This window comes from Gymnoscopelus braueri (genome assembly GCF_963280865.1).
Source record: "Gymnoscopelus braueri genome assembly, chromosome: 19".
NCBI classification, from domain to species: Eukaryota; Metazoa; Chordata; class Actinopteri; order Myctophiformes; family Myctophidae; genus Gymnoscopelus; species Gymnoscopelus braueri.
The window spans coordinates 37,177,987-37,308,457 of NC_137621.1; the positions used below are offsets into that span (position 1 = coordinate 37,177,987).

The 130,471-nt window shown below is 41.3% G+C and overlaps 4 protein-coding genes across 13 annotated transcripts; 1 reads left to right on the forward strand and 3 right to left on the reverse strand.

Moving 5' to 3' along the window:
• Positions 1-5,146: 5,146 nt before the first annotated feature.
• On the reverse strand, positions 5,147-57,902 carry klc1a (kinesin light chain 1a). 5 transcript variants are annotated; one of them, XR_013932158.1, is made up of 17 exons: positions 57,435-57,902; positions 45,871-46,138; positions 43,819-44,049; positions 43,060-43,138; positions 35,414-35,642; positions 33,853-33,940; positions 32,530-32,631; positions 30,140-30,313; positions 27,689-27,788; positions 25,978-26,030; positions 25,056-25,123; positions 24,227-24,335; positions 21,838-22,002; positions 12,880-13,010; positions 10,258-10,324; positions 7,896-9,122; positions 5,147-7,862 (listed from the first exon to the last, which is right to left on the reverse strand). XR_013932158.1 is itself a non-coding variant. In XM_080414718.1 (16 exons), exons 2-16 carry the CDS (start codon positions 46,135-46,137, stop codon positions 9,057-9,059), a joined length of 1,902 nt encoding a protein of 633 aa, XP_080270844.1. In that variant the 5' UTR covers position 46,138; positions 57,435-57,902; the 3' UTR covers positions 5,147-9,056. The 5 variants fall into 5 exon arrangements, 4 of the variants coding, with proteins under 4 accessions (XP_080270844.1, XP_080270843.1, XP_080270845.1 ...); XM_080414718.1 differs by having other exon boundaries at positions 5,147-9,122; positions 21,865-22,002; XM_080414717.1 differs by having other exon boundaries at positions 5,147-9,122.
• Positions 57,903-58,891: 989 nt separating this feature from the next.
• coa8 (cytochrome c oxidase assembly factor 8) lies at positions 58,892-67,174 on the reverse strand. The gene is made up of 5 exons (XM_080414815.1): positions 66,845-67,174; positions 61,610-61,807; positions 60,121-60,184; positions 59,924-60,014; positions 58,892-59,039 (listed from the first exon to the last, which is right to left on the reverse strand). The coding sequence occupies exons 1-5, from the start codon at positions 66,974-66,976 to the stop codon at positions 58,919-58,921; spliced, it is 606 nt and encodes a 201-aa protein (XP_080270941.1). The 5' UTR covers positions 66,977-67,174; the 3' UTR covers positions 58,892-58,918.
• On the forward strand, positions 66,134-74,386 carry bag5 (BCL2 associated athanogene 5). Of its 3 annotated transcripts, XM_080414801.1 has the most exons (5): positions 67,646-67,883; positions 68,809-68,880; positions 72,242-72,929; positions 73,189-73,424; positions 73,621-74,386. In XM_080414801.1, the coding sequence occupies exons 2-5, from the start codon at positions 68,849-68,851 to the stop codon at positions 74,156-74,158; spliced, it is 1,494 nt and encodes a 497-aa protein (XP_080270927.1). In that variant the 5' UTR covers positions 67,646-67,883; positions 68,809-68,848; the 3' UTR covers positions 74,159-74,386. The 3 variants fall into 3 exon arrangements, with proteins under 3 accessions (XP_080270929.1, XP_080270927.1, XP_080270928.1); XM_080414803.1 differs by lacking the exons at positions 67,646-67,883; positions 68,809-68,880 and adding an exon at positions 66,134-66,184; XM_080414802.1 differs by lacking the exon at positions 68,809-68,880 and having other exon boundaries at positions 67,647-67,883.
• A 35,385-nt stretch (positions 74,387-109,771) lies between these two features.
• Positions 109,772-130,088, reverse strand: trmt61a (tRNA methyltransferase 61A). Of its 4 annotated transcripts, none has more exons than XM_080413818.1 (4): positions 130,045-130,088; positions 127,565-127,927; positions 121,309-121,575; positions 109,772-111,606 (listed from the first exon to the last, which is right to left on the reverse strand). In XM_080413818.1, exons 2-4 carry the CDS (start codon positions 127,893-127,895, stop codon positions 111,275-111,277), a joined length of 930 nt encoding a protein of 309 aa, XP_080269944.1. In that variant the 5' UTR covers positions 127,896-127,927; positions 130,045-130,088; the 3' UTR covers positions 109,772-111,274. The 4 variants fall into 4 exon arrangements, with proteins under 4 accessions (XP_080269944.1, XP_080269943.1, XP_080269945.1 ...); XM_080413817.1 differs by having other exon boundaries at positions 129,928-130,068; XM_080413819.1 differs by having other exon boundaries at positions 130,041-130,062.
• Positions 130,089-130,471: the final 383 nt, after the last annotated feature.

Here is a 130,471-nt window from a genome sequence, read left to right on the forward strand (position 1 = left end):
TTTTGCTGTGCTACTATAGTATATGCTGTATAATTACACACCCCATGAAGCCTTGAATTCAGATTCTTTAGTTTTTGTTGCATTCCTGAGCGGCCGAGCCAATCGTTTGTCTCAAAGAGTCTCCTGAGTCTCCTATTGACCGATGACCCGGTCATCAAATTATTGTCTAGGGCCGGGGCCGCAGCGTGGCGGTCCAGGCCCCCTATAGGCTGCAATGCCAGCCTGACAGCGTGGCGCGGGTTTGAGTCCCGATCCCGACAACCTAACTATGCTGCATGCAGTGGTGTAAAGTAACTAAGTACATTTACTCAAGTACTGTATTTAAGTACACTTTTGAGGATTTTTTACTTTACTGGAGTATTTCCAATTGTCTATACTTTTACTTCTACTCCACTACACCTCAGAGACAATTATTGTACTTTTACTCCACTACAATTATCTGAAAACTTTAGTTACTAGTTACTTTGCAGATATAAATCATTACATTATAAAACATGCATTAACCACTTTAGCCCTATTTTATACCAAAACTATTTGAAGTCTATTGTGTGATGCGTTGTGATCTACAAGCTCACAACGCATGCTATTTTCAAACATTTTAGTACTTTAAGTACATTTTGATAACCCTGGCGTCCATTTTGGGAATGTCTTTATTGGCAAAAGACAATTCAAGGGGGAAAAAGTAAAAAATAGCATATCTTTATGAGCTTGCAGATCACATATTTTAACTATTTTTGAAATAGGGTGAATGTGGTGAAGAAATACCGGTAAGCTGTGTTGCAGTCGTTACAAATAGTGGTCAGCAATTTCTATAGTAACGCTAAATAAAACACAACAAATGAAAATCTTATTTTAATTTGCTTTTATTTCTTTTTCAGCCAAGCAGTGCAATGTCCCATAAACATACAGAAACAAGTACAAAAATACTTGTTATGAATATGAAGTGCAAAAACATTTATAAAACTATAAAGATAGAACATTTGGCTTTATTTAATTAAATTAATTAAATAAAAAATTCAGTGTAGCAGACTGCATGACTTTAGTTTAGTTTAAAATGGCTCCTGACCATGTGGGTTCTCATATGGGATTGCAGTTACACAACTCTAATCAACTTACGGGACAACTGATGTTAGGGAGGAAATTGATTTATTTTGCCTGGCTGAGACAATTATAATAAGACTATGATCCTGGCTAAAAGAAAAAAGTCAGTGAGTGACCAGCAATTATAAAGTATCATGATACTTTACCTTATAACTAATGTGTTCTGATTGCATTATGAGTGCTTATGCTTGTTTATAGCTACAATTATAGTGCTACAAGAATATTACATTGCATTTATACTTGACCGTATAAGTCCTTATAGAATGCTTTATAATGTGACATGATTATTGTTATAAATAAATACTGATAAATATTATATAAAGCATTATATAGCATTTATCCAAAACCATTAAATGGGATTTTAGTAATAATTTGTGTAACCCCAGTCTCCAATACCATTAAATGGGATTTTGGGTCCGAGGTGACCAAGAGAACAGCCAATGGAGAAGCCTTACCATTAAATGGGGTTTTGGGAGTAATTTGTGCAACCCCCGTTGAGCGGGGTTGTAGAGATTGCAAAATTCCAACCCATAGAATGAGGAAATTTGGATGTAATTCCTTTCCATTGAATGGGGTGATTCATAGTAGATCGGGTGAAAACTCACGAAACAATCAATTAATATTGAAAATTACCTGTGGTGTTTGATCTGATAGCACCATTATTATTGTTCTTTGACCGGTTTTGCTACAGGGCCTTAAAAAAAAAGAGCTCACATTACTCAAACATTTCACAAGGTTCGGTAAAGTTTTAACTCAAGATTAAACATTACACTTATACACGATTATTCTATTGTTAAAGTATTCAAAAATGTATTTAAACTCTGCTTATTGGGTTACATAATTCTTGCCAAAGAAAAATACCTGACCCATTAATAAAACAGGGTCAAATATACATAAATTAGGATCACACCCTTAAATGTTTAGAAATAAAACAATGTCTTCATCTTGGTTCAACTACTAACAGTACATTACCATTAGCTGGATGCACAATTAAATTAACGCTGTTACCATGAAAGTTAGACACAGAGGCTGTGCTGCAGTCACAGACACAGACAGTACAGTTCAACTCACCAAGTACAGTTCAACTCACACTCTTCACTCAAAAAGAGACTAGATCAACAACAAATATCTTAAAAGTAAAATAATCTGTTCACATTCATTAAACTTGTTCCTTTTCTCTGTTTGTCAAACTATTTGTTTTGGCTTCCTTCTCCTGTTCCATCCTGAACATTTTGTTCTCTGAAGCATGTGATTAGCTGAAACACATCACCTGGGCTGGATTTGTCTTCATAGTGCAGTCTATTAATTGAGAAACCTCATTGGCCAATTGGTTTGATCAGAGCGCCTCACAGGCTCTTTAAGAGACACTACTAACACTACTTAGTGGATGAATGTGCGCATACATAATGTATATTGACCCATATATTATCTTACTCTTACACTAGCCTCGGGAACCCATGCTTTTTTTTTACTATACCACTGCCTAGATCAGTGGTTCTCAACCTTTTCAGGTTGCGACCCCCCAAAATAATCATATTTGATTTGATCTGGGGACCCCACACCCTGACAAGCACGTGGAATTGTAGGAGTTGAGGCGTTACATTATGTCTGACTCTGTACCACAGATAACTATTGTGAACAAACATTGCTGATCTGCAAGCTCACAGCGCCCGCGTTGCGAGGCGTTGTAGGCTTGTAGATCAGCTATTTTCACAACTTTATATTATTTGACAATTTGACCAATGTTTGACAAGTTTTTATAGTATAGTTTGTTGATTACTTTTGATGCAGTAATGGTCTTTTTTCTTTTCCTTCTTTTTTGTAGGTATTAAAAAGATCTTAAACGTCCTTACATTGTCACTTTACTGTCATCTGGGGCCCTACCAAAAACATGTGGGGACACCTTTAGGGGTCCCGATCCACAGGTTGAGAACCACTTGGCCTAGATTATGTGTAAAGCAACAGAAACATTTTTCAACAACCCAGTCAAGTACAACCCAGAGCCTTTGAGATTAGAACTCCTTCTTCTCAGCTGCTCAGGTGCAACTAGATGGTGCAACTGTCGTCCTTAGTTATTCTGTCCAATGATTCGGTCCCACTATATGGAAAGAAGTGGTGGAAAAAGTATTCAAATGTTTTACTTAAGTAAAAGTATCAATACTGCAATGTAGAAATACTCTTACAAGTTTAAAGGATCTACACCATGAATAAAAAAAAATTGATATTTAATATCATGGTGTATGTCCCTCAAACCTTTTTCAAAAGGTTTGAGCCTAAATCATCACTCAGATATACTCATCCCAAGTCAATTGTCTCTGGCTTATACAGCACTTTCAGCTGCAATACCAAAACGTCCTCTTGGGCAGGGGGGGGCTACTGAGCAATTCTGTCTGTTAATAAAAAAAAATATTTTAAAAAAATATAAAAAAAAAAAAAAAGGAAAAATTCTGCATAAAAAGAAGCATCTAAGAAAAATACAAAATCGAAAAAAAAACACTTTGAACATTTTTGAACAATTCCACCAAGTGTTTGAGGTGCCTGTTTCACCCACTTCCGGGGGGCGGAGCCAAAATCCGAGCCCGAAGTATTTGTTCGTAGACCCCCACTTAGGGGGGGTAGAAAAAGTTTCGGAGCGATTCGGGCACTTTTCATTTAACATTGGGTTTGCCATCAAAAATGTTTGTGACATCATAAACATTGCCATTCTGAGATCGCCTGTTCAGACACGCCCATTCTGGAAATCCATGAAATGAGAAGGAATGACTGAATTAAAAAAAAAAAATGGGGACCCCAAAAAATACAAAAAACCAAGAAAAAAGTGATTTTCATGGTGTAGACCCTTTAAGTCTGGAATTAAAAATGTACTCACAAAAGTATTGGTATCAAAATGTACTTAAAGTATCAAAAGTAAAAGTACTTCATCAGCGCCCATACCCTAGGTGGGGCTGGTGAAAGGGCCTCTCTGTGTGGAGTTTGCATGTTCTCCCCGTGTCTCCTAGCGGGTAGTTAATACCCTCACAAAAACATGTAGTAATCCTGGTCACTATACTGCCTCCCCCAGTCCCCTGGTCAGCCGGGGCGCCTGATGGAGGGGAAGGGAACTGGTTGGAATAACGTGTTCCTTCCACACGCTACGTCCAACCAGGCCAGGGAAACTCTCCCCTGTCAGGTGACAAGAAGCTCAGTTGGCTCTCATGCATTGAAGGAGGCATGAGCTCGGCCCTGGGCTCCCTAGTAGGCTGGTGGGGGGAGTGTAGTGCCCAGGATCACTTCGAAAATTGGCACCGGGTGAAAAAAAGGGTTACAAAATCAAATAAGTTATAAAAGTACTCATTATGCAGAAAGTTTTCAAATCTATGAAATGTATAAAAAAATCTTTTGAAAACAGATCTACAAGCTCACAATGCGCCGCATTATAAAGTATAACATTTGCCTCTGAGATGTAGTGAAGGAGAAGTAAAAGTACTGAAAATTTGAAATTCTCAACTAAAATTGTACTTAAGTACAGTACTTGAATAAATGTGTTTAGTTACTTTCCACCACTGCCCACATGTAGGCTACTATGGAAAGCCTGGTAACACAGGATATAGTAATGGTTTTCATCAAACTCACATTGACAACATGGACACTTCCCATGAAATAGCAAATGATGGCGTCTGTATTGGAAAATCCAAACCTATTGACCTTCCAGTTCTGATTTGCAGAGGAAGAACATGCAAAATAGCAGATAAACATCATAACTCCAATTAAATGTGTATGAACCATCTGAACCATATCAAAACCATCCTGGGTACTACTGACTGTACACCAGAGGGCACTAAATGTACATGACTCACTGTCACATACAGTACAGTAGTAGTAGCTTGTCCTAACACCACCCTAAGCTCGCCCTTGTGTGTACACTGCAGGGAATTCGATTTATCTCAAAGTTCAAATAACACTAAGGATTTTGCTGTGTAGGCTATGCTTGCCTATGCTTGCTTCCAGTCATCACTCATCAAACAAACAAAAAAACATGGGAACAATATTGATAGAGCACAGCATGTACTAACACAGTGAGCACTTTAATTCTTCAAATACATTTACACCATACAAACATTTTTGCTGGACAACTATCACTGCAGTTCGGGAGAGAGGGGGGGGGTATTTGGACGGCAGCCCCATTTTATCCATAACTGTTGTGAATAGACAATAACAAAATTTGACATTGCTTGTCTGCTTGCAACAGGCCTACCATTCACCTGGATATCTACTGGTGAAATACTGTTGGATTTGGTTCCACCTGCTGAAAACAAAGCACTGCAAACACTGCAGAGAAGAAAGTTTCTTCTCTCTAACATAATATGATTTGTTATTGTTGAATTATCTTTCGCTTCATGTACAGAAAAAGGGAACTGTAATTCATAGACAATGTGTGTTTCAATTTAACCATGTTTTGTCGGCAGTGGTGGTGGTATTTGTGCTACCAGTTGGGTAGGTAATGTGTTTCAGTTCAACATTTCCCAAAAAAAAAGTACATCTTGTAAACAAAACAAGAGGGAAAAAGAATCCCCTCACCACTAGCCCATGCCACCCACAGGCAGGGAGAAACAGCTCCATTTCACCAATTTAAACTGTATGAGCAGTGAAAGTGTTGCATTTACATGATTATAGAAATTCCATCTTCTCTCCAGCCCTATAGGATCAGGGAATAAAGTGTACTAAGATACAAATTCTGTCTGTGCTTCATCAATACATTTACATTCACTTCATAGTTATCACTCAAAAATAGCATATATGTTAAAACCAGATATCCAACAGGTTATCAAGACAATATTTCCAGTCGATTTTTTTCCTTCCTGTGATTAAGAATATCAGGCTGGTAATTAACCACATTAAGGACGCTAGGGTCCTTATTCTGAGGCCGACATTAGCAGAAGATAGCAGTTCTACAAGCTTGCAACATGTTGCGAGCTTGTAGATTGGCTATTTTTGGAAAGGATATTTAGTGACCTTAGACCCCTGGGGGACCTTGGTCAACAAAGTATATAGGGTTTAAGTGGTTTAAGTGGATGTCTGCAAAGTATCTCTTAGTAATCCAATGTTAGACTACCTTTATTTATGTGCCTCATTTCTAGGGTGAGAAATTAACACCAGCCACTGGCCACCTTCTGTTAGGTTTTTGACTTGTATTACCAAGTTTGCTTACAATTCAAAGTAGCCATCTTTTGGAGACACTACTGGTCTACTTGAAAATACAGTGGATGAAGTCAGCAAGGTGCTCACATGATTAAGAATGAGTGTTGTAACGGGAGGTTATTACAGGTGTATCGTAAGTTTAATAAAACATTGACCCGTTAGAAAGTGACTGGTGAATGTGGCCAGTGGACAAATCGTTAGTTTTCCATCCTATGCATTACTTTGTGGAGCATTAAGCCTGACTTATACTTCATCATATGACGGTGTATAAATTAAGCATTACAGTAAGACAAAAACGTGGAAAAATAGCAGGTTGACTAAAAGACTGATCAACAGTCAAATGAGATCTTTCAACATTCTCAACTTTGACCTATAATGACAAACAGTACAAATACACAGAGCATCTTATGAGCAGAGACATTGAAATCATCACTAAGAACATAACGGCTATGTACAGGGGACCGTATGCTAAGATTACATTTGCTTAAGTTTATCAAATTTACAACTTCAACTAATACATATTAAGGGTTTTTGCAACATAGGGTAATATCAGACAAAAGCTTATTGCACGCTGCATATAATTTGAACGTAAGCCCTTGCCAAAAAATATAACAAAACTGTCCATTCAACTACAACTGAGCTACGATTTCAAAATAAAACAATGCAGTTATTTGCATTAGTCATATCAGTTTTTGAGCAGCCAATATAAAAATTTAAGTAAATACAGAATTCTTTGAGCATTTCCAGTGCAAATCCCTCATGGATTGTTGTTCATGTTTCTTACAGTTGCCAGTGCCCTGATCTATGTGACTAGTGAGGGATGGGGTCCAATGGATTCTCATTCTCATTTCAACTGCTTCAGTGAAGCTGCTCGGGACCAACAGTAGAAGACTGTGGTTATAATGGGCAGCATCCTGATCCCACTTGCAATATGTATGTACTGTAATTGTACGAATGTACACTGTAAAACAGGGTTTTGCTGAGGAAGAGCATACTTGCTTGGCAAACCTTCATTAAATTAAAAACAAACAAAATACATTTTATGTGACACTACACCCAAAGCTAACAGGATGCTCTACTCAGTCAATCAACATTCCCACTAACTTCATTTAGTGGTGTTGCAGCTAGGTACTGTACTTAACCATCTATCACTGGCAGATATTTTGTCAGAAAATCAAGGGTTTCATTTTAAGAAGTTATATATCCATATCCAAACATCATTATCATCTTAGCGTCCAACATTTATGTACAGATTATGTCCTCTATAATATGTCTGTTGTGTAAGAGAGCTATCAACCTGTAAGATTCAATAGCACGTTTTACTTCAACGTCAAATGCCATGCTGAAAGAGTAAATATCATATATTATATTTCAAATGGTTGATATCTTGATTTGGAATTAAACTGGACAAATTAACCACAAATTAGGATGGCATGTACACAGGAAGGCTGGCATTAGTTCACCAGCTATTAGTTCAGTCAGCTTTGTACCAAGTATGATCAAATAAATATTTTCAGTTCTACAATGTTTCCCAAGATATTTCCTGGGATTGTGGAAACACCTGTCATCATTAAAACCAAATTCTAGTTTTAACCTAGGCAACATTTTGGTCTGACTGAAGGCATTCTCTGAGTCTAAGGCATTCATCAAAATTATGATAAACTTCACAAAGCATCATCTTATTTTGGTTAAAGCATGGAATCCCATTATAGACCTGAGTTTTAAATGTCTGTGGAAAATGGTCTTAAATAGTTCTCTGCTCTAAAAGTATTCATAATTGAAAGCATAGTGACTTTACTTATTAAAGTGTAGTCTTGTCATGCAATATACAACAAGTAAATGGCAAACAGCGTTGTATTTTTTTTGTCTTATGATTAAGGTAAACAGCAATTGATTGTAATAGCAGTTTTGTTGAATATATTCTGAGCTTTGCAGTCAGTGTCAAAGAAATTGCCTCACTGGCTAGAGCCATGGTGCCAATGCTGACAAAGTGGCAGTTGACTTCACATGTCAATGTAATGACTTTGCCACATTACTTCATAAGGATAAGTATATCTATATTTTTTAGGGAAACAGAACTACCTTTTCAAGGCCTTTGATGGCAAAATACAAAAGATCCTGGGAGCAGCGAAAGAAAAGCAAAACAACATAATTTAAAAACCCAAATGTAAACATCATACATCAAAACCTAGCTCTTCAATGAACACATGAGACAAATTCTGAACATAAAGGAAAGCAAGATAGGATAGGATGGAATTCTAACTCCCACCTACTTCATTCAAGTGACATAACGTCAGTCTAATCAACAAAGGTCAACATGGGCAAAGGTCTTATAACTGCACTTAAACACAATAGACTCACATGGCCTACAATATTACTCTCACATATACAGTGCATGCACATACGAAATACACTTATTCTACTCTCTTTTTTATATTATAAGCTCTCGTGTTCCACTTTAGAGTGATTTTAAAAAGTGAGGGATGGAGAAAACATAAAACGCCACAATAGAACACCCCCAATGAGAACCAGCAAAAAGTATGCCTTTTAAAAGTGCAATAAAATCAATATAAATCTCTACGTGCTGTACAGTGCGCAGTTGGTATTGAATGGTTTAGGTGTGGTTGTGTAGGTGAAGGGTGGTGAATTATTCACAAATATCAGCTTTGTACATGGTAGAGGAGACGACAGGATCAGAAGCCCGGACAGATGATGCCATTATCCTTGTCAACTAGCAGACGACCTCTCGGCCCTCCGCAGGTTTCAGGTCAAAACCTTCAATGCGCCAGGTCAGTATGACTGGCACTCAGGTCGCGACTCATTCTCAGACGATTATTTCGTTCCTGGAATAATATGAATGAGAAAATACAGTATAACCTTCAGAATTGTCAGTTCCTATGAATAGTATACTGTACAGGTAGGCTACATGAAAATAAACATACACCACAGAAAGAATGAAATATGGAAATCATTTGTGGGCAGGTGCAAAAGGTCCATAAATGACAGCTAATCACATCCACAAGACAGGGACAGACAGCAAATATAACACGATTAAAACAAAACTACACCATGTACACACAGCTTTATGCATTTAGTTATTGTATTCTGAATTCTGTCTCTAATGGTGGGTTTCCTCTAAGGAAAGAATATGCCCAAAACACTCATATGATTGTCCATAATTCCTTTGCATTTGAAATCCCTCATTCAACACTAGATATTACGGTGTTGATTAGTTCAAACAATGGAAAACACGTTAGTCTGTGAGCCACACTGAGTGATGTTATCACTTGTCATTAGTAAGGTTTTAAATGGCTGCTTGAACAACCCTAAACACCAGGACAAAAAGTAATGACTCCAAAGAAAGAAAAACAAAATAGAATGACAAAAGAAAGAAGTGAGAGGGGACATAGTATACAGATGGTATAAGACAGACTTGGGTCAAACAATTTTTTATACTTAAAACATTTTTTTTACTGCCTGTGAATGGAGATGGGTGGGGTTTACCAAAGTGCTAAATTGGGCTAACCCCATCAAATCAAATTAAAATACACTAAATCGTTTCTGATTGTCCTAACTCTCTAGTACTCTATGGCAAGCCCACACATCTTCCACCAACACATTTAGTGGCAATGATGAGCCTTCTAGCTATAAATTCAATCGGCTCTATTCATAACTGTATTCCTGGGTTTCCAGGAGGTGGCATATCATTTTCCCATAGATTCATTTGATTGGCTCAGCAACAGATTTGGAACAGAAGCACACATTAAAGTGTCATATTTGTTTCTGGTTCAAATTAGCTGCCAAGCCACTTAGACACACTGAACCGGATCCGGAAACGGGTATGCCACCTTCTGGAAACCTGGGACTACAGTCATGCACAGAGAGAGCCTATTGCGGAGCTATGGGTTCATGTGGTTAATTAACGTCTAATATTTGACCCAGGTCTTGTAAAGATATTCTGACAGTTGGACTCCTTACTTGGTATTGGTCCCCTGCAGCCTTGTCCGCCATGTTTAGAACCCCCAGTGACCTGGCCCGCTTCATGCTGCACCCAGAACAGTCACATGCAAGATGTCAGTAAGGACCAGGGTGAGGGGTGAGGGGGAAGGGGTCAGAGGTGATGGTTGAAGGGTCATGTGGTCCGAGGTGAAAGGTCATATGTGAGGGTTCACAGGTCAGGTATAAAGATGGGGTGTTTATGTTTTAGTTCAAGAGTGATAGAATGTGTGTTCGTTAATTACAGTAAATGAAATTCACATACACTGTGGGTTATTTTTGACCGCCACCAGGTAGCACCGTTATCTATGTAGAATAGTTAAACATGCTTGGTAACGATCCTTATATATATCCTGGTTGAATAGGAAACACTCACCCACCCATTGTAAGTGGTTCCCTTTTTGTATTTCCAAGCTCAGCCCAAACCTATTTTATCAGTATCTCCAATTGCTAGTGAGATACAGAATGGATTATAAACTGGTAAACAGAATAATAGTTTACCATAGTTTTGCACCCATTATGAGGCATAGGCTGGATTAATCGCAAACAAACTCATACCAGTAACTGAAACATCAACTTGGCAAAGCACACAAAAAGAATCCATCCCAACAAGTCATTTAATCATTCAGTATGATTTCTTAAAACAAGTCAAAACTTCAGGGGTGGTTGAATGAAAATCAAGTCTCTTGATTTCAATGCTGCTGTTGTAAGTTCTAGTTTGTTAAAATAGTATTCGTAGACAAGTATCAACATCTTCAGCTGAAGCAGATTGATCGACTTGTTTCAGAACAATAGGCAAGGATTTGTTAAACTAATGTGCTGAATAGAAAATGTTAATATCTGACTCCAGTGGCAGACTTTTCCCTTTCTGTTCTGGCTCATTGGGATGGATATTTTTTGACAGTACACTTTATCTTTAATGACATCAGCCTTCTCTGAGCCACAGAGCGGTCCCTTGTGAATGATGAAGAAGATAGAATGACATCATCATTGACATCATCTTAAAATAGCAACAGGGCGAGCAGCAGAGAAGAGGGTAATGAGTAAGCACACAGATGAGGCATGCAAGTGAACACGTTCACTTAAGAGTTTTATTCAGAAATAAAAGCTCCAACACAGCATAGTTTGAAATAAAAAAACAGTGGCCATGCAGACAATTCTTTTTTTCTCAAATAAAATTCACAAAGAAATAGAAAATAATAAAACTTGAAAGTTAAAAATAAACCTTATTCCAAAATCTAGTGAAATAAATAGCCGAAAGCCATAAAAGTAATAAATAGGCTTCACTATTAGTGGTTAAAACCAAACATAAAATAAAAGGTTCCACAGGCCAAAAAGCAGAAAGGCATTTCACAAGCAGACATTAGTAAAAAATGTTTCTGGTAACTGATGCATCTTCAACATATCACCAGCCACAGCATGTGTTTGTGAGTGAACATAAGTATTTGTGTATCACTGAGGTTTTCCATTGCATCTGTACCATCCTGTACCTGTACTTTGGTACACAATTAGCACCCTTTGGTTTTCTATTGGAATACTGAACAGGTTTGGTGGTTCTGTGGGTTCATAATTTGCCTGCACCTTATGAAACTGACCACGTCTCAAATATGTTAAGGACCCTTCACTCATAACACCTTTAATGACGCTTTCCCACTGCATGGTTCCGGCTCAACTTGACTCAACATGCCTTTTTTTATATACATTAGGCAAAAGTACCTGGTACTTTTTTGGAATCACAAGTTCCAAGCAAGCTGAGGAGATACCAAAAGGTGATATGAAAGTTCTGCAGAGCAGAGACAATCGTCAGTAGCTTGATTGTGTCACGATGTTGTACTCCCCGAAACTGCATGGAAGCTCCTGAATACTGTGAACTAACTTTTAAACTAGATGCAAATGTGAAGTGAATCAATATTGAGCAACTGCATGGCCTATTTCCCACCTAAAATGTTATCACAAACAGTTTTTTGTTTAACTGTACAGGTGAATTAGATAACGTTTCTAGACAGCATTGGCAGTTAACTTTAGCATTGTTTAGTACTGTCGTACGCAGAGGGTTGGATGTCCCTGTGAACCAACCGACTGACCGATCAATCAATCAATCGTCAACAAGATCAAATTGAGGTGAAATTCTTAATTAAGCAGGCTTATTAAAACTGTTGTAGTTTAAAATAAAGTAAAAAGTCTTAGCTACCAATGACCATCTGCAGTAGAAAAATAAGTTAGTCAAGTCCAGCCGGTTCTATGCAATGGAAAATTGCCAAAATACACTGCTACCCATCCCAACTTTGAGCCATTCAAAATGGGGGAGAAAAAAAAACTGTACCATGTTGTGCCAGTATGGGTACAGTTCTGTAGAATAATGCAATGGAAAACAGCCCATATACTGTATATGTGCCCGTTACAGATCCCTTGTTCATCTCATGTGCAAAACAGAGCTCCAGAGTAACACCACTTCACCACCAGCAAAGTAGAGCCATCCCTCTTTTTTGGGGGGGTTAGTACACCAACCACAGTGGGTAGGAGGAGAAGAAGAGGTACCCCTCACCCCCTTTTGGGCCTCCAGTGCATAGTATGAGTTCAGTCAGGTGTCTAGGGGATAGTTACCCAGGGTTCTTAGGCTCATTGTCTCGTGAGGAACCTCCCTTCAGCTTGCGGACCAGCTTCTCGCTACTGCGTCGGATGGAGGCGCGAAGTTTACTGAACGAACCACTCCTCTTCAGTGAGCCAGAGCCATCCTGATAGGGAGATGCCACAGGGTTATACTAACACACACACCTAAATACAGGATATAGGAACACGTGCTCAAATATACGTACACAAATAATTAATATACTCACACACCACATATACACCAATGTATACGCATACACCCTCAAATATACACAAATATTTATGTACTCACACAAACGCAAATACAGTGTACATATACATTCAAACACCACACATGCTCAAATATACACACAAATATACTCTTACACCCAAATACAGACAGACATTCTCCATACACTGAATAACATACAAAGGTGGTGTGTTAAGTATTATTGCCATTTGGGTTCAAATGAATTAAAAGATTGTTCATGAAAAGGTGGAGAACAGCTTAGGAGCATTTACACTTCAGATGAAATGATGACACCAACTTGCTTTTTTCATGGTAGAATGTGCATGTGCACGCACACCCACTCACTCACGCACATACACACAGTGCACAAACAGTCATAATGCATACACACACTCAAACGTGTAAAAAAGCCTTAACATATATAAACTCAAGAGTGCACATTCTCATATGCATGCATAATGCTAGAATGCACATATACGTTATTTGCACATTAAACTACCATGAATTTACATTAATATACTTCTAGAATAGTTCATATGAATGAGGTTTTTGCATTTGTACAAAAGAACACAATATTGAATTGCACCCATAATGCTGTCAAGGCTTAACAATAATAGTCTATTTTATATAATAAGTCTTCTATAAAATCAGGGCAATAGTAATGATCACAGATTCCATGTTGACCGGAAAGTTCCATCTAGTGGAAAGAACAGTGGTCATAATAATACTCAATTATATATGAAATTAAAACCACAGTTCAGACCAATGTGGTTCACAAAGAAATGTATGCTCTGAGCATACTCTATGTCACTGGTTCTTAAAGTGGGGACCAGGGACCCAAGGAAAATGTACAAATGGAACAAAATTAAAGAGTTAACACTATGGACTTTACAGTGTAGATTGGTCCCAGCGATTAAAAAGAAAAAGTATCAAATGGGGGTCTGCGGCTTAATGCATATTTAAATTTAAAAGTTTGAAAATCACTGGTTCCTGTAACAGCAGAATGTTCTGACAGAAGGTCTAGCCGTGCTTGTTTGCTATCCAAAATAGTTTATAAAGTTATAGTTTATAACTGCGGACGGCTTCATCATACAAGGTGGTGTTTATATCTGAGGTCATTCTTCATCTTCATGAAAGACAAAAAGATCCCAAATATTAAAACAATTCCGAGCTCATGGCAGATATTTAGAAAACAGTTTGTGAAGAAAAAAGGCCATAAAAAGTCAACTATCCCTGCTGTTAAAACTCATCGGTCCATATTATTAGTAGTGTAAATGTCTTTCATGGGTCATACTGCTATTTTATAAATATGGCATCGTAGAATTCTGAAGAATAGGAGAAAAACGTGTGACAATGTCAATCAACTACATCAATCTACAGCATAATTTATACTTCGCCATACTGCTGTGTCACTCACTGAAAATATTTAAAAAATGTTCACTTGAAAATCAGTTCTTTTCAGCGATTGACACATCCTATTATGAAGTACAAATTAGGCTTGCCCTTGAAGACCATCTCAACATGTTCAGTAGAGCCAGACTGATATACCGCTTTGACCATTATTTGACTTTTTCGACAACATCGATATCAGCAATTATGCGGCCGATGTGTCCACATTTTTAACTACTTTCAACCTGGAGTCCCCATTTTGGGCATGTAATTATAGGATGAACATTTTCACAGATTTTCAAAAATAGCTGTTCTACAAGTTCACAATGTGCCGTGAGCCTGTAGATGGGCTATTTTTGAATGGAGTACCAAATGGAGTTCTTTTTTGCATTCCCATAGGCAAATCTTAGATTGTGTCATATAAGAACTGTGTTCCAAAAATAAACAAACCACCCCAGCGATTTTATCAGGTATGTGACTGTGTCATTTATGATATTAAAAAAAAATTACTTAAAAAAATCTTAAATCTTTAAAAAAAAAAATCTTTGGATAAATTAGTACTTTTTCACAGTCAGTTGATGCTTCATATCCATATGAGTAAAATCGCTGGGGTGATTTGTTTATTTTTGAAACAGTTTGACTGATCTGCTTGCCTATGGGAATTCCAATAGTAAGAATAACTGAGGGATAGCGGCATTGATGTCAGACTTCAGTGCTTAAATAAAATAAATGTTACTTTAGGCATTTTATTTACTTGTTTGTTTAAAAGTTAAACGTTCTGAAATAGAAACTTTAATCGAATCAAATGTTTTCCAAATTAATTAGGAAATTTTACTTTTTGACAAAATATCAGTCAAAGCATGGGTAATCGATGGTCTAGGACTCTAAAATCGGCATCGGACCCAAAAATCGGGAATCGGTCTGGCTCTAATGTTCAGATAGGACATAAGGTAAGAACACAGAGAAAGAGAGAGGGAGCGACACATAAAGAGGACACAGGCTGGCATGTGGCTGAGCAAAGAGTTATGTTTTTATTAGAAGTTAAGAAAGACAAAACTGTTAGATGCACGCACACACACAGCACAGTACACATAGCCAATTAGTACGGAGCCATGAAGAGAGAAAGAGTAGAAGCCATTTAGATTCCCAACAGATATGCACAGGGCAAGGCTTATCGCTCCACGTATGACCTTTTCCTCAACATTACGTCTATATACATTCATATACAAGAGATGACCAGGCTCTATGCAGTGGAGTCAGTATTGGCCAGTATTGGCCAGTTGTCTCATTTCCATAGACTGTAGGTTTGTGTGAAACTGATAGACATAAATCAGGCTGCCAAATTATTACAATTTTTCTTCAGATTGTTAAAATATCATTAATAGAGATCCAAATAGACATATCATTTATTTGTCAAGGCTTAAAATGTAAAGGGTTAGATCATTGATGTTTGAGGACTGTAAATGAGAAGCCAATGTTTGCCATTGGTTCAGTTTAAGCAAAGCAAAATATTGTGTCCCTAAATTCAGCTCACAGATCCACATAGCCACAGTATACATACACTGTTTAAGTAGTCAGAAACATGATTCTGTTTATGAAATATTGCAACAGCTTAAGACATTGCAACAATCAACATTGATCAGTTTTTCTTAGTTTTTCTTAGTTTCTAAACTAAGACAACCCAACTGTGCTCATCATGCAGATGAGTAAGTTTATTTACAGAACGTTCCACACCTGCCCCCTCTCCTATGAGTCACCAATATCTCGCAATTGTTGTTAATATGTTTAATTAAACGCCACAGTATTGACTAAACAGGAGAGATAGATTCCACCCCAAGAATGTAGAGAAAGAGAAGGAGACAAAGCCATAAAGTGAGGAAGAATGTAGAAGGATAGTGTAGGAGAGGAAAATGTAAAGTCTGATTTATACTTGGTTGCACATCGTGTCTCGCAACGAAACTAGCTGATCTACAAGCTCGCAGCATGTCACGCTGCACCGTGCAATTAAGTATAAATCAGAAAGAAAACATTAAGCTTTGTTTTGAGACACGCACACATAAGCCACTTTCCCCTGGTCCCAGTACAGCTGATAAGAGGGCAGAGTATCACAGCATACATACATACAGTGTTTAAACAAACAAGAGAGACAGAAAGGGAGGACATGTTGAAAGAAAATAATTCAAGGGCAAAGTTGGAAAAGTCTGGATTCAGGACATACAAGCCAACCCCCCTAATTCCCAAAATACAGCAATACACATAACAGAGCAGAATACAGTGCTTAGAAACACTGGGAGCGAAGTAACAGGTATATTTGGTTGACACACAGACAGGTCCTCTCCCTTTCTCTCTGCGCCCCCACCCCCATTTACAGTACAGACAGTAGACTGGTGGTAGCTATAGTGGTAGTAACCGTAGTAGTAGTAGTAGTAGCAGTGGTTGCAGTAGTATGAGGCCTTGGTTAAGGAAGGAAGGTTCAACCCAGTGTTGCCTGGCACGTAGAATTCCACCAGAGTTTGAGGAGGTAGAGAGAGAAAGAAAGAGAGAGAGAAAGAAAGAGAGAGGTGGGGGGGGGGCAGTTGAGGACAGGGGCAAGGCGGCCAGGCGAGTCGTCCATCATGCAGAAGACTAGTTTTTATTTAGAACCACAACAAGGCATCTGGAGTTATGCCTGCTGGTCAGACAGACAGACAGACAGACAGACAGACAGACAGACAGACAGACAGACAGGGAGGGAAGGAGGGAGGAGGGAGAGAGAACAAAGGGAGGGAGAGAGAGAGAAAGAGTGAGAGAGAGAGAGAGAGAGAGAGAGAGAGAGAGAGAGAGAGAGAGAGAGAAAGAAAATAAGACAAATAGTTCAAAACAAAGATAAAGACAGACGGAAAGGAAGGAATAAAAAGACAGCCAGACACAGGTGTAGAAGGTGGAAGGGACAATTGAGGAAGAGGAGAAGAGGAGAAAGTTACAACACAGTAGGGAAGAGGGGAAGAAAAGAGAAGTGTGGTCAAAAGGCATTCAGGCGAACAGCAGCGAAGCCAATCTTTCCTGTTTCAGAGACAGTGTCTCTCCAACATCACAAACAGCTACAGCATCAATAATCAACACAATGGAATGAAGAGAATGGAGGCTCAGGGGGGTGACGTCAATGCAAACAGAGGCAGGGCTGCTGGGACCACGTGAAAAGAAAAGAAACTTAGCAACACTGCAGTAAAATCCAAATGATTACCCACACTGAACCTAGCATCCCTGATCTGGGGCAAACGTTCAGCAAAAGTAGCACATCTACAAGCTCACATGTCACAATGTGACGTGTTGTGAGCTTGTAGATCGGCTATTTTTGCTTTTTTTTTGTACAAGATATTCAGTGTAGAGGGAAAAAAGGCAGGAGGCCTAGTATAGAATGATGGGGGACTCCGGTCAACTAAGTCTATAGGGTTTAAGTGGTGAAGTTAAATTTACCCTCGGGATTGTATTGTGCATCCGTGTAGCGGACGTAGTCGATCATTTTCTTTAATCTCAAGGCACAAATGTTCTCCTTTTTTCAATGTCATATGGGATGTATTTACATTGAAGAACAAGCATTAAACAACACATGGTTTTAATGCCGGTTCATAAAAACCTCTCATTCGGATTAATTGAACAGATTTATTCTGTAATCCATCTAAAAACAGTTCAGTGATCTCAGAAAGAGACTCATAACAATAGTACTTCAATGTAGAGCCAACGGGCTCTGGTTGTCTCTTCTAGCCTACTTTGGTTCCTATAAAAATAATATTTGTTCTATTTCCTGTGTGAGGCCACCAGACAATTTCTACAGTCCAGTCGGCCTTGAGTCTCACTCAGTCAAGTTAGAAAGCTCCCAAAAACCCAAATCATACTGAACAGATGACAGGAAAACACAAACGGAGGCAGGAGAAGGTAAATCAGAAGAGTGGGATTTTAGTCCATAAACACCTCATAATGTGATCTGTACACATGCACTGAATGAAACATTAAAATGCATATGGATATGGTGTCTGGTTCCATGCCGTTTAGTGGTATCTGTGTATTTATTGTATCTTGTCTGCTTTAGCAGTGAAGCCGAAACCACATTCCAACTATGCTGATAATAAAGCTTCTATTCTAAAATGTAATGTTTCAGTCAGTCTGCAAAAATCATCTAAACAATGGACTCATGACTACACTTCACCACTAGGGGGTGTTTCTGGACAGGAGAAGGCCTCCATTGGAGAGACACTGTCTGTCTCTAAAGACCCATTGTTAGCACCGATACATCAACAACACAAACCATGTTCACGCACACGCACACGCACACGCACACACACAGGAGTCAAGGGAGGTTGCAGATAGTGATGGCTGGCTGCTGACAAGAAGCTACAGTACAAAAACATGCAAAGCAAAAGCTTGATTTATGCTTTGTTACGCTCCAGTGTCGCGCGCCGGAAACAGTAGATCTACAAGCAAATTGAATATGTTCAGAGCGTGAGACTGGTGCGTAAATAACTATAAAATCAGGCTAAAGACAAGTGTAGAGCAGCACAACATTGAGTCACTCATGTACATCAATCATGTGCCTCTCTGACAGCAACAAATGCATACAGGTCACACACACAGCAACATTCACATTGTACACACACGACATAACACATGGAAAAGGAGAGGCATAAATATACAGTTGAATGGACACAGAAATCACACAGGAATGAATGGGTGTCAGGAAGACACTGAAGGGGTACAGTACAGAGCCCATGTTGAGTCACAGAGAGGTGAAAGGACTGATGGCGACAGTCGGACGACTTGAGCATAATTTATACTTTAATGAATTTAAAATGTATGCGCAGATTTTCAAAAATCCATTTGTTTGCGACACGTCTTTCTGATATAAATCAGTTATTTTTGCTGAGAATGTATATTTGCTGTCAATCTACACTTCCATGTGAATTAAATTGAAACACCGTCTTTAATTTCCGCCTTTCAGAGTATCTCTATCAGATGTTTTTGTGATGATAGGCCCACTGGTGGGATGGAGTGGCTGCAGAGGAGTGTTTTCCTGCATAAATCTTCTGTTTTAGTGTGTGTAGATGTCTCTGTGTGGCCGCTCTGCCGGAGCACTATGACAAGCAGCCTCACAGGGAGGAGATGCTGATTGGTTGACCGGGGCTACTGCTATGGCTACTGTTGCTACGGGAGCAGGCCAGGTTCTGAATGGAAGCAGCCTTATGGAAAAAACTAAGTGAACAGCCTACAGAAACCTATATCTACACGTTCTGTTAGTGAAAGGAAGCAGAGGCTGCAAGGAAACGGTGTGCCAACTAAAGCTGCAAGATATTGATAGAAGTCATACAGCGATATTTCTGCTTAATCTTGTCATTATAATACACGTGAAGTTTGTGAACACAGCATTTCCTACATACAGTATTTATTCTTTGTGCTCAAAAGTGAAAAACAAACTAAATGTATACTGGATGTAGCTGAATGAGACAGAAGCCTCATAGAATTTGCCCATTTTTAAGAAAAGAACCAGTTTGGTTTGTGTAACCACAACACTTTTGTATAGGAAAAAGATTGCAGCCTCTTGTCAGTGTGATTAATTGTGTAGTCCTAGTGCCATTACGTTAGACATACTGCATGTGTCTTTGGCAGCCCAGTGCAGAGGGGAGGTTGGCTGTTGCTTATCAACCTGTGCTGTACGCCATGATGAGGCAGTACTGCAGTGAATATATATATACGTGAAAGTGTATGTGTATATATATGTGTATATATATATATATGTGTGTATATATATATATATATATATATATATATATATATATATATATATATATATATATATATATATATATATATATATACACACACACACACACACACACATACATACATACATACATACATACACAGAGTGCAAAGGGTTCAGTTGAAATGTTAGTAAAATATTGTCTGCTGCTAACAAAGCAGTATGCAAATGCCATACCCTGCAAGTGGTTCACAGATGTGAAACAGAATCAAGTGAATGCTTGCAGCTCAGCACGTTTGATGTTAATCAATGTCAACGAAAAGCGTCAATCAGTCTACGAGAAGCATTACACACGGCATTAAACACATACAAGCGTATGAAGATATGAGAATTATGACAGTCAATCAGCATTATGGATTGTATTGTAGTACAAGGAGATCTGTGATCATTTAAAAAGGTCTGGGATAGCAGTAATTCAGTCATTCAATTGACCAGAACATAAAGGGATGTACGTGTGGTATCCTCCTTGACAGAACTCACTGCTGTATGAACCTTTAATCAGCACATATTTAAGGCTTGAGTTAATGAAATACATTGGAAGAGAAGTTCTGATCTAAGCATGAGTTGACATTAGTCCTTTAAAAAAAGGGAATACTTATATTTTTATGGTTATATGAGTTGACCATAAAATGTCATTCTAATTTCCAAGTCATAGAGAAAGATATAAAAAGAGGCCCAGTGCTTGTGCTACAGTATGTAAGAATGAATGTATTGATATGGGATATCATGGCTCATGGCCATACAGACTTCACTGACTCCAGGGGCATGTAAATCAGAGATACATAGATACTCATAGGAGCAGGACAAAATGGGAAATAGCCTCCTCTCCAGCTTGAAAATTATTGTTTGCGAACCAAACTGAGCAAATCTTGTATTTGCCTTGATAAGCAAAGTAGTGTTATATATGTTTGTAAATGGTAAAAATGTATGACTGTAGTGCCAACACACCTTAAAGTCAAACTGGCAACAATACCAGTGAATGATCTGTCCTCCAAACATGCTACTGTCCTGTCTTGTGTATATATTACAGTCCAACATTGATTTTGGCATAAACCGTAAATACATAAATAGTGATTACAACATAGCCTAAATTGTTTATTATCCACATGTAGCTTCTGTCAAGGAGGATCCAGGGCATTCTTCTCCGCGATTTACAGTAATAACCACATTAACCCTGGCGTCCCCATTTTGGGCATGTCGTTATAGGTGGAAATAATCAAAAACAATAGCCTAGGCCATTATGCTTAGTCAGTGTTGCGTGGCAAAAATGGCTCATCTGCATGCTCGCAACGTGTTATGAGCTTGTAGATTGGCATTTTTCGCCTCGTTACAACGGCATACGATGAAGTATAGATCAGGCTTAAGTGGTGCAACCCACTCTCATATCTTGGATTCTTACGTTGACACAAACTGTGGACTGCTCCCTCAGTTTTATTTATATGACTATATCACTGACGTGTGCATCCTTTTTCCTCAAGTGCTGTGTAGAGCTGAATTCAAGTTATTGTATGTTATGAGGAGGGCTGTGTACTGTACTTACCCCGTTCCACTCCACGCTCATACTCACTTCCTCCCCTCCGTCCGGCCCGCTCTCGTACTTCACCGTGTCGGAGGAAGTCAGACTCTCGCGACTGCGCTGCTTCTCGCGCGCCTCCGGCTCGCTCAGGACCTCGGCCACGCGCTGCTTGTGTACGTTGTCCAGTCCCTGGTGTCATCACGGCGGGCGGTGCAGGGCATCACACACGTGCACATACAGGGACATGCACAGACACAGACACACACAGTATACAACAGATAGGAATAAGCACCAGTTCTGTTCAATACAAGAAAACAGGCCATCGGCCGCCTGCTGCTTGTGCACTGTGCCCAGACCCTAACACACACAAATACACACGCATACACAAACACATAGACAGACAATGTACAGTAGATCGCATTAAGTACCAATTAAAGTAACCTGAATTTTTTTTATAAGATAAGCCTTTATTAAATTCACTGTACATTTCAATGTACAGTGAAAGTATGAATAGATATGCATCTAGTCATACTATTCTAGTAGTAATTAGTAATAAAATACTGTTTCCACTGCGATCAAAAATGCAAAACCAGACTGACGATACACACACACACACACAAACACACACGTCAGGGCGGTTCAGGCACATGTACACAAGAAGTGTCCACAATAGTCTTAACTGTGTAAAATTGGTAGTTCTTCTTACAGGAAATATCTTAAAAGTGAGCTAGTAGGCTGCTGTTCTGACACGGAGACACACGCATGCAATTAAAAAATAAATGGGAGGCTTATTTGGCTTGGATTGTTTTAACATGATCCAAATAAGCAGCTTTCTTTTATAGAAGTGTTATCAGCATTGAAACAGAATATGTACCCAGGTCTCCAGAAATGAACGCTGAATTCACAGCCGTTATCCCCTATTTGTTGAATTCAATAAACATGGAGCTGTAATCAATACACTAGATAAATCAGGCTTGTACACTTGCTATAGGGGCGGCCATAGCTGAGTGGTTAGTGAGCCCGCCTAGGGAGCCAGAGGCCCTGGTTGCCCCAGGTACGATTCCAGGCCACGCCAGCTAATGTGTCGATGAAATGAAATTTGTCCTTGAGCAAGACTCTTAACCCCTAATTGCTCACAGGCCCTCATTGGAAACAAGCCCGCAAGGACTTTCATGAACGTCCTGTTAAAAGGAATTATCCTTATCCTTATCCTTGCTCACTACAGCATGTTGCTTGAACGCAAGAGAAGGTTGATCTGGTTATGTGAAGTAAAATGTATAATATAAATAAAGTATTCAAAAGAAAAATCAGTTTGTATATATTGTCTTTCCTCTTTGCACTGAATACGAGGTCCTGTTGTCTTTCCAAATATGATCTGCACAACCTAGTAGAAAGACAACGGCAAACTTAAAGCGCTCTTCACATCTATGAACCAGTGCAGAGATTTTAAACACTATTCATGAACTTGATTTACAAAAAAGGGAGTTAGACTGTAAGGGACAGACTGGCTCTGAGAGGAGGTCGTAGTAGTAGATACTAAAAATAAAACCCAAACTGTCTTTATGTCTTTAAAGCATAATAGCGGTCTATTTAATATTCACTAGCATTCCTCTTCTGAGAGTAACAGTCTGGAAAACAGGACCATTATACAGAACTGGTATAATGAAACCTGGAACAGTGATACTTCAAAACACGCATGCAAGAAAGAGCGAGCGCACACACTTTTCCTATGACCCTGTCTGAAGAATCAATTATTCAGGAAGGGAAAAGTACAGACAGGGGGCTGGACAGACGACTTTAAATTAAAGTGCAGCAGCCTGAGAATCTCATATTCACTTAATGTACCTGGAATGATACAGAGACCTGGAGACTCCAAAATGAGGTAATATAATAATATGAGAACCCCACAAAGAACATATATGCGCTCGTGTTCCAGTTCCAATTGGGTCTGCTCATTTATTTGTTTAATCACTTCCAATTTCACTATTTTATCCTGTATGAGTTCTCTCTACTGATTGGATGAAATTGGTATCCCGACCTGAAAATGTATACTCTATTTACTTAGGGGCTGTAGAGACAGGGAGACCCATGTTACTGAACCAACAATCTATAGCAACGAGTGCTATGGGAATATAGAGCTATTTAACACTTATTTAAACAAATAAATATCACTTAAAAATGACGGGTAAGCAGTTATAGTTGGGTCAGTTAGGTGGTACCTTGCAAACCAATATCATCTCAGTCATCTGACAAGTTAATTCAAATGGCATTCTCTATTAGACATACAGGTGCACAGTGAAAACAACCCTCGCTGTCCATCCTTTTCACTTCAACATGAACAAGCAGGCAACATACACCAAACCCTGACTAGGAATCCTGTGGTAAGACCAGTCAGTCTGCCCAGTGACCACACCTGTTTTCTGGAACGCATGGCAGCTTCCTCCAGTGTCTCCGCCGCTTCAAACTTGCCCTGCCGCCTATAGAGGGCGCCAAGGTTCTTCAGGGTGGTGGTTACAGTGGGGCTGGAGCAGCAGAGGACAAGTGCAGTCAATATAATGAAGGAATAGTAAAATGCTAACTCTCTCTGTGTGTGTGTGTGTGTGTGTGTGTGTGTGTGTGTGTGTGTGTGTGTGTGTGTGTGTGTGTGTGTGTGTGTGTGTGTGTGTGTGTGTGTGTGTGTGTGTGTGTGTGTGTGTGTGTGTGTGTGTGTGTGTGTGTGTGTGTGTGTTGTACAGATGGGTTGGCTGGATAAATGAATTAATACCTGAATACATTCAGTCACTTATCAATATTAGCTGATTGAACAGCCCTTTACAGAAATATACAACATATACAGGATATATACCCCATGACCAGGGGTGCTGGATCTTCATATTATGGAATGGAATCCCTGTGCTATCGATGAGGACATATAACAGGAGGACATTAAGGACCATCTATTACTTTATAAGTAGTCGTGTTTAAAAATATAATTGTCCTAAAAAGTAGGAATGGTGAAATAAACAAAATGTCACCAGTGATTTGCATCCAGGCCAGAGGAGAGCTATTTTAATACCATACCGAACATGGGAGAAGGAATAATCATATTGGATTAAATTAGGTTATTGCCTATTGCCACACTAGCAGAACCAGTGAAAATTGCTTTCTAATTGGCTTGAGGACATTTTAAACAAGATCAAACAACAAAACAACACGCTGTAATGCATGTAATAAATATTGTGTAATTAGATGAAGACGCTCACCTGTCTACTTTACAGGCCTTGTACCAGCCTCCATACTCTCCAAAAGGTGACCCATCCTTCTGTTTTCCCTGTTAGACAAACATAAGCAGCATCATTACAAACATGACTAATTCCGCTTTTTTGCCTTCCATTTACATTTCTTGTCAATCCTTCAACACTTTTGTAATTCTGCTGTGTTGTATCTAATGAGTTGAGCGACCAACCAAGTCAAATTCCTTGTTTGGTGCAAATGTACAAGACCAATAAAGAGCTTCTGATTGTGAAGAAATTAACAGCACTTAAATCCATACGAGGAACGTGGACGCAGTTCATACAATGACTCAGGCATAGGGAGAAGGCAAATGAGTCCATTTCAAACTGTGAGAAGTTTAATACCATCAAAGATAACATGAAAGGGCATTTAGTTGAGGGATTATAGCCGGGTCATGATTCCCTTTCCACAAGTCAAACTAACCCCATAAGCCTTTTAAAAACTGTGACCGTGAATGCACTGCTAACTAGGAGAGAAGGGTCCTCACTGCATCAGCACTAAGATGCTGATAATAAAAGTACTGATCTGCTAATCTAAGGCTTTAGAGAAGTTTAACACTTCTTTATATCAGTTAATACAGTGACTGCCGAGAATAATATATACACTTTATTTTCTCAGGATTACGACCTTGACCAGAATGACACAGGGACATTAAGTTGGCAGGTTTGCTTTAGAAGATCATAGCAGCCAAATGTTTGGATGGATCAATTGAACTGACTCGGTTTTGTAAAGTATTATGCAAATAAAGTTATGAAATCATCACTGGCGCCAAATAGTGCTAACTGCGAAGGTAGTTCAAGTTGAGCAAAGCACCTAATTCCACAGTCTCTGTACCCACCATCCTGCTCCACTATATTATAGTTTAATGGGCATTCATGTGCATGCATTCACCTTGCTCTGCTCCTCTCTCTCTTCAGCATGCATCCAGATTGGTTTGTTCTCATCTGAAAGAGAGAGAGACAGGGAGCGTGTTAGAGAGATACCAAGGGAGTTGGTTTGACACATTAACATGTACAGGCCAAATTGATAGTGAAAGACTGCTTCTTTTAATAACCACATTCTATTCAACAATATGCACATTTCATCATTATGTGCAAATTGTTGAATGAAATTACAGTACTACAGATTCATGATTTTATTTTTAGACAATAACATCCTCGCATTAGCGCCCCAAAATTCCCCTCCTTGCTCATAAAAATAAATAAATTATATTGCTCAGCCCTCTATACCAAAGATGTCAATTTGAGGTAAACATACAGTGTGAGTCAAGTCTGCTGGTACCGGAGAGTATCTGTAACAACTATCATGGAGGTTTGGATAAATCTTTGATTAACTAGCTCACTAGTTGTCAAAGAACTCACTGGCTCTCAAACTCTCTGGTTCTAGGGGGTCCCCGGCAAAATGAGGAACAGTTTAAACACTTTTATTTTTCAGCTCTTTAAAAATAGCCAATCTAAAAGCTCACAACATATCGCGCAGTACGACGGGTCGTGAGCTTGTAGAGCTGCTATTTTTAGAGAAATGTTGACAAATGTTTTCTTATGGGGGTCGCTGGCACAATATAATTTCAAATGGGGGTCCGCGGCCAAATACATATCAATTTGGGTGTCCTTGCCATGAAAATGATTGAGAATCACTGATCTAGCTAATGTAATTCAAATGGATCATATGAAGTACATGAGGCTTAGCCTGAGTTGAGAAGAGGATGAGTTTATTGCATTTAATGCATCACCCACCATTTATTTGACAAAATGATACCCAGTTCACTCTCCTAACCTGTCCTGATCTAACCCAGAGCAGAGGGAGTCTCTGCTGATCAAATGAACATTTTTCACAAGTCAGTAACTGCAAGAAGACAGTCAATGCCCAAGGCTAGAGGAGCCGGAGGAAATGCCAAGCTGTTGGTATTAGCAAATGTACGACAAATCTGGATATACCTAAACAGATCAAAGTGCTGAAGGTTGCATGTAGAGCATATTAATTGTGCAAAGCTAGCAAACAGGTCATCAACATAAAGGTCACGAAGGCTGGATAGGCCTGGTCTGCACCAGGTGGCAAATCTTGAATCAATCTTGGCTGGTTCAAAGAGCTCATTGTTACAAATTTATGCTAAAGGCAGAGAAGTTCAGCTGAACTGTTGTCAGATTTCCAAAGTGCAAATCTCATAATGATAGACTGCCAAAGGACTGACAGCTCAAAGCCCAAAAGGTCACTTTTGTTTATGAGACCATCTCCTCCTCTGCCGACTATGTGTGCAAACTGAAAACTTTGGGTATTTTGTCTGTATGTGTGTAGTCGCATTGTGTGTACGTGCAAGGGGGAATTTTATGTGGATGTATGTGAGAATGAGTATCTTGTCTGTGCTCTATGTGTGTGAGTGGGTATTTTGTGTGTGTGGAGCAGATGGTGCTAGGGGTTAAGAGAGGACCACTGAGGACAAGGACAGCCCACCCACTCAGTGTATGCATGTTTATATGTCTACTCACATTTATTCTGTGTGTGAGAGTGTGAGTGTGTGAGTGTGTGAGTGTGAGTGTGAGTGTGAGTGTGAGTGTGTGTGTGTGTGTGTGTGTGTGTGTGTGTGTGTGTGTGTGTCTCTTACCGTCTACAGAGCCAAACTCCCTCTCATGTGCACGGGTCAGTATCTCTTTGTACAAAGTCTCTGCCTGTTTGAACTTCCCTTGCTTCAGGTAACAGGACGCCTGGCAGAACAACACATCAGCATTAAGCCCTATTTAAAAATAAATTTGCCAATCTACAGGCTCACAACATATCGTGACATGCTGTGAGCTTGTAGCTGTTTCAACATTTTCACCTATAATAACATGCCCAAAATAGTGACATCAGGTTGAGAGCGAGGCAATTTATCAATTTACATTAATTTCAAGTACAGCATGGCTCCAATGTTGCCCTAAAGTACATGTATATATTATACACCTGCTTTAACTTTATTTTCAGACGGGTTACGTCATCAGCTACTTATGTTGTTGTTTACATAATTTATAGCTCTACACATTATTTTTTGAGCAAATTCTTATCCCACAATTTTGTAACCCTATTTTTTCACCCCTATGCCAATGCCTAAGATTGTAATCTCCCTCTGCCAGCCTGGGGAGAGCCCCGAACTGAGTTCATGCTTCCTTCAACTCATGAGGAGAGTTAGCTGACCGCTTCTTATCACCTGACAGGGGGGAGCTTCCCGGGTAGGACATAGCGCATGGAAGGAACACGTTATTCCAACCAGTTCCTTTCCCCTCCATCAGGCGCCCCAGCTGACCAGGGCGCGGGGGAGGCAGTATAGAGACCAGGAGTTCGACCGATAGATAGAACGTTGTATTGTACTCTGTTCTTTAATGACCTAGCAAATTTTATGTACTGGGCAGTGTCAGTGTGCAAAGTGCTTTATAATAATAGCCACTATTTATCTTCACAGGAAAATCCTCAGTGTTCATTTATCCATTTTTAACTCAGAGTTAAGTTAAGAGTGTGTGATTTTAGAGACACTTTAGTCTGCACCCATTCTATCCCATTTCAGTATAAAACGTGCCACCCACTGGCAACTGTAGCCACTTAAGCCACTTAAGTAAAGCCCTCATAAACATGAGAATGAAAAAACAAGTTTGCCATGTGGTGGGGAATGTTTAAGACTTGAGAGTCGAATAGAAGACAACATGGCAGATTTAAGCAGTACACCCATATCTATTCAAACTAAATGGACTCTGAGCTGAGTGTGACTCTCAGGATAAATAAGCCATCCCCACACACAGCATGGAGAAAGCCTGTGTCATGACAGCAATTCATGTCTGCTCTGGATTTTAACATCTTGCTCTCTCTCTCTACAATACATTTGTAATCTACTTGACTGTGTCGGAGGAACCCAAGCCACAGAGTTGGCTGGTAGTAACGTTGTGTTAAACTTAAGGCTTGCAGGCGTCTGTTTACTGTTTTTGGAGTCACTCAAGTATCTTTCTGCTGGGGCAGCTTGGAGGTGGGCAGCATCAGGAGGGCTCAGCTTGGGCTGGCAGCAGCATCAGGGGTTTCTGGCATAGAGGCACTGGAGTCATCAACCTGCTGAATCTGTGACTTTCTGCAAAATATTGCATGGTTTTCCAGGCAGTTGATGTAGCGTTTTCCCTGCACCATTAATCGTTCTTGCCCTTTGGCTCATCCAGAATGACACTGACCCATTTCCCGGTGGCAGAAAAAAGGTGCCACCCACGAAGGCCATGTGGTGCCACAAAAAAGAAAATGCAGAAGACCAGACTACCATACCTAACAAACAGACAGACTGCAAAACAGGGTTGTCATACCTAAAATTATAATACCCCTCCAACACCTCCCCAGAGTGACCAGCTAAACCCACACTCCCCTCCCTCTCAGAGACCGGAGGCCTCCACTTTAATGTAGGAAAAAGGAAAGATTTTTACAAGCCATAAGAGCAGATGGAATTGCTGTCATGACAAAGGCTTTCTCCAGAGTGTGTATGGGGATGGCTGTGTGAACGTCGAAGGTGCACAGTCACACCCTCCCAGCTCAGAGTCCATTTAGGTTGAACTCAGGCCAGGTGTGACTGCTTAAAATCACCCACACCACAAACACTGCTACTGTTAAATTACTGCATCACTACTATTATAGATTGTCCACTGTTCAGCTTCATTCAATGCATGATGTTATGCAAATAAAGTTATCACTGTTCTGTTTTAGCAGTATCGTCACCACTCACCAGTATTAGTATTAATAATAAAATTAACAATCAACGATTGTATTTTGTATTATAAAACTAAACTAAACAAAAAAAAGCACCACCACACCCTGATCCATATATACTATTTAACACCTTAAGCCTATTTTATACTTCGTGGAATGTGTCGCATGCCGAAAATAAAACCCCTCACAACGAGAGCTTGTAGATCCGCTACTTTCAAACATTTTCTGATTTCTATAATGGCATGGCTAAAATAGGGACGCTGGGTTTAAAGTGGTTTTAAATACTATTCTCTACCATATAACTTGCTTGTCCTACAGTGGATCTCTACATGTGCATCCTTCTCACCAGGTTGTTTTTGGTCTTGGCCACGTTGGGGTCGTCAGGGCCCAGTTTGGTCTGGTAGATCTCCAGAGCTCTCCTGTAGTAATATTCCACCTCCTCATACTTGCCCTGGTTCTGACACAGCAGGGCCAGGTTGTTCAGCTGCTTGGCTACATCAGGGTGGTCCTTCCCCAACACCTGGGATAGATAGACGGAAGGAAGGAAGAGTTATTAGAGTGGGAGGGTAACAGGGGGTTTAAAACAATATTGGCTACCAGTGTTAGTGGTAGAAGGGGTTGAAACAACACAGACATAAAAACAAAACGCACAACAGATGTTATGACACTGCTTAACAAACGGACAATTGAATGTAGAAAAAAGCTACTTTTAACTCTGACGGTTATTTCTTTGACTGTTATCTAGCTTTATCTTAGATATGCTATTTTGGGAAATTCTGAAAATATTAATTTGAAAAATATCACCTATTATTGCATAGGGATACCAAGTTGAAAGTGGTGAAGTTAAACCTTACAGCAACATATTCATCTCTGCACCAATCCCTACAGTAAACAACAGGTATTTTTAGCACAGACTGCCCAAGCGGATATTGAACCCCTGACACCATCAACGGGAAGGGTACCAAGTGCTACCCACTGACCTACACAGCATGACAGCTTTTGACCTGTGCCAGGGGTTTGGACTATTGACCTGCCTGATTAAATGACATCTCAATAAACAAACGCAGAAGCACAGGTCTGGTAATCTGTCATGTCTGACAGGTTGCTCTCACAGGAAAAGGGGGCATGCAGCAACAAGTTCCACTGAAAGGACTTTTAAGCCTGCCACTTTGTTGCTGCTTTATTGTTGCTAATGTGAACACAGCATTAGTGACACTCTCCCTCTTTCCTCTCCTTCCTCAGATCATTTCTGTAGTAGGGGAGTCTACTACAGAAGATAATCCGACAGCCCGGCTGTCAAATGCGGGAATAGATTTCCATATGCCCCACAGAAAGCCTCTGGAATTATATTGGTACTGATCTCGGTTTATTGATGGGAGAGATGCTCCAGAAGTCACAGCTGCTGAGCTACACATGAGCCTTTTTCTCTGACAAAACAAAAGATGAAAAGCATCTGCACACAGATGTTTTTTTGAGTGTTTGAGTGTTGTGCAGGATTGAATGTGATGAAACATGCATTAAGAACTGTACAGAGAAGTAAAGCAGCAGATTGCTGGCAGAGGATTTATGAATTCATTTAAAAAAGGTGCATCTTTAACCCATTAAGACCTGTGGCTGATTCTACAAATGCCCTCTAAATCAGTAGTTCTCAGACTTTCAAGATTTTTCAAAAATGTTCAAAAATAGCAGATATAATGTACAAGCTCGCAGCGTGCTGGTTTAATCCGGTTTTAATGGGTTAAGTTCAGCAGCATTTGGAATAAAAACTGGAAGATGACATGCCCTTAAACACCTTCCATTTCCCTTCTCCCCACAGTAAAATCCTCTGTGTTAAATGATGCATTGGAAAGTCAGAGAGTGTACAAATGTAACCAAATGGAATGGACCTGTAAGGGTCCATTTGATACTGAGGATTTTATTGTGCACCCCTATCTGGGGATCAACTCTGCACCTACAAGCTTAGAAATAAGAGCTTGCTATAAAAAGACCAAACTCTGGGGAGAAAAATCCTCCTGATTCAGCGACTGCGGGTCTACATCCCCCCAATCCCTCCTCGCCTGTCAGCAGAGAGCTTGGTGGCAAATCTCTCGGCTTATGCAAGAACAGTTATCATATGAATTTAAGGAGCATAAAGTAAGAAACCGCCTCAGCTAAACCAGAGTCCACATCTCATTCTCACAGGAGTGACAACAGGAAATAAGAGATAGAGGTGGGAATAAGCCCAAGAGTGACAAATAAAGGGAAAATAAAAAGAGACATTTCTCCAAATTCTAGGACTGCTGAGCAGAGCCTTTTATATGGACAAACTTAAAGGCAAGCCAAAATAATGAATCCTCCAAGGACTTAAAGTCCTCCAAAGTCAGACATCTTGGACAGTGATGGGAATGGGGTACTGGGGCCTGGGGACACAACTTGTCAAGTTATAACAATGGACATCAAAAACAAGTAATCAAGTAGTTTCCTTGGCTGTTGCTTGGTTCTGCTCTCCTGGGCTGTGCTGCACAGGCCTGGACAACGGAGGAACCAGGGAAATAATCTACTCTGTGCCCAGAACTATGGGTGCCCGGGTGGTCATCCTGTGACCCACCTGCAACATCGGGTTTGAATCTGGCTCAAAATATGTCATCTCTGACATATTTTGGCAGAGATGACAAATGACAGATGACTGTATTATCACCCAATAGACCAGAATTAAAATAATTTTCCAAAACTGTCAGGGAATATATTTTTTTTTACCTTCTCTCTGATCTCCAGAGCTCTCTTGCACAGTGGCTCTGCTTCCTTGTACTTCCCTCTCTTCCCATACAGTACAGCCAGGTTGTTCAGAGTGGCAGCCACCTGGAGCGCACGCGCACACACACACACACACACACACACACACACACACACACAAAATAGTGGCCAAAGTGGCACACATGCATACATACACAAATATACACAAACAAACAGACATGAACGAGAGTTAGTAATTGTGAAAGGCTTGTTCAAGCCTGGGAGGGCAGAGTGCAATCATAATCACCCATGTGTGCAATGTGTGTGCAGTGTGTGGGTTGTATGTGTGTGTGACCACAGAACCACATCACAGCTGCACAGTGCCACTGATCTGGTGAACGAGTAAAAGAGGAATCAGGAGTTGATTCTGTGTGTGCGTGTAGAAAAGATCATTTGATCCCAATCAGTGGGGGTGATACATATCCACCGCATCCAAGAGAGTGGGGGGCGAGAGGGGGACAGAGAGAGAGATAGAGATAGACAGAGAGACAGAGAGAGAGAGAAGGAGGATGGAAAGGGGGGGACAAGAGATTCAACATTTTCATAAACCATTTCAAACATCAAAGAAAGTGTGACTCATTACCCATCATGAATTGGTGGCATTGTGTCAAAGAAAGCAGGAATTCATGATCATAAAATCAAAGAGGGGGAAAGGAAAATCACTTCCTTGCAGAGAGAAAGGCCTGGTGATAGGATAGGAAGTGGGAGGGGAGGAGCCTAACCTCAGCTCCACCCAAAAGGAAGTGATGAGGGTCCAGGGGGCGGAGACACAGGCCTGTCAGAGTTAAAAGAGTTAAATAGACCATAAACTAATCATGTCCAACTATGTCCCTGCCAATCTGGACACCAGATGAAAGAACCCAGGGGTCCCCAGTATTTTTCGTACTAAGGACCCCTTTCATGTACCGTAGTAAATGATTTCATGGACCACCGAGTTGGGGGGATGGGGAGCAGAGGGGCTTGGGAGGGCGTGGTTGCGGGGCAGGGGGGCACCACGGTCGACGACGAAATAACCAAGAGAAGAACATAATATGTAGGCCTATTAAATAATATAGAATTTTATACTTGCTTAATGGGGATATATTTATACTGTCCTGTTTATCAGATATTAACCACTTAAACCCTATACTTTCCCCAGTGGTCTATGCTAAGCCCCCTCCTTTTTTTTCCCTCTACACGCAATCTCTTTGCCGAAAATAGCCAATTTATAAGCTTATATGTCAGAATAGGGACGCTAGGGTTCATGTGGTGAAGTTTCATGTAATATAGTACATAAGAAGTGCTTACTGCTGGATGGTCTCTTCCCAGTGTCTTTTCTCTGATGGCCAGAGCATCGTTCAGTAAGTTGGCCGCCTCCTTGTATTTGTTCTGGTCCCTGAGACACACAGACACACACAGATTGACATTCATTTGTCAGCCCCACAACACCTCATATACAGTACACTACACACGTTATCAAACACACCCCAGCATGGATATCTCTGCTGTCGGGCAGAAACCAGCCAACTCCAAAATGTTCATTTTTCAGGAAATGAAAAAAACTGGAGTTAGGAGGTTTTGTTCATCATTGATAAGAACAGCTGAATGGGCCTCCAAGCTTACAATGGGGGTGGAGCCTGGAGTCAGCAAAGCTAGCTTACTCCACCCCCCTTTGGTGGAGTTAGCTGGTTTAGCAGAAAGTTTGAGGTTCCAATGGAGTTAGCTGGTTTTGTCAGAAGCGCTTTTTAATACTTTTCATTGGTTCCATTTTTTTTACCAACACACAGACGTAAAGGGTCTTCAATACCACTGATTTATGGGAAAAAATGCAAAAGCGTCAAAATGGAATTAGCTGGTTTCTGCCCGACAGCAACGATATAATATGGACCAAAACTCTGAAAAGTTCATTTAAATTGATCAAAACATTCTAATTGTTGTTATATTGTTCTTTACAGTTAAAATCTTTCAAAACTTTAAAAAATATATATATAAAAATTTCCTAAGTACCTAAAATAGCAGATCTAAAAGCTCTCAACGCATCGCAATGCAACATGGGTGTGAGCTTGTAGGTCAGCTATTTTCGCTATTCATCGTATGACGATGTATATTCTATGTATATGCTTAAATGGATGATAGGCTAGGTGACAGTTTAAGTGTTTTTAAATTGTGACTGTGTGGAGAAGGGGAGGGTGGGGTAAGGCTTTGAGTGATGTTCACATATTATAATCCACTTTTAGACAAGTTACAGCCATAGCCAAACTTAACTTTAACTCTTTAACAACCAGAGTGTATACATTAAAAATCTCACCCACTGCCAGAGAGTTTGAGATTTTCTTAATTTTTCAAGTAGTCACAGAATATTTATCTCCAGTATGATCGATCCCCTGATGGTTGCTAATCACCGAGGGTTTCACTGTGTGGTTTCACAAATGTCAACGAGGTCATCGCGACCTCGTTGACATTTGTTGTCCGCCTTTGAAAATAGCATGTCTCGACCACAAATATATAGTAAAAAAAAAAAAGTACACAGGAGCCGAGATACAGCATTTTTAAGTAATAAGTTAACCAGGAAGTGAATGGAGCAGTAAATCTTCGGATGGCGTTATCTCTGGTTCTGTGTGAAAAAAAAGCCCTCAAAACTCGTCCAAACTAGTCGTTGGCAGGCTGAGCCATAGCAGAATTTGACGAATTAACTCGTCCATGGCAGGCAATGAGTTAAACATTACAAGGCAATACGGACACATTTCAGACAGGTAGAGTATTCTAGTCATGATGAATTTAAAATGTAAGAATATGTTAAAATGTTTTGCCCTGATTCCTCACAAATGGACAGCACCGACCACATCAACATGTAGAAAGGTGTACTCACCTGTAGACCAGGGCCAGGATATTCAACATAGTGGCCACATCTGGATGGTCATGTCCCGAAGTCTTCTCCAGGTCCTCCAGGGCCTGTTTACAGAGGGGCACGGCCACCTCGTAGCGGCCCTGGGACGCGTACTGGATCACCAGGTTGTGGAGGGTCCTGAGGCGGGCCGGGATCTCATAACCTCCCTGCTGAGCCATAGCAGCAGCAGCACTGCTGTGAGGCTGTTGGACTGTAGAGACAGAGAGAGATGGGCTTAACCACATGAAACCTAGCGTTCTTATTCTGGGAGGGAATGTTAGGCGGAAGAGATTTAGTGTAGAGCAGTGGTTCTCAAAGTTTTTAACTTCAAGGACCCCCATAACAAATTTGGTTCCATTCGTACACTCTCAGAGTTATAGACCTCTAAGTCCATTTGCAACTCTGAAAGAACATTTGCAACCCTATCCAGGAACCCTGAGGGTCCCTGGACCCCACTTTGAGAACCACTGGTGTAGAGGGGAGGGACAAAAGGAGGGGGCCAAGGATAGACCCCTGGGGTACCCCGGTCAATGAAGTATATAAGGTTGCTAAGTGATTAAGTGAATGATTCTCAACCTTTTGCATTTGAAGGATCCCCAGTTTTATATGCATTAGACCAGGGGTCTTCAACCTTTTCAGGCCAGGGACCCCCAAACTGATGGGGAGATGAAGCAGGGACCCCCTACCTCGTAGGGTAGGGGGGGCTACCACATATATTGTATATTTATGTATACAATTGTGTTTTATATTGCCTGCTCCTATAAGCACCTGACCCAGTAGGTGTGCAAAATAAAAAAATCTCTACAAAATATGTATAAACATACCATGTTATTGTGCATTGTGCCTCCATTTATCTGTTTGCTATGGATTCATGTTATGTTTAAAGACAATTTGACATTTTGGAAAAAAAAGAAAAAAAAAATTATATTGTTAAACAAACAACAATTTCGCGGACCCCCTGCAGTACCTCCACGGACCCCCTAGGGGTCGCGGACCCCCTGTTGAAGACCTCTGCATTAGACCATGGATCCGCATTGGATAAAATGTTTATCTCTGGGACCCCAATCTGCACAGCAAAGTCCTCAGTGCTAATTTAACTCGGTGCGTAAAAATGGAACCAGATGGATCCAGCTGGGGACCCTCTGATACCCGTCGGATCCCACGTTGAAAACCATTGGTTTAACTGATCACATACAACAGCAATGCACTTAATGTTTATCTTTTTTGCACATTTAATAGGTTTAAAATGTCTACACGATTTTACTTAGTATTACCTTACTTAATACCATGTATTATATTTGTTGGACAATGTTAGCAGTAAGCACAGTGAGGCGGAGTCTTTCACACAAACATTTCACTGCACATACTTGTATGAGCATGTGACAAATACAATCTATCTTCTATCTATGCAGGTTTACTGGCTTCTGTATAGAATGGGGTCAACATGACTAGAATTCTTTTCATGACTTGTTGTCTGTCTACGTCTGTCTGTCTTTCTGTCTATCTATCTGCAACTAAAGTATCTGTCTGAGTTGGTATCAGGTTTGGTGTCTGTACTACTGCATATGTTGCTGTCTGTCTGTCTGTGTATGTATGTGATGGTGTGCATGCCTCGTGTGTGTAGGGGTGCAACAGTTAATCAAGCGAATTAATTTCATTGATTAAAAACATTGTCCGTTTTAATAAAATAATAAATAAGAAAACAGATCTACAAGCTCAAAATGTGTCACATCTTGTAGATCGACTATTTTTACGCAACACCACTGTAAAAAGTGCTTCTCAATGATTTGATGAATTGGAATCTAAAAAAAGTAAAAAGTAAGTCTATAATTTCAGCCCTTTGTGTGTGTGTGTGTGTGTGTGTGTGTGTGTGTGTGTGTGTGTGTGTGTGTGTGTGTGTGTGTGTGTGTGTGTGTGTAAACCAGGCTATTGGGTTTCTTATTAAAGGACTGTGGTTCTATATTTACTCTGTGTGAGGTCCAGTGGGGTCTGTACCACAGGAGGAGTATTCCTCACTGACCACCCAACCCACCACACAGGAAGTGACACCAGGTGTTCAAAACCACACACCAGAATAGCCTGTCCCTACCTACGCTCATGGCCATAGACAGTGTTTCTTGGCACAGGGAACTGCAATAAAGCACTTTTCACATGTTTAAAATGGACAAAGAATAGACATTGTTCTTTTGGCAGTTGTTGTATATTTAGAATCATATGGGTGACATTTGTTTTGTTTATACTGTAGTATGGAAGGTTTACAATAAAGCCATACAGTAGAGTGTAGCTTGCAGCAACAAAGCATTTCAAATGTTCTGTCACTGTTCTACCTTGTTTTTATGGCCCCTGAAGGGCTCATCTCTAACCAAACATAGGGCTATGGTTTCTTTTACAGTATCTCAGTAAAAGCCAAGTTGCATTTCCATATCAAGGCTCAAATCTAGACAACACTGATTTGTTTCCCTAAAGACAACAATTAAAGGGTCCTTACACACCAGGAGCATCTTTTTGTGTGATTCATTTGGCTGTTTTTCTTCTTCCCAAACCGCTGTGTACATTCACATAGAAAGCGAATATTATAAGGTGATAAAGCAACACAATTGTTATTCGGAACGAGGCTGATTTTTCTACCAGTATGGATAAGGCGTCAACATTATGAATGATTTAATGCAAAATATTTGCTGATCCATTTTCATATTGTTTATTATGAAATAATATTGAATCAACTGTCTACAGGTTTTCTCAATCTACTCATCAATGAAGGTGACATTTCCCAATGCAAAGCTTTGATGGTTATTGGTTAAGCTTTATTAAGTGGAGGAGACTCTGGGATCCATTGTTAAGCCTGAATCATCATTAACCATTGATGACAGCACTCCTCAGATCTGTGTAGAGAGACTGAACACATCAGCAGGAGAGAGCTAATCCACTACAGCGCTAGTAAAGCATCCTTTACTCATACACACACATGAATGCACATTCCCATACAATCCTCAAACCCTCAGACTTGCATATACATGCAGCCTACATACTCGCACACAAACACACAGAGTCCCCATCCCAGTCACAAGACAAACTCAAACAGAAAGGAGGACGTACGTACGCACACCCACTCTCACACACAGAGGTATAGTTTGTATAGTTTCAATGTACAGATTTTTTTGGGTGGATATTATACTGTTTAGAGTGATGATAGGTTCTTGGTTTACCTACGATCCACGATGACTATTTCTATGCATTACCTCGTGTTTACCTTACTGTAAATCGCTTCGGATTAAGAGCGTCTGCTAAATGCCTTAATTGTAAATTGTAACTGCAGTAGAGAGGATTAAAGTGAGGGTGTGTTTGATTAGCCTGGTAAACCCTCCCTCCGGAAATCTCATTTCTATTTGATTCCAGGAGTGAGTCTGGCCTGATCGCCCATTCTGCAATATTGGCTGTGGGCTGGAGTTGGGCGGGAGTAATACCATTGACTGACAACCCCTTCAGCCAATGATCGTTTTTCCCCTTCAGCCAATCAGCAGTTCACCAGTCTAATGTGACGCAACGGGACTTTTGAGACGGCCATGCCCAAAATGGGTTGCCTTATTCGGATACATGGGTGTCACTGCCCGCCCCTACCGGTTCTCTAAAAAAAAAATTTAAATAGGCTCTGTCATGATTAATTGACCACATATATGAAGTTAAACAACTAAATTCTATCCAAACGATATCTTATAAGTAAATTCCGTGCCTCAAAATAGAAGTTAGAGAGCTTTTTGAAGTAAAAAAATAGCGGAGAATATAGCGGACAGAAAAGATGGCTGCCGTTCGTGTTTTGTCGGCTGCATTCAGGCTGCAGTCGGTGCCATTCGGGCTCACTCGAACTCGCCACCTGATTGGCCAACTGTCGCTGTCAATCACAGAACGATGTGCGACGACGCTGATAGGCTCGGTTAGTTGGTAATTCTACTAGAAACCCCCACAATGGGCAATCAGGCCAGACTCACTCCTGGAATCAAATAGAAATGAGATTTCCGGAGGGAGGGTTTACCAGGCTAGTGTTTGATGACACTCTCCTCTTTGTACTGTGTGGAGCATATCCTGTCTCAACTTACACTCTTCTCTTTTATCCCTCCCTCTCGTCCCCCTTTCCCCTGCTCTACTCTAATCTCTCTCTCCTCCCATCATCAAAAGTACACATGCAAACACACACACACACACACACACGAAGAGCTACAAGAAACCTAGAAATGTATGCGCAGATTGTACATGCGTGCACGCACACACAAAAGACTTGCTGCACAGTGCTTGAGTGCTAATCCACTTTTAAACTCAAAAGTTTCTCTTTTTTATATAATATACAGTATTACACAGCCTTGGTTGAGGTATTAGGTGTGGGTCTTATGGTGCTTAGTATTGTGTTACTCTTAACCCATTAAGACCTACAAATGCCTTCTAAATCAGGAGTTCTCACACTTTCGAGATTTTTCAAAAATGGCAGATGTACAAGCTTGCAGTGCAGCACAAAGTGAGCTTGTACATCTGCTATTTTTGAATAGCCAACGCAAAAATCTAAAATGACACAGATGCTTTCCCGGTTCTAATGGGTTAAATGAAATGTATTCAGTTATATTTACTGTAATCTTGACATGGGTAAGTGTCATCATTGAGTATAAATGTGGGTGTGCAAGGTTGTGTTTGTGTGCATGCAACACTGAGGGTCAGATTAACAGCCTTTTGTGCCTTGTTTCACACGCATTCTTCGCCTACGAACATGCATGTTAATTATCAAACAGGTGCACCAGTGGTGCAAATTGTGCTTCTCTCCGTTATGAATATACACATCTCTAAAGAGCAGGTGTAAAATGGCTCAGGTACACTTTAACTCATTGCCTGCCATGGACGAGTTAACTCGTCGAATTCTGCTATGGCTCAGCCTGCCAACGACGGGTTTGGATGAGTTTTGAAAAAAAAAAAACAGAACAGAGATAATGCGATCCGTAGATTTATTGCTCCATTCACTTCCTGGTTAATTTATTACTTAAAAATCCTGCATCTCGGTTCCTGTGTACTTTTTGTTTTGTGTGATGTTTTTTTTAGCCGAAACATGCTATTTTTAACGGCGCATAACAAGCTAATGGGAGGTCGTGATGACATTTTTTGCGGAAGCACAGTGAAACCCTCTGTGATTAGCAACCATCAGGGGATTGATCATACACTCTGGCAGTTAAAAAGTCAAAATATAATGGGGAGCATTCGCACAGATTAAAATATTCAGAATGAATATGTAGCCTATGAAAACAATTACATTTCTGACAACACTCAACTTGATTGTTGCAGAAGTGAGTTGTGAGTATAAGCACTAGCCAATTTAACGACGTACAGTACACCTCCACTACACCACTGGCTGTAGCCCAACTCATCCAACGTTTCTACAGAGGCACACTGTTTATTCTTTGTTTGCTCTATCAGTGCCCACTGGGCTGTGTTGTGGACATAAACACATGGCAATATTATTTAGGTTACTATATTTACATTGCAATTAATTTGTCACTTAGAAATTCCAATTATATTAAACAAATGGGCTATCAAATCAAATCATTAAAAAAAACAGTCCTCCTCAATGCCGCAGTCTCAGTGAAGAGATGGATGGAGGGACAGAGAGCCTCTTCCATCCATCCATCCATCAATCCTGGCCCCAGGATATTGCACAAAGCCACATGCGTTTTTAAAGGTACTTTCACCATTTTATGTTACTTACCATACTGTTTTTTTTTTATCGAGAAAAAAAAGTCAATAAAACTAAAAGTACATATTGTCTGAGCTTTTTTAGTTGGGAGCACCCATGCTACCAAGAATTAAAGTTCATTTTGAGCCCTCTCTCCCCCTGAGACATATTTTTAAATGGTAATGTCAACTTTCCAGTTGCATGCATTCCTGCATTCTCTCTCCATCTGCATGAGAAGAAAATACCAGACCAACCAGATGTACCACTCTGCGTGAGTGTGTGTATTAATATTTCCCTCTATTCTCTCTCTATTTATATATTTTAAATCCATTGTTCACAACTGTAATAATCTAGATGGAGTTAAAGTCTCCATACCAACTATACATTTGCTGCATAATAGTTTATTTTATAGTCTCATTATGCAGTATTGAGCTCCAGTGTAATAGCTCTTTCATTCTGATTTATTCCATCAGAAGTAAATCCTTTGCTACAGGCTTCCCAGCAGCAACATTCCACTTCCAGAGCTACATGCAAATGAACTCCGTTTCATCTGTATTCATGCAGGAGTGGGTCTCCACCACAGCAAACCACACCACCGCAATTCAGATAGCAGTATAAAACACTAAAAGTCAGAATGAATGTTCTATCATGAGAAAGATTCCAGTTACAATGGCTTCCTGTTGCGGTGTCCAGCAATTTGCCGAAAAAACAAAACCAAATTAGGATGACAGCTGATGTTGTGGCAGAAGTCACACCAAGCTACTACAGCCAGACATTAACCACCAGCCAGATCTGTCTACTGCCAAGTTCAACAGACCATCCAACATAAGAGACTTTTTCTTTGGGCTGATAAACCAATAAATGTGACTGGTATTTTGGAATCCACCAGCACCTCTACAGCTAGTGGATGAAAAAGTCTGACAACTTCCTGTGCTTTCCAGACCATTGCAACATACAGTAGGAACCACAAGGCGAACAGTGGATCTTTACAGTTTAACAGAGATTTGGGGGGTAGGGGGTGGGGGCTTTGCATTCGGCTCAGATCCAAATCAGGCCGTGACTAATGGTCCATTCCAGCCAATGGTTCTTTCAGCTGTCTGAGATACTAAGATATCAGGAGACCACCCCATTACACACTGGTAATGGGCTGAGCCCGGAAAATGGGAGTGAAAAGAGAGAGAATTAGGGCTGAAAATGGTACTCTGTTAGGTGTGTGTGTGAGTGTGAGTGTGAGAGAGTGGTGTGTGTGTGTGTGTGTGTGTGTGTGTGTGTGTGTGTGTGTGTGTGTGTGTGTGTGTGTGTGTGTGTGTGTGTGTGTGTGTGTGTGTGTGTGTGTGTGTGTGCACGTGCGTGTGCGTGTGTCAAATACAGAGAGAGAGGGATGGAGGGCAGAAAGACAAAGAGGTACACATAAAAACAAAGGCACAGACAGAGTGAAAGATTTATAGACAAGAGAAAGTTAGAGAGAGAAAGAGAGAGTGAGCAATTTGTACAGCCAAGAAGGAGAGCCAAGGAGTGGTGAAAACGGATGGTCACCGTATATTGTGTAATATATGGGACCGTCTGAGTCGTATATTATGGAATATATAGACCAACTCACTGGTAGTGCAGGTAGGTGCAGGGTCCACACTGAGATGTGCACAAGTTGAGAAAAATATAACTCACTTTGGAGAAGTACCTTATTCTATGCAAGTTGTATTTTTCAATTATTGTGTTTATATTTTATATTATATAAATTATATTTGATCCTGGAAATAGTTTTTCATAAATGTGTGTGATCTGCTCTGGCCTCTCAAAATAATTTGCTCCCACATATTACCAAAAATATGTTTTGCCCAATTTATAAATATTTTAAGCATATGAGATGAGTGTATTCTGCAGTATGGGACAGCGAGAGGAGAGGAGAGGAGAGGAGACTTACTGCCTGGGGCTTGGTCATCTGGGTCATCTGGGAACAGATCATCTAAAGTCTCTCTACTGGAGTCAGAGTCCTTCTCCTCCTGAGGAGAGATGTGGAGAGGAAGAGGCAGAGATTATAGTTTGACAATAATTGATGTATGAATGCTCAGTGTCTCTCAGAGGAGGACATGTCCTCATCATATATAAACTTGCGTGGGCATCTGTTCTTGTGTTTTATTATCTGATGGTATATCACACTGGTTCTCCCCAGGTTCCCTAGCAAAATGGTTGATAGTTAGAAACCAAATGGACCCTTAACAACATGAACCATAGCATCACTATTCTGGGGTGAACATTCAGCAAAAAATAGAAGATCGACTACTTCGGCGAAGAGATTTGGGGTAGAGCGAAATATTAGCTTACGTAGTATAGAAACCTGTGGCACCCGGTCAACTAAGTACATAGGGTTTAAGTGGTTAATGGTCTGTAACTCAGAGTGTACAAATGTACCAAGCGTTGAAATTAAAAAGGTTAACCACTTGAACCCCAGCAACCATATTCATTCTGGGGGAAACATTAGCCAAAGAGAAGAGATCTGGTGTAGATGGAAAAAAGTGGTCCAAGTACATAGCCAACTCAGGTCCAGTTTACTATGTCTAGAGGGTTTAAGTGATTAAGTGATTAAATATCACTTCATTTCAGTTAGGGCATGCACACACACACCCACCCATCCACACAAACACCCCCAGTACTCATGCTACATGGTGTGTGGTTAACTCACAGAGGGCGACAGGTCCTCGTCGTATTTCTTGAGCTGGTTCATGAACTCCAGGTGTTTCTTCTCCTCCTCCAGCTGGGCGACACTCTGCTCGCTCTTCTGCAGCTTCTGCTGGGTCCCTGCCAGCTCGTCTCTCAGCCACTGGTTCTCCTGACACAGCCTCCTCACCTGGGCACGGAGCTTCTGCTTCTCCGACTCCACCGAGCTCAGGTGGCCCGACAAAGCCATCATCACCTGGGGGGAAGGGCCACAGAATAGAACACCATGTTACAGGACAATCAGGTGTAAGGTTGAATGTCCTACACACTCTGAGTATAGGTTACTGCCGTCAGGTAGGAGGTACGGGACCCATGCGTTCAACTACAATAGGTACAAGTACTCCTTTGTCCCTATGTCAATTACACTCCTCAATGATGTCCTTGCGGTGGGCAGACGGCGGGGCAGAACGTTTTGAGATGTGCTAAGGTGTTGGTCTTATTGCGCAATATGCTGGATGAGGTGGTTATTATTATTTATTATTATTATGGAGGGTGATGACTAGGAAAAAACGGATTGTACATGTCACTGTGTGCTTATGTTTTGTTTTTGTCTTTGTCTTGTACTGTATGGTATTTGCTGCTGGTCTGTGTGTCCAAGACAAATTTCTCCCACGGGAGACAAAATAAAGTAACCTTGAACACATATCCTGTGTGTGTGTGTGTGTGTGTGTGTGTGTGCGTGCGTGCGTGCGTGCGTGCGTGCGTGCGTGCGTGCGTGCGTGCGTGCGTGCGTGCGTGAGAGAGAGAGTAGGAAGAAGAGCCATTGTTTCGTGTGTATAATGCTGGGCTCACAACTAAAGGATAATCGGGGTGATTTTGGCTCAGTTTGGAGGCCCCCCAAAACTATCGCGAGGGGCGTTCCCCATTCTAACCTGATCGGGAGCGATTATCTGGCAGGGATTATCTATCCTATAGTGTTCAAGTTTCAAAGATCTAATCTTAAGCCTTCCGATTTGCTCACAGATAATGGGAGCCGCCCCGGTACTTTTCAAATATGTTGACATTTATGTGGCTGCTGTCTGAGTGGGACGACAGGAGTGGCACGCGACCAACACTAACTACAAGGAGACAGACATTCCGAGAAATAGCGGACATTTGACACGGCGACCGGCCGACACCACCTGTGGTGCGTTGAACAGCTGAGGTGTGTCCATATGTAGCAAGAACATGACTGTGATAAGTCTTGTCCTCCCAGACATATCAGAAACATTTGTCCGTGGCCACCACAAGTTTCACCACAACGGGCTTGTTTGCATCCGATTCCGCATGTGATCTTTCTGATCTTTTTCCGGCAAGCCTGAGAATCTTAATAAATTCCTGTAGTGTGATGATGCATGTACCGTGCATGTTTAACATAATCTTATAAGATTATACTGTAGTGTGTTATGCAATCAAAGTTTAAAACTCCTGCAGATTGAGCCCAGATAGAGCAAGAACCTGCATATTTTCTACATGATTCTTCCCATGATTCATAAACATGAACCACTGAATTGAAAAATCACTTACATTTAACAGATTATTTATTTCTGTTATATTGGTCTATACTGTGGAAGAGAGAGAACAGAAAATCGAGGGTGGAGCGAGAGAGCAGAAAGTGAGGATGTTGTTCTGAGAGATGCATCTAAGTTGCTGCAGGGCCATTATTTTCCATTGCATTCACGTAACGCCCTTTTCAGTATTTGAACAAAATGACCAACAATAGTAGAGTAAATGAGCTACTGAGCCTTAAGGGTCGTTCACACTGTGGCTACAACAATAACAATAACTATATCGTTCACCATTGTATTTGTTATAGATGCGGTGTGGACTCTGCCTTACACGTGAATGTTTTTTTTGTAATATTATTTGTAAAGTTTCTCTCTATCATGAAATATGATGCAATATGATTCCTAGTCAACAGATTGTGTACACTTTGATACCCAATCTGAAACACACACACACACACACACACACACACACACACACACACACACACACAATTCACATCACTGAAGGTAAAAAACAGATCCACGGTCACCTGTGCCTCGCTCAGGCCGAGCTCCAGCATCTCCATGGACTTGCGGATCATGTGGGACTTCTCCTCCACCAGCACCCCCTCCTCGTCCTGTTTGAGGCATCGCAGCGTTCCCAGCAGGCCGTCCAGGATGGAGTGGTGCTCCTGCTTCAGGGCCTCCAGACCCTGGATCACCTGCTTGGTCCTGCAGATGATCTCATCCTGAGATAGCTTCTCTGTGGACTCCTCTTCCTCCTTCACGCACACCATGCTGGACATGTCCTCACGCATCCTGCAGAAGAACCAACACACAATCCCATGATTTCAAGTTGGTTAAAGGTTAAAATATTTACTGAAAATATTAACTGATAAAAGATTTTTTTTAAATGAACTGCAAACTCCTTAGTGTTAATGTAACTCACAGAGTGTACAAATGGACCCTTACAGGTCCATTTGGTTACCTTCTGTACACTCTCAGACAAATAGATTTTCTACACTCAAATGTCTTGTACGTATATGGCACTGTCTAAGGCAACTCAATGTTAATCCATCAACAGAGTACTGCCGACACAATACATGGACATATTACAGGACTCAATACAGGACATAAAATAGACCTGCTGTATGTGGCACACAAAACACTGTGTAGAACAAATTTGTTCTGGCAACAGAAACCTTATTGTATGCTAAACATCTGTATCAACTGCTATGCAACAACACTGCGTGGTTGAACATATGAATAGAATTCATAACCTACGTTTCCTCAGTTTTGTATGCACATGGAGAGTGCAAGGGAAGGGAGGTATGCTTCATAAACACATCCATCCATCACCAAGTCAATTTTAAATTCTGCAAGCCAATCTCGAACCATCCTATGTATTATTCATTTGTGCGTGTTTCTGGCCTTTTCTCAGTCTCTTGGCCACTACCACTGCAGACACCAATGTCAAATCTACTGGTGAACAAGCTTTTCCAACTCCCAGTGGGGGTTCAGCCCTCTTTTGATCAATATGCTGCACTGAGTGAGTGTGTGAGAGCATGAGAGAGCATGAGGGCATGAGCATTAAGTAAAGATTGCTGACTGAAGGACATTTGGTAGGCTTAAACACCAGCTAACACTCAGCCAAACACTGGTAATTTATTTGACTATGGATCAGAAACTTCTCCGTTCTGCTACTTTGTCAGTTAACCATGATCCGTCATTTGTATCAGGTCCTATTCTATTCTAAGAATGGCAAGCAGGGCCCGGACCGCTAGCCTTGCGGTCCGGGCAGCTAGGCTGCAATGCGGGTTCAAGTCCCGATCCCGACGACCTTTGCAGCTTCACTCCCCGTCTCTCTCTCCCCATTTCCTGTCAATCGACTATATACTATCAATAAAGGCAGAAAAAGACAAAAATAATCATGATAATAAAGCAGACTAAGCACTCCACCAGACACTTATTTGTTAATAATCCATCATATTGAGATCCTATTCTTTTTAAAAAGACAGAATACTCTATTCTAGCACATTAGTCTACTCTACCTGGTATTTTGTATGTAACCAACCATCATTTGAAGGAACTATTTTATTATAAAATAAAATGGTGTAAGTAGTACAAATTAGCTGCAGGCAGCCACTAGCGGCCTGTAGACAAGAAGGTTAATTTCATTCCTTGCTTATCAAAAAAACACAATTCCGCAGGCAGGAGTATTTAACCCATTTTAGGCCGGATGCAACATGTGCCTGTTAAGAGGCGAGTGAAAGAGACACCTTGATGTAACTGCACAGATATGTTCAAAGGAAAACCGCAGACTTTGAGACTGCAGCCTGACTGACAGCTTAATCACAAATCTGAGGTTAGTGGGCTGTGTGGGTTGTGAAGATAAGGTCAAAGACTGAAAGGAAATGCTAAAGTAATTGTATGTACATCCTACATGTGGTTTCTCACTGGTTTGGCTTGGGACAAAAAAAACATACGTTCTCTGTTAATACAATATACCTAATAATGTGCATTAAGTGCATTAGGTTTTATATTGTAAAACTATATTATTATTAAGAACATTGTGAAAGGACTATCAGATCAGTGTCTCCTGGTTGTGGTGGTTACACATACCACATACTGCAGGCACACATCTAGCAACAATGTCATGGGTCTGAATCCTGCCCATGACCTGTGCCACATCTCATCCCATTCCTAAAACTTCCCACCTTCTGATCTAGGTGGTATACAAGCTCAAATATCCTATATTTGTACAAGAACAAGCTTTGTTGGTGAAGCATGCGCAAGTCATTAGAACAAAACATACTTTAATTCTTTATGTCATTACAAATTGTCACCTCCACATCAGGTTCATGTCTGCACTTCCCTGACTGTTTCCAAACTGTAAATACGTATATGTATACACCTTCTCTCTCCGTTCTGGCTTTATTTACCTTGTAACCAATTAATTACACATGTAAAAGGATTAGGACTGAGCGGCTCAGCAGTATATGTAGCGAGCAGTCTAATAAATCCAGGAGAACTCATCAGACAAATTACACAGCACTTCCCTGAAGCCCAGTGATTTAAAGACCCACCACAGCATAAAGTAATTCTGAAAGTGAAAGTACAGGGTATCTGCAACAACTATGAATAAAAAAACTAAAGTTTGACTAGCGTTCCTTTGTGCATTAACGGTGACATCCAGGGTTCACATGTACTGTAGCGCTTTCCCTCATCTCCGCTGTACTTGTATCCAATAAAGCATAAATGCCTTTATATAAACCTCTTCCAAAATTTGTCCTTGAGGTTGCTATGAGACAAAGTTGTTGGGCAAACCCGCCTCTGCCCTCCCGTAAGACGAGTTGCTATGATACCAGGTGAGTGAAAACAAAGCATCATGTCTCGATTCGCCTTGGATTTCACATTTCAGTTCCAGCGTGGAGCTGTTGGGTTCAAGTTGCAATAACAATTGCAGAAGAATGCCCATTGTAGCAGAAGCAGAGGAAGAGCAAGCTTCGCTCATGTGACTCTGAAATCAGCCTCTGGCCGATCATGTGACAGCAGAGCAGAGATAGGCTAGATTGGGGAGAATGCAGGAAATAATCTCCATGTGCTGGAGAGGAATGAAAACAGCAGCTCTGGGATGAGACGCGGCCAAGTATCGTTGGGATGTTATTTGTATCATGGGAGGAAACTGACTTTGCCCAGTAGACAAATGTTTTAGTGTTCTGGATTCAAGAAGCTGACAAACTCACTAGCCGAAATGTTTCAATTTGACTGGTATTTGAGCTACTTTCCCACTGGTACCACAGATTTGTTTATTGCACTCAGAACTCATTCAACTGATTTTCAACAAAAACATAAAAACATTCCAAGGAAAACACCAGGGGAAGCATCAGGTAATCCAAAATAAGTTACGTGTTTGCTATGCTAATTTAATAACAAACAATTAAATAAAGCTCAGTAGCTCCATCATGTTTCTATATTCAGCTCTGAATCTAGCACAAGGCCCATTGGACTGTGAAGAATTTCCCCAACAGCCAAAAGCACACACACACAAAGCACAACATACAGTATAACACTGCTGTTGGTGTAAAAGAGAAATGAAAGTGACAACACAGGCCTTCTCATTTCTGCTGTGTTCTCCACTTGCAATGTATTATTTTTGTCTTTCAGACGACTCCCGGAAAATAAAGTCCTACAGATAAATGTGGAGGGGGAAGTATTTCTGATATTATCGTTTGAAATGTAAATAGATGGTTTGAAGTCCAGCCTTGGGGATGAAAATATTTTTCATACAAAGCAGAACCCCCAGGAGTTTAAGTTCATGTGGTTATGGGGATACAAAGAGGGTGTGTGTGTGTGTGTGTGTGTGTGTGTGTGTGTGTGTGTGTGTGTGTGTGTGTGTGTGTGTGTGTGTGTGTGTGTGTGTGTGTGTGTGTGTGTGTGTGTGTTCAATGTGCATATTTATGAACAAGTGCATCTCTGGGTGTTGTTTCTGGATGTCTCCCACATGTCGCTAAACAGTGGTTGGAGGCAAATGGTATGCTGCTTAAACTTCTTGCACCACTTCTTGCACTCATATACTGTATATACGGTATGTACAGCAGCGAGAGACATGCATGTAAAAACTGTGTGCTAATAGAGAAGCCTTTGAAACATTTAATAGTCACTCTCATATATCCTTGTTTAAACTTTTGATGTCTATTAGTTTTTAGCCTGAAGATCTGTCTTTAGATCTGAAACTAGAAGTTGTGGATTATGGGTCAGCTAAGTGCAATGATGCATATGGGATGAAGAGTGAAAAAAATTACAGCAAAAGAGGAATAGCAACTGCTTGCTCTGGGCTTCATGCTTGAGGACTAGATAGGTAATGGGTTAAATCAGTAAGTCAGTGATGTGTAAGAACATGGTCATAAACCATCTGCTGTGATTCAGAGCAGGTGACTGGGAAAGTCTAATATAATGAATGGGCTGATTCCAGCTACACTCCAAGTGAAATTCATCTGCTATATATTTTGTAATATTATAAAAAAGATCCCAGTGGCTGACACACACATAATCACCAGCACATACTGTATCAGATCTCTGGCTTCCTTTAAAACAGGCCTGAAAATCCACCTTTCAGGAGGCCAAAGGGGGAGGTAATTATCACTTCTCCTTAAAAAAGGTGCCCCCCCCCCTATTTACCCTCTTTTTTCTACTCTGTACGTATAGTGTTTTATATTTATGATTATATTGTATTTATGCTATGTTGATGAATTGAATATAGGACCTCAATGGAAACAACAAGTCCACTGGACTTTTTTGTGTGATCCTTTTAGACTAAGTTTATGATTGTACTCGTGCTGTATTTCTGTTTAACAAAATATTCAATCAATCCCTTAGTCTAAAGACTAAATCATCTTGTTAATTTAACTGAGTGTACAAATGAAAATCATATTTGTACACTCTCAGTTACAATATTTACAAATGGATAAATTACAAAGTAGTACTGGATGATATGAATAAAAAGTGATGCCACAATATTTATGGATCAAGTGTCAATATTCAATATGTATAGATAGACAATTGTGGCCTTTTGTTTCAACTTGTGACACAACTAAACCATGGACATCAATACCTAAATTGACTGAAATCAGACTGCTGAAAAACAAAAATCTATATTTTGATTTGATAATTAAACACAGCCAGTACTCGTTGCCTCTCCCAACCGTCTTATTTTCTGTCTCTCACCTCTATATCGTTGAGAAATAAAGCACAACTGACCCTGACAAGCTCACAGTTACAACGCATCACAGCTTGATATGCTAAGTGCTTAAATGTGAGTGTACTTACTGATGGTGATCAGTGAAACAGTTAACAAAAGGCATGAGCCATGACCATGCACAGGAAGTGAGAAATATGATTGGTATTAATGAGGAACAGACTGACCACTCTGTCTGTCTGACAGCATGAGCTACACAGCAATGTGGATCTGTGTTTCGCAACCAGTGTATGGACTATGGAGACACAAAAGTGAGTCAGGAAATATTCTGACTTGGTCACACAGACAAAGGAATTTAACAGAGAGGAATATTTGATGTTATTTTAAAGCATACATTTCTGAAAATTACAATGAAGAGTGAAAGTGAGGTCCAGCACAGGATGATGTGGTCGTAAACACATAATTAGTTGACCCAGGGTGCCGGAATACAGTATGTGCAGATCTCACTTTCCATGTGGTCCTGGCATATGGATTTTTTCCCCCTGTGAAGTGTCTGCGCTATGTGTTTTTTGCACCTTATGTCTAATCATGCACATACCTGCCACTATGACCAATGTGTTACCACTTTCGCACCTTAAGCTTACCCTCATGTAAATACTGTATCTGCTAGTATTATGCTATACTGTGTATATATTTATATGTTCTCTTTGACAGGCTTATTTTAATGTTAGATTTTGTTCTCCCTAGCCTCCCTGCCGCCTCGGCCCCTCCTTTCTCTTCTCCCAAGAACAAAAATGATGGAGCTTACGCAAAACAACTTTCACCCATTTTTTTTACACCTGTAAACTACTGATGTGACAATAAAGTTGCTTCTGATTCTGATCAGGGTATTTAAAATCCTCAGTGTGAAATCCCTTTGGGATCACAAGAGTAACATTTTACTGTTACTGTACAATTTTTAAGTTATTTCCACACTCCGTGTTATCAGTATCACTCACATTACACAGAGTTTCTAGCACACATATGTGCAAGAAAAGAAGAGTGGTTCTCCTGAACCCAACATATCCCTGTTGGCTTGGGATCTAAAGGATCCCACCCGGGGCCATCCTCCAGGGTCTTCCCTCTCAGCTTTCCTAACGTCTGTCACAATAGACACAGAATACAAACCGGAGGAGACTGCCCCCTCTTCTGTTATTTTATTTTAAAGACATAGTTAAATAAATAGAATAATTTACTGCATGATATTTCAAAATATGGCTCGCACGCCAGAATAGGTTGGAGGGCTTTAAAGCTGGTGGGCCCTTCTCACATGAGAAGAGCAATAAGCATTCATGAGTGAGAGCCCAGGGCAAGGGATTAATGTTATCTGTTAGGGTCCAGTAATGAAAACCTTTAGCTTTAAGAGTTTGTCTGAGACAGCGGCAGTATTGTTCCCCGTCTGCATCCCTAAAGCTCAGTGATATTTACAAAATACAATAACCTGGGGAAAATACACAATTTTACTTTCAAAATATTGTCTAAGATGCTACATTTTAGATATAGAATATTTACTTGTTTATTAACTGTTTTAAGTTCATATTAGCTAGCTTTTCATGGTTTTTGAATTTTTTGTCATAAAAAGGTAGAGGGCAGTGAGGCAGTCCACTCTATTTCATATTCTTAGTCCTGCTAGATGAGCTCTAAAGGTGCATTCAGATTTGAATTCTGTCCACAAATTGTATTCACATATCGCATCTAAACAAGATGTCATGTCACATTAATCACAATGTAGTCCTATGTGGCAGCAGCAATGCAGTTTTTTGGGGAAAAGACGTCCAAATGCAAGCTATTTGTCACTGTCAGCCAGTGAAATGCTTGTATTCCTTCCAAGCTTTCTTGTTGAACAGAATGTACTGTAAAACGTAAATGCAATGCTTGTACCATCTATTCCTGTCTCACACCTGACTGCAAACCAGCCTGCTTGGTGTTTATGCAGCCGTTAGTAGGCAAAAACAATATGTTTCTGGTGGGTGGCCTGATAGCCAAATGGTTAGGGCTAGGGTTAAAATGCCCTGATCAGCGAGTCCCTGTTCAATTCCGGGCCAATCGGACCATTTGTCACTATGAAATCAAGGTTTGAAAATGGCCCAAAAATATTTTCTATTGGCCGAATGTGCAAATTTGCAGGATAGAGTTCAACAAACGTGAATTTCTTAAATTTGTCATTTGTAGAGTTTTCAATTAAAAAATGTGTATGGATAAAGCAACTCATTTCTGTAAAGGTTAATGCCTTCAGGGTGGTAGTGACGGTCAGTTGGTCCATCCAACACTAAACGACTTAATAGGCAGATTGCTGGATGAACCCTCCTGATTTTGGTGACACCATGGCCTTTTCTCTAGCACTACCCTTTGGCCAGAAACTTTGGTTTGGTGTAATAAGCAGCACTGTCTCTACAAGCTTTTAGATCTGAATTTGATCCTAAACCAGGACATTAAGTTGAGAGACAGAGGTCTTACACGCTACAGTGGGTGCATCAATGGTTGCATCCTTGGTCTTGGGCGGAGAAAGAGCTTTACAATAATAGTAATAGAGGTTGGGAATGTTGCTTTGAGACTTCATTCTCACCTCTTCACTCATTGCAAACTGCATTACAATTTCAAATTTTAGAAATGCCCCCATCACTTCTTTGGCAGTATAGAGTAGACAGTTTTATTTCATGAATTTGATTCCAGTCTAATTGTTCAGCCCTACCATGGTGAGGATAGATTCTTCAGAATATCTAGATGTGATGATAAATGTACTGGTCTTCTGAAAATCTTCAGTGTGAGAAGGCGATTATATATAGCCACTACAGTATAACAAGTCTTGCCAACTAATCTCATTCTCATTGTCGCAGGTTATCGCCTTCCAACGGACTCTCTCCTAGCCAACTCAAACTGTAATTGTAGAGGACATTTCATACACTGGCAAATTCACTGCTTCACAAGAACCACAAAAATACATACAAGTCTACCTACTGTACCAGCCGAACCCTAGTAAACTCTCACTGTGCCTTCAAGTTTGGCCAGTTGAGGCACTTTTGCAGGTAAACATCCTTTTGGGCTTTGGCCCCTGTGCCCCGCCCTTACTACTGCTAGATCATGTAGGTGATAATATAGCCTATAAGATTACTGCAAAAGAAAGGGGACCCCTGGTGGCTCAAGGCTTAGCCTACCAGATGGGCACAGACATAATTACAATGATCAGTTTAAATAACAATCACAAGTTTAAATATGTCTTACGATCTGTGTATATACAGGTACAATCTCCGCTGTCTCCCTCTACAATGCTATGATAGCAGAAATTCCTAAAAGAAAATATTTTATTATTCTCAATTTCTGTCTTAAGGACAGTGAACTATTCGTATTCGTATAAAAAAATGATTTTGGTGAGTAATGCATACCACATACCCTTAACCACAGAACAAAAGGTACACGGTAGCCCAGTGTAGGCCTAAATCCAGGCGTGGCGATTCCAGTGTCAAATTTTATTGAGTATTGTCTACTATCAGTAGACATGTTTTGTTTTCGTGAGTATTATGTAGATCAACTGAACCCCCCTAAAACCATTCAAACAAGCACCAGAGTTCTAGCATTACAACAAAACACTACTGTTGTAGACAGCTCTATAATTATCAAATTCCCATCACAGGTACACTATAAGGCTGACATGTAAAACCACTGGGGGATACCTCTGACAACAACAAGCTATCCCAGAGGGACTAGGGTGTGTAAGCCTGAGGACAGAGGAGAGATATAGTATGGTGTATTTGGAGGATAGGAGAGACAGATGTTACGGTACACATAGGCAGACGGCAGTGCATAAAAAGTGCATAATATTATATATAAACCACATTGGTTGATTGGATATTGAACTGCATACAGTGCAATGAGAACTCAAAGATTGAGTGTGTGTGTGTGTGTGTGTGTGTGTGTGTGTGTGTGTGTGTGTGTGTGTGTGTGTGTGTGTGTGTGTGTGTGTGTGTGTGTGTGTGTGTGTGTGTGTGTGTGTGTGTGTACTCTGATCTCGGCTAATATTTTCCCAGGGGCAGGGGTTGTTAGCCTGAAGGACAGCTACATGTTTTTGTAAATAGGTAGATTGTTAGATTGTTGTAAATATAGGTAGACTGCACATTACGCAGTACTGCATTTGAGGGCAAAAATGATCCCTGTGTGTGTGCATGCATGCGTGTGTGCGTTCGTGCCTGACATTTGTGGCACGCTTTTGGCTCTGTGTATCAATGTTATTCAAATTTGGTGTCAATCATAAGATGCTTAATTTTTTTGCCATCTCTTTGTGAAATTGGCCCGTCAAGCAAACTTTGGAAGCCAATTATAGCAAATTGGAAAGGAATACGAAAAACTGATATAATACATGTTCATGACATGACTCCAGAGGTAATGTGTACCAATGTGTGTGAGTTTTGGACAAAATCTGCAGGAGGAGTAGTAGCAGAAAAGTGTGTTTTGAAGAAAATGCAAAAAGGCGGAAAATCTAGTTAGGTCATCATGGCCATGACCATGGAAATGGCCATAGCCTGTATGGGGACTGGTTCAACTGCCAGTTGAACCAGTTCCCATACAGGCTATCCCTTGGATTCATAACGCAACTCCAGTTGACAACTGGAGTTGCGTTATGAATCCAAGGGAAACGGCATTGCGAGTGGCTGCGTGTACATTAAGTTTGACATTATTCGGTCCAGCGCTTTGCGAGATAGCTGGACACACAGAGAGACAGACAGAAACACACACAGCCAGGGGCTAAAAAAACATCTACTCTGTCCCCCGGCCCTGCAGAGATAAGTACTCTAACTCTACACATTCTTATACAGGTATACCTACCTACCTACTGAACAGATCACTGCAATGCACGTGAGGGCACAGATTGTGGGTTTATATAAAACCACCACTGCTAGATATCTAGCAGTCAGTGTAGCCTGTGAATCTGTGTCCAAATCTGATCTATTCACAGGCACCTCTCAGTCTTGGCTTTGAGGTCCCAGCTGTGTGTGCTACACTGGCCTCCACTGTCCCCTGACAGTGTCTGAGTCCATATACTCAACACAGGAATCTTTCACAGCCAGGAGTGAGAGACTAGACTCATCCCACTTCAGCATACCAATGACAACCATCAAATCAACATCTCACAATAAAACTCCTACTTACTAATACTCTGCCAGTTATTGTTAATAGTGCATCTACTGTATATAGTCCAGTACTAAAAAGACATTACTGTGTGTAAAAGGTTTCATTCTACTGTCTATCAGCAAATGGATTAACCTGAAGAACCAGTTGGCTAAGCCCTGCTTTTGGTCCTGCAGGAAACACTGCACGTATCAATTAAAAATACAACTTTAATTAACGCCTTTATTGTTTTTTTTCTTTTGACGTCTTATTTGATTTATTGAAAGATACGTTTCATTTGCTTTGACTGTGTGCGTTTTCATATAGGACCTTTAAAAACACCCTTCTTAAATGAAAAACCCTCCTATAACGAATGGCTTTAGGAAGCCCCCAGTGTTAGATTCTACATGGTAAAGGTTTACAAAATGGTAATTATTAATATGTCTTAATGTGGTCATTGTAATTAAGCTAGGCTGTCATATACAGAGTCTGGTATCTGGTGTATCATGTTTTTGATCTTATTGTTTTTAATGTATTATTAATCTTTAATATTGTGTTCTTTTTGTTGATCTTTTTTATGTAAAGCACTTTGGGCTGCATTTGATGTCATGAAAAGTGCTATACAAATAAAGATTATTATTATTATTATATAGTGACAGGTAATGAACTGGTGTTATAGTAGTCTAATTACCAAAATCAATGTTTACAAAACAAAATAACAATACACAAAGGGTCTTGGTGTTGGCAAACACTGTGCCATTAATCACACGCCCGTGAGCAGACACATAGACATTTGCGTGAAAACAAATAATAATTGAAGACCTTTTTCTTGTTTAGAAATGCACCAAAAGTCCAGCAAATAGACAGAGCCAGTCTTACCGTCAGTGTTGCCAAATTTCGTGAAAGAAATAAGCAACCAGGTATAGAAAAACAAGCCCAAAAGAAGCAACTTAGCACTTTAAACCTAATGCATCGGCTATTTGAAAGCCAATCTACAAGCTCACAACGCGTCGCATGAGCTTGTAGATCTACCGTTTTCTAAAACTCTTGCAATAAATTGTGAAAAATTTGAAACATTTTTACACAAATGCTCCCTGTGGCTCAAAATATTTGAGAACCACTGGAACCACACATTTGTGAAGAAATAGCCTGAATAAGCAAGTACATTTTAGAAACAAGCCTAAAAAACGCAACCCTAACAATTTTTACAAGACACTTCACAGAAAAAGAAGCAAAAAGTCGCTTATAATAAGCGGACATAGCAACACTGCTTACCGTTCCTTTAGGACATCCGTTGCCGAGGTAGAATGTAAACGTTTGCTTTCTGATTCTCAAACTCTAATATGTCTGGAGGGTTTTTATTTTTAAAGGTGTTGCCAGTCTCTTCTTCTTACTGGCAATGTTTGTCAATAATACGGCCAAAGAACCCAACGGTCAGCACGATATAAAACAATATCCTAGAAGCTTGTCTTTCTATGAGAAGAAGGATTGATCCAGGTTTTGCTGCATGAAGGGAGCGTTAATGATGAGCAGCTAAGCTACATAGCTACATACCCTCCTTAATCTATCAATGCGTGAATTAAAGACCCCCATTACAGACGGTACACCTCTGCTACTTCCATGACGGGAACATGTCGTTCAAACTATCTCGTAAACATCTCCATTTTGACTGAAAACTCAAGTTGAACGAGCTATACCACGAAGATGACAGCTCGCTTATCCAATATCCACTGCCTGAGCAGACTGTGCGATGCGTGAAAATGGCGATGCCCGGTCTAGTCCAGAATATCCCATGGCCCGGAGGAACGTCGAACTGTGATTGGCGAGGTGGTTGTCACGGAAATCACTAGTTTTACAGGATTTATTTTTAAGCAATATAGTATCTGAGTTTACACTCTGTATATACCACTCAATCAAACAAACAGACATCCTCTGGCATTGTAATGACTTGGTACACACAAAGTTTGTTACATAAGTGTACGATTATTTATGTCTAAATTATTTACTGTTTACTGTCAAGCAGTTGCCTGACAACCCAACTGGCCAATCAGAACGCGACCATACCTTGGGGTTATGGGATCTAAACTCTACCCTCCCTCCCTAGATAATGATGTCATCGCACAGATTGAAGGGGTGGTGGTGAGAGAGTTAATGTTTTTAATGAATCGAATTTAGAGCCAAGTAACTTTTTAAATGTGATAGTTCCAAGTTAATTATCTCATATATACACACACACATGCTTATGTGAGCAGAGCCATTGATTCGTTTAAATCTGTGTGGGGTAATTCTAGGATGGTTGTATTTAATGACATTTGTTGGTATTGGCAAATCAAATAGTTCCTTTTCCTGTCAGTCTCTTAATAACAAACCACACGCACAATGTCACAACCAACAACTCACCATTCAGTATGTAAAATTGGGAGGGGAAGTGAATGAGCAACACTCACCCATCGTCACTCAATACCCCAAGTAGAGCTAAATTGGGGGCCAACTGCTTAGTGGCCAACAGTAGAACTGTGGTTGGTACTGGGCCTATTCCCATGTGTTCATTTTTGAAGGTCCTATTTGTACACTCAGGGTTAAAAATCGATAAATTAGCACTGAGGACTGCTTGAAGTAGGGTGTTGCCGAAAAAGAACATTAAGGCCTCTTGCCTTTGACTTCACAGTAAGTAATGCATTATTAGCTAAACAAGATCAGACAATAAGTGGATAGGATGGGAAGGTGGGAGAATATTTTATTTATCATCATCATCATCATCATGTGGCAGGAGTGTTCGTTTTCTTTACACGTAGTCTCTCTGTGATATTCCTCCATATGCTGTGAAGGACCACTCTGGCCATGAACAAGGTGATGGTGAAGTTTCGTTTGTACCATTCCCTGGCAAGGAAATGGACAGGGAGAAAAAACAAAAGAATGAAAGCATTAAAATAAAAAAATATGGTGTTATTGAGAGTGAGACATTAATCTGCTCTTGAAGAATATGATAAACAATGGACAGAGATCGAAATATATTCAGCATTCACTTTTCTGGGAGCTCAGCTTTACATATTCACAGATAATAATTATACTGAAACTGTGACTTTGTAGACTCAGTCTGGCCAGTCCACACCAATGCAACTCCTTACAACATGCAACTACTTGCAACCATTATCCCCAATGGCAGTTGCATTGGTGTGGACTGGCCTTAAAACTGTTTTGTTGCAAGGAGTTGCGACTAGTTGCATTGGTGTGGTCTGGCCATAGAGCTTGCATGTTTTCATTTGCATAATAAAGACACCACAGAAATGCAATCTTCCTTGTAGTGTACTGTAGGGGAATCGATCCACAAAGATTAAAATTAAATTGTGAGAAGGCTCATGCATGAATAAAAATCTAATCATGTGGATCTTGAGATCCACATGGGAACGGCCTGGTTCCAGTGTGGATTTCGGAAATTCATGTGGCCAGCCTGTGACATAGATGATTGCATCTATGACGTATCTATGACGTCACCTATTTATGATGTATGACAAATATGTGTTTCAGCCCGATCGAAGCCCCATTGACTTCCATTACATAATTCAAGTTAAATATTTAAAAAGGTATCAAACATATGTGAAAAAATAATTTGTGGAGGTACTCTATCGTCCCAATGGCAGTGTGTACAAGAAATATGATCGGTGCAGTGGTTCGCAAGATTTGCTCCGGACAGACCCATAAAAAGGCTAGCCTCCAGTCCTGCAGAGCCACGCAGTAAAAACAGAAGTGAAAACTAAACTTACTTGTTATAATTTGAATGTCTTATTCTGTTAGTGTCCAGGAAGCTTTTGTAAAACACAGCCATTTCTTCACTGTTCAGTGTTCTCTTTCGTCCTGAGAGGTGGGAAGAGGCAAAGCAATTAATGAAACATTGTTTCTCGATTGTGCTTGATTTTGAGATATCAGATATTAACAGTGTGGAATATTTACGCCTCCTCACCTTGCTCATCACGCTGAAACAAGCCTTCTGTGTTCAACATAGAGGTGATATATGCATCCTTCTCCTAAAAGACCAAAACAAATGTTTTAAATACTCTTACTAGAATGTAATCACTATTAAATTAGGTATCTTTTTTTGGATTATTATAATATAGATTCTAAAATACAACTTAAGAAAACGTTATCTCTTTATGATAAATTGACAGTAAGTGATCATTTAAGAGTAAGTTTACTTGTGCCCTGCTGCCCTCTGCTGGGAAAATACCAAACTGTTTCTCATGAACAGAACAGGGACAGTCACACACAGACCAATAATACATTATTTTAATAGTTTCACGAGTTTAAAATAATAATATATCCAATGATAAGAAAGAAATATATCAATTTAAACTAGAAATGCAATTTAAACTTAATACTTCTAAATTATGCATATTTGTATTTATCCACTGTGGCTGTGTGATATTTTTATTTTTATTTGCTAATAGTGAAATGATCAACTATAAATACATGAATTGCAATGTGTAGTTTTGTTGAGACCAGACATCCATCTTTGGGGAAGTTTAAAAGTGTCCCTACTTTCGAAAGCAGTTGCTACTTAATCTACTAGATATGCAGGGGTTGAGCTAAACTAAACTAACTTTATCCTCACTCACTCAACACACCTTAACTGCCCACAGATCTAAAAATGCATCCATGAGCTTGTCTGACTCTGGGTAAGGAGGAGGACAAATCTTAACTATCCATTTAATATCTCAGGGTGAGGTAATTGGTAACTCAAAGAAGTAAAAACAGATTTTTATGTCTCCCTATACGGCACTTATGTCTTGTTTTTAAGAAATGTATATCATTTTACTCTACTGTAAGATTGGGTTTTCCTCTACAATCCCTCAAGGCCTTATTATAGGACACCTTAAAAGAACATTATGATTTACTCATAACAAAACAACAATTGAATATTTGTAAAATGGCTTTTGAAATTATATAGTATTCAAATAAGAACAGCTTTAGCACTGCCAGCTGCAACATAATCTAACCTTAAACCACCAGGGAGCGGCAGACTATGGAACAACCTCCCTGTTGACATCAGGGCCTCTCAGTATCTCCATAAAAAAAAGTTATTTTCTTTTTATTAGTTTCTTCTGTTTTATGTACTCTGTATCTTTTATTGTGTTTGTTTTGCTACTGAAGCACTTTGGAAGCCATTCATAGGGTTGCTGTATAAATAAAGATTACTTACAGACACCAAAACCAAGATAATTCTCAAGCCCATCCCACTTGCAAAAATTACTCCAAACCAACTTTTTGGTCTGGGTACCTGCCAAAGAGTCTGGAAGAATAGACCAGCCTCAACCCAAGGCACTGTTAATGCCATGTTTTTCCAACCGATCTACATGGGGAATTGAATTGCTAACCTTAGCAGTGTTGTTGCACATGTTCTACTCACTAAATTACAGGACTTTAACCCCACTGATCTACAGTACAGTACAAACCTTTCTAAATGTAATGTTCTGTTTGGTCCAGAACTCATGGTTCCAATCCTCTGTCTCCTGCCTCAAGTTTCTCAAACGTTTCTCCAACTCCGTCTCATTCTCTGGGATGCAATACACGATTGGCCGAAGGTTTGACACAAGGTCTGGCGGACCAATCCAGTCATGTGTGGAGTCAGGTGCAGGGCGGAACGTGGATCTCTGTGCAAAAAAAAGGCGGCAAGATGGATCAGACGTTGTTTGTCAGCAAGGTTTATGTTTGTCATGAGTTACTGTACGTCTAGTCTGGGAGGCATTGCGTCGGAGCTTGGACAGCAGGGGCGCGGCCACTACGTTGTGATTCAAATCAACAGCCAATGAAGAAAAGGGGGCGGGATCCACATGCACTGGGTGTTGCATCTAAATAGGATCGACGGGAAGCAATTTCCCCTTGAGAAATTGCGGCCGCCATTGTTGTGTACTGCTGTTTGCCTCTCGTCGGACTTTTTAGACGAGTTGCACAGCTCTCAGACCGGTAAGAGGCGTGTCCGCTCAGATTCTGAGCGTAAATTACATCCCGCCCACAAATACCAGGGCTCTGGCCCAGAAGTTCCTCGCCGAGCTGGCGAAAACTTCTGGGAACTCAGATTACTGTACGTCAGGTCCCTACTGACAAAGAAATGTAAATAGAAATGTAATGAACCTTGTAATGTAATAATAATGTAATAACAAAATGCAGTGAATCAGTACGGCAAACCTCGAGTGCAGTTTTTAAGTTTCAACTTGACAGATTAAGCACAGTTCACATCATACAACATCCAGTGCCACCACCATAAGAAAGCATTATTATCCAGAGTTCTCAGAAAGAGAAGCAGGAGAGCTGTTTGTGTCTCTGTGACATATCAAGTGACAGCGGGATGCCCAAGGCCATCTGGTAAGACCTAAAAGGTGCCCATTACCCTACCTTCTGCATTGATGGCACCATAGATTTAATGCACTCACTGATGAAGGCAATTAGCAAGATGAACAGACAACTACGAGGAATCACTCAACATGACAGAGGTGCCATGTCAGTAGGGCGGCAGAGTACAGTCAGCTGGAGAATCGAGGGAGTGTGACTGAGAGGGCTGTCTCTTCAGCAGACAAGATAAAATTAGGTGCTGGTAGGGCCAGGGGCTCAGCAAGGAAGAATGAAGGGAAAGGTCGCTTTACAAAAACAAAGACAACTTTATTAAGAAAAAACTAGTTAAAAGGCTAAAAACTGGCCCGGACCGCTGGCGTAGCGGTCCAAGCACCTAGGCTGCCTACAATGTAGCCTGACGGCACATCACGGGTTCGAGTCCCGATCCCGACGGCCTTTGCTGCATGTCCTATAAAAAAAAGGCATAAAAATCCCAAAAAAAAAATCTTAAAAAAAAAGAGGCTAAAAACTAAGCAAACAAAATCATAAAAAAGGAAAGCATTTTATCAGAATTAGGTGGGGAATGTGAGTCTGAAAAGGTGGGTTTTGAGGGTGGTTTTGAACTGGGCAAGGGTGGGGACAGCTTTGATGTGAGCTGGGAGTGAGTTCCAAAGGGAAGGGGCAGAAACTGAGAAAGTTCTGTCTCCCCAGATTCGTCATTTTGTCTTGGGGACATCCAAGAGGTTGGCAAGTCCAGACCTGAGGGAATGAGAGGGGCTGTGGCGTTGAAGGAGGTCAGATAGGTAGGAGGGAGCTTAGTTGTTAAGGGCCATGTAGGTGGTTAAAAGTATTTTGAAATCTAGTCTGTGTTTGAGTGGGAGCCAGTGAAGGTCGTGGAGGACTGGAGTGATGTGGTCCCTGGATTGGGTTCTGGTGAGCAGCAGAGTTTTGCATATACTGTAGTTTCTTGAGAACTTTGGGGGTGGCACCGTATTAGAAGGCTATTGCATTAGTCGAGTCGGATGTGATGAAGGCGTGAATGAGTGTCTCTGCAGCAGTGTGGGACAAAGGCGGGCAATGTTGAGGAGGTGGAAAAAGGCTTTTTTGGTGATCTGGTTGACATGGGACTTGAAGGAGAGGGTGGGATCGAGGATGACACCAAGGTTTGCGGACTTGGATGGAGGGGGTGACAATGGAGCCGTCTATGTTCGGAGAAGTTATGAGTGGAGCGGGTGAGGGCGTCTGGAGTCTCTGGACCAATAATGAGGACTTCGGATTTATTGCAGTTGAGTTTCAGGAAGTTTGTTTGCATCCAGGTTTTAATGTCAGGAAGGTGGCGAGTGTGGAGTGGGTGATAGAAGTAATGGTTTTGGAGGGGAGGTAGAGCTGAGTGTCATCAGTGTAGCAGTGAAAACAGAGGCCATGGCCGCGAAGGATCTGTCCGAGGGGGAGAATGTAGAGGATAAAAAGGAGAGGGCCAAGCACCGAGCCCTGGGGGACACCATGGGTTACAGAAGTTGTGATTGATTTGCAGTCGTTTAAGGAAATGAATTGACTTCTGTCGGAGAGGTAGGATGTGAACCAGGAGAAGGCAGTGATAAAAATCTAAATACTTATTTTCCCAATAATTGTATTTTATCTTGTCTTATGTTTTATACTCTAGTCTGTACTATGTAATGGTATCTTACTGTATATCCATGCTATGCTACTGAATTGGGGCCTGGAGTATTTATACTAAGAGTGACTCACTCACAGAAAAACAGGTAGACTTCATTTGTTCCACGTTGCCTGCCACCCTAGACCCTAGACGATGCATAGATCTACTGACGATGCAATTGCCTTCACACTGCTCTTTCTCACCTGGAGGGGAGTAACTGTTGTGTGCGAATGTGGACCAAAATAAAGCTCAGTGTTCAACACAATAGGTATGGATAGTCAGGGATCCGGCCCTGCATGCAAACATGTGCAACTGGATACTGGACTTCCTGTCATGCTGGTTCTCTTTCCCCTGGAGAAGGCACTCAAAACAGTATAGGGCCATGGCCCATGATGCAGGTTGATGCCAATGCATTCAGTCTCTTTGCAGTGACCTTTGTTGAAGGTGATCAAGAAAGCCAGCATGACAGGACCCAGGCTGGCAGCTCAGTCCTGGTGATGTGTTTTGCTGTTTTAACCACCCTCTGAAGAGCCTTGGCTATGCCGTTACCAACTACCAAGAAGTTAGCTATTGTCTCGCCATCTTAACAACTGTGCCAACATGATGTGACCAGCTCAGGTCCTCACTGATGTGAACCCAGAGGAACCTGAAACCGTTTACGTTCCCTGTTAATGTGAATGAGGGCAAGTACTCCCTGTGGATGGGAGTGGATGGTGCAGACAGGCCCCCTGGTGGCCATAATCTAGGTCAATAATGGCATGTTTATGCAAAATGTACCAATTTTATGCTAACTGAAAGGGGGGAAAGTAGCCTGTTCAAAGCCCAGACCCATGGGAAATATTTGTGCCAGGTTTGGATGAAAATGCACATCTGTGTGTGCTGTGGGCTCCCTAATTCTAGATACAAGATTAGATCAAATAAGATTGTGTATCTGGCAACCCCCTGTGGGATGATTTGGTAGCACAAGGTTCAAATTATTAATCCATTGTTCACAACTTTAGCTTTTCAAATACTCTGTTACAAAATGTTTTGGACATCATTGAATACTTTATTGACAGTATGACAGAGGTGCAGTTATACATATCATCACGTGGTGTAACCTATTGTAGGGCAGGGGAGAGGCTCCACCAGCACCCGAAGAACATGTTTTTTTAACCTGTTTTTTAGGACCCTAATGGTGTCTAGTTAAGATTTCTTCTTGTTGCCCTGTCAACTAATGTTCCAAACCCTTTCTTACACCTATCCCCAAGGGACATTAGTTGACCTGAGCAACAAGAATAAATTACTAAAACATGTTTTGTGCTCTGGACCAGGGCTAGCAGAGGTTCTGCCCTGATGTGCCTTCGGCCTTGCGGAGACAAAAATAGCTGGCTTATTGTATTCTATAACGATAGAAAGCAATAAATGAACAGTCATCTTTTAATTATTATCATTACAAACTAATAAAATAACCCTTGATGTAAAAAAAAACTAAGTTGTCCTTTAATTGCAATGTGTACCTGTTCTAATGCAGACTCATAAAAATAAGGCAACATAAACACATAAGAATTGAATAAGTGTGGAAAAACTCATTGGTTTGTGATCAGATTGACTGCTTAATGAACAATTAATGAAGCCTGGCTAACTTCACAGCTACATTTCCATGGTAACTAATGTGGCATTGCTTTCATGTAACCGAGTCATGGATAATCCAAGATAAATTCATCCAGGATAGTTCTTAAATCCCGGGCAAATCTGCTATCTCGGTTTCGTGAAACAGGCCCCTGGCCGAATTGTTAATGAGTGGCCATTAAAAACCAGTTTAGCCGTCAAACCGGTTCTGGCCCGGTCAACGTTAGACTCCACCAAACGCCACTGCCCCTGGGCAACAAGAAGAAATCTTAATTAGACACCATTGGGTCCTAAACAACAGGTTACAAAACACGTGTTCTTCTGGAGGCTCTCCCGTGCCCTGTAAAGCAGCTTATCATATGTAAACAGACTCTGCAGACTGAAGGCACTGACAGCACTTTGGAATTCAACACGACACCATGGCAGACAGGTGAGGTAGCTAACTAACTGGGCAATATAACATTGATTTTAACGTATTTTAATGCCAGGCATTGTTGGTGGTTCTTTTAGGACTTGAAACGACTCAACCTGCTCTATGTGTTCATTAGTATTAGTTAATGTGTGAGTGTGAGCAGCTCTACAAGGAAAGATATTAGAGAAGTTTGTTTTGTTTAGAGCTGGTTGTAGTTCGGGTATTTTAGGCATGCGACACCGTCGTATGGCAAGGTATAACCGGGTTTATGAATAAAAGGTAAATACTTAGATTTTGATTATTACAAAACACTTACCACTTCAGCCATTTGAAAATAGCAGATATAAGCTCACAATGCGTCACGATATGCGACGCATTGTGAGCTTGTAGCTCGGCTATTATCAGAAGACACTAAGAACTTGTGAAACGGGACATTTCTGCATAATAAGTACTTTTACTTTTGGTACTGTAAGTATATTTTGATGCCGATACTTTTGTACTTTTACTCATGTACATTTTGAATACGGGGCTGTAACAGATTATATCTACATTGCATTATTGATACTTTTACTTGTGAGTACTTCTTCCATCACTGCACGAAATAACTAACGGTTAGTGATTTAGTGAGTCGTGTTTACTGTATAATACTAATACCAATCACTAACCTAGCTCACTAACCTTTGGTGCTCCTGCGGTCTGCTGTTGGGAGCTGCACTGACGGCTGATGAGTGCTGATAACAAGCAGCCGTGTGATCCACCACCAGGACAGTAGGACTTTAGTAAAAAACATACCGCTGTTCTACCAGGCATTGTAAATAAATCGATTATTCTAAAAACGGTATGTCTTGTTTGGATACACCGGGGGTGTCGGTGGTGTCCTTCTTCAAGGCGTGTTGTCACGTGACTCCACGCATAAAATGTTGAACGACCAAAAGAAAAGAAAACTATCTTGTAATTATTATTACATTAATCATCTTCCGCGATCGATGGTACACTGCAGTTGTAGATACAATATGTCCCCATTAACCCGTTCCTATAAATGTTGTTCGTGTTATCAACTGCTTCACTTGTTCGCTTTAAAAGACAGTGTAGATTGTAGCAATCAGTGTTGCCAGATTGTGTGAGAGAAATAAGCAACCAGGTATGTGAAAACAAGCCCAAAAGAAGCGATATAAGATAAACATTGTCTGACATTTTTTAATATTTAATGATATGATATACTACATTTAATAAATGTAGTATATCATTTTAACAACACAAATCTTATGGGGATCCCTGGCTCAAATTATTTTCAGATGGGGGGTTCGGATAATTAAAATTTTAATTTGGGGGTCCTTAAACCACTGGTTTAAACAACATTAGGAAACAAGCCAAAATAAGCAACTTCACTTAGAAACAACCCCCCAAAAAACGCAACTCGGAACTACCAATATTTACAAGCAGAAAAACAAGCCCAAAGTCGCTTATAATAAGCAGACCTGGCAACGCTGGTGGCAATTCCCGTATCATCCAGAACTGGGGCGGGCGGGGCTTTGGAAACTCTGTGTTAATTTGATCCTATGACAAAGCCCGTAGAAACTCCGTGTTAGTTTATAGATAACGTAAAGTGCTCCTTTAGCACAGTGAGAACTGTAGCCTAGAGGCTAATGTTTAGCTTGAGTCTCTGAGGTGAGCGTCTCTCAACAACAATCCAAATGGCTGTGCGCTGGTTATGCAGGTAAAACAATTACGTCTTTATGATATATACATACACAGGTCTTACGTTTTTAACAAGTTGGGGATGTGGAAAATAAATATTGTACTGGTGATGATCAGACACAGCAGGTCATATTTGTGTTCTCATCAGTTAGCTGAGCTAACAGCTGGAATAATAACGTTAAGCCAATACAACAACCCACTAGAACTGGACCGTGTGGGTGTTAAAGAGGCTCTTTTCGTGTTTGTTTCGGTCCAACGGTTTAATGTTTAGTCGTAAATGTGGCTTGTCGGCAGTGTTGCCATGTCCGCTTACTATAAGCGACTTTGGGCTTGTTTTTCTGTGAAGTTGCTTGAAAATATTGGTGGTTGCGGTATTGGGCTTGTTTAATAAAGTGTAAAGTGTAGTTGCTTATTTTAAGCTTGTTTCCTAATGTTGTGTAAACCAGTGGACATTTTCATGTCAAGGACCCCCAAATGTATTTGTATTTGTGCCAGGGACCCCCATTCAAGATTTGTGTTGTTAAAATGTTTCAAAAATATTCCAAATTGTCTTCTAGATTTTTTTTTTGAAAATATCAGATCTACGAGCTTGCCGATCTGCTATTTTCAATTAGCAAGGGCTCATGTAGCCTATAGTTGCCTCTTTTGGGCTTGTTTTCATAGACCTGGTTGCTTATTTCTCTCGCAAAATCTGGCAACACTGGTAGCTCGTCGTTAAACGTTAGTTGTTCTCGTGAAGTTTCCCACCCGACCGTTGGGAGCAGACTCAGTAGAACCAGCCCAGTGGGTCCGTGGGAGGGAGGGAGGGGTCCGCATCCATTCAGAACAGAACACACTTGGACCTGTACTGTCTGAAACGCACATACACACACACACCCACACCCACGGATCGAGCTGCTGGAACTGTGTTGTCCATCTGATGTGGTGGCTTCATGTCTCTATAGGTACCCGGTCTCTGTCTGATGGAAACACTCCTCTGTAGAGATGTGCGCGAATGTCTTTGGAGTTTTGAAAAGGTGAGAAATAATATGGTGATGCGCGTTTTGGGGAAGGAAGGCGGTGTCGCTTGTTGTTACTGTACACACACAGCAACCTAGCAACTGATCTCTCTCACACACACACACACACACACACACACACACACACACACACACACACACACACACACACAGACACACAGACAGAGAGAGATGGCATGTACAGTACAGTTAGTACGTGAGGTTTAATGGTATGTCGCTACTGTACTGTATGAGATGTGGGTGTGATTGTGTTTATGGTGGTTGCTCTCATCTCATCTTCATATTGTAGATAGATTGATAGAACCAGCCTCGTAACATCTGCCACGATGACATAATGCCGCAACGCTGTCTATGCGCGATGGTGAGGTTTGGTTTGGAAAACAGGTTTTTAAATAGATCCAGGTATTCCTTTCATTTTTACTCAAGGATCATCATCGTATATTTGTGCAGTGTGTGACTCACGCATGGAAGTAACACCCGCCCAATCCCTCTGGGCTACATCATCACACTGCCTGGTGCAGGTCATGGTTTTTGGCTCTTTATGAGCATCAAGGGTCACAATTAAGAGATGAGTAGATTGTCTGTCTGGCCAGAGGATTTGTCTACTTCTAGATTTTTGAACACCTTAACGTAGTGTTGTCTGAACCAGATTTAACCACCTCACTCTAGAGATGCACACCCCTCTCCCTGTTACATAATGTACTTTAGGCAGGGAATGTTGATGCATAATACATTCAATTCTTATAAACGGTATTGATCCTATCAATGAATACAAATGGCTTATTCTGGGGTCACTGGTGACAGATTATAAATATGCAACGGTCACATCATCCGTAGCCACTTGCTGTTCTCTTGTCTGATGACTGTCTTGTGATGCTAACTCTCATCTGACAACTGTTCTGCAGAAAGGAGAGGGAAAAACAACCACTCTCCTCAGTTTTATCATTCAACCCACGGCTATAGTAAATGTGCTTTAATTTATTTGTGTGTGCGCACATGTGTTTCTTCCATAGATTTTCCGCTCCGAGTAGTGTTGTTTTCCAAAAAGCTGTGATATTGAGATCTATAGGTTGTTCTAATAAAATAAATAAACCTAGCAACATTCCTGGTGGATAAACTACAGCACAGGTGAGGATTAGAATGCACAATCGGCTCAAAAAACGTTTTACTAAGCACAGAGCATACGCCACCTCTTAACGGCATTGGGGTCGTCAAATGGCTACCTAGTCACTCAGTCACAATTAATGTCTTCATGTGTAGAATTTCAGCCTACTGTACACACAACCATGGGTCATTGACTGTGCTTCTTAGAAGGGCTGGGAAATATATAGATATATGAGACTTAGATATCTTCTATTGATTTTTTTATATCGTGATAATGGCATAAGTGTTGTCCTGGTTTTAAGCATTCTTTTATACTTAAAATTTGTTAGGGTAAAGGTTAAATATAGCCAATCTCCAAGCAATTTAGCTGATTTTCACAGTTTTTGAACGTTAAAAAAAACAAGATATTATCATCACAATATTGATATCGAGGTTTACAATGTATTTGTTCAAAATATTCCGTTTCATTTTGTCCATATCTCCCAGCCTTACTTCTTACAACCTGTCCCTTTAAATACCAGAGAATATCACTGTACAGCAAAGCAGAGAGCTTGCCTTTCACATTAGCTTGCCAAGCACATTAACATTTTGAGAGTCCCCATCATTTAGCCAGAGAAAGTAGAACTGGTCTCTTGTCACTGGTTCAACTGAGTATTTTGTCTCTTAGCAAGTAGTGATGAATTGGAAATGGAGTTCATTGCTTGAGGCAAATTTGATGCATTTTAAATTAGGTTATTAGACTATCTTTTGAAACTGGTAATGTGATTAGGCTTGAGTTGGAATATGTTCTTGTTTTCACTGGGTGGGTGGTATCTTGTATTTCGGCTGGTCAGCTTGAAATGTCTTGTCAGCATGTCAGTTACAGATAGATGGATGAGACCGACCAATATTTTGTTCTGGCTGATATATCGGCCATTATTTGGCTGCTTTGACATATGCAGCTGATGTGTCCAATTTTTAAGCACTTTCAACCTGGCGTCCCTATTTTAGGCATGTCATACATAGAATATATTTTGAATATGGCTTAAGTGGTTAAATAAAGTGAAATTCATGTTATTTGTGGGTGACAGGGTTTTTTTGTTTTTGTTTTATACAACATTTCAGTCAAAACACCGGTAATCTGTGGTCTAGGACTCTCCTAAATCTAGATAGTAATCTAGACGATCCTCAAATGCCGCTCAGAAAATAATCACGTGCCGCTTAGAAAATAATCAGCATTGAAAATGATCACCACTACTAACTGTCTACACATAATCAGTAATGAATGTAAATCTTTACATCATGTAGCCATTTCATCTTCGCCTAACAGTGTTCGATTAAGACAGATTGTGTGTTAACTGTAGAGTCACATGTACAAACTGCTTAGTCGCACGATGGCTGTTGAAACGGGTCTAAAATCCTGAAATCCTCCCCTGTGTAGTTTATTCTAATTAGTTTAGCCTGTTTGTAGGGCATGCTTTAATGAGTGGCTTGAGTGGGTGGATTTTCTCCCCATGTAAGATAGGTTGTCTTTGAACAAGTTTGTTAGCTTTCACTGTAGTCTAACCACAGATGAGGGCAGACCAATTGGTTCAACAAAAGACTGCTGCTTTGATTCATTTTTCTTCTCAAGAAGTTCCATCCAGTTCAGCCACTGTGCTCTGTACGTGACGTCCTCTCTGCCATACAGTGTGTCTGTACTGTGAAACAGTGTAAATTATCAATATTGCATCTGCACCAGTGTCACCAAGTCTAATTGCTGTGCATTGATTATTCTCTGTGATTAAAGTCATTCTGATTCTACAGCTGGTGTGTCACACAGTTTGACCTGCAGGCTATAAGCCAGCACAGCCTCACTAATACAAACATGGCCAGCAGGAGAACTAGGCGACAGTTTTGTGCCTTCATGTATGCTAATGTGTGAATGGTTGAAAATCTAATATTTTAGTGAAACTGTTATTGCATCCCATCGGGCGCTGATGTAATCAGGGTGGGGAATTCACACCAGCCTATACACTGCTAAATCTTGTGGCTGGAAAATTGATCTATTCTGCCAACCGTTTTGGATGGCACACATCCATTATTTGGAGGTCCTGTATTTTCTAAAACCCCAGCTGGTAAAATAGATAGAGTAGCTGCTGAATTGTTGTAGGATGAATCAGCTAAGTCTGCATCTGAGCTCTCAGTGTGCTTTTTGCTAAAATGAGGATCTGCTCCGAGTTGTTGTTTATTGTACTGACATCCTTTGTGCTGCTGTGCTTCCTTGTCCCTCCAGCCTGTTTGGGAAGCCCTTTGATGGGGGGAAGAGGATGGACCATGGCGGCCCGCAGCAGCACGAACAGCAGCAGCATCAGCAGCCACATCCAATGCATATGGGGCAGTACCACCAAGCGGGCTACCAGCCCCAGCACCCGGCCATGATGCGACTTTACGAGATCCAGCGGGAGGTGGCTTCTCTCGGGCCTCAGGTCTGTACGTTCAGCGGCCTGCAGAACGACCGCGACTACAAGCGCCTGGAGCGCGAGCTGACGAGGTTGCTCCTGGAGGTCGACCAAGTGGACACGGAGGGCCGAGGCGATCTGCAGGGAGCACGCAAGCGGGCTGCCCAGGAGGTGGAGGGCTTGCTTCGATACCTGGAGGAGAATGCCACCCACCCATCACGCCTGGCCATCGAGGAGCTGAGTCAGAACGCACGCCAGATAATCGACGACGGGGTAGTGGCACCACAGCGAGCTGGAGGGGTGGCGGAGATCAGTGATGACCTGGTGGACTCACTGCAGGGGATTATATTGAAGCTGACCCAGGTCAAGACCGAAGGGAGGGTCCCACTGCGCAAAGCTCGCTATCGGGCGCTGACCCGGCTCTGTGCCGTCCAGGACATCATCGAGGGGCGAACGCGGCAGCAGACCCTCTCCCTGCCCCTGTCTGGAGATACACATGAGGCCGTGCACTGTATCAACCAGGTCAAAACATGGTTTCTTTGTCTGGAGACTGGGTGTCGGTGGGGAACATAAGGCAAAAAGGCTCCAGAGGAATTTAAACTTATGCTACCTATCCACCTTGGAGCCTCTTTGTCAGCTTTTATACTGTCTAATGGGAGTGGACTATCCACTTTGTCTTGTGTGTGTATATATAAAAAAATACAACACGGTACTGTAACTATATACTATACTCTGCTATTCATAAACTAAATATAATCTCCACTCATCCTATCCTACACAGGTGATGGTTCAGGTGAGCGGTGCACGGAGCCAGCTGGTATCCCTGCTGATGGGTCTGAGTGGGAGAGACAGCTGTGCCCACGTGTCACGCATACTGACGGAGCTCCTGGTGGAGTTGGATGCCCTGGACGTTTCCGGGAACGCGGCGATCCGAAATTACCGGAAGCAGGTAGTGGAGGAAATCAACAGCCTCCTCAAACATCTGGACCTGGAGGGAGAGGGGGATGACACACGCAGGTGGGTCTCTACCAAGGAGAGTTCCGAATTTAGTTAACACCTGAAGTACATACTGTAGTATAGATAGTTTGTTTTCACGTAACATTCCAGCCTTTTGTTTGGATGTTGTTGACAAGGGTTTTCACACACTTTGCTGATCCTTGGATCTTGTTTGAAACTGAGTGACAGAAATCATGTGTGTGTGTGTGTCATCAAGGTACGACCTGGCTCAGAATGACTCCATCCGTGAGATCGAGGCTGTGCGCAACCACGTCGCCCACCTTAGGATGGAGGTCCTAAGGCACTGCGGGACCGGTGATTTCTTCTGTCCCAAAGCCGAGCTCCAGAGCCTGCTCACCCACCTGGACCAGGTGGATACAGCCAAGAACCCCTGCATCCGCGAGGCCAGGCGCCGAGCTGTATTGGAGGTCCAAGCCATCATCACCTTCCTGGACCTCCGCGAGGCATTGCTAACCCGCAGGCAACCAAGCCCCACGGAGCTCCCCTCATACCGGGCCGTGTGGCGGGTGCTGGGCAGCCTGTCAGACCTCCAGGCTCAAGTCTTGGGATTCGATGGCAAGCGGGACAAGAGCTACATGATGCTGGAAGAGATGCTGACCAAACAGCTGCTGGCACTGGATGCAGTGGATCCGCAAGGAGATGAGCCCACCAAGGCTGCACGGAAGCAGGCAGTGAAATTTGCCCAAAACATTCTTAGCTACTTGGACATGAAGACAGATCAGTGGGAGTACTGAACATGGGACGTTATAAAGTTTTAACATTGGTCACTGAAGAGGGCAGTACCTATTTATAAGGACATTGGTAATCTAAGTAACTCCTGCTTTTGTCGGAGGCTTTCAGAAGTTTCATGTTGATCACCGAAATGAGGAGTACTGTTCTGGGTTGCAGGAGCCATCTTGGCAAAATAAAACGCTGGATCGTCAGGAGTTTATAATGGAGTTTTTATATATATATATATATATATATATATATATATATATATATATATATAAATAATATGCTTCATATTATCACTCTGCACGGGTTGTTTCTGTAAATATAGATTTAAAAAATCCCAGAATGCACTGCAGCAGCGCTTTTCATCTTCCTTGGTGGTTGTTTGTAGCTGACACCCCCCACCCTACCCTGCAAAGACGTCATAAATGTTCTTTGTAACATTTTTGTGTGCTTTTTGAACAGGTTTACTCAGAATAGTTTTTTGGAAACTCTTGAAGTATGTGAGTTTGTTGCCATTGTCACGTCATTGTCTTGGTGTGTGTGTGGTTGAAAAGCCTGCTGCCAAACCACTAAGCATTCAATCCGTTTCACATCTCCTTCAGACACCAGTTGATGTTGATAACTTAACGCAATAGTGATTGCGTGTTGATGGCACCTGTCTGGTAGCCAACACATAAAAATCCTCAGTGTGAATTTAACTGAGAGTGTACAAATGGATTTTACAGTGCAGTTACTTTTCAGCTATCATTTTCTAGTGAAGTCAGTTAACGTTGTTAAATACAAAAGTTTAAGAAGAGAATGATGCACTTTTGCATTGTTAAAGGTTTCATGACGTTCAGTTTTACCACACATTAAAAGTCTTTGTCATGGTCCTTCAAACGTGTATAGAAAGTTTTAACAAAAAATTCCACTCCATTGATCCATGGCAGGTGGTTTTCTCTCACATTTCTAAAGCCTTTTCAACTGCAATGAAAAAAGAAATCTTTGCCTGCGGGTGTCGCTGGTGAGGGATTTTGCCTGTCAATCATCGCCTCTGCTCCGCCCCCCCCAAAGGAAAGGATAGGGGAGGGGAGGGGCGAGGAGGAGAGTGGGCGGGATTAATCGGCTGTGACCTCACTGCCGAAGGGCCAAGCTCAGATTACTTTTCAGCCTAATTATTCAGAAAACCCCAGACCACAGAAAATCCACTGAATGTTCAAAGTTCAGATTTTTGGGGTGTAATTGAGGTCATAAAACCCCCAAAGAAACATAAAAAATTAAAAAAGTTATTACCTTTAACTCATTCACTGCCAGAACTTTATTTTTTTGCGTTTGCCCACTGCCAGAGATTTTTAATTAAAAAAAAAAAGTACTCAGGAGCCGAGATACAAAATGTTTAAGTTTTAAGTTAACAAGGAAGTGGATGGGAGTCTAGATCTTCAACAAATCATATCTCCTTGGTCTTTGGGTTAAAAAATAAATAAATAAATTGGAAAAATTAAAAGTCGTTTTAGTTGTTCTTGGCAGAGGGGGCTTAAAGGACAAAAGTCGTTTTAGTCGTTCTAGGCAGGGAATGAGTTAATGTAAAGTTAATTACCGTATAGAGTAGTAAGGCTGAGTGGGTGCTATAAAAACAATTTGATACCATGACATGATTTGTTTTCGTTCATATTTGAAGATATCACTTAAGAATGTTATGATTCTCTGGAAAATCAAACAAATCAAATATAATGCACTCTGGCACAATTACTTTCAGCAAATATACAGTAAATGCAAAAAAGACATTAAAAGGCAAAACTATAGCTTCGGAGGAAGAATTTACTCAAAATTCTAAACTCAATATCACAATTTCCAGTGATATCCAGACCTGGCCTCTTCCAAAGCACATTTTAAATATAGAAACACAATTAGGGACACGACAGTGGGAGTAAGGTTGTCAACAGTAGCAGTCATTGCAGGCAGTGAGATGCTTGTATTCCAAGCTTTCCTCAGCAATGTAAAGTAAAAGATAAAATAGTAAAGCGATAGATTAACCACTTGAACCCTAGCGTCCCAATTCTGGGGCAAACATTCAAAAAAAAATGCACATCTACAAGCTTATACATTGGCTATTTTCGGTGAAGATATTTAGTGCAGAGCGAAAACAGGAGGGGGCCTGGTATAGAGCCCTGGGTCAACTAAGTATAGGGTTAAAAAAGTCAAATATAAAATAAGTTCCCATAAAGATGAAACAAATCTATATCCATAACATTAATATATATAGTACACAGTATTGAAGTACAGTCGCTATCTGTTCCTGCATGACAGTGATTGTTCTGGAAGTGCTTCTGTCCTCACTACAGTACAAGCTCTGCACACAGCTGTCAATGGCAGGAAAAAAGCTTTTTAATACAGCTTTTTGCCTCTGAACTGTGACAGCGAGGTGTTGCTTGTTAACATTGAATTGAATTCAAGGACAAGGTGACCTCCACCGAGCCAGTGAGTCAGAGACACTACATCTCACTCCTGTGTATAAAATATGCTTCCCTTGGCGTATGAGAGTGAAAAGGACCATTGCCCTTGCTGCTTGTATAGTTGTCAGTTTGTGTACGTTTCCGGTGTTGTTTGTTGCAACTTTGTGTGTTTCTTCTTGGCTGTAATCAGTCAGGATAGAAGTGAAAATGGAAGTGTAGTTTTTAGATTTTTGGGCGTCGCTGCTTTTCATGTTGTAGATTCCGAGGCCGCTAAGAGGGAAGACCTGGGTTTGTGTTGGATTGACAGATTAAGGCCAACCAAACACGTACGTAGGCTCCGTCAGCGAGGCAGAAGTAGTCGATAAGCGACAGTAGCCAGCGGTGACGATGATCTCTGTTGACGGAGCACAAGTGGAGGGAGGAGTGAAAAGGGAAAGGAGGGAGAGAAGGGAATGATAGAGAGAAATGAGTTCCTAATCTCTGTGCCTTTATTTTCCAAATTCCCCTTTGACCTTTTCATTTAAAAAACAAACCCTTGTCGTCTTAATGCACAAGAATGAGGAGAAAGCACTAAATATGTGTGGTGAGCCCCTCTATTACCACCATAAGAGATTTGCACTAGTTGATAGTAGTTAAACCCTTAATAATTAAGGTAGTCATATACTGGTCAGTATTTGGGGGAAATGGATAACATGGATATTGGCTAACAGTCTCAGCAACAACAAAAAATGTATCTGATGATGTCCTTATAACTAATTCTTCCTATGTAATCAAAGCAGCAATTGTATGGCAACTGCTTTGACACAGCATCCGTGTGTGTCACTGCAGCTTTGTTAAGTTCCCTGGCCCTAAACTGCTGTTGGATAACACGACTAATAATCTTCACATGGTACTACTCTGGAAACAGAGTTTACGAAGGGCTTTACAAACATATAAAATCAAGGAATAGTAATAAACATGTGTAAAAATAAATAAATACACACATTCAAAAGAGCAGTGCTTAAAAGTAAACTGAGTAGTTTTATTGATCCTAGGCTGAGTCAGACTGGACACATGACATGGTAACCATGGCAATTATATAACGGATGTTTTCTCAAGCCGGACCATTACCTTAAGACTGGACAGTTACGGTTACAGCCTGGTCATTTTGCTAGAAACTGATGACAATAATTATTGTCTTAAGATTTGGGGAACCTTTTGCATCTTATATCAACATTTTCAGCTACAATGGGTCTTGTAAATGAGAGGAAATGTTTCTAATTCTATTGTATTGATAGTGAAAACACAAATGACCCAACAATTATTTCCGCTTCCCAAAGGTCTGAAACCAAACAAAGCCAGACACATATGATTGCTGACTCTTGTATGAATGACATGTACAGTATATACAGTCCATGGTATTAACATAATTGTATATGTTGCTTCCTTTATAAACATATCCATAGTGTTTATTATTTATCACCAGTCGTTATATTCAAAAGTATAATACATTTGTTTTGTTCTGCCATTGTAGTGCTTTGTATAGCTATGCCTGTATAAAGGGTTTGTGAGTTGGTGATTGATCACCCATTAAAGGTCACTTGATTAGACAGTGGGGTTATTATACTGTACATGAAGGTTCTATGCAGTTTAGCATTACAGCTGTAGGGCTATCATATCTGATTATAGGTCTAATTGTTATATTAACATAATGTATACACTTTTTTGCAGAATTGCTATGATAACAATTGGAGAATTTATCTGGAATCAAACTATGGAATAGAATTGGAATTAATCAAATCAAAACACCCAACTCTAATCCAAGACATGTTAGTCATCATCTCCACATGGGGGTCTTGTTCACCCCACTCACAGGTAATACAACGTTCAGGGAAAAAACCTAGAACAGACTTGTTAAAAGTAGGCCAAGGTCCAGTACCAGACCATGGAGACATTCCTTAAGTCTCATGTATCTAGAGCTGCGCCAGTATAGGGCTAAAGTTAAAATGATTTTGGTACAAGGTTATTGAATTTTATTTATTTGTTTATTTGGCAAGGACAATACAAAAAACAATGAATCAAGTTATAAAACATGAGACTGTTGCATTGTATATGGGGTTTATAGCCGAGGCTAATTTGCGACCCCAATACAATCCGACGACAATTAGTTTCCATCTTTTACATTTTAAAATTATGTTTCTGTTTTGCAACTCATATATATTTTAAGAAATTATACACAATATATGGTTACATTCTGTGTAATTGAGGCCCTTGTTTTGTTTTAAAGTGATTCTTTGTTTAACTCTTGACAGGACAACAACTAATGACAATACTATGACGTCAGTACCCGTTATCAGAGCACTTGCAGGCCAGTCATGTATAACACATTAACTTGGAAGAGTTTGATGATCTCAATATTTGGGCATAATGGGGACAGAGACACACAGATTTCCTGGATTCATAGATAGAGAAGAGATAGGGGACTTAAAACAACCAGCTAAATGCTACTGTTTAAAGTTGTTCTACTCTACTAGCCACTTACGCAGCTCACAAACCATCATTTGGTGATTCTATTATTGTTTTAATTTGGGCTTTTTTATGCCTTTATTGATAGGATAGTAGGTTGACAAGAAATGCGGAGAGAGATGGGAAGTGACATGCAGAAAAGGCCACCGGGACCGGGACTCGAACCCGCAAAGCACTGTCAGGCTACTTTGGAGACTAGGTGCCCGGACCGCTACGCCAGCGGTCTGGGCCATTGGTGGTTCTATTCTACAAACCCAGTCAGCTTATAGTTTACTGTACCAACTTATTCGACAGAAAATTTGGGAGCTCTTCACTCTATTCTCAAACTCTAAAACAATTAAAGCTTGTCTGTCATCTGCCACTACAGCTGACTGACAAAAAAGTTAATGTTCTGGTTGAATGTATTCATTTAAATGAATGAATGTTATGTATGTTTATTTCCAAGTACCAAAGTTGATTTCTTTAAAGCAACACTTGCCTGGAATCTTCTAAAGGGTTGTAAAATATTGGTTTGCCTTTATATATATATTTATGTAAAAACAGGAATGTGTTATCTGATGGAAAAGGTGTTGCAGCTCTTCTTTTATTTTTTTTTGTTAAGAAATCAAAGATAAGATTTCCTGAGTCGCCTTTTGACTACATTGATTGTGACTGGCTTTCTGCTGTTTCCAGTTGGAGATGATTTGCTTGTATAAAAAGCTCACTGAAACTACAAAAACAACTGCTGTGTGAATGCTTCTGACGATTGGGTTTGTTTGAATTTGTATTTCTCATTCCGAAATAAATACAGCGTGTCTTGAAATCATTTGTGTTTTATTTTATTCCAAAACTGCTCAAGGAATAATCATAGTTTGTGTGAGTAGTGGCTGATTTAAGCACATACACCTGGCCAGTGTTGCCAAATGTAAGATAATAATTTTACGATGTACGATCAATAATGCCCAAAATTCCGAAATGTACAATAATTTCGGCTTATCACAAAAAGATGCATGAATTAACTAAATTCCCTGGCTGCTGATTAGAGATCCAATTTTCACAATCAGTAAATCTGACCCTAGATCTGTTTTTGGAGGCAGTAAAAAAAAAATTATTTCCAGTCCAGTTCCAGGGTTTTATTTTAGTACGGTCTAGGAAGTTACCTGCTTCCACGCACATATATGGTGCGTTTTTCTCAATTAAGCATGTCAGTCAAGGTGATTCCTTACAATAAATATGTTATTTTTGTGAAAAGACATTAACACCTGTGATTCATCTTAAATTCTTTTGCTTTGTATCATAGTTTTCTTAAAAATGCGATAATTTTAAGTTCCTTCCCATCTCTAGACACTTAATTTGATTTAATTTACAGAGACATAACAATTCCCCCATGAGCAAGTGCTGGGCAACGCTGGCAAGGAAAACCTCTCCTTTAGATTTAACTGATGCTCTGATCCAGAACATGTTCAGCGTTCACAGAACTACAGTACAATCACAGTCTTCTATGTTAACCACTGTGGAACTCCACAGAGGCAGGTATTGCTGCTGAAGGAGTTAAAGGGAATGTAAGTGATATGTTTTTGTTAAAAGGTTAAATAATCAGTGTTTGTTCAGTAACAGGTCTCCCCATCTCTCCAGCTCTTTAGTATACAGAAAATGCTGTACATTTTCAGGTTGGAATACCAATTTTATCCAATCAGACAAGAGAACCCCACAAAGATCATTTATGCTTTTGAGCTTACATTTTGTAGTTCCAGTTACAATTTTGTCCATTGTTTTTTTAGTCCCATCACTTCCAATTGCACTTGTTTATCCTGTATGAATTCTCTCTCCTGACTGGATAAAATTGGTATCCTGTCCTCAAAATGTATCTGTTTACTAAGGGCTGGATAGACACTCTAGTCTAGATCAAAGATTCTTGCTATTGGAATATAGAGCTATTTCACACTTATTTTTAATAAAATAAACACTTAACTCCCTTTAAGAGCATTATTTGCTCACCTTCCCCACAAAACCTGTCCAGACAGTGAGAACCACACAGAATCTGAAATAGTTCAGACTAGCACAAGGAGACCAAATCTGGGCAACAGAGATTTAGTGTAAACACTGGGTAACGCTGAGGCCTTTTTGCTAGGATTTACTATATCTCTTGGAATGCCACCCCAAACAAAGAACGCCATGGTCGTCTAGTAAGAGTAGCCACCACTGGAATCAATGTTAGTGATAGGGTGACATTCCAGGTCTGGGTGAGAGTGTACTGAAAGCTTTCTGTCAGCATGATAATGTGTGTCTGACAGAAGGTGGTTATTTATCATAATACTCGCTCAATATCTAGCTTATGGGAGAGCGCCCCCTGGCGTGATCACAGAAGAATTTATACACTTCCAGGCAAGTTATTGACTGGACCTGACGTCGACCTGATGTCGTACGGACCACATGAGCAGGTAAGCTGCTGCTCTGGTCTGTACTCGCCAATAGGGGACTGCGCCTCTCGGCTTGGATGCCGTAGCACACGAATGGCCCAGAGTCCTACTGTATGCTTGTCCCTGATAGTTCCCACACTCATGAGAGTGAGGGACCAGGGCTTAGCGGTGATACTGATTGGCCCAGGGTGGGGGCACTGGGTGTTTGGAAATAACATGGCTTCTCCCGTTGCGCAGGGACCTACTGTCGCAAGTCGGGGGAGAGATATTTCATCCTCAGCCGGAGCATCTGGCTCTTTGGGCCTGGCCCGTGAGAGGATGAATTTGAGCACTGTGGGTGTTCCTCCCAGGGTCATTGCCACTATTCAGAGTGCCATGGCCCAGTCTACTAGGACCCTGTATGGTGGGAAATGGCGCGTATTTGAGGATTGGTGTGAGACATCACATATTATTCCTTTCCAAGCCTCTGTGGCGGACATTCTGTCTTTTCATCAGGATTTGATAGACAAAGGCTTCTCTACTGTAGAGGTATATCTGGCAGCGATTTCAGCCTGCCATATTGGATTTGATGGCAAATCTGTCGGTCACCACCTACTCATTTTCCGGTTCATGAAAGGGGCTTGCCGCCTCCTTCCAGTTTCTAAACCCCTGATCCCAACCTGGGATTTGGCTTTAGTATTAAATTCTCTCTCTCAACCACCTTTTGAGCCGTTGAATTTCGTGGATATTAAGTTTTTGACGCTTAAAACTGTGCTGCTTCTGGCCTTGACGACCACTAAGCGTATCAGCTTTCGGAGCATCCAGAGTGCACGCGCTTCGCTGATAATGATATCAAAGTGGTTATTAAACTAAACCCGAGTTTCGTGCCTAAAACCCTTTGGCCAAGTGTGTTCCTGTCGAATTGGAGGCGTTCCATCCCCCTCCTTTTGCTTCACAAGAAGATCAAAGGTTACATTCTCTTTGCCCTGTTAGGGCGTTGAGGTCATATGTTAACAGGACTAGGGATCAGGGAAGTCAGATCAATTGTTTGTGACATGGGCAAAACAGTTTGCTGGAAAGCCCGCGACAAAGCAGAGGCTTTATCACTGGATAGTGGAGGCCATACAATTGTCCTATTCTAGTAGGGGTCTGCAGCCCCCAGAGGGTCTGTGTGCACATTGTACTGGAGGGATGTCTGCATCCTGGGCCCTTTTCAAAGGTGTCTCTATCCAGGATGTCTGTGCTGCGGTGACTTGGTCTTCACCTTTGACCTTCGCCAGATTCTACAGACTGGATGTGACTGCACAGCCTTTGGCGAATGCAGTCCTCAGTGTAAGTTCTAGGCAGGGGTTAAACCCCATAGACTGACTGATTGTGACTTCGAGATAAATGTTGCAGTGTGGGAGTTTATAACATCTCCCATAAGACATTGAGCGAGTATTATGATAAATAACTATAGGTTACGAATGTAACCCTGGTTATTTGAGTATTATGAGCGAGATGTCTCGCCAAAACACCCTTCTTGCATGCTCACCGAGAAGGGACATTGCTTATCTTGACTGGCGAGTACAGATCAGAGCAGCAGCTTTTTGAGGAAAGGGGCGGAGCCCACCTGCTCATGTGGTCCGTACGACGTAAGGTCAACGTCAGGTATAAATGCTTCTGTCATCACGCCAGGGGGCACTCTCCCATAAGCGAAAGATCTCGCTCGTATTACTCAAATAACCGGGGTTGCGTTCGTAACCCATAGTTCTTGATCAAAAGTTGCTCCACGTTACTCTTTACTTAGCCTGGGATCCAGCCTGCTTCGCTACGTTCGGCGGTCTTTATTTTCTCTCTTCGCTTCTCAGTCTGGAAAGCCTCCTATCTCCAAGGGAGGCGGGACATGCCAAAAGCTTCGAATCGAACCTGGGGCTTCTGATTGGTCTGTGGTGCGGGGCGGGACCAAAAAAACAGTGTGATCGTTGTGATTCGTCATTCGTTTGAACAACATCCAATCAGCAACGACGTTGCCCAACGTAACATATGTAGTTCCAGTGTAGTTCTGCAAAACCTCCCAATGGGAGGCTCTCCAGACTGAGAAGCGAAGAGAGAAAATAAAGACCGCCGAACGTAGCGAAGCAGGCTGGATCCCAGGCCACTCTTTACTCACCCTCCCTCCCACCGCTTCTTCTCCTCAATTGACTCTGAGGAGTACGCCTCAGGATACAAGAAGAGTAGGCACTAAGGAAGAGTGGGCACCTCGATGTAAAATGTGCAATTTTATCCAAATTGTAAAAAAATAAAATAATTGAAAAATGTTCTTAAGTTTGTATAGTATAGGCCTACATGATTTGAACATGCACAGTACATCATTATCAGACTTAAATGTACTATACCCTTCAACTTCTTTATGCTCCAAATGATTGGATATACAGGTTTTGTAAAAATGTATACCACATTTATACCAAGTATATTGATTCAATTATATTTAACTCATTCAGTGCCAAAGACGTGTACATGTCCAAACCGTGTTTTTCCACTAGATGGCGCTGTTTGCTGACACATGAGTGACCATTTCATGCTCAGACACTCAGATCCAGGAGATCACGTGATCCCAAGATTTCCTCCTCCATTTACTTCCTGGTTAGCATATTTGGGGAAACGGCTGTATCTTGAGTTCCTTTTTTTCCCCTGCATTTTTGGCGAGACATGCTATTTTCAACGGCCTATAACAAGCGAACGGGGGGTCGTAATCTTTTTTTTTTCATATGATCATACTGGAGATAAATATTCTGTGACTACTTGAAAAGGTACGAAAAATTCAAAATCGCTGGCACAATTGGCAATTATTCATTTATTTACAAGAGTTTACTGAATGAGTTAACGATCAATGGTTATTATCAAGCGCTGAAGTCGCTTAACAAGCGTTATTTAATCCCCACGCAGAGATTCAGGTGTCACGGCCATAGACCGTAAAAGAAATATGGACATCGTCACGGCCCTGGTTTCTACAGACCGTAAATTAAGCCTATTGTTTAGTGATTTCAACTGACACAGATCACTCAAATGAATTGAATGACAACAGGAGGTGATGCCCATAGTGCCTCATGGAACACTGGAAACTCCTTGATAGGTCACCCATTTATGGCTGATCTAATTGAACTAATCGAGTTAATTGACTATAAAAAAGAAGGGTTTATTTGTCACTTACTCAGAAAGGTACAAGCAACAAAATAGAATTATAGATTTTTAAAAATAGCTGATCTACAAGCTCACAACAACAAAGTATAAAATACGGCTTAAGTGTTATTCAGTGACATGATTCAGACAAATCAAGTCTATTACATTTTTCTTGGTTGCAACCCACATACTCAGTGTGAAGAGTGTAATTTGTGTTACAAATTTCAACGAGAAATGAACAGGCTTTGTATAAAAATGATTGCCAAGAAGCATTGTTGCAACAGAGAAATAATTTACCAAACACCAAATGGAACCAATCGACTGATTATAGACAGACAGACACATGTTTTCATCGCAACTTTTGTTAAGGGATCAAGTACAGCTGGGAGAGCAAATAAATGGGTGAATAACATTTGGTTCAATACCCCTGGCCTGGGACAAGACTGCAGTCACGTTTCACATTCTCTCCAGGGGACCCTATGAGGAAGGGCAGCTCACAGAGGGATGGCCCGTGTGTGAGGTCAGATGACCTTTCTCACTCTGAGGTCACTATCGACGAGTCACTTTGAAGACGTTGTGAAACTCCTTCCAAAAGTGCATAGAGTCCAGATCCCATTTCCCGCAGGGATATTTGTTGTAAGGCTGACATTATACAGTATATGACCAAGATGAATATTATACTAGAATGACTAATTTACTAATACCTCTCTCTTTCCAAAACATAGATTCTTTGGAACTAGGACATATACTATATAGTGAAGAATGGATATTTACATATAGTGAAGAAATGGATATTTACATTTTTACATCTTTGTCAGTGGTATGCTTCTCCCTATTTGGAATTCATGTCAGATTCTGTATTTTTTTTCTCTGCTGAGTTTTTCTAGACACACTGCATGTGGGGCTGCATTTTTTACAGTGACACTCTTTTACTGCAGTGGTTGTGCTGTGGAAGGATTTGCAATATGAAGTTACTTTAACCACTTAATCCCGATATAGTGTACGACGTTGATCGGACTCCCCCAGAGCCCTATACCAATTTTCTTCACTGGAAATATCAGATCTACAAGCGCACAACACGTGTCACATTTTTACACACCAAGTTGTCAAAGTATAATGTATAAAAGATAAACACCATAAAAACGACAGTATGTAGAAGCAATGAAAGAGCTTTTATATGTCTGTAGGCTACTAGTACATGTACATTAATAATAACAGCAGTTATTTGTGGTGTGTGCGCGCGTGTGTATGCGTGTGTGTGACTGAGGGCTGGCAACTTTTCAGAAAACCTTTTACCGGGATTTGATTGTACGAACGTATGTCACTATGGCAAATTCTTAAAATTATATATTTTTTTGACAGAGTAAGAAATAAGAGGTATGGCGTGAGAGTGTGTGAAGAGTGTAATTTGCATGAGTCTCACTCTCAATGTGTGAGAGTTGGCAGCACTGTGTGTGTGTGGTATAAGTGATGGGGGGGGTGCTTTCCCACTGGAGGTCTAGTGAGATGAATTTGAATGACTCTTCATTGTAAACAGAACGAGGGTGACGGTTGGACCAGACTCCTCCTGAACGGTGCCATCTCAACAGTCTTTAAAACTTGAGCCCCAAGTTGTTCTGGTTGCACCAGGAAGACAGATAGTAAACCTTTCATTTGGCCAACAGAGGGTGCCATATAACAAGCTCTGCAGGTTTCCTATGACCTAGTCTTGTCAGGGAGGGGGGTGGAAAGAACAGTATAGGGCGAGGCTCTCCCTAGTCCCTTCACATATTGATGGCTGCACCCAATAACGTGATTATGCCGGAGCGAGGCCGTGGTCATTGCATAAGCTGTCACACGGAGGTGATAAACCCTCCGAGCAATTCACCGCATTCATAGCACAAATCACCACTAGTCTCCAATGTCTAGCGAGTCTCTGGGAGAATGGCCCTTCAATGCATAGATAGAGCGTAGATTCCACTGTGTGCATGTTACTCTGGGTTGACAGAATGGGTCTGAGACAATGGGTAGGCCTAGATGAGAACAGGAATAGCAGACATTTCTCTATCACAGATGTTTCCCGCATTACGCCAATGATTGCATTCCCAGATTCATTTTAAAAACATCAAGCAGTCATAGAAAACAAACCCACTTCACTTAGTTGTCAGACAAACCCATGAATAGATATATAAATAGATTTGTCACATTTGGTAGGAAAATTGCAGGATGCATTACTGGATTGCAGTCCTGGTGTTTAACCCGGGTTACATATCCATTCAGCTCCCTGTTCTAATTCCCTACGGGTTCAACAGCTCCTCTCCCCCTCCCCTCCTATTATAGAGTAAAGCTCTTCTATGAATGTTATGTAACTTCTGTCCTTCCTTCTGCGCCATTACACAGCTTATACAAAGTCGGCAACCCACTCCATGCTGCATGACATAACCACATATTAAATATAATGACCTCTATCTGTGTTAATGTGGCTTATGTCCCTCCAACCGTCCTTCCCTCTATTGCACTAGTCTCTCTCTCTCTCTCTCTCTCTCTCTCTCTCTCTCTCTCTCTCTCTCTCTCTCTCTCTCTCTCTCTCTCTCTCTCTCTCTCTCTCTCTCATATTCAGTGCTGATTGTACTAGCAGATGATTCTCACATGTTCAGTCACACAACAGCAGCAACCACAAAATATGAATAGACAAATAGAGGCCTAAATCTATCTCCCCTCTGTCTCCCTCCAACCCGATATTACATTATGTTCTGTGTGACTCTGAATGGGAGCATCTGTGTGTGTGGACATACTGCATGTGTTCAGCTGTATGTTTTAGGCTAAACTCAACTCGTCTCCTTTTGGACGATAGTGGGGGATGGTAGCCTCAATTTGTGTTCATTCAACCGTTCTAGGCTGTAGCCTAGTTCTCAGGGGATCCAGCATTTGAAGTGACAAGCTACATAAATTAGCCTACAGCTAGTCCATGTATTACATCAATTACCCAGTGCAGCCCCTCAATATGTTTACGGTGGTAACTAATTTCTCCTTTCTTATCCATGTATCTTCATTTTACATTTCACATTTTAGGCATTTATCTTAGGCTATAGCCATCATCAAAGTGCATTAAGCTTCTATTAGGCCTACTACATTGTTATTGCAATTAAACAATTTAAACCTGGCATACCTAAACCTGCCATTAGGCTATATAGGCAATTTATTTCAAAATCTGTCACAAATTTGTTAAAATTGGTCAAAAATGGTCGACCCTACCAAATGGTTCGGGCGTGTACCACATGAGCTCTAATGTCTGACAGTGAGTCCCCACTTCGATTCCCGAGCCGGGCGCACCATTTGCTGCATGTCACTCCCCTACTCTCTCTCCCTCTTTCCTGTCTCTCTCACTGACTATGAGTAAAGGTAATTTGTATTTATTTATTCAAGGATGTTCTTAAGAAATAGCCAAAGAAGCAGATCTACAAGCTCACACTGCATCACGACGCAACGCATTATGAGCTTATGTAGATCGTCTATTTCCAATATTTTGGAAAAACATTTTAATAAAAATCGTGAGTGCACAGGTCAGAACCCTAATATTCGCGTGGTCCTAGATAAAGGACAAGTGTCAACATGTTTGGCCATTGTAGTAATGTGTGTGGGCTATTTGTACAGTACATCAGCTCTCTGTTTACAAACAAACTCTCAGTTTGGGATTAGCTGCCACAAGCAAGAAACAGATGGCTCACCTCAACAACTTATTTATCTGCAAAGTTGACTAAACAACATTCAAATGGCCTTATATAAAGGTTTTAGTTCAAAACAAAGCCATACATACAGCCATGTACGTGATATTCTATAAGAAGAACTACTCTTGACATGTTCTTGTGTGTCTGGCTGTGTGCTGAGTTTTGACATCAGCTCTGTCAGTGGGGTCATGGTGAGGGTATCTGGGGTAAAAGTGAGCGTCCGAGGGAGGTTTCAATGAACTGCAGTTGTTGTTGGACGGCCTCCGAGTGTCCATCTGGCTGTGTCTGTAACTGGGTTACGAGTACGACGGCCAAATAATCACGCAACTCCTTGGATGACAGGCTCGGGGATTCACCCCTCCTATTTCCCATAGTGAGATTTTCCGTCGGCGTCCAAAAGTTGATACAGTCAGTTAGCTAACCGTCTCAGCTATGAGTGAGAAGGGGGGTGCTGTGATGAGTTTTAAACCTTTGCTCGTGAGAGGAAGTGTTTTGCTGAACACATTTGTTCCATTCCAGCAACACCCTGCTTCACATTCTTACAGTGAGACACATTCACAGGGAGCTGTCCAGTACAACCACAGTCGTTTACTTCTGACCACAGAGCAGCTCACAGTAAAATCGTGAGGGTTAATTTAACTCTGAGAGTGTACACATGGAACCAAATGGACCCTTCTGGGTCCATTTGGTTACATTTGGAGTTACAAATGGATAAATGAACACTGAGCTTTTTACTGTGTACAGTACGTGGCACCAAAGGAATAGCTATTAGTGTGGGGACTCAAACCAGCAACATTTTGGTCTGCTTCTCTAAGCCCTAGAGATGCAGACTTGCTTGATATTTAGCCTGAATAAGAAAGAAAGAGACCCAGTATGTGAAAAGACATTCTGTTCTAATTGAAATAGTTTACATAACCCATCCAATCCAGGTCATGTGTTACCAGCTTGAGCAGAAAGAACAATGGTATTGTATGGTCTCTTACTGGGTTGGAGTATGTTTTCAAGTAAAAGTAAATTGCACAAATTGTTCAAAATAATGTGCAACCACCCAGAGCGGTTGCATTTGTACACTGTCAAAGTTAAACACATTTTATCTAATTAATAAACACACTAAATAAAGAAAAATCACACCCAGTGTGAAGTGGGCGGTGTGGTCACAGTGGTCATCACAGTGATGGAAGTTCACTTAAAGAAAAGTAATATTGTGGACCAACCATTGTACACCCCCTAACTTAAAAAACCCATAAATGTGTTTTTTTTAAGTGCATAGTCCTATTTATAGGGCTATGCACATGTGTCATGTTTCACTAGCCAATCACAGTCCTGAATAGACTGTGATTGGCCAATCACGGTGCAGGGTTAGGGGGGTACACTGGTGGCCAATCACAGCGCAGGGTTGGGGGGGTGCAATTTCCAAACCTCACATATAGGGGCGGTTTCACCGCCCAAAAATATGGCACATCCACTCCTGGAGCACCACAATACCAGACCGTGCATCCACGTCCTCTATAAACCCTTTTCTTCTTTAACTTGCTGAACTGACTATGATGGAGAGAGTTCCAAATTTGGCCCGTTGCCATGGCAACAGCAGGATGTAATACCTGCCTCCTCCATGGTAGCAGCAGCTGCCCTGCGTTTGCCCCGTGGATGTTACCGTCTCTCTCTCCACTCCCCCATGTTACATGATGTGCAATTCACTCACAGCCCGCATCACACCAAGATAAAGAGCATCAACTGCAGCATGAATACAAGTACTTAGATGGAGTTATATAACCTAATGCATTTCACTGAGAGCTTTATTTAGCTCCAGTTAGCTCCAGAGAGAGAGAGAGAGAGAGAGAGAGAGAGAGAGAGAAAGAGAGAGAGAGAAAACAGCTTTGCTGCAGGAGTGGCATTCATTCTCATTCTGGGGCAGTACGCTTCATTAGCAGGAACACGGTGTACCTGTAGCCTGGCATGGCCAGACTAATATCACTGCGTAGATATTAGTCTGGAATCTCTGTGTGGAACCTGCATTTCCGAGGGGCAAATAAAAAAAATGCCTCTGGTGATAAACCCGCCCCATATTTGCATACTGGGCCCTGATTGGTCCCTCACAACTTCGGAGGGAGAGAAATCCAATCTCTATTGAGAGGGGCCAGACCTAATCTGCCAAGGGCAATTATTTTTTTGCAATGGCAGATTCGTCTGGAACCAGGCTAGTGTACCTGGTGGGTAATTGAGCTGATCGGCTGCCAGTCTTAAAGGTCAACCCTTTTATAACGTCTTTTGTTCTGTGGTCAACAATGACCAGGGCCAGCCTGATAGAAGAGCAACAATAGCCACTTTTGGACCAGCAATTCCATGTTGCTCTATCTATCTTGGGCAGCCATGGCTGAATGGGTAGACTAGAGAGACGGTCGGGGAATCAGAGGGTCCCCAGTTCGCCCCCCCCCCGGCCCACCCAGTCTGTGTGTCGAATTGTCCCTGAGCAAGACACTTAACCCCTAACTGCTCCCTGGGCGGCTGTAGTAATAGCACCCCTGCGCCTAATAGTTAGGATGCGGATGGGTAAATGAGAGAACAAATTTCACATACTTGCAAATGTGCAGTGACAAAAAGATACCCCTAATAAGTGCGGATTACTTTGTAGGCTACACAACGGATGGCAAGCAGCTACTTATCTGTTAACCCATTTAGACCGGGAACCCCTATACGTAACTATACCTTTCAATCCGGTAATCCCTTTTGGGGTTGTTGTTGCTATCTATTTATTTTTTTATCCCGCTATTTTTGGAACCCATTTTTTCACCCAGTGCCAATTGCCTAAACTGTAATCTGCCAGCCTGGGGAGAGCCCCGAACTGAGCTCATGCTTCCTTCAACGCATGAGTGAGCAGGCTGCTTCTTATCACCTGACAGGAGGAAGTTTCCTCGGTAGGACGTAGCGCGTGGAAGGAACACGTTATTCCAACCAGTTCCTTTCCCCTCCCTCAGGGCAGGCGCCCGTGCTGACCAGGGGGAGGCAGTATAGAGACCAGGATTACTGCATGTTTTTTTGTGAGGGTACCTACCCTAGAGGACACGGGGAGAACATGCTAACTCCACACAGAAAGGCCCAGGACCTTCTACAGTAGCTGTGAGGCGACAGTGTTACCGACTGCACCACCGTACCCCACGGGTTGTGGGGTACGGTGTATATAGTATATAGTATATAGCAACATGCATGCATGTAATTTTTGAATAGATATTTGAAGTTTTTCAGAAAACTTAGGTCAGGATTTAGAAGGCATTTTTAGAATCGTCCTCAGGTCTACAATTGTTCTGTCGTTGTTTGGTCCCTCCTCTCCCAAGGAAGCCATTTTGACTTACTGAAAAGGCTTAATTAGCATATTTGATAACACCTGTGTTTACCCTATTTAATGTCAATATGGCTACCATGAAAAATACTATTAGGTGTGTGTGTGTCACACACACACACACACAGTCTAGAGCTGCACGATTCTTGCTCAAATGTGAATCACGATTTTCCTCCATAAGAATTGAGATCACGATTCTCACACGATTCTCACACAATTCTCTTGTAAATATAAAAATATTAAGCAAAAAAAAAAAAGATCGTCATAATTTAAAATCGAAATCCCATAGGTGTCTGAATCGAGATCACGATCTTTTTTCGATTAATCGTGCAGCACTGTATACTGTACGTATACTGTATATCTTCAAAGTACAGTATTGAGTGTTATTTATAGTAGGCTATGTGCTGTACACACTGGTTCCCAAAGAAACAGTATTTTGGCCAACAGAAAGAAGGAGGTATTAGTCATTCTAGCATAGTATTCCTCTTAGTCAGTGGGGTGGGATTTGTTGAAAGCACCTCTAAACGGAACAGTGCCTCTTTTAAAAAGACTCTCTCATGTGTCTCAAGTTTGTTGCTTAGCGGTTGGAAGGGATCCATGTTTGAAACACTTTGTAAACACCATACCACCAGTTATGTGATGAAACGATTCCTTGTGCTGGTTGGTAAACAAGAGGAAGAACATTCATTGAAACTAGCACGAATGTTGGAGTATAAAGGATATAATTATTTATTTAAAAGAGAGTGAGCACTCCCCTTTTTAATTTTTTATTTGAAACAGACGGTAGGCAAGCTTAGAGGGAGACAGTGTAGCGGGTTGAGGAGAGACAGACAAGTTTGTAAGCGGAGAGGGTGAGAGCGTAGCAGAGACTGACAGTAGTTAAGCTGAGATGGAGACATGTCAACATAGGAGAGACAGAAGGAAAGCTAAGATGGAGACAATGTAGGAGAGGCGGAAAGTAGGAAACGCCTAGAGAGAGACAGTGTAGGAGGGAGAGATGGGAGGAAAGCTGAGAGGGAGACAGTGTAGATGAGTCAGATAGTAGGAAAGCTGAGAGGGAGAGAGTCTAACTGAGACACAGAAGATAAGGGGGTTTTGATCCAAGACCAGCAGGGACATGTGTGGTTCTGTAAGAGAGGAATTTATGTTCTTTGCCATCGACATGCGCTGTCATGTATTATTCAGAGACACGAGTTCTAACATAAGTTGCCTTTGCTGGCACAGAAAAAAGCTGAATGTGCCCCTGCCCCTGAATGCCTAATGCACATCAGTCATTCAGAGAGCCTATTGTTCATCTAGGGGGCAAGCTATTTTAGGCTGGAACACGGCGGATAAAATGTATGCTGCAGGGGGCACTCCATCATCATCCTAATAATAATAATTAGAAAAATGTGCTCCTCGGAGCACAGGTCTACGCCAGGCCAGGTAGCTTATTGTGAGAAACTTGTCAGATGGAAATGGGCGTGGCTTATTTGGAGAGCTGTATAACTAATCCAAGGAATCCAAGGTAAAATAATTGTGATTGTATGACCTACGGTTCAAGAGCTATAGGCCAAAACGTGAATCTGCCTGTTATAGCGCCACCATGAGGCCGATTTGAAAAATGTAGGGTGGCATTTCTTTCCACTAGGCCCTAGTGGGAATGTGCAAACATTTCACAGCAATAGGACGATGCGTTCATGATTTGAGGCATTTTGTTCAAAACGGGCCACTCTGCAAACTTTGAAAGCCAATCTTAGCCAATCAGGATTATGAAAAATTCAGATGGATCCGTCTTGATCACATGACTATAGAGATAATGTGTCCAATTTGCATGATGTTTGGACAAAATCTGTAGGAGTAATATAAAAACAAATGTTTTGCTAAAATCGGCCTCCTGGTGGCGCTATAATTTTGTTTTTGGCCTAGTTGATGTGGGTTCAAAAGAGAGGGTGGGGTTGAATATACAGCTGAGATTTCAGATGCAAAGGGATGTGAGGGGAGGTGAACACAGTGGAGCCATCAATGCAGAGGGACATTTTGGGTGGATTTGGTGAGGGACTTGAACTGAGGGAATTGCAGTTTGAGAGGGTGAAGTGGGTTGCAGACGTGATCAATTTGGTGGGGATATAGAGCAGTGGAATGGCCATAATGATGGATGATGTAACCAAGTAGAAGCGTAGAGGGTGAAGAGGGGGCCAAGCACAGAGCCTTTGGGGACACAATGGGTTACTGGATGTATATATACTCTGTATGAGCTTAACCACATGAACATTAGCATCCCTCTCCAGGGCATGTCATAATAGGTGAACATTCTGTTAACAATCGCCAAAAATAGCCATTCTACAAGCCCACAACGCGTTGTGTTATGAGCTTGTATTGGCTATTTTTCACGACGATTGTATACTGAAAAAAGGAGGGGACCAAGTGCAGACCCACAGAGGACCCTGGTCAACAAAGTATATTGGGTTTAAGTGTTTAATCAACTTCACAACATGCCGTCGGACACTACCTGGTCGTCAACTTGTTCTCTGAGCGATTCAAAGTGAATAAAGGCCCACCCTTAGAAGAGATCACAACACTACTAATTTACTAATAATATACTACTAATGTAAAGTCATACTCTGTTGTCTCTTCTGGAACGTAATGCTTCTTCTTCCTCTACACCTCCACTTCATGACAGAAGGTGGTGAATACATTAATACATTATTGTCTCCGCCGAAGGTGGAGAATATGTTTTCGCTTTGTTGTCTCCGCCGAAGGTGGAGAATATGTTTTCGCTTTGTGTGAGCAAACATTGTTAGCCAAGCTAACATTGGGCAAGCTCCACGTGACACGTGTCAATTTGTTGACACCAATGCCTCTGATTGGCTAGAGGGACGCGTGACGAAATAAAATTCTATAAATAGGTGTGTCACTTCAAAAAGCCCCTACTTTTTGAAGTGAGGTAAAACAGGATCAATCAGACTTGATTGGAACAGTACCTTCAGTAAGTCCAAGTCACCCGTCTGTGCGTGTGTGTTTCCCTCTGAGAACACCTAACATTGGTCAAGCAAAGGCGCAGAAGGCCAAAGCTAAGAAAGCATACTCATCTACAATTGTAACGTAGAAGAGGACTAGAGTTGAAATGATCCCACAACAAAGCCGAACTCTTAATACGTGTCAATATGTTGACATCAATGTCTCTGATTGGCTAGAGGGACGCATGACGAAATACAATCCTATAATAAAAAGGTGTGTCACTTCAAAAAGCCGTTTACGTTTTTGAAGCGAGGTAAGACAGGATCAATCAGTCTTGATTGGAACAGTATCTTCTAGTCCAAATCACCCGTCCGTGCGTGTGTGTGTCCCTTTGAGAACACCTGACATTGGTCAAGCAAAGGCGCAGAAGGCCAAAGCTAAGAAAGCATACTCATCTACAACAGTAACACAGAAGAGGACTAGAGTTGAATTGATGCGTCATAGTATATACATTTTTGTAAGAAATACATAAATAAATAATTTTTTGGATCTCTTTTTTTCATCCTATCTTTTTTTAAACATTTTTTTAAACATTTTTTTAAACATATTTTTAAACATATTTTTAAACATATTTTTAAACATTAGAAGACAAAATATGATTTTTAAATCATTTTTTTTTAAATAAATATTTCTTTAACATACACCTTTTTATTTAACTACAGTATATATCTTTTACTCTACTGTATCTCATTAGTTATTGCTATGATAATATAATTGCTATAGTCTGCTGGCGGAGACTTGTGCTCCGAGGAGCACATTTTCTAGTTTAAAATTGTTATTATTATTATTATAGTAGCAGCAGTAGTAGTTATAATAACAGTAATATACCGTAACCATGATGGATGAGTTTTCACACTTTCTCATATGGTCAGCAGTCCAGCACATATATACTATAATAAAGAACTGTTATTGTTGCTTGGTGCCGATTCTACTGGTAAAATGATAACATATTATTGATATGATCTTATGTGGCAAATGTTATACTACACAATGATACAACCATATCATGACCATAACCACGGGTGAGGGAGTGGTCCACTGCACTATGGCACATCCACAGTGCTGGCCTCAGTCCAGGGAGAGACTCGGCTCTGTCCACCTGCCTCGCTGCACGTATCTCCAGACACACCCTGACCAAGCACCACAGGGACTGTGACACACCTCCCAGTGTTTCGCTGCAAACACTGAATGACACATTAACATAACACTAAACATGGTGCAGCGCTCAAGAGCTAACCCACCACTGGAATGCTCGACAGTACTGTACATTTATTCATGTTGAAATGTGTTCATTATATGAAGATCACAGTTCATGTAACTATGTATAAAATCTGTGTTAATGTGTGTGTGTGTGTGTGTGTGTGTGTGTGTGTGTGTGTGTGTGTGTGTGTGTGTGTGTGTGTGTGTGTGTGTCACACACCTATTGTACAGTGCACCACTGCTTGCCCCCTCTGCAGTGTTTATACACAGTATAAAGTTAAATACTTTGATCCCTTGACAGTATAGGGGTATAAAAACATTCGTAGCCATTTGAACTCATAGCCAAAATCAGGTTTTTATGGAGAGTCCATGCCTAAGTGATCAAAGTGACACTATTCCTGTCTTGTGTTTTGGATAGTTTCCCCTTTCTATTTTGAATCCTTCTAAATGTATTCTTTTCAGTCACTTGAATGCACTACCATATATTACTGATTATGCACTATATGCGTACTAGATAATTAATCTCATAAGCACAGGACTAATAACTCACACTCACTCTATGTACTTACAGTTCATCCCGTGGTTAATACATGACAGTGTACATCCCTTTATGTGTCCTAACATATGTTGCTGTAAAGATGATTTTCCCTCAATAAATTATCTAATGTAGAGGATGTCAACATCCACCAAATCATATTGCTTGTAAGTACAAACCTAATGGGGCAATGGAGGGAGTCCGATGGAAGAGCTAGTCTGTAAAATGATGCTCCAGTCTAACAAAACCACAAGTATGATTGCCTCTTAAAAGCCCATACCAGTGGTCTGGCAGGTTTAGTTTATTGACTATGACTCACAGTATACTTAACATTACAGCTCAGTGTTGACCATTTTGCAAAGCATACTGTGGTTTGTTTGATTTTCAAGAAAGACACTGGATTCCATTCATATCAGTATGGTATGAAAATCTACTTGCAGAGACTTGAGACTTGAAACTTTCTTGTGATAGGTAAACCAACACAATATTGTACAGTTAGTCTTTTTCAAAGTTATGTTAATCGTTGAGTTTTAATACATTTGTAATGCGTGGATCAATAGTTACGCTGAAAAGTTACGCTGAAAATAGTCTGTGGAAAAAGGATGTACTGGTATTTACCAACAAAATGTTAATGTCCACTACTTATTAACCAAGCAAATTATGTTTGGATAAAATGTAAAAGAAATGCACAATCTAAAAATAAAGCCATTAAAAGAAACGATCTAAAAATGGTCTATGTTTATGTATGATGTATGGCCCAAGCTGTGAATAAATAAAACCATGCACTGATACCGGTCTGGTCCTTTAAAGATCCCTGGTTCATTCACCATTACAATCTTGTATCCTTAGGCAAGGCACTGAACCGCCTATCTGCTGGCTAATGTCACTGTCACATTTTTATTTCTGTTCATTTTATTTTATTTAGCAAACAATTAACAGCAACCAGATTGATTCAGGGGTCATCACCATGGCAGCTCGTGACGGACATTTTCATTAATATTTCATTTTTGCCACAGACTCCAAATGTGTCATAGGGTCTATTCCAATGTGCTGCACATTTTATGACAATAGTATGTCTGCATTAATTACTGAGCCACTTAACCACCAAAAACTAAATCCTAATTATTTTGGATAATAATAATTGAGTCTCATCAGTACATCCATCATCCATCGCAAAAAGGCCACTTGTGTGTGTATATTATACATCATATGACTTTTATAGAGATTGCTGGCTTTTCAAAGGACAGTGTTACTTGAGGACAGAAGGAGATCAAATCAAGTTCTACCAGCAAAACGGTTGGTTTGGTTTGGCAAGGTACAGTAGCTAGTTGTGGTTTCCATTAAGGTGATCAGGTATTCTAAAAGACACACACTACAAACATTTGATTTGATTTATTAGACGTAATAATTACATGTTAAATGCTTCTCACGGAAACGTCAAGGATAAAATGCCAATGGAACACTGACAAAAAAGATATGTAGGCCTACATGATGAGTGATTTATGAAGGGCATGCCAGGACTTTAACTGAATGCAGTGTCACAATAGTTTAATGCGAAGGCACCTAACTTTGATCAGAGGTGAGCTAACTTTTAGGTTGGAGAAGGAACCAGTCTGATTTAGTGTTATTATAGTTGCTATTGTCATTAGTGGACACTTTGAAACACTGTCTCTCAACTAACGACAACCAGCTTTACTTGTCCAGTTCTGCCCTCCTTTGCCTTGGTAGCAAATAGCTCCTTCTGAACAGATGACATGCCTTCTGTTTTTGCTCTTTTCCTGCACCATTTTCTCACTGTGGTCCCTCGCATGCCGTTGACTTTTAAAAAATGTGTACGGACATGTTGATGACCTCTGGATTGATTTCAATTTAGAAATCTTGTATGAGCAGTGCCATTTTTTTTTTCAAACCTTTTCCAAACCTTCTTCTTATAGTTTCTATTGTTAGTCAGCCGTCTGTTCATGGAGCCAGAGCCTGTCTCCATGTTTCCATTTTATGAGCAGGCCAGGGCACAGCGACTGGAAGCGTTCTGCATCGCATGACACACTGAGTCACTGAGGATTTATTTACACACCAGGAATATGGGAATTTTAACTCTTTGTGGCCTGGACCTATTGAGGCCATCTACATTGTACTCAAGGGCTCTTCGTCAGAACATAATATGCCAGTGCTGACCACTGGGAGCTGTCCAGGGCAACCACAGCATCATTGCTGGCCACTGGGCAGCTCCCCTGGAGCAATTAGAAGCTAAGTGCAACACTCAAGGGCTATTCCTATGAAATGCATTGTGACAGAAATACGTGTCTGGGGGAGTGGCTTGCTCTGGCTTAAGTTATTTCATCATATTTCTTGTGATTTAGGGAGGTGTGAGCTGGGAATGGTCTTGTTAAAGCTGGGCCTGAACAAAGTCCAGAGTATAAAAGGCTGGGCTTATCTATCCTTCTGTCTACTTGCAGACCTGAAGGAGTAGAGAAGGTTGGCATGGCAACCCTTTATGGAGGCCAACTTTGAGCTACTTATAGAAACCTATTGTACTGCAACTGAAGTAGAACAGTGTGCAATTTAATCTATTCTGACACCTTGTCTAGTGAGAATGTAGTGGCTGTCTGAACCCCCCCCCCTTACTGGAGGCATATATAGCCCTGCTGATACCTCCTGTGACTCCCCAGTTCCGTCTCATACTCAATTTCCCAACTGTCTGTCTCAATGAAGTGAGTGAAATAGTCTCCTCTTCTAACATCTATTTTAACACTGACTAGAACTGATATATTAAAGGGACAGTTCACCCAAAATACAATACTTCTTCCGGAGTGCTATCGATCCATCGAGTTGTGGGATTTGCCGAGGGGTGGAGATTTGTCACAGAGATACTTGCTATCTCCCCCAGCTCAATGGCGTTTGGTTTGTGAAGCACAAAGTAAATATATAAATAAAAAAAATCATCAACAACTTTTTCCAGAAATCACAATGCGTTGACTCGTGATAATCTACATACCTTATTGTGAACAGTTTCATTGAGAACTGTTTTCTCCTGAAGTATGCCCATCAACTGTTTATCTCTGTACAGAAGGAAACACACCAGTAATAATGATCTATATAGATCAGTGGTACTGGTGCGTACCACACATTGATTGTGTGAAATGATTTATGGAAAAAATATGTTGCTGTGGGGTTTTTCTGATTACATTATTTGGCACTTTGCACGCCACAAACCATTGAACGTCACTGTATTGAGGTGACGACAGACATCTCCAAACCTGGCTCTAGCACTCCCGGGATTTATTTTTTTGGGTCAACTCAATTGGCCCTTTCATTTCCAACTTCCATTTGTTCACTCCAAATCGACTGTTGCTCAGAAGAAATATAAAACACATGACAGAAAGCGTATGAAGGCCTTCAGTGAGCTAGACAGTATCAAACATTCACCATTGCATGAATAATTATTCCCACCCTAAGCAACACCAGAGAAACTCTCCACTGTACCCACAGCAATGTACAACCATTACACATAAAACCACACTCTTTACCACATGCACTTAGAGCACTCTCTCACAACATAACCACAACCATAAACCTATAATATAACCATAAACATAACTGTTTTGTGTGACATAATTAAACTGCCAGTAAAAGGATCCACTCCTGTGAGTAGCAACTGGCACCAATGCTGCCAGGGTGCGAAGTTTCATTTCCTCGTCAGTTAATTTGGTAGAACATGGCGATAACTCGGTCACACCATTCCCACTGGGGCCACCCATACTAAAAATGTGTGCACTCATGATACAGTACAGCGCCTCCGATAAAAGCATTCCATTAAATAATTTCATACAACACTAACCATGAAATGTTTTTTTTTCCATCCCTGGGGGACAACTTTGTATTTATAGGGAAGGTTCACCGAGTACGAAAGCTCTTTTTGAGCTGCACCATGCTTCATACTCATACAGTTACACACGTCACAGCTGGGAGCTTAATATATTGTCTTATACTGTTGGTCACCGGCCTCGTCAACAATAAACACATTTCCCCATGTGGATCAATAAAGGTTTGCCTTATATGTCAAACAGCAAAGAAACATGTAAATAAACAATTATAAGTAGACGGAACCCTGAGATGCTTCCTAACTCTCACCTGAAACATAGGCCAAGGACAAACTTTGTAATCAGCTCTTGGTCTCACATCGTCCCCGGGGAGGTCAGTTGACTACTAGTGGTGGAAAGTAACTAAGTATATTTACTTAAGTACTGTACTTAAGTAAAATGTTTAGGTATTTGTACTTTACTTGAGTATTTCCAATTTCCAATACTTTTACTTCTACTCCACTACATCTCAGAGGCAAATATTGTACTTTTACTCCACTACAATTAATTGAAAACTTTAGTTACTAGTTATTTTCAGATATAAATTATTATATTACAAAACATACATTAACCACTTATGCCCTATTTTATACCTAGGCTATTTGAAAATAGACGATCTACAAGCTCACAACGCGTCGCGAGCTTGTAGATCTGCTATTTTCAAATATTTTAGTACTTTTACTTTTAGTACTTTAAGTATATTTTGATGCCAATACTTTTGTACTTTTACTCAAGTAAATTTGGAATTCTGGACTTTTACTTGTACCAGAGTATTTCTATATTGCAGTATTGGTACTTTTACTTAAAGGGGTAGTTCACCCCCAAAATAACTTTTTTTCTATTGATTACTGACCATCTGGAGCCTTGAATTCATAGATATTTTTTAGTTTTTGTCACATTCCTAAGCCAATAATTTGATTATAATAAATGTGTCCCCATTGATTCCGGTAGGAGACACAAATGCATTTGTGTCTCCTACCGGAATCAATGGGGCTACATTTATTATAATCAAATAATAAAGGAAGGAATGCGACAAAAACAAAAAAATATCCATGAATTCAAGGCTCCATGGGGTGAGTAATTAATAGAAAAAAAGTTATTTGGGGGGTGAACTACCCCTTTAAGTAAAGAATTTGAGTACTTTTTCCACCACTGAGTCTACTGTACACTCAGCCTAACACACATAGTTAGGCCGAGTGTACAGTAGTACTGACAACCATATCTCCTTCGATTCACATCTAGTCGCCTTCTTTTCACTAGACGGTGAGGAGTTTCACCTGGAGGGTGTAACGCCTGCAGAGGAACATGCTATCCCCTCCTAGTTCCACTCTCTGCTGAACATACGTCCCTGACCTACCTGTAGGAGTCACTGGTGTAGCGACATAGCGCCCTCTTGGCAATCCTAGGCTATTTGTTGGAGCACCCGGCCAAGCCAGAGGCACCGTAGAGGAATTTTAATTCAGTCTCCGCGGTGGTGGGCAGGTGCTGTGCCCTTGAGCCACCTGGATAATATTATGAATCTGTGCTGAAAGTGGCAGAACACATGGGACCAGGGTGGAACAGCTTTTGCATACAAATGGTACAGAGGGACCCATGCAATCCTATCACAAAGTTGGTTGTGTTAAAGAGGCATTACATATACTGTGTAGACTTACAGATATACTGGAGGACTTAAAACTCAGTCAGTACAAGATCTCAACTCCCGTTTTCTCTTTGCCTTTTCTATTTTTATCGAGCTCTTATCATATATTATCATTCCTAGAAATAATGGTCAGACATCTTGTCTGGTCACTGTGGCTTTAACCATTCCACATCTTGGATCAGTGTCAGCTAAAATGTCAATGTGAAAATGTAAACTTTCTCATGGCCATATTAGTCCTCTAATTATCTGACCACTATTTGCTTCTGTATTGCTAAACTAAGCCAAACCCATTTAACAATCAATTATTTCAAAATGATTTGGACTGTTAAAAAGCTATGAAGGTGAGACCGTTACATGTTTGTCAGTTGCCCTTTAAAGAGGCAGCAGTTTGCACTCTACTGTTATCACAAGGTTAGACACATTCAAACAAACAAAAAAAGGTCCACTTTCATATTAGTATGTACCTGGGTAGCGATTACGTTGGTCTAGAGTCACTGGGTCACAGTATACTATTTAGGATTTCACTATCTCTCTTTCCTCATTGCTCAGAACTCAATGGCTTATGACATCACTGTCATCGAAGCAAGTAGGTTAGCCTTTGTTGTCTCCCTTAGGATACATTTGCCTTGGGTATTCGAGAGAACACAGGTGACATACTAGCACACAGCCTCTCCATTTACACAAAATACAATGAAGCCTCAGTTAGCGTTCAGTCCACACTGTCACTTTATACAGCACTGCTCATCTGGCCTGATAACCTGCGCGTCAGTTCAACCAGACATGTAAAACAGTGACCTAGTATGAACAAAAGGAAAAGTACTGCATGCCAGTAATATCTTATCTATATAAAGTGTAAAAAAAAGGGATGCCTGTACATCAGCCAGAGTGCATAAAGACAACAGATAGGCCTGAACGTGGAGCCACACTATCTTCAAACCAGAGGGGATGTGCCCTCCTCCTCCTCCTCCTGTAAATCCTTTATAGAGGTAACCTCTACTGCAGAGCTACAAAGTTCAACATTACTATTACTAAATGTATAATAGTCTATAAAATATATTTCTGAAAAGTGTCTCAATTCACTGTTTGTATGGATCTCAGGAAATTGAACTATGTCTTCTTTTAAAAAACAGTCTGCAGCAAAAAGGAGAGAGATAAATAGACGACATTGAGTAGATGTTTTATTCAGAATGCCTCACAGTGCCATGAAGGACATACACTTTTAGCATTGGGCTCAGTGGGAATTGAACCTATAGGCCTAGCAGCATTAGTGCCATATGCTACACACAGTAAATGGTGTTAGTGCCATGCTGATGCTCCGACTATTTAGCCACACTGGGATTTGCACCCCATAACCCTAGCAGTGTTAATACTGTACTACGCTCTGCCCAGTGAGCTACACAGTGACCACATGGCCTTGCACTTGCAAACAAGATATCTGAAAATCTAATCAGTGAATTGCCATGAAACATTCCCAGGCAACATTTGGTCCAAAACAAGATATCTCAAAACTACCAGGTGTGTTAGGAGCAGCATAACCTCTAGGGAGTGCTAGTCTCGTTTCAATGTAGACATACATTGATTGGTATCTCCTAGAGTTTCTCGAGTACTGTTCTGGGTACAGTTGGACTGTAGAGAATAGGAGTGACATTTGGAGAGAGCTGGAGATAACAAAGACTCAGCTGACAGAGTGATGACGTATGTCTGAGGAGAACAAAGCTTCAGCTCTGACCCTGGGAAATACTGACGACTTCACTCACTCACTCACACACACACACACACACACACACACACACACACACACAACACAGCTGCGTAGATAGAGAAATAATAGATATACTTAATCTTACACAGTCACAGACAAACTGGGGGTGGCCGTAGCTTAGTGGGTAGAAAGCCGTCTGGTAATCAGAAGGTCACTGGTTCCCCCCCGGTCTATGTGTTGAAGTGTCCCTGAGCAAGACACTTAACCCGCCCCCTCACATTTGAGCAGCCATCAACTGTGTGAAGCTGAATTGGACTGGACTGGACTTTAAGGTCTACAAATCCAAATGAGTAGCCACATACATATGCACACACACACATGCATAAAGATATAACATAAGTCACGCCGTTATATACATATGTATGCATACAGATGCATGTGTAGATTTGCACACACACACACACACACACACACACACACACACACACACACACACAAATAACTAGGCTGGCAGACAACACACATACACTAGTACACACAAACTGACTAACACAAGCTTGTTTGTGCACACATTCTCTGCCCTCATCTCCAGGCGTTGTCATCTCTTCCTGTGTCTAACATCAGATGGATCTGTGATGTACAACATTACCTCCCGGCTAGCAGATACAGTGTGTTAGCCAAACCTAGCTGTTAGAAACATTAGTCTATGTCTGAGATCAGGAGCAGATATCTCCTACAGTAGAGACCATAAATCAATGTGAGGTCACTGCGTATAGCAATTTGTATTCGGTTTTCCCGTTGTTTGTGTCGATTATCAAAGACAACTGTATTCCTTAAAAAAAAGAAAAAATTTAATGAAATTTTAAACTCATATTATGCTAATTTTAAACTTTATCATCATTCTGCCCTTTTGAATAATAACTGTCACCATGTTATCACTATTACTGTGTTTTTACTGACCCTAGAGAGTTAAGTGCCATGCATTGCTCATGGTCACCTTGAGTTTTATTCTGTTACCAAGGGAAGGGGAAACATTATTCATTCCCATTCCCTGCCCTGTTTGATAAGGATTGACGGCCAGAATGACACCTGTGACCTTACACTCTCAGGACAGCCTCTTGAACAACCAGGTCACAATGCCAACTCTTAAGCTCTTTATACTTTGTCGTACGATGGTGTCCCTGGTCCAAAATAGCCGATCTACAAGCTCACAACGCGTCGCAGCGTGGCACGGTGTGAGCTTGTAAATCTGCTACTTTCAGCCTGGGAAACTGGCGCGCAATGAAGTATAAATCAGGCTTAGTAGCTGTCACTCTGACACTGCACCTGATCCAATCAGGTTCCTTCTCTCATTCTGGTTTGGAGAGTCAATATGACCTGGCTGAGTTTCTGTTTGATCACAATGTGCAGTTGATAACTGCCAGTGAAAATGAGATGAGGTGCTACCATGTGTTTTCACTCTATTGTACACTTAGTTATGTTTCACACTGTCCTATGATCAGGGTTGGGTAGTAAATGACAACACGTCATCGGGATTACCTAAGATTATGAAAAATATGTATACAAGTATAATCAGCCCAGATTATATTTGTAAAATATGTAACTAGTTATATTTGTCAATGAAGCTTGATGAATTATTTTTATTACATCTTTAGAATATGGCAATTTTCAACTCTCACCCCTGAGAGCTCAGCAGGACAGTCTGTGTCACCTTTCTCCCCTACCGTCCAAATCCACAACTCAGCTTCTAACCAGCTACTCCTCCCCTTGCCCGTTCTCTGCTAGATATTTACATACATACTGTAGCCTCTCTGACACGGACAAAAGTCAGTGTTGTAAATCAAAAGCAGTCGATGTTGCCAAGAGGGGAGGGGACATCAATTGCACATCCTTCTGGTCTTCATTCATTTAAAAACGTACTCAACCAGTAAAGCCACTGAAGCCTGGATCCAGGTGAAAGACAAAGGTGGTGGTAGGCTTGTGGGGTGGGTTCACCGGTGGAGGTCTTGATAGGTCATTGATTATGGGGTACACAATGTTCGAACATACAGGGTTTCTCAGCCCTGAGGGAGTATCACCACCGTTCTACTGATATAGCGCTAGCCGTCCTGCCCAAGGCAGAGAGGGACTTATGTAAGAGGTTTACTGGTCACAAGCGCCACAGAAGAAGACACAGCTTTGCCCTGAGTCGCTTTGCTAGTTCTAATCCCATCAATGCTACTTTTCTCCTCTCTGCCTTTTTCTCTTTCCATCCCACCAGGATTAAGGGGTTAAAAGACAAGCATCCGTTTGTTGGCGGCTGTTGCAGAATTGTGTCTTTTTAAATGCTCTGGGGAGTGTATGGTAAATATGATGATGATATGGTACAGTAAATGATAATGATAATGCAGAATATTCCTCTGTGCCCTGGTTTTATTCTTCAACAATGAATAGTTGAAGTAGAAGGATGAAGTAGAATTTATGTACGCCAATGTGTTAATCGATAATTGACCTTCTTGACCTTTGATCTTTGACCTCCATCTGACCATATGTCAGATAATGAATAAGAGATCCAATGCGTCATGTTTCGTGGCCTCGTGTTGCGACAATGATGCCGAAGCTGAATGGGTGGAGATCGCCTGGGAAACAGAGGGTCTCCAGTTCGCTTCCCGGCCCCAGTCTGTGTGTCGAAGTGTCCCTGGGCAAGACACTTCACCTCTAACTGCTACTCGGGGCGCTGTATTAATGGCACTTGCCAATTGCTCCTAATAGTTAGGATGGGTTAAATGCGGAGGACAAATTTCCCGTATGTGCAAATGTAGTGTGCCAAAATAATAGAGTGGGGACCATATTATTAGATACACTGATACACCTCATTACAACAGTATCACAATCAGTGTTGCATTGGTGAATCCATTTCTGGTGGGACGCTATTTTAAAGACGTCACACGCACGTCGTTTTAACACCTACACAATTATTATAAATATTATTATTATTACTACTACTATTATTACTACTACAGGTCACACAATGGACAATTGATATGAATCTAGGCTCATTCCTATGTTAATTCACCTGGTGTGACACCCGGCGGTTGACAGCCTTTGTAAACTTTGTTGAGGTGTGAACTTATGGGTTGTTTTTAATCGATGCATATGAGTGCGCATGCTCCTGCTCAAAAGACTGGTGGGACGGTGTGTTACCGCGTGCAATGACCAATGCAACACTGATCACAATTACTTTGTGGCTCAACTTGTTACTATTAAGACAGAATAATAGCAAGTAATGGAGGATGTTGCAGAGTCATGTCAAGCTGATGGATCGATTAAGTCTTTCTCTCGTTCATCTCTAATGTCGCATAATGAGGTAGAAAGCCAAAGATCAATAATCATTACAGAGCACAGAAGACAATGCAACCCAACAACATATCCTCTCCTCCTCGAGAGCCTTCCAACCCCATTTACTACTACTACTACTACTAACGTCACACAGTAAGGCAGTTTTATCCTCAAACATGACAGTAGGTTGAGGATACACTGCTGCATGCGTCTTATTTTGGTCTCACACTTTTCTCACTGAACACATCACAGCTAACATGCCCTTCCACACCATTGATCCACAATGATTTTTTTTTTACTGCCAGGCTAATATAACTAACTTCAAACACTGAATTCAGTAACCTGTGACTCAACCGAACATGCCCGCTCCTGCTCTGTGAACCATTCGAGAGGGAACGCATCGCGTGCCATTCTGTTCCGTGCATGGTCAGTGGCAGAGTGGTCACTCCAGTCTTGCTGGTATACTATAGTCTCCACAGACCAGAGCTCACCACAGCTCAGGAGAGCAGGCGTAAAGCTCATTAGCAGCAGGATTTCCAAGGGCTCAGAGCTGCTATTCCCAGCACTGCTCCTGTCCAGATTACACTGTAGTTACGGCCAGGGGTAAAAACAGTTACCTCTGGGTGGCAGGGTAATTTTATTTACACTGATCTGATCAGCATGTACGCAATTTAGCATCCAGAACTGTTTTTCCATTTATCATTCATAATTCACCCATTTTAACATAATGCTTCTGCCATGGTCTTCAACAGTTGACCAATGAGAATGCTTTACTGAGAATTTGTTGGTTGAACACTTTGCTCAAGGGCACCTTGAGGGGAGTGACCCCTACCCATTTCTGCCATGCTGGTTCAGGGATTCAACCCTGGAACCTTCCGAACAAAACCACGATCCTCTTAAAATTTTAAGCTACCCCATCTCACTAACAGGGACAAATAGAGGTAGTTGAGTTAAACTAGGTTTCCACTATAGGGTCAAACAGGGTGAGCTGAGGGTTTGTCATCGATTGTGAACAGCATTTGCTTGCCATCATTATAACGAACAAGATGGAACGTTTTGCTTTTTTTTGTTGCAAATTTGCATCTGGTTGCAAAAAGAGTCAGTTAAGCTATAGTTAAAAGGAAATGAGAATATTTTTTCCAGTCACACAGTTTGAATGAATCTTCGGCTTGGCAAGGCCCCTCTTGGCCTGATAGTGGAAAGTTGGCTCTCGTTTCTCACTGTGTGGTCACACACTGCCTTCCTAGCATACCTGTGTGCACACACACACACACACACACACACACACACACACACACACACACACACACACACACACACACACACACACACACACACACACACACACACACACACACACACACACACACACACACACACACACACAAATACAAAACACTGAAACAAACTGCTAGTCTTTTTATAACCCATGCAAAGCCTGGAGTAACGCCATTAACCAGGCCTACTGTCCTACAGTGTATAAATACACACACACACACACACACACACTAAATACAGCAGGGGGCTTTGTTTGACTAATACATCCACAGGAAGGCGTTACATCACTGAGGAATTATAAATATCTTAGAGAAATGTAATCTGGCAGTTGAAATATGTGACACCTATCCTGAGTATTCCCTACAAAGTGAAACTACTATGTATTATTACTGAAGTCATTGGTCATCTTATGACAGTGGGAGGGAGTTTTTGTGTTCAATCCCCATCAACAAGGCACTGTCACTCCTACGTGATCTCCAGTGAGATCTAGTCTAAGGAACAGCAGCAACATTTCTTGTGCTTTTCAAAATGTAATGCACCATTACAACGTATAGCATTTCCAAATGGATATATGTTTCGTAACGATGCCTTTAAAATGTTTCCTGAGTCAGAAGATGAATGTAGAGGCCACCCACTGCAGGAATTAAATACACCAGTAACGATTTTCCGGTGATCCGCACCACACCGGATCTGTTCCCCATTAATGGAGAGTGGAGCCTGGAGTGACTTTATGTAATCCATCAGACTGCTTATGAAAGATCATGTCTCTGTATGTGGACGTTGGGAGAGGAGAGACATTGAATTGAAGAGCAGAGCAAAGTATAGAAGAGCGGGGGAAACGGAGTGGAAAGGAGGGATTGAATGGGACGAGGAAAGCAGTGGAGTGAAGGGAAAGCAGGGGGAAGGAGAGGGGAGGCAGGGGGAGGAGGGTAGGCGAGAGGACAAGAAAGGAAGGGAAAAGACTTCTTCAGTACCTCCCTCCTCTTTATGGAGCAAGCCCCTTGTCTCTACCTTTTTTGGTTTGGAGCCACAGCAGAACACCAGTGAGGTTACAAGTTCAACAAAGTTTATTTTTAATCACGTGCATCTCGGGATCCACAAGGGTACAGTGTGGCTCCGATGTGGATCTTGGACTTCATGTGGGCAGCATGTGACGTTAGTCATCTTACCTTCTTTTCTTAAAAAGTATAAAAACACATGTATAAAGTGGAAGTACTAAGTTAGACTACTGGCAGCGTGCACAAGGAATTTGGCGCTGATCGGTCCAGCGGTTTGCAAGATTAGCTCCAGAAAAACACAGACCGACCCTCTTGTAGATGGCTAGCCTCCTGCAGAGCCACATCGTAAATACTGTATCTGTCAACAAGCAAAGGAATGGTTTCGCTTTATGCTTGTGTGCAAGATTCACTTTTCCTGACAGCATGTTTTCTTAACTGCCATGTTTTCTGAACAGACACCCTGTGTGATGCAGTTTATTCAACTGAACCGGTTTGCAAAAGAAATGGATCTGTAGGCAGAAATGTCAGGGTGCAGGTTAATTCACATGGTAGAGGTAAGGACAAAGGGACAAGAGGTGTTTTCACACATTTATTGTATTTGTTTGAATTCAAAAAGCACAAACTAAAAAAATAACAAAAAAGGGAGTCACTTTTGTCATTTGTTCTCTTATGTGTCCATTTTTGGACAAAACAGACTTATAAAATGACTTGGCTGCGGTCAATTTTCATTTTTGCTTGATGCAAGCAAAAAAACAGCACCAGGTGACAGCTGTAACGAAAAACACCAAATCCACCAGCATTACACCAACAGCACTGAACACTGCAATGTAAGCTGGTTGTTCCATTTTATTAAAGCCTTTGGAAAACAGAGAGAGGCTGAGATTGAGTAGATGTTTAAAACCACATCGTCTCCCTCAGTGATTAAATAAAAGTATGTGAAAAGGGAGAAAAGCTGAACTGAAGCTGGATCAGAGCAGATTACGTAAGGGGAGGAAAGGACAAAGCTTTAAATCACATCAGTAGGAAGTTTTTCCCCCCCATTTAGAATTGTGATTTTAGTTTGAAGTCCAAAGGCAGCAGATGAAAATGTTATGACCAGGTTTGCCATATGCAACTCGACTGATCATCATCCTTATTCCATTGGCTTACAACTGAACAAAGATGATCTTGGCATGAAAATACTTTGGCACTTGTACAGTGCAGAGGTTTCCCCTCACTATTTTGTAAGTCAATAATGCATGGGAAACATTTTGATCCAGTGCATGGTAATGACTACACATGGTGCCATCTCAGAAGTCACACGTTTGAACTGCAAGAACGTTGCACAGCTGCTGCACAGCTGCTGCACCCGCCATCTCTCTGAGGGAATAGCTCACAACGCATCGTGATGCATAGCGTTGAGAGTGTGTAGATTGACTATTTTCGTTATTCGTCATACAAAAAAAGTATATAGGCTTCAGTGGTTAACTAACTCAGGCCATGCTAATGCTAGAGGACAAATCAAAAGACTCTTATGGCTACCACGATTAGAACTCAAAATCTCCACTGTGTCAAAACATCCATCGGCTGAGAGGGCCCTTTCCCCCCTAACACTGTCAGTGGAAGGCAGAGATGTCCACATAGTCACTATCTGTACAACAAAATAAAAGGAAATCTGAATATTCATGACAAAATAAGGTCAACTTACGCAACTTCTAAATAAGTGTTGTGACTGGACTTGATTATGGATTGAACCCACACCGTGTAGCCTATATCTTGTGGAGACACACTCTAGCATTGCCTTGTTTTGTTTGTTTTCATTTTGTTTTGTTTTTGTATTTCCTTTTTCCGTTTATCTCACTTTGCATGTCTATATTAAGAAAACAACTATTATATATCTTTTTAAAATATTTTATTGGGTCTGGAGTCTCTAACCTAATCATACACAACGCACAACTGCAGGTCTGGAGGACAGATGCAGGATTAGGGGGGAGGGGGTGGCCTATAATGGCAACCAGTATGTGACTCATAAATCTTCACTGTCTCAAAATATCTCCCATGTATCTCAACAACAAATACAACCTAAGAGGGTAATACACCTTATGTCCGTGGTTTTGTAGCAAAGGTCAGGTACCCGGTGTGGCCTGGCATTTCCCTGGCGGGTGTGGTGGTCTTACAGGTGACTGAGGGAAAGTTGGGGCCAGATGAGGATGTTGGGGCTTCCTCCTTTTGGGGTTCTGATGGGGACCGGGTCTCCGCCGAGACGGAGGGGTCGGGCCCGAAGTCGGGGAGCGGCAGGGTGACGGTGCGCACGTCATGGACGCGCAGCAGGACCTCCATGGTGCTGACCTCCTCAAAGCCCAGCTTGTACAGAGCCAGACATGTCTTCTGGACCTGCTCGATACATGGAGAGAAGGAGCACACACGACCTCCTGGAGAGTGGGAGGATGAAGGGAGGAGATAAAGAGAAGGAGGGAAGGATGGAGAGGTGGAGGGAGAGAGGAGAGAATGAGAGCCAGAATGTCAGGAGAGAGAGAAAGACAGACAGAGACAGAGAGGCAAGAAAAGACAGGGAACAGAAAAAAAGGGGAAGAGAAAGAGGGAGACAAAAGAGAGCGAGGGGGAGGGCAGGAAAGAGAGGAAGTAGTGTCAATAACAGTTATTTTGTCAAGTCACACGATCCAACCGACAGCAAATTGAGGAACTAGTCACTGAACGTCCTTTCATTCTGTGTAGTCTCAGCCAACATTAACGATGCTCTCCTTGTTCATCTGCAGCTGAATATCTTGAGTAACACCGACGGTCAAGAATTTGTCACAAAATGACTAAAACAAGTAAATTGTCCAGTGCATTAGGCTGCTTGTTCACGTACAGGTGTGTTGCTGTCTAATTTGCAACATGAGTGCTGCTACAGCTTACAATCCATTAGACCCAAACAGACCCAAAGAGGCATTATGCACAGATAGTAGGAGCAGGTTGATGACTCTGTGAGCACACAGTAAAAGGTGGTGGTTGATGTAGAACTAGCTGACTTTAATTTATGTACAAAAAAACCCCAAGGTAATTGGCCTATAATTAGAGACTAGAATATTGGCCAGGATGGGGTGGGTAGTTATAGGGACAGAAATGACTGTTAAGAGGATACACACCGTCTTTCATACATTCCCAATTATTTGTCTTAGCTTGTCAGTGAACTCATTTTTTACTATTTCTTTTATGGCATTGCACCAATGGGGCGAGCCTTCTCGAAAAGCGCTCTGTGTGTCTGCAGCTAATCTGGCAAACCACTGGGCCAATCAGTGCCAAATGTCTTATGCAAGCTGCCAGTAGGCCAAGGAAGTAAATCCCTGAATATTTTCCGCATATTGTAGATTATCTCAGAGCCGGCTTTGTACAGCAAACATGCATTCAGAGAGACTGTTACAATGGCTAGTGAATGCTACATGTACCAAAGTAAACTGTGTGTATTTATTGCCCTGGTACTGCATCTGTGCCCTTGTTGGAACAGAGTCAGACCAGAGATAGACACAGAGGACACAATGAAGAACTACTACCAACAGGTGTAGTTTACTCTGGATTTCCTACACCAGCAATTAGGCTACATAGACGTTTTCACTGTTGCTACACTTAAAATATAAAATAAGTGTGAAATTGTATATTGTATTACTATTGAGATATTTGGCATAACTAATGATGCACCCCCCGTCCAGTAGCACCCCTACAGGCTACGTCTTTTTTTTCCCTGCAGGAAATCCTGCGCACAGATACAAAAATATAAAACAATAACGGGCGGCTATAGCAACCGCGATTCGCAAGTTGAAAACCATGTCCGGGACATTGTTGCGTCTCTGTGTTGACACAGCTGTGGGGATGCTCTGACCTATCAGTAGTCACCAGCGTTACATGTCACCATTTAGATTTGTCTCAGCCCTGCAGGTACTTTTTCAGGAAAAAGGAAAAAAATGAGGGTGGACACGTGGTGAGCACCATTACGCACGAACGCACCAAAAAAAGTGTGTATGTGCGCGACTGTTCTCGCTAATCCCGGCCAAACCGGGACGTCTGGTCACCCTATATACAATGTATTTCTATGAGAATACTCGTGAGGACACCTTTTTTTTCCCACCCAGAGCGGAAAAAATATATTGAGGTGCGCGAGCGGAGCGTCTGTGCGCGGCCAATAACAACGGATGCATCCATGAACATGGAGCCGAAGAAAAGCAGCGTCCGTGTGCTTATACTTCCGTGTCCTGTGGGATTCGTGCATCAGACACGATCACTACAGATCCACTCAAACGCAGGATTGCCCCCTTTCTCCCTCTACCTCTGTCCACTTCTAGCCTTTCCTTCATCTACACCTCCTTGTACATCCCACACACACACAACTCTAGGTGCTTAACCTTGTGGGAGAAGAATGTTATGTGTCTCCCCCCCTTTAATGTTCTGTTTCAGACAGCAGGACAGATGAGAGAGGTGGTGGTGGTGGTGTGTGTGTGTGGGGGGGGGTTATATCCCCCAGAGCAGCAGGGGTATATTGGTTCCAGGGAGAGACCTCAACTCCTACACGATCTCTGGACACAAAAATTTACTGTTTGAGACCCTGCAGGCCTAGTAGTATTGAAATATGTCTAGCAGTATTGAAACAGGAAAAGACAAACACTTGTGGCTTCTGTGTACATTTGGGCTTGGCAGGAAATGAACACTCCGGATTCTACTGTGTCGCCGGGTTTGACTCTCAGCTCGCCTAGTCTACGTCTCTAAGTCAAGACACCTAACTGCATCACGGGTGCAGTATTAATAGCACCCACTGGTCCTAATAGTGACGAATTTCAGGTCTGCACAAACGTACATGACTAATACCCCAACAACAATAGGGCGGATAGGTATAAATGGACAAAGTAGCACCTGTTGTAGGATGATTCCACAGTCAAAACCCTCACTCAATGCTAATCTATTCTCCCTTTCCAAACAGGTTGACGGCATTCAAAAGCTATGCTCTTAAAAACAATCAATATCTATATTATACATCTATTCCATCTGCCATTATTATTGATAATATCCGTGGCCCATTTTGTGTTCCCATCGATAGTCTGACCTCCAAATCATAGGTTGGACGGGTTTTGAATGCAGTGGCTTTTTTCCTCAACATAACATGCAGTCAGGAGGACCCAGTATATTATCCAACACATTATTCCTCTCATTAACCACTTTCAACTGTTGATGTGACGCCTTGGGAGCTTGTAGATCACCTAGTTTCACTAATTGTCATACCACAAAGTATATAGGTCAAGTTGTTAAGAATGAATGAATGGAGAGAAAGAGAGAGGGAGAGAGAGAGATATCACCCACTGATTTGCTCTCTTAGCTAAAAGAAACCCTGAGGAGATCACAGCAGGAGACTGGAGAATCTTGCCAAGAAATCTTCACTAGTTGACCCTTGGGAGTACAGAATGACACTCCTACCACTACAGCTGTACCAAGAAGTACAGTACAGCAGGGATTTACTGTACAGTGCAATTTGTTAAGTTACATAATAAATATGTCAGTAGTTAGAGGACTCTTATCCAAAGTAGCTTATAGGACATAATTTTTTTTTAGGTTGGCTCCAGTGGGAATTATTGTGAGCTATCCATTCGGCAACACAGGGAATGGAACCCCTAACCCTGGCATTATTAGTGATAGGGATGTCAAGTGTTGGAGGCATTTACCGATTTGTTGTTTATTTGTGTGTGTTTTTTAAGATTCTGCTGTAGATCTAGGTATTGATACATAGATAGGTGTATATACAGTATGTTGTATATCCATCAGTGTTGGAGATAAAGTTATAATTTATCTGTTGTCATAATAGTGTTGTTGAAGTATCAGTGAGAGGGGGTATTATAGTGCGGCTCAAGGACATCAATCAATATGCTGAAATCCTGCCTCCTCCATGACAGCATAGCCAGGCTAGCATAACCTTCGTTAGTTATAGACTTTGCCCTGTCTGAATCTGCCAGAAGAATCTGTTTAAATGCTGCGGGGAGAAGGAGTTGCTCTTTCCCACTCGAATCTCTCCTCCTTGTGCTGTCAACGGACTCACTGGGGTGATGTCTTTGTAAATGGGTCATCATATTGGCAGTAATGCCGCTAGCAAGCCGTATGTGTTGCACAGTGCTTGCACACAGTTTGCCCACATTTCCATGGAGAAATTAAACCCATCCCAACTACTGGGAGCAGTGGGCAGCCACTGAGCAGCGACCATGGTCCGGCTCCAGCTCTAAGGCCAGTACCTTGGTCAAGTGCACTGGAAGGAATATGTCCCTAATATGCATGTCTGTTGGTGTGGGACAAAACCCATGTGAACCAAGGGAGGACATGCAAACTCCACAAAGAAAGATTCCAGTTTATCCTTTTTGAACCCAGGACCTTCTCGCTGTGAGGCAACAGTGCTCCCAACTGAGCCACCGTCTCTAGGCCTGTATATACACCCATCTGACCTTCTATCAGATCCATCTAATGCCTATGCCCCCGTGTCTCCCCTACAACTATGGCCTTCTCATCTTTCCAAACTCACTGTTTAAATGAAGATAAAAACACATGGGGAGTGGACTCTCCATTCCGCTTGGAATTGTTTTGAGACTTCCATTGCATAAACGGAGCAAATGCCAGTTTAAACTGTGTGTCTGGAGTAGCAGGCCTACTGAAGAGAGTATTGTACTAAAGCTGTGCTGTTTGAGACATTTGGGATGTTTCAGATGGTGTGCGTTCCTTTGACAAATACGACCAGCATTCATTCTCTAACTCTGTGCAGCTGTAAACACAGCTCCAATGTGTCCTAGCAACCAGCTAATACAGCAGGGGGGAGGGGCCAAGTCATAGACTGAAGAAGTCTGGAAAACAGGGAAGTAGGTTTTTCTTTTAGTTTATTGCAGTCCATTTTATGCTACGTTTAATTAATTAAAATGTAATTAATTATGTATATGTGTCAGACCTTTTTTCTATTCTGTGTGTGAATAGGCACTTCTCTTGTATAACTTTATTATTTCTAATATGCTTTAAAGCATTAGGGAGTCTGGGAACGTATATACAGTAATGTACTCTGTGGATGATTACAGAGAAACCACAGAGAGAAACAGTATTATGAAGCTAGGTAATTTGTATGTTAGAGTATCTGTGTAGCATTCATTGCAGTGTGTGCATATGGGACAAGCTTGAGTCTTGCATAATAAGTGTCTTAACTCTGCCAGGGGAGGGGAGGGTTATGGATGGCTCTGCCAGTATCCTGGTTCTCTCAGAATGCAGCTCCTCTAAATAGCAGGCCAGGCTATAAGCCAAGAAATGACAAGAATTACAACCGGGGGAAAAAATGCAATTTCCACAGGCCTGTGCCTCAACATTCTCTTTCTAGTGACTTTAGTTCTCAAGGCATCAAGCGATCAGCTCAGATGGAACGATGACAGAAAACAGAATGTTATTGACATTCTTTTTTTCTCAAGTAACAAGTGGGCTTTGTTAATACACATCTATCCAAAATCAGAATGCTACCAGTGTTGAGAAATTATACCCACATAAACAGGGAATGGAACCCCTAACCTCGTCTCAACAACACACTGACAGAGCTCTGCCTGGCTGGAACATTAAGTGCCACAACTTCAGTGAATAGAAGCTCTAACCCTGTGCAGTGAGCAGTGTTTGATGCTGTGGTCTGCACAAGACAGGCCTCAGTGGTTTCAGAGATCTGAAGGCTCTCAGTAAAGTGCAGCCAAAAATGTGCCCTGGACTGAAGCAGTGCAACGCAACCATGTTCGGTTTAGCCCAGCTCTCTGGAGACAAACAAAACCTTCTCCCAACAGACTACAGGAGGAAGCAAATTAACCGTTTCCTTATGGAGACACAACCTCTCTCTCCTTTGCTACATGACCCTGTATGGGCATGGGACGGCTTCTAGCATGGAGAACTGGCTGAATGCTTTTATTTATCTGTGCATGTGCGCATGTGTGTGTATGGGCTTTATCAGTACATGTCTGGTTAATGTGTGTGAAAATGTTTGTGTGCGTGTGTGGTACGTAGTGTGTTTGCATGTGAAAGATTGTCTGTGAGAGTCTGTGAGTGTGAGTGTGTGTGTGTGTGTGTGTGTGTGTGTGTGTGTGTGTGTGTGTGTGTGTGTGTGTGTGTGTGTGTGTGTGTGTGTGTGTGTGTGTGTGTGTGTGTGTGTGTGTGTGTGCGTGCGTGCGCATAAGGCAGGAGGTCAAATGGTAGCTCAGGAAAGGAATAGCAAAGGCACCATAAAAGGTAGAGAGAGGAGGTTAAGGAGCATCGCTGCTTCTCCAGGGCCTGTATTCCATTACATACTGATGTCTCAATTTGGCCTTGGAAATATTAGCATGCTCCCTGTGCAGTTTATTAGGCACCAACCCAGTTCATTGCTATGGGTGGACAGTGCATTGGTCAAATGTATGTGAGGGGTTTGGAGATGGAACTCCCAAATTAAATTGATATTTTAGCCACCTAGTGAACTTGTGATCTGATGAACAACAAGCTTGCTAGCTATTTAGCCGACGATCTACGGTAGAATGATGTATAGCAAGTAGAACGACATCAACCTCCAGCAACTACAGTAGTGCACGACAAAATGAGCAGCAACCACTAATATGGCCACAGTTACATCTTTGTTCAAGAAAAATAAAAATTGAAAGAGCTAACAAAATCACATTTTATACAACTTATGTTCTTAAATCAGGTGAGCTTGGTATGTGTGGTATGCACTCACCTGGTGGAGCGCATACCATTAAGGCTCAGTCCACAGTTGACCCAGGTTAAAATCCAACCCGAGGCCCTTTGCTGCATATCCTTTCCCATCTCTCTCTCCTGCAATTTCCTGTCTCTCTCCACTGTTGCTATTAAAGGCTAAGAAATAACCCCCAAAAATATCTTAAATCAAGAACATTACATTCAAGAAAAACTGTGTATATCTTACTGTACCTGTGAAATCTGTTCTTTCCATTAGAGGTTACATTTTATTTCAAGCTTTATTTAACATGGGGACTTTTGTGACGGAGCATGGAGCACTGCAACACCCTACCTCACATTCATACCAGGGTCCAGGGAGGTGCCCAATACAACCAAAGATTCTGCTGGGGGCTACTGAGAGCGGCTTGGTAGCATCATGAATAATGTTATGCCATTATCTTTTCAATAAATACCTCAATCAATTAATCAATGTACCCCATGACGGCACATTTGGCGTCTTAGCAGCTCTACTGGAGCAAATGTGACCTGATCTAAAGCACTTTAACAGTAGTTGTTGGAGGATCCCATGCCGATTTTGTGTCACGACAAGTTGTGAGCTTGTAGATCATCTATTTTCGCCAAACATTTACCCCAGAATAGGTATGCTAGGGTCAAAGTTAACATTATGTCCATAATCACCTAATCACAGAACACACCAGGAATATGGCATGACAGGTACCCAGTGGACTACAGAAAGGATGGTTGCTGAGCATTCTGGCTAAACATACTTAAACCGATTTGACCCATAATCCTTCACACACAAAACTTGACGTCCATTGAGCATCCCACTGAGCAGCCAACCTGCCTGGGCCTGCCCACCCCAGTGCATTGTGGGTCCATGTCGCCACAGAAACCGCGGAATCCTTTCTAGTCCCAATATTACTCTTTTCCTGTGACAGGAAGTACACACTGAAGAATTAGACACACCAACACAAAAGTTAATGAGTTCTTAAAGACTTGGTTAGATGGTCAGTAGGGGCCAGAGAAGATGAACCGTGTGACCAGCGGACAGCAGTAGATGGGAGGGGTGCTCGCCTGGGTCACACTCATGTTCTCTGACACGCCAGGACGAGTCATAGGAGAATCATTATCAAGTGACACTGAGTGTGTTTTACAGAACACACACACAGATGCATGCATGCACGCTTCATAAGGTCTCCTATTCCCAGTAACCCACACACATGCACATCATTAGACATGAAATGCATACAAAAACTTGCATAAACCAGGACGGATTCAAACCTATGTGTGCACATTTATATTATATAACTATACATGTCACCTTACATTCATCCCTTAACCACTACATTCCAAACCATAAATCTAACCTCAACAAAATGATCCCTTTTCGAATCAAAGACTTTTATAATGATACATCACAAAATCCCACACATACTCCACAATTTTTGCAGCCAATTAGATTATTATACTACAAGAGGACCGCCAACTAATGGTAGGTTATCTTTCAGGGTATGTGGTAGGGTTGACAACCTAACCATGCATTTATTTTCAAAACATCTCTTGCAGGGTCTGCTGTAGAAAATACCTTCACTCTTCAATAATATCGAAAACAACCTTAAATGCATGGGGGGTACACACAAACAAACGGATGTGTTTCAGCACAGTCATCATAAACATTAAAATAGACAAGGAAGGAGAGACCTAGATTACTACAAAGGTTCTCTTATTTTCAAGATAGATAACACAATTCACCATCCACTCTAAATGTTTTACCATTCAATTATATTGTTAGATTGCACTGCAAAGAGACAATACAGGGTCATATACCATGGCTCCAAAACCAAGAACTATGTGGTGGAATTGAATGGACTAATAACCATCACCTATTACAAAGGGGAAACCAGCAATAGTGGAAGTGTCTGCATCTCTCTCCTAGATTAATTGAATACTTTATGTACCCATGAGGATAACAAGTGTGCCATGGATATGCAAATGAGAAAGGAATCCTACCCACTTTAAATATCTAGGGCAGTTGTGTGTAATCTTTCAAATACCGGTAGATGAATCTACACAAGGCACCTGGCCAAGTTCGTATCCCTGGGCGAGTCTTCAAGGCACGTACAGACAAGCTGGCAGATCTCAGTGTCTCTCTGCTCCAGTCTGTTTCAAAAAGACAACTATTGTCCCTGTGCACAAGAAACCAAAAGTACTTGTCTGAATTACTACTACTGCCCTGTAGCGCCTACACCTGACATCGTGAAGTGCTTTGATAGGCTAGTCAAAACCCACACCACCTCCTCACTGCCCGACACGTTCAACCCACTAATTTGCCTACAGACAAAATAGGGCAACAGCTGATGCCATCACCTTCACCCTCTCCCATCTGGAAGTGAGAGACAGCACCCAGGTGGTGCGGATTGGCAGCTGCCGGTGCCAATCCATAATGACTCTTAGCAATGGAGCCCCCCAGGGCTGTGTGCTCATCCGCCTCCTGTACTCCCTGATCACGCACAACTTTATGATAAGTGTATCCTGATTGTTGCATCACAGGCTGGTACGGATGCTGCACCACCCAACAGCACAGTATATCACGAGGACTGACTTGCTAGCCATGGGAGTCGTCTACACCCAGAGGAGTAAGGTGAAGTCCCAGAGGATTATAGAAGAAATCAGAAACGGACAGTTCACTCTGCTACACTCTAGTAAACAGTGCCAGATCATTTGGTCAATTACAGCTTAACTACCCATAAGAGCTCCTGAACTCACATTCCAACCCCATACACCCACACACATACTGTACAATCCCTGCCCGTGCATGCCCGCACACAAACACACACACACACACACACACACAGACTGTCTGTCTCCCTTTCACAGACGCAACACATTGACACACTTCACTTTACTATAACACTGCTCACTTTACCTTTTACTATTTTATATATTTACTTTTTTCTTAACATAGATGTAGACTAAGGCTGCAACTAATGGCTATTTTCATAATTTATTAATCCTTCAATTCTCTTTTTATTAATCAATGAAATGATGGGATTAATTTCATTCAATGAAATGATGAGGGGTGCCTGGTGATTCAGCCAATTAGTGCACAGACCATATGGTCCTTGTGAGTCCATATGGTCCCTGGGTTTCCAGTCTTTCTACACTGACCTCTGAAATAAAACATAACTAAATAGGACACGGAAAGGACGTAAATAATGTCATGTTTTACCCAGGAGTAATAAACAACTTTTATTCATTTCATAATATGGAACAAAGACTTCACATTGTCGTGTTGTTCCAAGTAGCAAATATTAGAAATGTTTACATCACGCATCATCACTAAACCATCATTCGATTACTAAAATGTTGTTAGATACGTTTCTGTCTATTGATCAGCATCTTACCTTGTCTCTTCAGAGAAGCCTTTGCATGTCCTACGGCCTCCCAGGGACTGGGGATGTCCAGGAAGACGGCATCAGCCACACCAGTGACACCAAACCCCTCTTTACACACGTCCTGGTTCCTGACGGTGACCAGGTGACCCACGCGGTGCTCCCTGAACTCCTCGGCGGCCTTCTCCGACCGCTGCTGGTGGAACTCCACCGTGTGGAGGTGACCCGTTGGAGCGATGGTCCGTAGGATGGCATGGGACAGAGACCCACTGCCTGTACCTGCAAGGCGAGGCCACAGAGGGGGCTCCATAATCAGTAGGGAAGCTAGAGCACGGTGGTGAATGTAGCGCTGTACTGGACATTACAAGCGACTTCATGGTATTTATGGACCATTGATTTTCGCTGACACTCTTGAATTACATACATTTTAGTACATCGCTATATTTCTTTTATATTGTTTGTGAAAATATATACTATATTGAAGACTTTAGAAAAAAAAACATTCTAGCATTTTCTACCATTAATTTGCTAAAAATAGCGTTAAAAAACAGCACAGTGAAACTATTTCAAAGCACACGTATTTTGGAGAGATTTCTGCCAGCTTAGTCAGACTGGTCAACACGGCGACTGGGCTGCATTCTTGAGTGGGCCGTGATTACACTACAGCCGCGTCCCAGAACATGGTCTGACTTCCTGTTGTAAACAATGGCCATTAGTGTACGGATTGTGACAGCCTGCTAGAGTGTGTGTGTGTGTGTGTGTGCATGCAGTGCCACGCACCTGTGTGTGTGTATGTGTGCACATTAGGGAGACAAAAGGCAAGTGAGTGCGAGAGTGTACGTGTAAAACAGTCATGTGACTTGTGGTCAATTTGAAGGAGCGAGTTGGCATGGAATTGGGGACATGGCTACGCACCATGGCTACAACAAACCCCCCCCCAACACCCCCTCCAGACAGCACTGCGTCACTGCTGCCTTTGTTCCCGTGGCGACAATGGAGGCAATGTTTACTTCACAGCGGCACATTGACTTGCTAAACGGCACGCCGTCGAAGCGGACGACTGAGGGAGGTCAGAGACAGGGGCCACAAGAGAGGGGCCCCAGGGGACCTGGGGGACTCTGTGATCATAAGTCTCTGACTGGAGGAGAGAAAGTAATATTTAGACTTGCTTTTAGGGTGGCAGCAAATCTCAGAGACAAAGTGGAACAACAACAAAAAAAAACTGGATTGTGTACTGAAGAGGAATGGGTGACAATATAGTGGTATTGATTATGTAAAGCATCCAGCTCTGGATTCTGAATGAATCCTAACACAGCCTTCCTCATGTACGGGCTCCCAAAAAACCCACAACAACAACAAACCATTTAGACTGCAAGCTGCAGCACATTCTCATATTCCAGCAAAACAAAATAAACAAGGACAACCTAGAGTGGTGTAATAGTTGACCCTCGAAATGCACGACTTTGATGTCAATTTATACCATTATCTGACTTACACCATCTAGGAAACTTAAAGCAGGTAAGTGAAATGGCCTGAGTCAAGATTTTAAACTTAATCAGTCTCATCCTTCAATCATTAATATACAATAGTTTTGCAATGGTGTTGCAGCTCATGTAAGACAATGAAAAAAGTATGGCGCTTCCTTCTCCATGTGCCTCGCCCTCCTAATCCATCTGATTAAGTGTAACCACCCAAAGGGTGTGGGGAATGTTATGTTATTCAGAGAAATAACCGTCTTCCATCCAGAGCATCCATGGTTTGGCTGGTGACAGGACTGTACTAGTCCTTAGTCTTTCATGACAACAATAGTTAAGATTTTCCACTAGAACTCCTCTCTTCAATGCTACTAGAGCTCATTCAGAATGAATGAGACAATGAAAAAAAAGATGTGTGCTTGAGTGTAAGATAGAGAGAGAGGAAGGAAGAGCAAGAGAGAGAGACAGATAGCCACTGCTAGGAAGGGAGAAGGATGTAGAGAGCGGTTGAGAGAGAAGAGTTATTCATTGAAAAGAGGAGAGGAGGGGAGAAAGGGGAGAGAGAGAGAATTTCATTTGTAAAGGAGTGTTTACGTTTGCCCAGAGGAAATGGCTGCTCGGCTGTTAAGAGTGCCCAGTGTGTGAGAGTGATGGAGAGCAGAGGCCAACATCTCTGTGAGCCCAACTCTCACAAACACACAATCTATCAGAGACGAGGCTGGGCTGTGGAATTCAGAGCCGCCTGGTTGATTTCAACACAGACTGGCTGTTAAGACTTTTAATTCAACCACAGCTTAAGCACAAATTCAATGAGGAGGATTCTACATTGGCAGATAGCCAACTGAACTATTTCATTATCTCTTCTTCTGAGCCCTTCAAGAGCAGCTCTGCGTCGATGCAAATGATCCAGAGAACCCGCGTGACTCATATCAAGGACTCTGATCTATTCAGGGAACAGGACGTCAAGTCAGTGGGCGGCTGGTTGTGCGAGTGGCCGAAGGGATACGATGGAACAAGGTTGTGCGTTGTGTTGCAAGTCAACGCATCATTAGTCTCTGTCGCTATCGTTAGTCTTTGTTTCCAATAAGATAGAATTCTGCAAGGTCAATAAAGGCCCTGCCATAGTGGTCACAATAATGATAATATAATAAACATTGTTGACAGACAGGCAGACAGAGACAGAGCAGAGCTATTACTATATGGCTCGAGCATTTCATGTGGGGGATCTAATAAATATGTAAATAATAAACACGTACTGTACTTAACCCATTAAGACCTGGAACGCATCTGTGTCAATTTTTGATTTGAGCTATAAAGCATTATTTTACACTTTGGCTATTCAAAAATAGCAGATCTACAAGCTCATAGCGCGGCACCGAGAGCCGCGCTACGAGCTTGTATATCTGCTATTTTTTTTAAATCGTGAAAATGTGTGCAAATCTGAATATATATTGTTTTAACATTTTGAGATGGGGGTCAGCAGCCAAATACATATAATTTTGGGGGTCCTTGACATGAAAACGTTTGAGCACCACTGATATAGAATTTTTTTCAGAAAACTGTTAGGATTTAGAAGACATTTGTAAGAATCAGCCTCAGGTCTTAATGGGTTAATACTAGTGGGATTTGTCCCACAAATGTGTGCAAGGTCGAAGGCATTTAGAGGACTTACACTTTCAAGTGCATGTTGAACAAGCTTCAGTTTATACATCACCTAGGTTGCAACCAAATGAAGTAGCACAAGGTCAAACCCATAGCACTCTCAGACACACGTGAGCTCTCCTCTACATGACCGTGTGCCCCTCAGCACACATGGTGCGTACTGAAGGCCTTCTCAGAGAACAGCCAATATCATTATCAACAGTAATCATCAGTGTGTTGACACGGCTCACTTGCAAAGTCACCCTGCAGGGCACACTACAGTATCTATCTACAGGCTTTAATAATCCATGATGTTGCGAGTCTCGACTGTGTTTTTGTGTGTGTATTTGTGTTTGTGTGTGTCAGTGAAGAATGAACCATACTGAGTGTGTGAATGCAACACTAATTAAATACACAACGAGAAACGTGTTGCTATTAAAATACTCTCCAGTTAACATGTAATTGGATAAGCCATGTGGTTTAAAGCAATTTAAATGGATATTCATCTGGAATCAAAACCTGTTGGGGGAAATGAAACATACTGAGTCATCTAGTGTCTGTCTGACTTCTGTTCTGAGTAGAGGAAACGGCTGTTTTCCAGTAAATAAAGAGTTGCACATCAAAACAGTAGCATTAACACAATCTAACTGAACTGCAGAATACAGGCCTAAACTAACTAAAGCCATTAGTGTGTACTTTACTTCAAGCAAAGCATGGAGAAGCAGTGTGACGGTGCACTGCGTCTGCTGAGTCAGCCTGCAGTCTTTGGCTGACGGTCTGCATACATGATACGAGTGAGCCAGCGTTCTCCTCCCTGACCTGTACAATACATCTGTGAGGAGCCTGACATCGCTGCATCACTGCAGACATGTTGCGGCTCCCTCCATATGGCTGGGGAGTGGCTTCCAGGGTGTGATTAACCCAGTCAATCCAGGAACACATAGTGCGGCACCGAGTGCCGCGCTATGAGCTTGTAGATCTGCTATTTTTGAAAAATCTTGAAAATATATATTATATATAATATATTTAAATACGTGTTGTTATATGTATAAAATAAAATAAATTAAAGCGAACATTTGTAAAATACTTTGTTCCAGGCAACCCCCAGATGCAAAGATTTGAGTTACAAATGTTTGCTTTAAAAAATTATATATTCAAAGATTTGCAATCATTTTCAAAATGTTTCAAAAATAGCAGATCTAGAAGCTCATAGTGCAGCACTCTGTGCCGCGCTATGAGCTTGTAGATCTGCTATTTTTGAATAGCCAAGGAAATCTAAAATGACAGAGACGCGTCCCTGGATTGAATGGGTTAATATACATGCCCAGCTGACTAGGCAGATTTCCAATTCAATTGATGCGTAGTCAGGAGACAACACAGACGCCAGCACGCACACACACACACACACACACACAATATTGTGGAGTGCAAGTACATACACACAAGTGCAAACATAAGCACGATCAATCGGTCGGTCGTGTATGCAGCACACAAACACATTTCCCCGGTTCCATCGATAGTGTGACGGAACAACAGCACAGCAGTTTAAGCATGATGAAGCACTGCGGCAGGACCCTCAGTCTGCCTTGGGGGCAAGGGAGCCTGCAACACGCATCCATAATGACATTCTCCACACCCTATGGGTGGTTCCAGTTAATCAGATGGATTAGGAGGGCAAGGCACGTGGAGAAGGAAGCAGCAAACAGTCCAAAGGCCTTTACCAACATTAAGAAAAGTTGATGCCGAGTACTAGGTAATAAATGGTAAATGGTGCATGGTGCATTTATATAGTGCTTTTATCCAAAGCGCTTCACATAGATTGTGCATTACATGCATTACATTCACCCATTCACACACACACCGATTCATCCACCGATGGCAGAGGAAACCATGCAAGGCTTGGTTCAGCGTCTTGCTCAAGGACACTTCGACATTAACTATGGGGGAGCCCGGGATCAAACTGGGAGCCCGGGATCGAACTGGGAACCTCGCGGTTCCCATCCGGCTGCTGTACCCTTGAGCCCTAATACATCAACTTCGTGATATCATGATATTTGTGGACCAAATCAATTCCACATCAATTCAATAATAATATGCATCTATTGTCATGTTCTCTAAACTTAATTGGGGCTGCAATAGTTAATCAATCGAATCAATTTAATCGATTAGAAAAACATAGTTTAATAATAATTTGGGGGTAAATTATACATTATTTAAAAACGAATTTTGTGGTGAAAGTTACGGGAGAGCATATTATCTATGGAATATGAGAGTAATGGCTAAGATTACAATTGTGGCACTCGTTCTACTGGGTGACTTCAACCTCCCTGCTGATCAGTATCTTGTTATGTCTACAAGGGCATTTTTAATGGGTGTGGGGCAGCTTTTGTTGTATGTTTGAAGTGAGGAAGTGTGGTGTTGAACGGGAGGAGTAGGATAGAGGCGGCGGCGCTACACCCTTCCGGTCCGGGCTCCTTACTGGCAGGTGAGCCAATAGGGTACAATATCAGTGACAACACAGTGGCTGTGTGTGGGGAACATTAATTGACATAACGACAAAATAGGGAGGAAAACAGGTGAAAATAAATACTCTTAATAAAACAAAAAAGTACTTGTGAGAAAGCTATATCCACAGTCAGCCAAGACATCTTGTGACCTGTTGGTTGGTAAACACTGGACCACATCTCACAGATAGCAGTATGTGCACCAACAGGCTGAGCCAGTTGTGTACTATAAGGGCACTAAGCTAACAGCAACATCGTAATTTCAGTTCAGTCTGATGTCCTCTTAGGGCTGCAACTATCAATTATTTCATTAGCAATTATTTTATCGATTACTTTGTCATTTAATTGAATAATCTTAAGCAATATTTTCATATTTTTTATTTGCATATATCAACAAACTGACGTATAAAAATAGTAACTTTTTTAATCGACTATATTAGTCTGATTAAACACTTAATTGAGTAGTCTGATTAACCACTTAAGCCCTATTTTATACTTAGGTGTCACATAAAAATAACAAAAATAGATGATCTACACACTCACAACGCGTCGCATCACAATAAACGACCTCAGTCTGAGGATTTTACAGTGTAACATCACATGAAGTGAAACAAAAACAAAGGATGTAGGTGGAAGGTTGCAGCTTACCTGACTCACAGACGACAGAGCCAGGTTTCAGCTCAAGCATCATGGTAATGTTGGCGATGTCGGTGGTGTAGAGGATCTGTGTGCGATGGGGCAGGTTGAGGGTCCACAGCTCCGGGGTGGGGTGCAGCACGTGCACCCAGCCACCCTTACTGCACGTGACCTTTGACCCATAGCGCTGGCCTATCAGATCTGTGGAATGGCGGATGGCACCATAGCGTGTCTGTGTCTGGGCACCTTGCTGTACCTTCACTGGCATCATGTTCTCGTAGCTCACGTAGATGATGGCAACATCCCCGTCCTGAATACGATCCGAGTACTCCACAAAACTCATGCTGAGTGTTGGTTCTCTCCAACTGCAAGGGTCTGTGAAGGAAGGGGGTGAAACAGGTCAAAGCTACTTATAAAACTGATAATCGACCAGATCCGAAAGCCGTTATGCGAAGTAGGGAAACTGATATGTAATGCTTTAGGCTGTGGGAATCAACTATTGCTGGATACTCTTTGATGCTTATCTCTCTGGAAGGAGTTAATGTCTCTCTGGGTCGCTGATGAACTCAACTCTACCAAGGCATGTCGAGCCTTATTCTACCGTGACCCTAATGTCACTACGGTGATGTCAGGTAGTGTCAGGCATCTCCATATATGGAGCGGCCTGTCAGTTATGCCCAAATCTGGGACTATGACGTCAGTCCTGGACGTTTGGGTTATCTCCATATATGGAGTTCTGGGAGGGGTTCTCTGATGTCAGAGCTAGGTATGCCAGGTATCTCCATGTATAGCCGTCTAGGAGATTCTATGATGTCAGACTTGGGGAGGTTGGTTGTCTCCATCTATGGGGATCTCCATATATGGGAAGGTTAGAATCACATAGGTCAGTAGAGGTCGGGACTGTGTAAGTCATTCATCCCCTTATATATATATATATAATATATATATATATATATATATATATATATAGGTTTCTGGGCCTCCTGCCCTGGTCCACCTTGCGGTGTTGTCCATCTAGGGCCAATACTGGCGAATATACCCTGAATGTTCTTTACACTACTGAAACACACCTTGGATCACTGAATACCCACCACAAACAGTGCAATAGTAATAACAGAATGATTCTCTGTGAAAGTACTGATGACATTTGTGTTGTTTTTATGGTGTAAACTACGTTTCATCCTTGTCCGGTCCCCAAGCATTGTATTCACAATCAGTCCACATGTCCCCATGTATAAAGTTCTCACTTTAACGAAAAGCTAGGCTATATCTGGTTTATAAACTGACACCTGTGACCCGAGTATGCACAGGCGTCCTTCTGGATCCATCATGAAAGAAACAGCATTCAAACTCCAATTATGGTCATTTCACTTTTACTATTAAGTAGATGATTTTTTTCATGTTTACTTTTTAGAATATCGAATATGTTCTTGTCAGACGAAACCTCCAAGTACACGTTAAAGCCATAACACAGGACATATAATACCCCTCACTTTGTAAAATTTACTGCAGGGTTGCACAGTGTAAACTAACTTAACAATGCACCAAATATTATTTTATTTGGATACCTGTCCGCCTACTGATGAAAATCCAAAGCTAGTTTTAAAGTTCAGCTCTAGAATAGCATGGATCATCCTCAGTTCATGCATGTACATGCAAAAGATTGAATATAAGCCATTCTGGGGCTAATGTAACGTTATAGTTGCAACACTTATATGTTTAAATATATATTATATATTATCTATCTATTTTTTTTCCTTTATCAATGGTGTAAAGTTACTAGTTACATTTACTCAAGTACTGTACTTAAGTACAATTTGAGGTATTATTTTTTACTTTACTGGAGTATTTCCAATTTTCAATACTTTTACTTCTACTCCGCTACATCTCAGAGACAAATATTGTACTTTTACTACACTACAATTATTTGAAAACTTAAGTTACTAGTTACTTTGCAGATATCAATAATTAAATTATAGAACTTTAGCCCCATCTTATACCTAGGCTATTTTCAAAAGATTTGTATATATTTTGAAAACGTGAAATGGGACATTCTGCATAATGACTACTTTTACTTTTGGTACTTTAAGTACATTTTGATGCCAATACTTTAGTACTTTTACTCAAGTAACATTTTAAACACGTACGGGCCTTTTACTTGTAACAGAGTATTTTCATATTGTGGTATTGCTTTTAATTAAGTAAAATATCTGAGTATTTCTTCCACCACTGTCCTTTATACACACGTCTTGCTTGTACCATGTCTTACATGAACTTTCTGGTAGTGTTAGCAAAGCTAGCATAGTTAGCGTAGGCTAGCCTGAGTTTGGTCGTTAAAAGGAGTTTGAAAGGTGTGACAGAAACCTATACAATACCTTCTCCAAAGTAACGTTACTCTCACGGTCCTCGGCGAGGATAAATGACTGATCAAATGTAAATGTTTGTATTGTATAAAGCTGTAGCAGCTAACCATTCATCCTGCACTCACTCACACAACGTGGTCTTGTTGTCACAGGACGTTCACAAGGCGGAGGAGGGACGCACTGATCTACAAACCATCATGCTCTCATCTCCAATGACAGCATGGCGTGCACATGTGTTGTAAGTCTGTGACGTTCGTGGCTCCAAATGATGACGTAGGCAGTCCCGTGAAAAGCTGCATTTATTATTCCTTGTGCAAATGTGTCGCATACAAATAGCAAACAATAGCCTATCTACAAGCTTACAACGCATTGCATCATGTTGTGAGCTTATAGATATGATATTTTTTGTTTATTTTGTATTAATATATATATATAAATATATATATATCGCCTATATTGATATATATGTAGTCATTTATTAGAATTTTTTTTATATTATAATTGCGCATTCAAAATAGTTCAAATCTAAGGAAATCCATACTCCTGTTTTGGCCAG

Excerpts from the sequence above, each read along its gene's own strand:
- coa8 (XM_080414815.1), bottom strand. The coding sequence starts at position 66,976 with ATGCCTGGTAGAACAGCGGTATGTTTTTTACTAAAGTCCTACTGTCCT. Across the intron at positions 61,808-66,844 it reads AGACCGCAGGAGCACCAAAG|AGATCCACGTTCCGCCCTGC; the intron begins GTTAGTGAGCTA and ends TTTTTTGCACAG. Across the intron at positions 59,040-59,923 it reads AGACATTCAAATTATAACAA|GGAATGGTACAAACGAAACT; the intron begins GTAAGTTTAGTT and ends TTTCCTTGCCAG.
- bag5 (XM_080414801.1), top strand. The coding sequence starts at position 68,849 with ATGTGCGCGAATGTCTTTGGAGTTTTGAAAAG. Across the intron at positions 68,881-72,241 it reads GTCTTTGGAGTTTTGAAAAG|CCTGTTTGGGAAGCCCTTTG; the intron begins GTGAGAAATAAT and ends TTGTCCCTCCAG. Across the intron at positions 72,930-73,188 it reads CCGTGCACTGTATCAACCAG|GTGATGGTTCAGGTGAGCGG; the intron begins GTCAAAACATGG and ends TATCCTACACAG.
- klc1a (XM_080414717.1), bottom strand. The coding sequence starts at position 46,137 with ATGCGTGAGGACATGTCCAGCATGGTGTGCGTGAAGGAGGAAGAGGAG. Across the intron at positions 13,011-21,837 it reads TGAGCGTGGAGTGGAACGGG|GATGGCTCTGGCTCACTGAA; the intron begins GTAAGTACAGTA and ends TCTCCCTATCAG. Across the intron at positions 10,325-12,879 it reads AATGAGCCTAAGAACCCTGG|CATGAAGCGGGCCAGGTCAC; the intron begins GTAACTATCCCC and ends TTCTGGGTGCAG.
- trmt61a (XM_080413816.1), bottom strand. Across the intron at positions 121,576-127,564 it reads CTCTGTCGTCTGTGAGTCAG|GTACAGGCAGTGGGTCTCTG; the intron begins GTAAGCTGCAAC and ends CTCGCCTTGCAG. Across the intron at positions 111,607-121,308 it reads GGCTTCTCTGAAGAGACAAG|GAGGTCGTGTGTGCTCCTTC; the intron begins GTAAGATGCTGA and ends CCCACTCTCCAG.